This window comes from Oryza glaberrima, chromosome 3, assembly GCF_000147395.1.
Source record: "Oryza glaberrima chromosome 3, OglaRS2, whole genome shotgun sequence".
Taxonomy (NCBI): Eukaryota; Viridiplantae; Streptophyta; class Magnoliopsida; order Poales; family Poaceae; genus Oryza; species Oryza glaberrima.
Genome location: NC_068328.1, coordinates 9,303,332 through 9,425,227, shown reverse-complemented (window position 1 = coordinate 9,425,227; position 121,896 = coordinate 9,303,332). Strand labels below are relative to the sequence as shown.

The window sequence follows — 121,896 nt, the reverse complement described above, 5'->3', positions numbered from 1 at the left end:
GTTTGAGGTATATATAGAGAATTTGTCATCAGCACGACAGAAAATTACAACATTTTTTTTTGGAGGACACAACATGAGATGTGATTGGCAATTTTTTTGCTCCTAGGAAATTTGTAACAAAAAAAAAGGAAAGTGTTCCACATTTCTAAAGGCTGTAAGGAATTATTAACTCAGTGCATAACCAATAGTTCACAGGGAAAATATATATGCCTGTTTATGTTTAATAGAAACAATACATTAATTACACTACACAGGATGCCATATAATGCAAGGCCAATTTCAGAATGTTGTCAACCAAGTTCTTGAGCAATGCAAGCCCAAGTTCAGACCATGTAAAACTAAATTCAAATTCATATATAAAGTTGTATGACACACAAAGACCATAAAGCCTCCTAATTTTGGTTGGAGCAACAGCAAACATGGTTGGGTAGAGTTCAGCGAATATTAATTCAATAGGAACTTAACAGTAGATTATAAGGAAAATGACATGTAACTCTTTGAATTGAGATTGAGCAGAGAGAACCATCAGCATACATAAGTAAAATGCAAATTTCAGATAATTCACAAATAGTCAATAGTGTTGTGGTATGCATGTGGCAAACAAGAACATTCAGGTAGATAATTTTGGGATTTCATATGTGTGCAAGCATATGAATGTCAAATATTATTCTGACAGGGAATTATGTGTAAGTAATGGCGTCCTTCAAACCTGCAATCGTGATTAACTTGCTCCATTTAAGTCATGTGCATCACCTTCTCTAATGCCATCCTCCAGACCTACAACCCTGATTAACGCGCTTCATTGAAGTCATGTGCATCACATTGCCTAATTCCATCCTCCAAACATGTGGTCAGAGATGCCACCAGGCTTATATGAAGGTTGCCTCCTCTCACAAAGAAGGAAAAAAGGAACGCCTCTTAGCAGCATGTGACAATGGCTAGGATAATCCCGGATCAAAGCCAATATAAAGATGAAATTATGCATGTTGTAGTAGTGCTAGACTTCTGGAGCATCATGGAATGTGTTTTGGTCGTGTGCCCCTGGGTAGAGGTTGGGGCTATAGCACATACTTGTGCATCAAAATAAAATATCTTATTTTTCTTTAACAAAAGTTCATGTGTTTGGAGAATATATTTGTCCTTGGATCTACCCAAAACAAAATTTGAAGCGTTAGGACAAAATCACCAAAATTTTATCAATTCACCAGCAGCTGCTAGCTAGGAGCATATAAGGCTTGTTAATGAAAAAGTAAACACTCAAATTCCTAGCCCAGAAAAAGGAAGAAGTTATTCCTATTCAGAATCAGAGTTGTTCCATGCCCCCTTGCATACACTAAGCTGAGTTTCTTTAATATGTTTATACTACGCAAATATATGTATGTACCCTTATCTGACCAGTGACCAATAACCATAGTAAAAATTAGTAAAAACTTAAAGCAAAGAAATAATCCTGCATATATGAATATTACCTTTTTGTTGTGCCTATGGAGTATATTAATTCATATATATCAACCAAAGGCCAATCAATGGTAAATAACAGAACAAAATCTCCTTGACCCTTCTCATAGAGCATCTTAAAGCCAAAAGCCATCATCTGACAAGGGCCTATAAAAAATGCCTTCCATCCTGTTCACCCATCCCCAGCATATCTGTATAAGCTAAAGAAATCAAATGGTGGAATGCAGTATAACATTAGATCAGAAATTAAGATTTGCTTTTTATTAGGCTACAAAAATAAAATCTAAACATAAAACATTTCATGTTCCCAGTAATAACCAATGAAACCAACTTTTCAACTTCAACCGCATCCTTGAGTAGCAAAAATGTTGTATCCTTCATTTTTTACGCAAATTAGCTTTCTTTGCCAGAAATACAAAAATAATGGTTTGTTATAACATGGGAAATTGAACCAAAAGGGACAAAGAATTAGAATCGGCAAATGCCCATTATACTGATCAGCTGCACGCATGCTCTTGCTTAGCACCTGTCCGGCCAGCCACCGCCTGATGCATCATCGTCTAACCAGTCATGCACTGCTCTACATTAGACAACATGAACACACATGAACTGCTATATTACTGAGTACTCGATTTAGATAATTACTTTGTGAATGACTGAACAAATATATATATAATTTATTCATGGATGAAGGCTCACAATAATCTGTGCTCAAGAACTAAAGTACTAAACAAATGAATCAGAAAGGGAGCATATGAATTCTCAAAAGTGAGCCGATCCCTTTAATCTGATCGAACTTGAACAATTCTCAAACCTGCACAATATAATTTCTCTATAAAGTAATCTGGAAGAGGCATAGCAACTACAAGTCTACAATGTTAGTCTGTATGGAGCAACACCAGTCACCTTGATAGGATATAGCCTGCAATGATGCACATATGGATCGATAAGAACCGAATCACACCATTAAGAGGAGAGATTTAATATATGTGCATACCCTTCAGCTGAATAAGAATCCACACCGAAGACTAATGGGGATTCAGAAGAGTCAATTTGAGTCAATGGGGTCTCACTCGATCTCACCAGCAGAAGAAATTTTGGCGCACGGCTGGAAGTACCTATGGCAGACTATGCCCCTCGTAATGGCGGCAAGACCGGAGGCGCGACGGAAGGCTAGACCACCGGAGAACGATGGAGCAGCGGCACTGGCGGAAGGCTGAACCACTGGTCGGCGACGGGGCTGTGGCGCCAACGGAACCCTGGACCAGCAGGCCCAATTGTGGTGGCGAGCGGCACGGAGGCGGGGACCAGGCGGCGGTGGAGGGAGTCACCGGAGTCGTCGGCGAAGACGGGAGCGGCATCGGTGACGACAGGAGCAGCGGAAGCGGCGATAGGAGGCAGGAGCCGATGCGGCAGTGGTGGAGGGAGGCACCGCGCGGAAGGGGAAGGAGGCGGCGATGAAGGCGGAGAAAATTGCGTGGTGGAGGTTGGGAGGAAATCACGTGATTTTGTTTCTGTATCCGAGTCGTGGTATCCCAGTGTGGGCAAGGCGATGGTGGGAGGTGGGACCGTGGGAGTGCCGTGGGACGCTGTGGGTGGGGTATAGTTGATTTGTCAGGTAGGATTGGAACGGTGAACTCCTCCTTTTTATATTAGTATAGATTAAAGGAGTAATCGAATTGTATTTGTATTCTAATAATACCGTCTGATTGAAGTTGCAAGTGATTAATTTTTTTTCCATCATATTTTACTTGTCTGTAAACTACGGTTACAAGCTAACTGTTCGATGTCTTGGTGCATTTCTGTTCAAAATGGGAATGTACTACTACTTAAATCACTCTTGTGTGCCTTCCGCCCAAAAAAAGATATCTTTGAGCTTTGAACTTTGTTAGAATCCATTTTTCACTCCGAACTACAATTGTTTTGTTTGAAATAGAGATAATTATCGCAATTCATAATCTTATTGTGCATATTAAAAACACTATGGCATATGGTTTAGGATGTTATATATATCTAATTTTGGTATGAAACCCCTTCTATCTCTCTCTCCGCGTCGCTCTCGCGCGGGCGGCTCGGGGGGCAAAAAAACCCTAGCCGCCCGCGCCTCTTCTCCATCCCCGCTCCTCAGCCGCCGCTGGAGCTCGCCGGCGGCGAAGCCGGCAGCGAGCAGGGAAGGCGGCGGCGAGGCCTTTTTCTTTATGGTGTTTCCTTCCTCGGCGCGAAGTGGACGGGACGAAGACGACGAAGTCCCCACCGGCACGGTCCGAGGCGGCGGCGAGGTGGGGAGAGGCGGCGGATCCGGCGCCCCCAAGGCCGGATCCGGCCATCCCCCACCTGGATCTGCGCGGCGGCGGCGCGGCAGCGTGCGGTTGTGGTGGCGGCGGCGTGCGGCCGGCGGCGAGGCGGCAGGCAGATGCGGTTCGGCCGGCCTGGCTCGGGCACGGAGGCGGCGGCTGGCTGTGGCTCGGCGAGGCCGGCCTGGGCACTGAGGCGGCGGACGGCCGCGGCTCAGCGACGGCTCGGCGTGGCCGACCCGCGCGCAGAGGCGGCGGTGGCGCGGCTGGCTGCCAGAGGCGGCAGCGGCAGCTCGGCAGCGGCGCCCAGCGCGGCGGCGTGCGGTCGTGGTGGCGGCGGCGTGTGGCCGGTGGCGAGGCGGTAGGGCGGCGGCTGGCTGTGGCTTGGCGAGGCCGGCCCGGGCGCTGTGGCGGCGGACGGCCGCAGCTCGGCGTGGCCGACCCGCGCGCGGAGGCGGCGGTGGCATGCCCGGCTGGCAGCGCAGCCTGCCCGACGCGGCAGCGACGACCCCGCTCGTCCTGGGCGGGCAGCCGAGATGCCGTCGTGGTGGCTAGGTGAGGCGCGTGGCCGGATAACGGGGGCGCTGGCGGGTGGCACTAGTTTGGAGCGGCAGCGCCACCGGTGGCCAGATGGTAGTGCTAAGGGAGCTGGCGGCGGTGGGTCATCTTCCTCGTTGCCGGTCGGCACCCTCACCCTTCCTGGAGCTCCTCCCCTTCTTTGCGGAGAGTTTCTAGGTTGGATTGAGGCGGCAGCTCGTCAGCGGAGGAAGCTCAGGCTGCCGATGCAATGCCACCTAGTCCCGGGTTCTCCTTTGGCCAAAACTGGCGAGGCGGCCGGCGGGTGGTGGAACAGAGGGGTCTTGGGCTAGCTCTCAGGGGTGGTGGTTCGATGAAGTCGGTCGACGAAGGGGCGTCGGTGTGGTGTGGTGGATGCTACGTGTTGCCATTTGTTTGTGTGGTGGTTCTGAGTTGGTGGACGGCGACCTGCAGTCAAGGTTGTAGGGTCCCAGGCGAAAGCCTAGTCCGGTGGTTCACCAGGCCGGCAGCGGCTACATCTTCGGGCGTCGTAACCTATTTGGGGCATTGTCGAGGGTTACCCTCTCCTTTTCTCGACGAGCTTCTCTGGGTGAAAACCACATCTTTTTCAGATAGGCGATGGCGGCATCCTGGATGTCGTGACCACCTTGGTGGCATCGTTTTCGGAGCCTCGTCTCTGTGGTGTTGCCGTTGGCCTAGCGGCGTTCGGCCACGCTTAGCGGGGGTCGTTTGCTGCTAGGCTTTACCCTCAGCGGTTTGTGCTTGGGTGGTAGTGTGTGGTGTGTGGCATTGCACCTTGGTGCATTTGATGTTTTTCCTTGTAACTTTTACTCCTTCTTAATATACTCGGTTGGCCTTCTTCGGCCTTCCCGGCGAAAAAAATATATCTAATTTTGAAAGTTGTTTGGTGAAAAATTATGGGTTTTGTAATTTCGGGCGAAAAAAAATGAACTTCGACCAATATTTAAGAGTTAACTTGCATGCGGCGGCGCAAGGCTAATTACGATGCAGAAATCCCCTTTTCTTTCAACTGCATATTCCTCACAGTCTGTTCAAGTCACAGAGACAGACAAACAAAATAGCAGCTCGTGAACCAGCAAGCTATAGGTACTAGATAGATACATGCATGGTTTGATATGATACAGATACGATCACACCCACCCACACAAACACACCAGTAAATTAATATACCAGACAGTTTCAGGAGCTACGTGTGCGTATCAGCACAGGGACAGAAACAGCAGATTGATCACACAAACTGCATATGCACTATGCATATGCCAGAGCAGATATGGCTCCTTTATTATTCATTCATCACACGCACGGACACACGATCACACAGATGATAATAGCCAAATAAATGGCTTCTTAGCAGTTGCAAGGGTTGCACTTGCAGCTGGAGCCGCAGCCGCAGCCGTGGGCGGTCTCGCCGGACTCGGCGGCCGCCTCGAAGTGCGCCTTCTCCGGCGCGACGCCGAGCACGACGGTGGCCTGGGCGCTGCTGCTCTTCTCTTCCAGGTCAGGGTACATCTTTCTGCAACCGGCCACAAAATCAAATCAATTAATTAGCATCTAGTGGGATGATCCCGACATCAAAAGGTTGTAAGTAGACGGGCGATTACCGGGTTATTGTTGCATAAGGTCATCGAAAAAGATTTAAATTTTTTTGTAATTGTTAGCTGTGTATATCCACTTGGATATAGAAGCCGGATTTCTATTCATTTTCTTTATCTTATAACAAAAGTTAACGCAAGAAACCATGCGTGTAAACTGACTCATACAATTACATAAATAAACAGGTTTCATGTGGAAAAAGAAGACAGAGAAGTGAAAAGAAAGGAGAAGATAGTTGCCGATCATGCGCATGCTATTTGCAAGAAACCATTAAAGCTAAGCATACCCGCACGTGCAGTTCGAGCCGCAGCCACAGCTTGATCCACAGCTGCAAGACATCTTGTCGAAATCTATAAGCTCAAGCAACTCAAGATGACAAGGAGATGAAGGGCTTTGAGATGATGAGCACAATGCATAGCCTTCCACCCTGCCTCCACCATTTATAGGACTGGACGGAGGCAAAGAAGAGTGTATCCCCAAGCTTCTGCGTGCCACGATGCTATACGCTGCCTCGAATTAGTCGCTGCAGATTATTGCTCCTCCTATGGCCATTTCTGGTGATGGAATCATCTATTGACAGAGAAAATTTCTTTAGAGCTTTTGGTTCTGATAATGTTATTTATCATTGGCCACATAAATGATTATACTTAATCCCAACCGATCGTGAGAGTTGGGGTTAAAATGGCACAAGATTTTTCTTAGTTTAGCTCAAAGGTTAGAACAACTGAAAGTAACAATAACTGAATGACACAATGGCCAAAACTAAAATTTTCAGTGAATAAATTATCTATTGTGAATTTGAGGCCTAAGAGTAATAGATTACACTCCTAAAACTCCTTTTCTGGCGAACTTATTCTGAAGAGAGTTCTGCACGTCTGTGTATAAAAATGCGGTTGCTTTATGCTAATGTACCAATGCGTAATTGACTTCTCTTCCCTTGTTCTCAGTACACCAGCACGTTAATTAAGATATATAGAAGATCTAGTAAGGGAATATATTTGACGTCATTTTATATCTATGACTTCTGCAACTGCCTACCTGCAAAGAAATAGGCCTTCTTCTTGCCTTAAAGCAACAAGCTTTCAGATAACATGGCCGGCAAAGAAAATAGCTTTCAGATAATATCTAAAATACTCTTGTATAGTAGATAAATAATCACTTTATCAATATCTTTTGGCATACTTTTTTTTTTCTTTTGTCATACTTTAGACAACGTGCAATCTGTACATATGGAATAATTCAATGACATCTAGTTGTTACTATTTTATTTCTGAAAGAGAGTATTTATGAATGGAAGTACTACTTATAAGAAAATGAATAGAAGTACTTCCATTGTGTCATCTTAGTTTCCCCTCCAACGTGCAGGCTGTATAAAATGTTTTGTATGTGTGAGGTGTCTTTTTTGAAACCGAGTATGTGCGAGGTGTAGTTTGGAAAGGTATGGGAAGTTGACAATTTGCATGAATGATGTTTGTAGATGCAGCCTTGAACTCTTGATTACTCATAAATATACAGAAATGCTCATTGTTCATGTCATTTCTGAACAATCGTTTCTATCAAGTATATATTATTTCAGTTTGGAGGCATATGCCTGTCTCAAGCAGGGCGCATAGATCACAGTTAAGAACTCCCAACAAATAATAATTACAGAGACTGCTTACAAGAAACATTTCTTGTAACATTCAACAGGCCTGATGCAACAATGCTGATTTGTCAGTTTTAGTTGACCTTGCTGTGGCAACAATAGAACTTCGCAGCCAGTACAAGTGTACAACAACAATGTCGAAAGAGATATCCTTTTTATATACATAGTGATCATAGAGAATGTTATCACAGTACGTTAACAAAGATTAAACTGAATCTACAATCCCAACAAACTTTTTAAACAGTTAATGGAGGTATGGAAATTTGTGACACGTCTCCAAATGTACTACTACCTCCGTCCCAAAATAAGTGCAGCCATAGATATCCGTGTTTAGCGCTTTGACCATCCGTCTTATTTGAAAAATTTATGAAAAATATTAAAAAAAGTTAGTCACACATAAAGTACTATTCATGTTTTATCATCTAATAATAATAAAAATATTAATCATAATTTTTTTTAAATAAGACGAACAGTTAAACGTTGAACATAAATAGTGCTAAAACTGCACTTATTTTGGGACGAAGGGAGTACTCTATACTCTTTAAAAGTCCCCAATGGTGATGGCACTGAATCTGGCATCCACTATTGTTTTTTACTTTTTTAGAAATTAGCTCCTGATATCTTCTGATATTATGAAATAGTTCAAATATTCGGTTCAAACAACTAAACAAGTGATACTAATATATTCAATAATATTTTAATATCCATTACATATTATAATATATTTTATTTTATTCATAGCAAAGGAAGGTATTTTGCTAGTCCTTCAAAAACTTTCTAATTGTTGCGAAAGTTCAAGGGTGAATTTTACCTATATGGGCCTCACGTCAGCCTGCAATCGCTTTATGGGCCCAATAGTACGGGCCGCACGCACCCCGTAATCCCGTTCCGGGCCAGCCCAACCAACGTGGGCCCCACGTCATTCCGAATGGCCCGGCCCAAGTAGAAGACTACATCGACAGACGGGACCCACACCCCCACGCATCCCCCCTCTCTCGTCGTCGTCGTCGCCGCCGCCTCGCCGTCCCCCGCCATTGGAGCCATGGATCTGGCTCCCGGCCGCCGCGCGCGACTGCTGGTGGCGCTGGCCCTCGTCGTCCTCGTGGCCCTAGCCGCGCGATCCGGCGCCGAGGTCATCACCCTCACCGAGGAGACCTTCTCCGACAAGGTGTGCTCCTCTCTCCTCTCTCTCTCTCGTCTCCCGCCTTCCCCACCGGCGACGATGCTGTTTTGTTCTGTAGATCACTGAGGTTGGTCGAGCTAGGAGAGTCCAGGTCAGTACGGGCTTGCTTTGTTGTAGAATTATGTAATAGATTCCGGAGCACTTCGTACTATAGCGGCGATGCTTGGTTTCAGACCTGTAGCTGTTGTATTGCAGATCTATTGACAATTCAAGTTTGATGGGCGCCTGCGCGTCAGTGTTACTTCGCCTCTGGGATGGAATCATTGGAATGATGGATTATATGAGCGTCGGGGTTTTAATTATCCGGTTTCAATCACGGATTGGGAATTTAGAATCGGGTCACAGTGTAAACTTTTTTGTCTTGTTAGTTTGTGGAGAATAGATACCATTGCTTTCCAGGCTGCATGTTTGATACTAGTAAAAAAAAAAAGGGTCATAGAGAGCCACTGCTCGTGTTCCTATGTTTTTGCAAGTCGTTCACCGTTGTGGCGTGATGCTTGTATTTGTTCCAACTAAGCCAGTTTGATCATGAGCAATCCTCTCATTTTTAGATAAAGGAGAAAGACACGGTATGGTTTGTGAAGTTCTGCGTTCCATGGTGCAAACACTGGTAAATCTCACTCTTAGCTCCATGATGAATATTGAATTACCGTATAAATCTTGTCATTAATGGCTTAAGCTAATTTGTTAGATGCTTGTCATTTGCAGTAAGAACCTTGGAACACTTTGGGAGGACTTGGGAAAGGTTATGGAAGGTGCAGATGAAATAGAGATAGGGCAAGTGGACTGTGGTGTTAGCAAACCAGTATGCTCAAAGGTGGATATCCATTCGTACCCCACATTCAAGGTGTTTTATGAAGGTGAAGAGGTTGCAAAATATAAAGGTAATCTTCGTTTATGATGCAAATTATTCTATCTTGCTATTGTGTGGAAAGGTCAGCTTAATCTAGTTTCAACTTTCTAGTCTACAATGAAAATTGAAAAAGAGAAAGGTATGTTTGGATCTGTTAGATTTTCTCCAATTCTCTTGAGGTTTAGGCCATGTGTTGGAAGCCATATCCCCCTGCAGTCTGAATTAAAGACTACAAACCATTTCAACTAATAGAATTGTGATAATGCCAAGCCCCACAAAAAAAAAATCGAAGACCCTAGTGTTTGTTTCTCAAGTGCCATTTTTGGAGTAGCAAGTAGCATCTTCTGTGAAGATTCTGCCAAATCTGCTGATGAAAACATTTGATTATTTCTAGTATCTGCCAGCACTTGATTCTCCTCTTTATATTTTTCCGTTGCTTGAACTCGTTATATTGTTTTGTTTATGATTTTCTGCTCATGACATGACTTGTTATAGTTGAAGCATGCCAGGATACTGATTGTATCCTACAATTGTACGGCATGAAGAGCATACATTACCTCTAGCTCTAGGAAACTATGCATGTGCTCTAGTATCTCTGTCTTTTCCTGCCATTCCCTATCTTGTGAACATTGGAATGTTACTCATTCTGATACCTATCACTGCAATTCACAACTTAGAGCTTGATCTTCTGCTAACTGTTTGTACTTCAGAAAATATGCAAGTTTTTTTCTGACAGTTATGTGCGTACTAAAATGCAGATTGAATATATTGTCATCTTTTTCATCGCTGTTTCACCCTATCTTTTGTAGCTTTATGCTTTGTTACTGCAGCTTTGAGGGGCAACTTCTGTCTGTCCTTCATCTGACCACCCACCTGCTCGCTGATTTCTGTTGTTAACGTTAGATGCCTCCTAAAGGAAATCCTTGTGATCTTTTGTGCTACTGCAGGCCCAAGAAATGTGGAGTCACTGAAGAATTTTGTTTCGGATGAAGCCGAGAAAGCTGGGGAAGCCAAGCTTCAGGACAGTTGAACTGGAGCTCAAGTGTTCCATCCTACCACAGTTAAGCAACAATGTAGTACTGTTTGACATGCTTAAACTTTTTGATATAGTGAGCTTGTACTTCCTCCTGGCGTTTAGTAGAATGTTAACCACTGCATGAGTCGCATGAAACTATGTAATTTTCTGCTTCATACTGCATTCAATTACAGCATGCTATACTATAAAGAAGAGTTCATGGAAAAAGCGCCTTTTTTAAAAAAAAAATGAAGAAGGCATCATATAAGTTGCATTCCATGCCATTCCTGATTGCCTCACAATTGGTTGGGACTTGGGAGTCCAGAAAGAAATACGTGCTGCGTATATTGCTTATACATTCATCTTAACGCTAAATTGTTTCTCTCTACTTGGCAGTAAACGCGTAAACCTTTAACCCCACGACGAACCATTGCAACACATAACACAAGCTTAGGCACGACCATTCTCGATCCGTCGACGTCGGCCATCGTTTATGGACGGACTGTAGTGAGTTTGTGATTTTTTCAATGTCTAAGTTTGCACGAGTACTGTGTAATGATATGTTGCTATCGCTACTTCGTTGGCATGCTTTCTTTGTTTCCCCTGTCCTCCGTTCTGCACCATAATCCCATGTTCTTGTTTAACAAAAATCACCAGAGAGAAATCGTCCACCATAAATGTAGTGAGATGCGTGGTCATGGATGAGGCAGATCAAAGTTTCAGGTTCAGTCTGGGGAAAATCACTTCGATATAAGCTGAGATTTGATTTCCTTTTTTGTTCAGCAAAAATAACAAGTGAAAGCAGAAAAAAGGATGCTGTGTTCTAACAATAGCATGACATTGTAGCGCCGACAATGTGAGCCGTTTAGTAAATCACTAGCATTAAGTACTAAGAATAGAATCAATAGCAAACAAGAGTAAAACTGCTACAGTGCTTCGGAATCACATTCCATTGCCGATAAAACACAACCCAGTCTGAACTCTAAAGCATCGAAATTTTGCCGGAGCTCAAAAGTGAAGACAGTATTTAAAGATGTACTTCCTACGTTTTACAATGTAAGTCATTCTAGTATTTTCCACATTCATATTGATGTTAATGAATCTAAACAGCATTGCGAAACGGAGGGAGTAGTAGGCAGCAACCGCTGCGATAGACTATGCTGTAACTGTAATATACAGGCAGAAGTCCGGTGTAGATTAGTGGACAGGTGTAGAGATTCAGAATTTTATTTCTGAAACTTAGATTCAGACTTCAGAACAGAATCGATCATGTTCAGGAAACAAATTCCCCGGGGAACGAGATGAGAAGTAAATCTTGCCAGGTGATGCATATTCTCGGGAAGCAAGCAGTTTTTTGTTTTCTCTGAATATTTGCTGATAAATACTCCTACGTATCTATCGTCGTTCAGTTACCTGTCGAGCTTGCTCCTGACATGACCATGCACCGATGCACATGCCCGTAGCAGCTCGTTACTGCAGATCGAAAGCATAGCAGCAGCAAAGCTCGTACTCCCTCCATCCTAAAAAAGACAAACCATATTTTCGTGTTCAACGTTTGACCGTTCGTCTTATTTGAAAAAAATTAAAAAGATAAGTCACGCATAAAGTATTAATCATGTTTTATCGTCTAACAACAATGAAAATACTAATTATAAAAAAATTTCATATAAGACGAACAGTCAAACGTTGGCACGGGAATCTACGGTTTGTCTTTTTTGGGACGGATTGGCATGGGAATCTACGGTTTGTCTTTTTTAGGACGGAGGGAGTACAAATGACAAACAGTGCCGGCAAAAAGGAGTACTAGTAGCTAGAAAGTCGTGCCTCAAAACACCTGCAGATTATCGCGAGAAAACCCTACACGACCACGTACTTACATAATGGCTGACGCTGATCGCCAGGTCGCTTCTAATTGCTGAGAGACTGTTCGAAGCTTTGCCTTTTCCAAAAGGCAGTTGTCTACTCCACTGCATTTTCATTGCCTGAAGAAAAAAAATCAGGCCTAATTTAATTCCGCGCACGATTGCGACATGCCAACTACGATGAACGTACTCAAGACCCTTGCTCTTAATGAATATGTTCAGGGACCACCAAGAACACGGCCTCATGTGTTTGTGTGTTTCTGAAGCATGTCTGTACAATTGTCCCAAGCATGAAGGTTTTTTTTCCCTTGGCAAACTGGATAGCTGTGGACCTGTGGTAACTTCTGAAGAGGAAAGAACAGTAATAAGAAGAAAGCACGGTCCTTTTTCATTGTAAGTGGATTTTTGAACTATTCATTTTAGTCTCAAGAGAGACACTCCGAGGGGTTGTTGTGTGTAATCACCTAAACCCTCTTGAAGCAAAAAAAAAAAAACAGAGAAGAGATTATACATATATCACAATTTTCAAAGAATAGTAAAAAAAAATGTACATTATGATGATATCGCCCATGGGAGATTAATCAATCCCTTGGAAAGAAAACCAAAATTTTTTTCTTCTTTGCAGCTAGTAGGAAATCAGCAGCTTCAAGTTGTAACCATGCATGTACAATGTACACCCTCCTCTCCTCCGGCTCGTCCAGTCTCTTCTACAGCTCATCGTTCTATCACCTCTTGTTCTGAGGAGACGGTTGCGAAGAAGGTAGCGGCGTCGTGTTGACATGCCATACCATAACCTCTGAACAGTCTGAAGGAATTCCTCTCACTTTGCTATAATCTTCAAGGACCACTTGCTGTACGAACTTCACCGAGTCCTGATAAAACAATGGCACCAAAAACATGTTAGGGCAACGGTTCATCATGCAGCACAATCAAGAAAAATGGGTAGACATTTTGGCATCAGAGGAAACAATGAGCAATGCAGAGAAAGAAGCTCTAACAACCTTGCATGATTGATCTCATAACGAAAGAGGTGCTTGCTTTAGTGGTTAGGTTCAAGTAATAAGATGAACAATCGATTGTACACCTAAAAGAAGGTGTGTTTTCTCATTAAAAACAAGGGCCACTGTACTGCTCTACTACTGCTAACCACCCGCTGGGGCTTGCCTTGCACTGGACTTCATCAAAGCCGTACACTATCCTACTCAGCCACGGGACCCCCCCTCCCCCCTCCTCTTCCTTACCCTCTCCCACCAAATTAGCACCAGATCAGACTAAACCCACGATTACGCATTTGCAAAAATGCCGCTCAAGATTCGATCCGTTTTTTTGTCGATTGCTGCAGAATAAACAATCTCTCTCTCTCTCTCTGTTGGAGAAATGATCACCTAGCGCCATTGCCATTCAGCCATTTAGCTAGAGTGTGATCTTTTTAATGCAGAAAAATCAGGTGAGACTTGACAGGTGACAAGGATTTGACCGGGGAGAAAAAAAAGTTAGTTAGGGACAGATGGGCCAAAAGACACGGCCAATTTCCCGTCCCCTACCTGTACCACATGCCCGAGCAGAGACGCGCGACGCCGAACGCGCAAACCGACACGGCGAAACGCCACTTTCGTGCCGGAAATGCCTCATTCAATCTGAACCCCCCCCCCCCCCCCCCCCCCAAAAAAAAAAAAAAAAAAAACACCGCGACATCGCTAGCGAACAGCATTTCTTTCCTGCCTCTGGCCGCGCGAAAGGCGAGGTGAATTCTTGCCGCTTCTGGTCGTGGGCGACGCCGACCGATCGATCGATCACCCGAGCGGTAGTAACACGTAAAACTTGCGTGATTTGGGGCTCTCTAATAAGTTTGGTACGCGTGAAAGGTGACGGGGTGGAACTGACCTGGGACTTGTCGGGCTCGGAGGTCGGGTACCGGCCCCACCGCTCGGGGTCCCAGAGCACCGAGCTGTTGAACGCGAAGCCGTGGACGTCCAGCTCGCGTGGCCTCGCCGCGGCGGCGCCGTAGCCGGCGCCGCCGACGGCGACGGGGGAGGTGGCGTTGCTGAGGTCCATGGAGAACCAGCCAGCGACGCTGGAGGAGCTGCACGCTGGGCCCTGGACGACCACCTTCCTCTCGTTCTGCGACATCGTTGCCACCGGCCACGCGCCGAATGTCCTGTGGAAAAAACATAATTCTCGGGGTTAGGAAACGGTAGTACTCCTAGTACTACAGTAGAATAATATTAGAGCAAGTATAATAGTGAGCTATAAGTCTACTGTAAACTTATGTGGAAGAGATATGTGACAAAAAATTAAGGGTGTTGCCTCTCATGCAAGAGCTAGCTTAACACAAGCTCCTAGACAAATACAATTAATGTATAAGTGAGAGATAGAGAGAGGAGAAGAAAATTGTAGCCAACCTTATAACTAATCTATTATATGTGTTGACTTTAAGATTAGCTAATAGCATGAAGTCGGCTCTATTATTATCCTTGCTCTTATGGGTGCGGGCCATGCAGCATGCAGCTAAAATGTCGTAAACTCGAGCGTCCTCAACTGTCGATGTCACGTTGCCGTTACGATAACGCAGGCCCCTGCGGACTAGAATGTCGCGAAATCGATTACTCGATTGTTCAACTGTCATGAGTTAGTTTTCGATCGAGCTGCATTTTAAAGAAACGGCGAAGGGCACTAACTGGTTAGCATGATAGCACCTAATTAAGTAGTACTATGTGGCACGGATAGGAAAAGGAAAAAACATAAACGGAGGGGCCAAAGCTAAGTTAAACACGCTCAATTCAGAATTTCTGCAGCGTTAGGAATGCTGAAATTTAAGGGTTTGTTCTTTTCTGATTAAGATTCAGATTTTTTTTACCTAATTACCTAAACCTCATCTTGAAAAGGGTACCACTAACTGAACAATCTTCAAGAACACCGAAGTGGTTGATGAGACTACCCTGTCACGAGCCAAATGAACCTAACACAATCCAGAGCGCCGCATTGGTTGATGAAACTGCCCTATCACGTACCAAAACGAACCTAACACGATCCGCTGAAAATCACTGGCGATGTATTATGCGCCAGCCACACATCCCTGCAGGATGCAGCAGCAAGAGCCCCGTGCACGTACTGAGACCGCCTTCCCTTTTCCCTCCCAGCAAACCGAACAAAGAAAACCATACGCAGATTCGCCCTGCGGCTCATGCAACGGCCCGCAACTTGCAGAGATCGACGCACGCACGCTCGCTGCTGCTGCTGCTGAACTCGTGATTCAAGTTGACAGTAGTACGAACACACGAGCCCAATCTGCAGGGACGGCTTATGCAGCATCAGCCAGCGACCGACCACGCATTGTGCTATCGCCTCGGGGTCCTGGAGAAAGGACAGCCGCGACGGCCTCCCCTCTTCCGTTAGTTGAGGGGTGCCAATCATTTCTGCCGACACATTTGGACATCTGCTACGCTAAACACCGCCACGGCGGCGCCACACCAACTTAATGCTATTGGCTGAGTACACATGATAGTAGCAGCAGCAGCAGTCAGTTCTAAACTTGTACTCCCTACGCTCTAAAAAAAGACAAACCCTAGTTTCTGTGCCCAACGTTTGACCGTCCATCTTATTTAAAAAAATTATAAAAAAAATTAAAAGACAAGTAACACATAAATTATTAATCATGTTTTATCATCTAACAACAATGAAAATACGAATTATAAAAAAAAATTTATATAAGACGGACAGTTAAAATTAGACAAAAAAAACTAAAGTTTATCTTTTTTTTTTTGGGGGGGTGGGGGGGGGGGGGGGGACGGAGGGAGGGAGTAGTACTAGTATCAGTAAAAACATGGCCCCAAAAGGAAAAAATGAGCGGCTGCAAGAAACCAAAGCAGAGAACTGCTGCTACTTCAGCGGTCCAGGCTGCCTGCTTTGCCTTTCGTCCCTAAGATCTGGCAGGCGCGGCAGGGAGGATAAAAGAATGGAAATGGAAAAAAAAAAGGACCATGGAATGGCGGATGCGGGGGGAGCGCGACCTCCTCGCGTCACATGGCTTGGATTCTCCTCGCCGGTTAAACTAGCGCGGCGCAGCGACCACCAGGTGGTGCATGAGCTGTAGCTGCCGAGGCAACCTGACAAAGTTGCTTGCAAGTAGCCTCGCTTGTGTGCTTTGGGCGCTAACGTTGTTTACTGGCTAGCGTTTAGTGTGTGCGCGCTACTTGCTTGCATCAGGAGAGATGGTTAAAGAAGAGAACTTTGCATTGTTTAACTCGGCGAAAGATTGCGAGTGAGAGAATTGTTTTTTTACTTTGGGGGTGGTTTGGATGGTTACCTGATCTGCCGGAGCTGGTCGAAGAAGCGGAGGTCGAACGTGTCACCGAGGCCGGCGAAGAGGACGACGCCGGCGAGGCGGTGGTGCTCGATGTGTCCGAGCGCGACGTTGCGCTGGTGGTGGCGCTCCTTGCCCGCGGCGGCGTCGGCGGCGGTGAAGTTGTCCTTGTACGTCAGGTGGCGGTACATGAGCCCCGTGGTGCGGAGCAGCCGCGCGGTGGCCGCCACGTCCGGGTTGGCCTCCACCACCACCCACAGCACCGGCGGCGGCACCAGCCGCAGCGTGTGCGCCATCCTCGTCAGCGCCGCCGCGCGCTGCCCGGCCGCCGAGGGCGTCGACTCCGTCGTCGTGACCACCACCAGCAGCGGCTGCGGCCCGGCGTCCACCGCGCCGGCGGCGGCCTGCGCCAGAAGGCTCCGGTTGACGGCCACCCCGCCCGTGGCGTGCAGCGACCTCACCACGTGGCTGCTCCCCACCCCGCCCGCCGACACGGCCGCGGACGTCCAGTCCGACACGGACGACGGCGCGAACCCCGTGAAGAAGCCCATGACGAAGCACAGGCTAGAATGCAGCAGCGCCTTCTTCCACAGCTGCGACCCCGACCCCTTCTTGCCCCTCCCGCCGGCGCCGCCGTGGTCCGTGGACGAACCCATCGCCCAAGAGACGACCCCCACCACCGCCTCCCTTCCTCCGGCGCCGCCGCCCTGCTTGCAGTAGTACTCCTCCCTGAAACAACGCGTGGCGCGGCGTCTCGCGTCGCACCGTGCCGTAGCGAGGTAAGCTAGCTCCGCTGCTCACCTGAGCGCGCGTGGCCGTGTTAGGCGGGGGAGCGGCGGCGGTGGTGTTGGCGTTGGTGGTGGTGGGGAGGCGAAATTGCGAGTGGTGGTGGGTTTAAAAAGGGCGGGAGGTGGCGAGCGAGCGAGCGGCGCGCGGCGCGACCGCGCGCGAGAGAGCGGAAGGCGATCTGGCTCGTTGGTTGTCACGTACGCTTTTGCCCCTCTTTTCCCGGGACGCAGCAATCATTAGGTGGCGCTCGAGCTAGTGACGCACTAATGACTCGCGCACGCACACACGATCGGCTGCGTGCTTGTACTTTGTACCCGTAACCCGTATGGTAAACAGCAATAGTGGTGGTAGGAGGAGTAGAATATCGTATCTACTATATTGGTATCAGGACGTGTGTGTCGTCGCGGTGGACTCGCCGCGTGGTGTTCCCAGTTGGCTCGGGTTGAATGAATGGCTAGTGGGGTGCCATTCATGTCCCCTCGCTCCCCGGAGTGCTCCACCGAGCACAAAAAAAACGTCGGGACTCGGGATCGATCGATCGGTCGACCACTGTGCGGTGCACAGATTTAGGAGTAGTCCGTTTTCTCGACCTGTGTGTGTTTACTCTGCACACTAGCGTTGCGTGGGTCCAGCGTTTGGTACTTTGGTGCGTTTATTACTACAGACTGCAGTGGCGGCCACACCAGCTTAGGATGTTTTTGGTTGGGTGGATGAAGCTGGATAGGAGATAGCCGCTTGATTTTTTGTGTTGTTTGGTTGGAGGGCAGGGTGAATGGGGCGGCCCAGGATAGGGAATATTCTCTCTATATACTGGATGAGTGTATCCGGTCGATTTGGCTGGATGAAGCCATCTAGTTTTAGTCTGGGTGATGTGTCCTGTTCTGATTGGCTGTGGTTGGTTTGATTTTCTGTTAAGTAAGCTCCAAATGACTTTTCTCCTAAACCGTTTATCTAATTTATGATTTGATTACACCATTATATTTGTTACAATTAAATCTTTAAAACAAGATCTCGGATGATTATATTTTGATAAAAAATATATATGACAAATGGGTCCCACTAACTTTTGGCTTTTTCCATCCATGCTATATCCTTCTAACCAAATAAAAAATTGGATTACCATATCCATACAAAGGAAATAAAAAACTGGATCGTCATATCTAACAAAATATAAAATATAGATGGCCATATTCCGTTCACGCATGACCGTTAACCAAACACTCCCTGAGCTGCCGCGCTGACGGGTGCCGGGCGGTTCGCTTGGGCCATCGCGGGTAGTGGAATCGAGAAGCCTCTCTCTCTCTCTGGCGCTCGGTGGTTGCGCGTTGAGTTGCATGCGGCGCTCGGTCTTTTTCCGGCGCGGGCCGGGGTGATGGGTTCCAGTTGGTGGTGGCTGGCGCGCGTACGTACGCGCGCGTCACCGAGCTACTCCTATTCAATTCCGGTGAGAGCAACACGACACCGGGCAGAGATCGCGGTGGGCAGCTGTTCTCGCTCATCTGACCTCACAAAACAGCCGCCGCCGAAGCCCCGAAGCTGCACCTGCATGCCTGCCACGGCGTCAGAAAGTCAGAGCGTTCGAACTCGATCTGTTCTGTCGCGGCGTTCGTTCGAAGAAGGTGATTGGCAGCCACCGACTCCTCCTGGGTGCTGGTGAATTGGAGATTTTCTGAGCAAGTGGGCCCGGACTGGCAGTCGGTCTTGGTTTAAGCGGCACGTGCGGTTATATTTAGGTGAAAGCTATTAATCTCGTGCTTAATTTAGCGCGACAGGATGGGTCTCTAGCTTGTTTTGTTTATTTATTGTTCGTAGTATGCCTCACTATTGAGTTGTAAGAATCTTTTGTGATTACATGTCGGACGCTCACACATTCACGCATATGTCCCTAACACAGGTTTAAAGAGATAAAAACCACTGCGAATCAAATCTCTGGACTCACTATTGAAAACTCACCCGTGTGAATCTTCTCCCTTAGAAACTTGTGCATATATCGGGACCGGATTGACTTTGGTATTGTAGGATTTATTCACTTTGTTGCTATTTTCAAACCTATCAATTTTGGATAAACTATAAAAAAATACACATGCATTGCAACGGGTAAATGCTATTGTAATTTTATTATTGTTATACAGTTTAGTTAGGGTAAAATTCACTATGGGAATTCGCTTGGATTTTTTTTCAGAAAACCATGAGCTGCAATAAGAAGTCTGTATTTTATCTCAAGTTAGCATGCGAGTTTTTTCAAAAGATTTCTTATACTACTTCTTTTATACTTCCAAAAGGAAACAAGCTTAAAATCCAACTCAAACATATATATGTATTTTCAAAAGCGAATGCTTAAAAACCGACTCAAATACGGATGACGTACAAAAATACTGAAAAAACGTCTTCAATTTTTATTTTTGGTAAATTTAGAAGTTCCCACTCTAAAACTCAACTAACATTTGATTTGAATTAAACACCAACCAACCTCCCTTTTACTTTTTTTTAACCTTCAAAGACTAGATTGATATACTATGAGCATCTCTGAAAACTGTTTCTGCATAGCTTGAGTTCTATAAGTTCCCACTCAAAACTCAACTAAAATTTGGTTTGAAATTGAACACCACCTAAACTTGCTTTAACTTGCCCATTTTTGACCTCTAACGATTAGAATGATACATTTTAAGATTAACGGAGTCACCACCGTTAGATTATATGGTAGTTAGATATATATTGAGATATGATTAATTTGTGTGGACTCAATCCTTATCTACTCTACATGTATTCCTATATATTCTCTCCATCCTAATATGAGTACACCCTAATACAAATGTGACATAGCGGATGGAGTATATACTTTTTTTTAACAAATCGGCACCAGACTGTGCCCATTTCATTAAATATAGTGGGAAAAAACTGTACAAAGCTAAAACTTTGGAAATTTACATAGGAAAAGGAGAAAAAAAATTAAGGGTTTATCTCGGCTAGCCTTTTTGTGATGGCTAGGGTCCAGGTCTTGGCCTCCTCCTTTATCTTTGCGCAGAGCGATAGTGTTGAGAGTTCACTGGGTTGGAAATTCTTTGATTTCTCTCTTTTGAAATCTCCCATGTCACTAGCAACAAAAGGTGCAAATTCCTTTTCTCGGTGTCCCTGGGTGTGTTGCTATTACAGTCCACCAGTCTTGGGGCGACATAGGCTGAGCCCAATTGCCCGATTTGATGTGCTCTTGCGACGTGCAGCATGCCAGATTCTCCCAAATCCTCCTAGAGTATCTGAGGTTTACTAGGAGGTGGAACACCGTTTCCCGAGTATGTCTACAAAGCGCGCAGAAAGTGTTGTTCGGACATCCACATGTAGTCAGTCAGTCTGCCGTCCATTGAAAGAATAATGAGCTATAAATATGAGCAGCCATATAAGTCTAGAACTTAAATCCGGATAGATATGTTCCACCACAATAAACCTTATCAGTACTACGATCACTTGTTTGTTAGTTTGATGTACCCATTTTAGCAATACCAAAGTTTCAACAAAGTGAAAATGCCATAAATACAACAAATTTATTTTTTGCGGGTATGCGTGCCATTTTAATCAGGCTCAAACGAACACCGGTTCTTTCCCTCAATAACTCAATCCATAGGTCAATACTCAATATAGTCATATCACACACCCGATGCTCCATTGCTGTGTCTTGGAAACGAAGCAAGTAATTGGTTAGGATGGAACCCATCACCTAAACAGCCACTTTTCACCCAAAAAGAGCCACAAGAAAAGAACCGAGCCAACAAACAAATAACCAAAGAACAAACGCAACAACATATAATTTCCACGGATCGAATTCATTCACCCATACGGCCCTACGCTTAGCCGTGTTTTAGGATTCAGGCACTGTAGGCCGGCCCCACTGGGTAGTGACCTGTGTGAGGTCAATTCCGATAAAGCACATGGATGCACCAACCAGTTCGTCCTTTTTCCATCTGCCCAAAATTAAAGAAGAAAATAGAAAGTGAAACAGTCCGGCTGGCCATGCAATACGTTAAGAGAAACGTTCCTTTCGCAGCTTCTCTCGCTGCAGAATTTTTCCCCCTTCTCTCTTCAGTTTCTGTCGGTCGCGACCACCAGCAGCAGGCAGAGAGAGAGAGAGAGAGATAGATCGATAGACGATGCCATCGTAGTAGTATTATACTGGTACACAAGTTATATAATTTGACTTGTGTGGTTTGTTTTTTTCTCAAAGACCTCAACGACTTCGAAAACCTTTTCTCTTGGATCGCAACGCGTGTGTGTATGCATATATATGTACGCACATGTGCCCGAGAGCTTAGCTGTTGTTTATGAGGTTTCGTGCTGGTTTGGCCTCGCGGGCGGACGCACCGACGCCGCCGCAAGTTAATTAGCTGGTTTAAGCATACGCAAATGATGCCCGGTTTTTGGGATTAAATTACCGGTTTCGTCTAAGCTTAATCTGCTCCTGCAGGCAGCCAGACAGCCGGTGAGCCGGCCATGCCAGTACGCCGTACGCGCACACATGAGCGGATTACTGCATAATTCTCGCAGATCACACGGCGGGTACAGCGTTTTCCTGTACGCGTATGAGTACGTGTCACGTGTGACAACTTGTCCCCCTTGCGAGAATTCTCTCTCGAGATTATTGGCATTTTGCGAAGGAAAATTGGATGCTCATAATTATATATTTGTTTGGTGATCAGCGAGATATTAGTGGTGGTCGTTCACACGAAGCGGTCGATCTATTCTAAGCATCTTGACTTCTGCATTGGCGAGACGATGTGATGTGAACAGCGGCGAGGGGTTTGGAGCAAATTAAGCTAAGCTCTCCGTCGTTGGGCCATCAATTTTGTGATTTGTTTGTCCGCACTATGCCGTGGCAAGGGTCGTAAATTAGCGTAAGCGTCGTTAGGTGCTGCACCTGCACGCACGCTACGTTTTACCTACTGGTTTCTCCGTAGGTTATTACTGAACTGTTGTGTTGTGGGCGATGGTATTGATAAAAATTTGTTGCAGATTAGGTCCAAAGTTTTTATGCCTTGTTTATTCATGTGTGTACGATGCTCTAACGAATACAGGGACACTTGAAGAGGTCTTTAGGAAAAGAAAAGGCTACTACTTTTGCAGAACTTTTCTTTTTTAGAAAAAAAAAGATCGGTCGTTGAACAAATTGATGCGGCACTGTCTCATGTAACAACTGAATGATGTAATACTGTACCATTAGTAAAGTTATATTTCCGTTTGTCAATTGCCAAAGAGAGTTCTACTAAGGGACTACAATAATCACTTGACACCTCTATTTGTTATATAAACGTTTTATCTATTTATAAGTTGGCTAGGAGAAAATATTATTGTTAGGATCAAACAGAGGAAAGTCGTGATGCTGCAGGTGAAAGAGTGATCACTGAAATTAAATCTGTAGATCGAAACAAAAATGTCCTCAGCATCATATGCCAACATCATAACCAGTATTGATTCCACATCAAAACCAGCAGGCATTCGGCATATTACTCTCAACAAATTGACAGTGACAATTATTTGATAAAATAAAATGAAGCAATCAAATAATGACTAAATAGTACTTAATACGATAATACAACTAAAAAAATACTTCTGGTTACTCCAGAGCGAAATATTAGAGAAGATACACAGCGCAAACTAGGACAAATATATGTGAAGTTACAAGGCATGAAAATACGTTAGTAGTACATCCTAAGGTAAAAGAAAAATTCCCATCATGTAGCAAATCAATGCAACCTAGCTAATGACGCAGGATTAAAAATTGCTTTTTACTGGCAATTTGGTGCACTTATGCATTGTGCCGTAGCTTTTACATCTATTCGCCACTTACATCAAACATGACAGCCAAGCACCCTGAAAAACTCATTTGGGTAAAAATGAGGGGAAAAAACACGTCAGTTCTTCACCTATTCTCCTGTTTAAATATTTTGCGATTGCAGATTACATACTGAACAAATTACAAGACTTCAGATGTTAGTTTACTCTAAAATGTGCTACACATTTGCCTAAAGATTTTTGAACAGTTTGAAACCCCGATAACAAGCAAAGATATCCTAAAAGATCACATTTCTACACACGTCAAGGTATGTGCATACATCTTTTGTCCCTTCAGACCCTGTATATTAAGGCCCCAAGGTGTAATGAAATGTCAAACAGAGCCTCTATCATATGGACCAGAAAAGGGCAACATATGTGCACTTTGAAACGCTGTTACTGGCACCGAACAATGTGGTTCAAGTTTCTTCAGGCAAAACTCTGGCTTGCAGTAATGCCATTGAACTCGAGTACTGTTAGTATTGATGTAGCACGAAGTAGAAACTAATTTTCCTCATGAAGCAACACATCCTGAGAGGAACTCCAATATAATTTCATCCAAGAGATCACCATGTAACATCTTGGCTATCTGCTTTCCCACCGTATTGATGTCCTCACCAACTTCCAGCCATTCTGGATCAAGAACTTTGTCATCAGGATGTCCTACTGCAAGCTCTTCCTGCCGCCTGACCATTGTTTGCCAAACCACCTCAACAGGCCCTTCAGGGCCCCAAACAGGACAACACCGTCTACTGGATTTCCATGGTGCAAGGATCTCAGAAAGAACAGTATTTGCAAGATCAAACAGAAGCCTCCTTTCTGGTCTTGGCCATGCAGATATCTTATTGTACTTCCTCTCAAGCCTGTCGAAGACCTGAGGTCCAACAGGGCAACCAGGCGAGTGCCATGACTTGCACAAGAGCTGTGAGTCAGCGACTATCATACCAGAGTTTATAAGCATGTCAAGGAGATACGAGAAGCCCCTTTCCTCCTCAACCTGAAAAGCTTCCAGAGACCGGTAAGAAGAACCACTGTCATCATCACTTGACAAGGATACTTGTTCATATCGGAGCTCACAGTCATCTATTAGTTTCTCGACATCTGAGGTCAACACAGAAGATTCAGTTATTTTAAGCAGACTCAATCTGAATATTTCCAAATATTAAATGGTTAATCCAGCATTGAACATTCCAAGTGAAACTCTCAACTTAAAATTTTGAAACACAAACAAGAACTTTAAAAGTTTTGATTCAAACTTTTAACTAAACTTTACTATCAGTTTAGTGCTCTGAAAGTTCATTGATTAGAGGGCAATAAACATTTCATAGCATGTTGAGCCTTCAGCTGGATGATTGAAAAGTTAGACTAAAAGGATGAATTTTCAAATTTGTAGCTTTTAGCTTAGTGACTTGCAAAAGAAACCGGCCATTAGTTAGTTAACTAGTCATGATTGCTAGACAGCAAATGCCTTTTTAGCGTATGCTAATTACGCATGATGCTCCAGTCAGGTGCTATAGTGATGGTTTAGCTTGAGTTCATAAATATTTGCATATTTGGGACAATTGCTTATTTAACCCTATTTTAAAGTCTAACTACCAATTTGACCCTACTTTTTCTAGTTTGCTTATTTTGACCTTGCTTTTCAAAAATGAATATCTCGTCTGACCCTGTTTCCACTGCACCGTTAAGGTTTCATTTTAAATAAGAAAATAAATATATTTACTTTTCATAATGACCAAAATACCCTCGAAGAAACCCTATCCATTCAGATCCGGTCTCCTCTCATATCCCGTCTCTCTTCTGGTGAGTGGCGGCGGCGACGGTGGGGCCCAGAGGAAGGGATCTGCGCCGGCACCGGCTCGTGGAGGGAGGGCGCGGCAACAGCGCCGGGGCACGGAGTGATTTGCGGCGGCGCCATGGATGCCGGCCTCTCTTGACTCGCAACCATCGTCGTCGAGACGCGGCGCACGCGGTTCAAGATGGTTCGGCTAGTCGCCGTCCCGGCGGCCTTGCGTGTCCTCGCCACGGAGTAGCACGCCGCGGGTGGCGCTCACGCCCAGGAGCTCCGCGAGCTGGACGCTGCGGTGGGCTCCACTGGGGTGCTGCGGTGTGCGAGGCGGCGGAGGCGGCAATATTTTAGCAACTCTATAGGGGATTACTAGGTATGCAGGATCTAGTATGCAAATCAACAATGATTCAAATACATCAGTGAACTCTAGGCTTCGTGATGAATCTCCAGTTACCCTTGAGCAGCATTTGGAAAATGTCAAAACCTTTTGCCAACATTGTAAAAGATCTGGGATCTTCAACACGTAATACATCAAGCTCTAAAGTACTTGGTAGGAGCAGGGGCTGTAGGTCTTTTACTGGATCTAGTTTGTTCGAAGATTTGGAGAAGGACGATTGCACCCCACCAGCCACCAAACAGAAGTTTCATAGATTTCGCTGTGAGACCTCAAAATTGTCAAAGGGGATCTGCACTGAACTAGTATGATGCAGAGAGTGAGACCCTATCAAGGGCAGGGTTCTGTTGCAGGCGACACAGAATTTACTGTCATAGGTGAATTTGTTGCTGAACTGAAAGAAATGTCACAGGTTCAGTATCGGAAGGTCATGTGAGTCATTGGAAATGTTATCTTATTCCTGTTGAGGCCGCCCATTCTACTTGTTTGAAAACAGCACACAGTTATGGTGCTTCACATTTTTAATAGCTCAGGAGGGCTTATTATAAACTAAAAATACTCATTGCACTACTTTAAGATATCATTGACATTTAATTATGATTTTGTTCTTTGTTTTGATTGCCAGAGTGGAAATGGAGACTTAGTGTCAATTAAATAAGCAAGATATAAGGGTCAAATAAGCAAGGGCAAAAGGGACTATTTGCCCCTTACTTAACACCGTTAACTCCCTTTAATGGAATAGGGTCAGATAATAGATTCATTTTTGAAAAGCAGGGTCAAATAAGCAAACTACAAAAAGTAGGGTCATATTGGTAGTTATTCTTCGAAATAGGGTCAGATAAGCAATTGTCCCTAAATATTTGTATCAACTTCTACATTGTTAGGGTAGCTGGTAATGCAGTTCAGACCTCTTTGAAACAAGTAAATTCCTCTATGAATAACAGAATACTCCAGTGTTCCAAATGGGGCCAGTTTGTCTCACTTACTAGGCATGTCTTGTAAGTTACACTTGAAGTATCCGGAACAACAACTGTCTTCATCAGTTGGAGGCTCAAGAATGGACACTGGGCTTGGTTGCCCAACCTCTTTCAAGCTTTTATGAGACTTTGCCACATAACTATGATCAGAAACAGTTATTGATTCATAATCACGGCAATTGAAAGGTGATGCTGAAACCTAAAAAAGGGAACACTTGAGTGAGTGGTACACCAGAAACTAATGCATGAAAATTGATTCTCTCCCAGTGCGTCATTATATTGATAAATGAAGGCAAAGTAAAGCATCCTAGTACTACATAAACCAGGTACTCTAACATACTGGAACAGTACACTTCTGGACTCAAGAAAAGGCTAAAGAAAGAGAACCTACTATTTTCAAAGAAAAAAAAATCAGGAAAAGAGCAATTAGAGGCTGGATTTATTTCCATATAATTATCAAAAAAAGAAGGAAAAGAGCAATTTCGATTTCTGGGTTCTCATTAGAATACCTTCTTAAATGCTTAACACTTTGAGATATATAAGAAATAAATGCTCAAACATTAAACAAAAAACCATAAAATAAGAATACGATTCAGGAACAGTAATTGAAACATTTAAGTTTCTTAACTTTGTAGTAGAGAACTGCATCATTTAGAAATTCATGTTCACAGTATGCAACATTTGAGCAAATTTCCTCAATTAACTCTGTTTCTGTTTTGAATTACAGAAGTTGTTAATATAAGGGCCTACTGACCTTTTCTTCCCCACATGATTCAAATGAAGAATGTACAGTTTCAGCAGGTTTTTTCACCAAGTCCTCATCTGTTGTGAACAATATTTTCTCATTTATGCAGTCAAACGTTGAAAAGTTGTCAGTTGAACACCGCGAATGGTTTCGATTATCATGAGAAGGGGAAGCAGATCTATGTTGCCACAAGGTCTGATGTTTCGCACAAGCATTCCTCAAGTTATATTGGCTGGGACTTCCAATTTGCTGCAGTCTTGATATATCGCAGAAAGAGTTGAAGTGAGACTGACCACTGTGGTAAGTATTTGATGTATTTGGGATAAAATTACTGTGAGGGGAATTCTTGTCCAATGAACTGTGAGGATGCAATCGAGGTGCATGCTTTGGCAAAACTATGAAGCATCCTTCCTTGCCATTGCTGTTGCCCCGGTTAAGTTTATTGTGTCGAATCTGCGCATGTGAGTCGGAATCTCTCTTTAGCCTCTCTGAATCAGATAAGGCAAACATCTCTGCAAGAGTTTTAGAACCAACACTGCCTTCCTCATACTTCTGACGGTTTTTCCTGGGTGAGCTATTTGATGATGGCCTGTTGCTTTGTCTGGAGTTAACTTCACCACTAACACAGTTCTGAGATGATCCAGAACTACTCGTATCCGGTACGTTATGATGATCAAATGATGACTCCTTTCCTTCTAACAGTGAATCTACGGCATTCCTACTCAAGTATCTTTCTCGTTTTATTCTAGACACATCAACATCTTCAGTGTCTAAAAGATTTGGTGAAACCCTCCCTCTATTCTGCATAGAAAAATCAGCCTGCTGCATCTCTCTCCTGAAATTCTTATTGATGTGAGAGGGGTCTGGCGTACAAAAGGCTTTCCCCGACTCTTGGACTTTCCCTAAGCCTGGCTCCAAAACAACAATGCTATTGAAATCTTCAAGCTTTCCTCTTGATGAATTTCTAATATCTTTAAGTGAAGTATTACCTAAGCCAGCAGGGTACTTCCTGAAAGTACTTGAAGTCTCTTTCTCATATTGATGCTTTGCGGAATAATTCATGTCATGGGGGCGCTTCTCAAACAAAGGATTGTTTATCTCTAGCGAGTTTAGGCGATCAAAGCCATCTCGGCACACTACATTGTTATCGAATGGTCCATCGCCATAGGGAGACATCGATGGCATAAGCTTCTTTAACTTTAATGCACTTCGTTTCAAGCTTGGCAATCCTTTAGGGAAATGATGGGACCTCTCTTTCACGATAGCCTCCTGTGGTTCCTCTGACACTTCAAAGACGTCCTTGAAATCTTGGTGCCGATTGTGGGTTACATAAGCAGGTGGCAATACATCAATTCCCATCAGTTTTGCAATCACACTAGGTGACGATCTCCTGTGCTCCAATTCCTTCAATAGATCCTTCCCAACAAGAATTTTGGTTGGGCTGTTATTTCTTCGTGGCCTGCACTCCTTGTACCGATGCCCAAGCTATAGAAGTTGTCCAAAACAAAAAAGGAAGCATATTTCTCAATCTTAACTTTTGACTTTTGGTCATAAGGTAACTGATTTGAAGAACAATACAATGAACAGAAGGAATGAACTCACTGAAATCTGTTCCATCTTGAAGATTACTGTATAGAGAATCAGTTGAGATGAAAGGTTGCTACATCATCTCAGGTGAAGTGCGTTATGCCTACATATATCCACAGAACATTTGTAAAGTTATGTTAGTTCTATGTAGAGCAGATAGAAAATCAGCACAACGCCACTCAAAGTAGATGGTTTAGTACAATGTCACTCAGTTCTCCAATATATTAGTTGACTTAGGCTGCACTGGTATTGTAGGGGTGGTGCTCGGCCTATCAACTATGTGGAACAAGTTGAGAGAAAAAAAAAAAGACCCAACAGCTGCTGGTCAGGAGGAAGTGATGAACATGAGAGCAGGCTGATTAACACAACACTAAAAATGCAGCAAGCCTGCATATGGTGTATTTTCCATTATGAACTATATGTGATGGCTCAAACGAGGACAGCTTGCGATTCCCGCTACTAATAGACTCGAGGAGCCGAGCAGTCTGTCCTGTAGAATCTCAATAGTAAGTGGAGGCGCATCAAGAAAAGCCCAATAAATTTAACAAAAAAAAATGATCCTTCCTGTGGCATTTCCTCAAATTTATACTTGTTTACAAACCTATCATTTTTCTCCCTTAACAAGTACTCCAGTATGCTAAATGAAAGGATGTCTCCACCCCAAGGTTTGATCTTGGTGTCCACAAATACAGTTGTGTGCAAGTGCGCAAGCCTGGTTGGTGCAGAAGAAAATGAAAGTGGTGACTCGCAGAGTAAGCCAGGGGCGGATCCAACTTGGGACATGGGGGGTTCAGTTGAACCCCCAAACTTTTGGGGGAACAAACAAAACTGTTACAATCTGTATTAAGGGTTAAGAGCTTCTTCCAGATCTAGAAGAGAAGCTAGGGTTAACGCAAGCAAATTCCCAGACAAAACTACTCCCGGTGGGAGAGAGATGAATCAGAAAGAGAATGTGAATGCTCACCAAGATCCCCTCCCCTCCCCAGCTCTCCTCCCCGGATGGAGATCGGCGCCTCTCGTCTTGGCGCAAGGAGCGGACACGACGACGGGAACGGGACGGGAGATTTTCTTTTTCTTTTATACGCATGTACCTTTAGCTAATCTAGTTCTAAACAAGTAAAATCACCATGTAGAACAAGAATAAACTACGCAAACCTATACACATGAACAAACCAACTAACCTCCTGTCACCTTCACCGTCCTGAACTCCTGATCTGAACTCTGAAACTCCTTTGAACCAACAGCAGAGAGAGAGGGAGAGCGAGAGCTGCAGCATCAGGGATTCGCTCGCAGCTGAAAAGGAAAACCACCCAGAAAACCAAACCGTCGCCGCCGCCAGAAACGCCCAGCGCGTGGAGGCCAGGAGCAGCACAGGTACAACGGAAAAATGCAATGCGGTGCGAAGCGCGCGCGGTGGAGTTGCTCCTCTCCTCCTCCCACGAAATCGCAGTCTTTTTCTCCCTACTTTTCTATGCCCTTTCCTCTCTTCTCACTGCCCACTGTTCGGTTTTTTGGAGGAAGAAGACGAGCTCAGAGCACAACAATGGTTTGGGACCTCCACGCGACTCCGCTACACGGCCACCGCTCGCGCCTCCCCACCCGCACGCGGCACGTCACCGACATGTGGGTCCCGTAAAAGGTGTGACCCACATGTCGGTCTGTGAGACAAGTGGCAACGCGGGGTACACGCCCTCGCAGGTTGCGAGTACTTCGCCGGATGAGGAATTAAATGGCGGCGTTTAGATGAAACTGATTAAATACCGGGGGTGGCGCCCGCGTGCGTCCCTATGCCCACCCGGAAACGTATACAGATCTGTGGAACACTGATACTGGGCAAGCGGGCCCGAGAGATCCGAGCCATTTCGCGGTACGGCCTCGCCTTGGGCCATGAGGCGCAATGGTGGAGGTGGTGATACCGTGCTAGGAGTGCTAATCGTACCCACTCCCGTGCTCCCCTGCGTGCTACGCGATGTGTCGTACTGCTGTGCATGAGAGGGAATCTTGCTGTGAGCAGTGGGCACACCAGAGTGCACCCCGTCAGTCCCCGTGCCGGGTGTATTTACATGTATGGGTGGATGGAGCAGGGAAAGTAAGTAGGATTGGAGTGCTAGATGGATCGGTATACCGATCTGAATCATTCTCCAGAACGGCTTTAATTTGCGGTGAGGTTGATGAGGTTGGGGGGCCGATTTCCAGGTCAGTTTTATTTGTCTAATTATGTTTATAGTGTTTTGTCAGGTCTCCAGTGGACCAGTTAAGTGCAGTACAGTGCTGTTGGCTGCTGCTGCCTGCTGGTGGTCCCCATTCAGCAAGTGGAGGAATGGATGGAGTCTTGTTGCCGCAAGGGGTAAGGGACGATTGATGAATAGCTTCTGCTCACTAATCTGATAGTGGTATCAGATGGTTGTTTGGATCTCTGAATATTTTTTGGTACTCGGAGCAAATTAAACACATGTCGTTATGATGCTGTATGGTACAAGCTCATATGCCTATGAGATGTTAGACGTAGAATTAATGTCAATAATTTTGTTGTTGAGTAGTACTGGGCTACTGGCAATTACCGTTAAGACATCTTACATAACTCACACGATCAGTACTAATGAATCAGTATAGGGTTTAAATGAACCAGGTATTAGTCAGATATTGTGCAACAATTTCCTAGATTAAGTGCAAATTTTTGCCATGGTAATTGGTAGGAGTAAATACTAAATTTCTCAGGGGAAAAACAACACTAACTCCTTGTTAATTTTACCTTATATAAAATCAGCTCCGACAAAATTTGAATTTTAAAACTTAATTTTGAAGGTTTTTAATCAAAGCTTATTTTTCAACATTGGCTAGGAACATATATCAAAAGTTTTACAAACAAATTCATTTGCTAATAGTCATACGACTTACATATGCCCAACCGATAGGGGCTAAGCTCTTCCGCCCTACTATGTTTGTCCTAGCCTCCTCCTAGGTGTCAAGCAAGGCCAAGTGAAAATCTAGCAATAGATGGAAGCTAGTGATGCAAGCATTCAAGTTCACACTGATGATTTTAAGCCCATTTCCTAATAGAAATTATAATAGATTATTGCAAATATTCCTTACAAATGCGAATAAACTTTGAGTTACTTTTTAAGTTACTTTTTCTGAGGATGTGTCTCAAATTCTCAAGTTGATATTGCACAGTAGAACACTTTTTCAAGGATATAATGAGCAATATTAACTAATGGTCTTGCTGTCATCTTATCACATCTTTGAACACATTTGAATCAGTTGACCTTGTCCTTAGATGTGTTATATGTTTTCACGTGCAGCTCAAAACCAGCATCTATTTAACTCTGGTTAGTTCAATTTTGAACCAATATCATCTAAAGAGAAATGGGTTCTCAAAAAAATCTAAAGAGAAATGGAGTATTACGCGAGTGCGCGGAGCAATATACCTTTCCTATTTCCTAAGCACAAACATGTTGGGTACTCGTCAGTTAGCTTCAGCCCAGCGTGTATGCTCCAATCTTAATTAACTCCAACACAAAGTAGAGTATTACCCATGTTGTCTTCTGCCCTTAATTAGTTGCTGACATCCTGGAAACCCATTTGTTTTCTTCTGAATTCTGATGAAGTTTTTCTCGGTACTAAGAAACAAATCTGATCTTTCTTGTCCGCAGCCTGGCATTCACAAGTTTCTTGTGCATGCAGTAGCTGAATGCTGAATTCCGACGACCCACACAGCTCACAGAATGCCCTCACTGGAAAGGTAGCTAAGCTAACAACAAAACAATAACAGTGCCAGTGCCAGTGCAGAAAATGACACAACACATAAGTAAAACAAACACAAAGGCGCTGGATTACTAGCTCATTGAGCTCTGCGCCTCTGCCCCATGTGTGCGTCCAAATTCCTGTGTTGTCCCAACCATGAGATTTGAAATGCTCGCTATGCTTGAAGTTTCCCGGGGTGAAAGTGAACTGTAGCAGTAGAAATGATAGAGAAAAGAGATATGTGCTTTTACCAGTTTATCAGGATTTAAGAGTAACTGTTTCCCTGGACTGAAGGGAGAAAAAGGTGTGCTGTCATGCGCTTTGCATTGATAGATGTCTGCAATGCAGCAATGTACGGATTTTTAGTCTTTTCTTCCCGATTAATGTAGAAGTTTATTGTCTTTTTACTCCCTCTGTATTATATATAGTCAAATCATAGCATTCCAAAAGGCACTTAAGAAGAAAGACAAAGGCCCAAATTGTTAGAAATTTGGTCATAATTCGACACATTTTAATCCAAAATATTAAGACAATAAACATGACATACACAATGAGAAGCAATCTAGTGATAAGGCTAAACATAACACATGAGCATGCTTAAGGTAAAATAAGCATAAACATCATTGATATTCACATAGGATTGAAATCCTATGGATAACATTATGAACATGTAAATAACAAGAAGAAAATCAAATAAAGTTAGAATGTTATACCAGACAACGGTGCATAAGATGTTGAGGCATTCGTATTGCCTCCGTTGATGTTGTCTCCTCCGTTCTCTCCAGTAGAAGCCATGGTGAAGCAGAAGCAGGGTGTAACACCCTGAAAATTCGACCAACGAAAATCAAAACTCTAAAAATATGGGCCTTCAAAAACTTTTTAAATAAATTGCATCATGCCGATTTTATTCGCCCATTTCATTGGAATTTGGTTTCGAAGTTTATAGATCGCGAATAGAGAATAATTGATTAGGAAGAAAACCTAAAATTAAACGAGCAAAATAAATAATTGAAATATAATTTGGAATAAAGATTAGGTGAGGTTAGAAATGAATAAAATATTATCGCGACCATATTAGTAACAATTGAATTCTAGCGCGATTTAATAAGAATTAATTCTAATTAATTTCAAAGAAAAAAAATTATATAAAAATAAAATATGGGTACTATTAATCTAGAGTAAATCTTTTGATTGAAATAACACAAGTATTATGTAAACGTCATTTGTGGAAAATTAGGAATTAAAGGATAGGATTTATAAAGATAGGTTAAATTAGGCTAGCACTGTTCATTGCACTCTAGGTGCTCAATGAGGTTCCCTAGCCCTTTCCCCTCCCCTGCCGTGCGCGCCTCGCGCCCCGCGCCGCTGCCGCGCCGCGTGCCGTCCCGTCGCCGCCTCGCGCCGCGCGCTCGCCGCCTCGTGCCCCGCGCCACTACCGCCTGACGCGCCGCGCGCCGCTTGGCCGTCGCCGTCGCGCCTCGCGCCCCGTGCCGCGCCGCCCGCCCGTCGCGTTGCCGCTGCCGTCTGCCGCGCCGCGCGCCGCTCGCCCGTCACTGTCGCCGCCTCACGCCTCGCGCCCTACCGCGCCGCGTCGTCGTCACGTCGCTGTCGCGCCTCGCGCCCCGCGCCGCGTCGGCCGCCTGTCGCGTCACTATTAGGGCCGGCCGCCCCCTCCCCCGCGCCCTATAAAACCCCGGCCCCTTCCCTTCTCTACTCCACACCCATTCCCCTCCATCTCCCCCCTCCTTCTCCACGCGCCGCCGCCTTCGTGCCACCGCGCCGTCACCTCGAAGCCGCCGCGCCGCGCCGAGTGTTGCGCCGTGCGTCGCCGCCTTGCGCCGCCACCGTCGCCGCCGCCGGTGAGCCGCCCCCCCTCGCGTCCGGTCGCCGTCGCCGCCCGGGTAGGCCGTGAGCCGAGAGAGAGAGGTGGGGAGAAGCCGAGAGAGAGAGGAAAAGAAAGGAGGAGAGAAAAAGAAAAGAAAGGAGGAGAGAAAAAAAAGAAAAGAAAGAGAAGGGTGGAGAAATAGAATAAAAACAAAATAGAAATTAGAGGGAGATTAAGGAGGATTAGAAAATTTAAAATAATTAGAATTTAATTATAGATTAATTAAAATGTAGGATTTGCAAAATATTACTATAATTATAGGTTATTTTTGGTAATCTCTATAAGTAATCAATTCGCGGTAGGAAATTAGATTTATTTAAAGAATTAAACAATTAGGTTGAATTCTTAGGAATGTACTTCTAAATCACAAAATGACTTAGGTTAAAAGACCCAACAATTCGAATAAAGTGGTTTCGCAAACTTTGTAGTCAATATAGAAAGATCGATTCGCGTTCGACTTTTTGAGTTATTTGGATTTTAATTGAATTCTAATTGAATTCAAATCATTTCCTCGCGCGTAATTTTAGAGCCAAAGGGAGTTGCGGATCCGAGCGAGGGTCAAGACCCGCCAGGACTACGAGCAAGGCAAGTCATCACTATTCCTTGAACATGTTGATCCCAATTGCGAAATTATTTTGTTTACAAATAAAATTGCATGCAATGATGAACATCCTACTTGTGATTATGCCATGCCTTGATTATTGTTTACCCCTTATGCCTTCGTAACCATGTTTACGTATGAGTCCCTAGTCAATTATGACAATTGCTTAGAAATGCTATTCTAGAATCATGCATACTCATATTTATCAAATGCTATATGCTTGGGCAATTACCTTTGGGAAGGTAATTGAGATGCGGCATGTAGAGACATGAGCGCCACATTGCCATGATGTTAATAACATGATTTGTGAAAAGAGAAATAAAATTAAACAACTGTTTTCAACTGGGGCGGACGGAGGATTTGGGTGGTGTCCGGAAAAGGCTAGTGCCGTCCCCGGTCAATTAAGGACCGAGCCATGAAGTTAAGCATGAAACGACCCCCGTACAACCGCACTTCTCGTATGGGTATAGACCTAGCGGAGTAGATAGCTGAGCGGAGGCAGTATCCATGCATAGTGGTTTCTTGATGTGTGAGGCAGGGGCACTACGGTGGAGCAGCCATTGGTAGGACCGCGAGGCGGGTGTCTACAGTGGTGTCGCCATCGGTATGACTGCCATGTGAGAATCTAAACATAATTATAACTTAATGCATGTGTGAGTCTTCCCTTCCCGGGTGCGCCAGAACTCCTCTCACTGCTAGAAACCGTGTACGCCTAGAGTGCATGAGGATGTAAAGTTCATGGAGCGGGCACTGCCAATGCGAGGTTATCAAAAAGCTTTGTCGTGACGCGTCTCATGTGTTGGAACGAGGCTCATGTGTTGGGCAGTTGCGGAGTGCGGGTAAAGTGTACATCCACTGCAGTGTGAGTAAACCAAATCTATTCGAATAGCCGTGCTCGCGGTTATTGAGCACCGGGACATGTATTACACTTGGCTAGACTCTAAATTCTTAACTTGTGTGGGATGGGATAGTGCATGATGATTTTTATACTGATGGAGCCACTTCCTGAGAGGAGGGAAGATGGACGTCCTCAGAAAACCATGACGACTCAATGGCAGGAAGCTATCCTTGGGATTACAATGGATAGTGGACAGAACCGTCATTGTTTAACATGAACACTGAAACTAAAATTTGGTCAGTTTATGCTAGGTCTTAGGCTTGTGAAAAGAATTACAAAACTTGCTTTGCGCAAAAGAACCATAGCCATTCCTTGAATACCCCTATCATGTGCATTGTTGCTGTGGTGGCTTGCTGAGTACGGTTGGTACTCACCCTTGCAATATATAAACTTAATCAGAGGTGGAGATGAAGCTTCGGAGGATCCCTATGCCTATTACTAGGAGGGTGATGAAGACGATGGCGCTCAGTAGGTCTTAGTTACGGTCGTTGCCTGTGGCAATGGCGTGCCGCTGCCTTAACTCCACTGCCTTATCTACTTCTGCTTTTGGAATGTATTCCGGACCGCTCGGTCCGATGATCTAAGACTATGCCTGCGGGCTTATGATGTAATAATTCGCACTAGACTCTCGTGTATGTGCATTTGGTATTTCAGCTATGAACTCGTGTGTACCAGACTACTTTATTCAGGGAAATGGTACTATTTACATGATTGATTCCTGTTATAAAAACGGGGGTCCACACAGGGAGATGCAACGTTGTCGTCGAAGAACAGGAGTAGTCGCGTTTGAAGCACTACCCAAAAACTTGATCGCCCGCCTACCCGTGTAGACGGAGTTCCGGAGGCACCTGCTCGTCCTATACACTTGTGCGCGCAGTTGAACAGAACCGGGAAAGGATTATGTAGCTCAGGATAATACGGAATCAATTCGCGTTTTATTTCGGAGCAGACGGAGTTCCGGAGGCACCTGCTCATCTCGTACACATGTGTGCGGAGGTGAACAGAACCGGGAAATGATTCTGTAGCTCAGGATAATATGGAATCAATTCACGGCGTTTTATTCCGGAGCGGACGGAGTTCCAGAGGTACCTGCTCATCCCATACAGATAATACGGAATCAATTCGCGTTTTATTTCGGAGCGGACGGAGTTCCGGAGGCACCTGCTCGTCTCGTACACATGTGTGCGGAGGTGAACAGAACCGGGAAAGGATTCTATAGCTCAGGATAATACGGAATCAATTCACGGCATTTTATTCCGGAGCGGACGGAGTTCCGGAGGCACCTGCTCGTCCCGTACACATGTGCGCACAGGTGAACAGAAACGGGAAAGTATTCTGCAGCTCAGGATAATACGGAATCAATTCATGGTGTTTTATTCCGTAACCGACGGAGTTACGGAGGCACCTGCTCGTCGTCCCGTACACATGCGCGCGCAATTCATGGCGTTTTATCCCGTAACCGACGGAGTTACAGAGGCACCTGCTCGTCGTCCCCTACACATGCGCGCACAGGTGAACAAAACCGAGAAAGGATTCTACAGCTCAGGATAATACGGAATCAATTCACGGCGTTTTATTCCGTAACCGACGGAACGTTTTATTTCGTAACCGATGGAATCAATTCACAACATGTAGGTGAATAGAACCGGGAAAGGATTACGCAGCTCAGGATAATACGAAATCAATTCACGGCGTTGTGCAGGTGAACAGAACCAGGAGAGAGCAGCCTGCCTCGCCTCGCCTCGCGCGTGCGTGTGTGTGGCTGTCCGCCCACCATCTCAATCGGTCAACAGAGACTCTCAACTAGCTCCGTATTTAAATTGAGACCTCTTCACTTAGATTTTCAAGATGGTATTATTACCCATAGTACTTACTGTAGGCCAATGAAATTTATTATCATTTAATTGGCCTAGCCTATTAATCTAACACAAAAAAAAATCCATAATTAATGAAAAATTATATTGGCAGACGAGTAGGTGATGGAGTATTAAAGGAATAAAATTTCTTGATTTACAGGCAGATGGTAGGCAAGAAAATAGAATTTGATTCATTTTTTAGACACAATTCAAACTTCGGAAATTGGTTTATTTTGGGATAAAGTCATGTTGACTCATGAGTCAGACGGAGTAAAAACGATCGGAATTGGTAGAATTCAAAAACGACAGTCGATCGGTCGGCAATGGACCATATTCATCATTTGAACTATTCGTTGTCGATATTAATATGATACAGAAAGAAATTAGAAAAAAATAAAATTTATATATAGCTAAAACGATCAGAAACGGTACATCTTATGCGGAAATAAAGCTCGGTCGATCAAAAAAAATTCCGTGACCATTTTAACCCTACTCAGACCGTTAGGTTAACTAGCCAAACTAGTTCATTGGCCTAACGAGCCAGACAGCCAGACCAAACCCGCTGTCTCGATATCCAGCCCTACACGAATTAACGAATAGCGATCCTAAGGGCATCTCCAACAGAGGGCCAAATAGGTTCCTAAAAATTATTTTTTGGGATTTTGGTTAAAACTAGGCCTCCAACAGACTGTCAATCACGGTCCTAAAATTTACCCCCTCCTAAAATCGGTGCCAATCTTATCAGAATTTGGGAAGCAGTACGCCCTCCCAATCCCACCAATCGCGCCAATTTTTTTTACCGTCCACGCCATTTTTTTTCCGCCCGCCTCCTTTTTCTTCTCGCTCCTTCCTCGCGTTGTTTTCTTTCTCGCGAGAAACAGCGCCCACGCCGCCAGGCTAGGGTTTTGGGAGCTCCTCGTGCTAGCTCCGTCCCGATCGCCGTCGGCTGCCTATCCAGGTCACCGCCGGCCGGCCGTCCAGGTCACCGCCGGCCGTCCGTCCAGGGCTCCGCCGGCCGCTTATCCGGGGGATTGCCGGCCTGCCAGCCGTCCATCCAGGGGCAGCGTCGCCGGCCGTCCGTCCAAGGCACCACCACCTCGCCGTCGACCGTCCATCCAGGTTGCCCCGACGCAATGTGTGCTGTTACTCATTCACTTCAAGGTATTTTTAGAGAAACAACTTTATTCTTTTCAAGCTTGAAGTTCCTGTATTGATTTCCCCACACCGGCAATCCCCCACATAGCCATCTAGTTCACAGGGATATCTCCCAATTTTTTGATGGAGATGCAAAGCTCCTCCCTTAAATTGTTTCCCAAATCACTGCCACATACCTCAATTGTAGTACTTATCTTCTGAATAATGCAATAAAAAACTGTTGTCCTGTCCTCTTCAAATGATTTCCAATGGATCAGGCATCGGTAAATGAGGTATGCGGCAATAGGCCTTGCAATAGAGAAACCCAGATCTTCAGATATGCACTTGATCAACAACTCATGGATATTCAGAAAAATATAGAAGAAAATGTTGAGGCACAACACCTAAACGAATTGTGATACCGCTTGAAAAGAAGTTCAGAATTACTAAGCATCATACCTGTTGCTGCATCTCAGCTTCAGGATCATTCAGGCCAGTCAGTTGAGAATTGTTCTCCTAGATTGAAATTAACTTTTGTTAAATAAGGAACTCATTTTACGAATATACTGATAAAATATAATTTGAGGATTATACTAACATGGATGTCACAAAAGTTACTGGCCTATACCAATTGTTAATTCAACAGTGTTTGCTTGCGTTTGTGTTCAGTTAGATGCATTCTTCTTCAGGTTGTATAGCACCCTAAATTAACTAAACAATGAGCTTCTATATGTGCAGGGTTTTGTTTGCTTGCAGCAGTATTTGATGACCTTTTCTTAGATAATTTAAGTGTTTGATGACCTGACCAGTTAGCTGCTCATTGGCTAGATATTGCTATTAGCTTCTAGTATCTTCTGACCTTAACTTTTTAGCCTTTTGTAATGGATTCAGTGAACATGTCTGAATTAAATTGCAGAGTCCCAAGATGCTAGTACTTCTACAAACGTATTAGTAGTACTGTTCTTATCTGACTACTAAATTAAACAAACATGTACTATTCGTAGGTCCTATTGATAATGGAAGAAGAAGGATTCTATACTAATTTGATGAATGAGGGCAACGATTCCTTAGATTGGGATAGTTTGAGTAGTATGCCTGTGGAGGATGATATGAGTAACCAGCTTGATGAGAATGGCATGAGTAGCGAGCCTGTCACGCAGCAGTTCCCAACTGCTGAGAGGACTACCGTGGCTAGACCAAATCAAAAAAGATCGAAGAATTTTAGCGAACAAGAAGATAAGATACTTGTGTCGGCGTGGTTGCATGTAAGTTTGGATCCAGTGCTAGGCACAAATCAAACTCGTGCTGCATATTGGACTAGAATATACGAGCACTTCTACAAAACGAGTAAATCCACACCAGATCGCAGCCAAAATTCACTTATGCATCGTTGGGAAACTATACAAGAGAATGTCAACAAGTTTTGTGGATATCTGAGCCAGATTGAGGGTAGAAGGCAAAGCGGGGTTAGTATACACGACAAGGTAATACATAGTTATGTAGCTTGTGTTTTTATGTTACTTTATAAATAAAAAATGTGATGTTTGCTAACTACATTCGCCATACTTGACTTGTGCAGATTGCTCAGGCAATTGCTGTATTTAAGGAGTTGGAAGGAAAGCCCTTTCAATTCCTTCACTGCTGGTCGCTCTTGTGGTCACAATCTAAGTGGCATGATAAGATGAAGCAAATAACATCCCAGAAACCCTGTGCCACCAACAGACAGAAGCCAAGCACAGATGGTTCAGCAAAAGCTACACCCACAAATGATGAAACTACCAATCATGTTGGTGAAGATAATGAACCTACAGAGACCGAAGAGCCAAAGAGACCGATGGGTAAGAAGAGAGCTAAAGAGCATTTGAGGCGTGGTGAAACATGCACAGATGCTTTTGATCATTTGTGGGAGAAAAAAAAAGAAGCTGATGCAGAGAAGAAGAAGGAGAGAGATGAGAGGCACCAAAAGTCATATGAACTAGATAAGCAGATGCTTGAGTTAGATAAAAAAAAAGGGTCGCGAATGAGACGGATGAGATACAGTTGAAGAGGATGTTAGAAGAAGAGAGAATTATGACAATGGACATTTCTTCCAAGCCTCTCTCACAGTAGCAGTTCTACAAGAGTGTACAAGATGAGATCATCGCTCGTCGCATGAACAGTTCCGGTTGATAGGTTTGTGTTTCATAACAGTTTACATTCAGTTGAGTGCCTGTGTTCATGCATATACTTGTTCTTGTGTCCATCTTGTTGAAATGCTGCCTTTGCACAGTTGCACTACACCATCTGATTCTTAAATATGTTGCATGATCCACTGATACATGGGACTACATATATTTTTAAATATGCTGCATGATGCACTGCCAAATCTTGGTCTGAACCTTGGTCTGTACATGTATTCTGATTCATTTTCACTCCATCTCATTGCTATCAACAGGGAAGCCACCAGATCAGAGAATGGGAGGGAAGGAGATGGCAATATTTGGTGGCAATCGTACTTGGAGTTCAGATTAGTTAGAAATTTACCTAGGTTTACTAAGTATGTGCAATGCAAACTATTTAAATTTGCAATTGTGTCTATTTTTGGTCTCTAAATTAGGTGGGTTTACTAAGTCTATGCAATGCAAACTATTTAAATTCAGAATTGTCTATTCAGTAGTTGGGTAATTCCCTCATCCTGCTGTCAGTAATGCTTCTGTCTTTGTTGCTGTTGACAGAGTCAGAAGCCTCATATATTTTGAAATTTGTACTAATGATCGGTCATCTTGCTGACAAGCTGATGCATATCTTGCAAATTATATATAAGCTGAACTGTACCTATGACTAGGTTGACAAGTTAAAGGAAGTGCACTTTTATTAATTCTCCTGTACTATTCTTAAACCGAACAGTACACCATTTATTCAATACATGAAAAACAAATTAAGATGATTTGGCAAATCCTCACATATGTATATTATTTATTACATGGAATTCAAACATATAAATAAAACCTCAATATTTATCCGGATAATGTTGCCACAAGTGCTCCACTAGGTCTTCACGTAGCTGGTAGTGAGTTTCATCGTCCCTTATTTTTTTGTGCATCTGGATAAAATCATCAAGAGCAGGTATTTCATCGTGGGACACTCTGATATTTTCTCCCCACTCTGGGAACCGTTTTTCCCAATCAACTTCTCCCTCATCTTCAATAATCATGTTATGCATGATAACACAAGCTTTCATGATGTATCCCAGGGTCTTTTCATCCCAATGTCGAGCTAGCCCTCGAACAATGGCAAATCGAGCTTGCAGAACCCCAGAAGCTCGTTCGACATCCTTCCTTACTGCTTCCTGTGCTTTGGCAAAATATTTTCTCTTGTTGCCATGTGGTTCTGGTATGGTCTTCACAAATGTGGCCCAAGAAGGATATATGCCATCAGCAAGATAATATCCCATCGTATAATCGTGACCATTTATACTATAGTTCACTTTAGGAGCCTTGCCTTCAGCTAGCTTTGCAAATAGCGGGGATCGATGAAGTACATTGATATCGTTATGAGACCCAGGCATACAAAAAAAGCGTGCCAAATCCAGAGATCCTTTGAAGCAACGGCTTCTAAAATTATTGTAGGCTCGTGCATGTGCCCTTGGTACATACCGTGCAATTCTGTAGGGCAGTTCTTCTACTTCCAATGCATGCAATCTATGGAGCCTAACATACCGGGGAAACCTCTGTCCTCCCCAAGTTCAAGTAATCGAGTTGTATCGTTCTCATTGGGTGATCTTAAGTATACATGTTCAAAAACTTCTACAACTGCTTTCACAAACCTTCTCAGGCTCTCTATAGCGGTACTTTCTGCAATACCGAGATATTCATCCAAAGCATATGCTGCTATACCATAAGCCAACTGACGCACTGCTGCAGTGTCCTTTTGATGACAACTGAACCCAATTAAACCAGCTGCATTTCTCTTCTGCACAAAATAGTCATCGTGATCCTCTACTGCATTCATTATGCGGAGAAACAGAGGCCTGCTCATTCTATTCCTGCGAATCATAACTAATGAGACATGCATATCTATGCATATAACAAAAATAAATTATATAAAATTTACTTATACAAACATGTGCCTGAATAAAACTAGGCCATAGGTAGGATTATCGGAAAAGTAGTCTTGGTATAATCTCAAGTGCCGTGCTTCTCTGTTGCGATCAATCACTTCATGTCCCATGACAGACCCACCATGTCTTGGTGCATTGCCAGAGTGCCAATAGCTATGGACGATTTGTGCCGTGGAAAAAAAAAACATCGTCATCGTCAGACGATGATTCATCCACGAGCTGTTCAAACGAGGAGCGAGGTCGACTCATCTTGGATCAAATCAATTGCCAAACCATTATTCATCATAATAAATTAAGTTTTTCCCCTTACGACGTTGTCAGATCAAATTAAAAAAAATGTGATTGACCTTCCGTTTTTCCAAATATTTATTCATCATATCAAATTAAGTTTTTTTTCCATCAAGACATTGTCAAATCAGAAACATAAAAAAAGGAAATAGAACAAAGTAAAAAACATGGTTGCTAGCAAAATTTTGCTACTCACGCACTGCACAAGAGCTTGTGCCTGTCACCAATCGTTGCTGCTTGCTGCAGTTGCCTGATTGAGTGAAGTGCTAACGTCGCCGGCCCTGACAGAGGAAGAGCTCTGATTGAGTGAAGTGCTAACGCCGCCGGCGCTGACAGAGGAAGAGCTCTATGTGCGTCTATAGCACTGTGTCCTTCGATCAATTTCGTATATCGCTGCGTCTGATATATAGCCTCGCCAACGGTATCAGTTGCGATCTCGCGCGCGACTAGGATGAGCAGCCATCTCCTTCCGTCCGCGTGCGTCGCGTCGACCATGCCCATTCCCCTCCGCATCCGCACGCCGCGATCTCCTCCTCGCCTCTCACGCACGACGCGATCTCCCCCTCCGCTCTCGCCTGTGATTTTAACGAGCAGGTAGAAAATTAGTTGGGAAGGGCCCACTAATGATGATGTGGAAAAATTTTAAAATTTTGGGAACCAAATTTTAGTCATCTTTTGGAGAAGGGGGTGTATTTTAGGCTAAATATGTTCTTGGCTGTCCCCAATACAGGATTTTTGGGAGTTTAATTTTAGTCATCTATTGGAGATGCTCTAATATTTACGCTATCCAAAATAAGGGGCCTGAATGTAAGAAATTGGGACGATATACGGGCTGCACTTTGCTTGGCCCACGAAGGAGAGCAACGTCAGCATGGAGTGCTCGGACGAACGGCGGCCCCGGCGCAGTTGTCGTGGACGGCGAGTCGGCGATCGATCCGCCAGTGTCCGCGGAGATGCCGAGCCGTCGGCGAACGCCACCCGCTCGCACCGCCGTCCCTCCAAGGGTCCAGACGCAGCCTTTCAGGCGTTGGGAATCGCCGGGAGGAACTAGATCTGGCCGGCCGCAGAGAGCCCCCACCCAGCCCCCGAATCCGGTGGTTCCCCCGTTCCATCTGCGCCGCCGCCGGTCCGGCCTAATCACTCCAGGCCGCATCGGCTGTTTCGATCTGCCGCACTCCGCCGCATTGTTTGGTGGGGATTATGTCGGTGCTTTCTGACTTTTCTGAGTTCTTTTACCCTAAAGAAGTAATAAACAGTTCCTTTTACTGCAAATCTTCAAATATATTTAGGGTCCATTTAAATCATAGGAATGGAAAAACAGAGAAATGATAAAAACGTAGTATTCTTGTAGGAATGAAAACTGTAAAAACAAGGATGTGACTGTAAAAATGTAGGAGTAGGAAAGTTGTGTTACTGGCCCCTTTGAACCAAAGGATTTATATAGAAATTTTATAGGATTCAAATACTATAGTAAATTTTTCTATTTGGTCCTTTGATTATTGAAGCTTTCCAAATCCTATTAAATTCCTATGGAATGGCACATTGCATGTGGATTTTAGAGAAAATTTAGCAAGAGCTCCAACCTCTTAGAAAATTTCCTTTAAGTCTATCTCTCTCATCCGATTCCTGCGTTTTTCCTGCGCTCCAATCAAACGACCATTCCTATGTTTTTCCTGTGTTTTGCAATCCACTGTTTTACACTTCAATTCTAGTCAGAATCCTATGTTTTTTCTATTCCTCTGTTTTTTCTACCCTGCGATTCAAACGGGCTAGGAATTTCAAGGGAAAGAGAATGTCAGGAAGTGTATTAATACGTGTCACTTTGGTATTATCCACAATATTACAATATACATTTTCTTCTAAAAGAGCAATAATGATACATAGATCTGTCATTTGCCCCAATCCTACGCACACATGATGGAAAAAAGAGGTTAGGATGGCTGTTTCCTTTTTCCTATGTTTTCCCTGTGAAATGAGTTCCAAAGGAAAATTTCCTCTAACTTTCCTATACCCTAATCCTGTGAATCAAAGGCTGCTACAGTGCCAAATCCTAAATCCTACATTTTCCCCATAAAATTTCTATGAATCAAAGAGGTCTTTAATCATGTCCAGCAGCATGTGATTTGCAAGGCGATTATGCAGTGTCATCTTGACTGTTTATGATCCAAGTCACCAAAATGAATTCTTGCACTAGGCGCAACCCTCCTGGTTGCTATTCAAATCAGTGGTTCAATGGAGTGCCTGATCGTGGTTGAACTTTGCACTGCATTGCTCTTTGTCTTTGACCTGCACTCTACATAAAAAATTCAAACATGTCTAGGCCGAGCAAATGTACGTGGTGTCTTCTGGTTAAAAGTACATGGAGTGATCAGTCAAATTCAGTTTTATCAGCTAAGTGGGTTCCAGCCTACATATCAGTTGATTGCTACACCAAGGAAACATCGACTGGTTCACTACATCTTGATGAGCCACAAGTTGACCAAAACAGTATGCTGCAAAGTGTTCCAATCTTTTGGTAATCGTCATAGAACTCTGCTGCCTTTCGTTTGTACCCCGGTCGAGTCGTTGTTCCCTTCAGCTTGCCGACGCAACGAGAAGCTCCAGGGATCAGATGTGTTAGAGCATCCACGATGTGAGACACTGTCCTCACTAACCGAGGACACTCGTAGCAAACTCGGCTTACAATGAAGGGTATCCCTGGATGGGCTCCTCAAAATCTGAAGCAACCCGATGAGGATACTACATCTCACAATGGGTGTCCTGGTCCAAGGTAGCCCAGTACAAAAATTCCACCCATTTCCCTAATCAGCCCACTAGCCCAGCCACCTCTTCCTCTCCTCTTTCTCACATTTTCTCGTCTCATCCGCCCACCATATCCTCCTCTTCCGATCTCTCCCTCTCTCCCTCTCTCAGTCGAACGGGGTGCCGTGGCGAACGGCGAGCGCCTCGCGAGGTCGGCAACGGCGACGGGCGCGAGGGGTGGCCGACGACGACGGGCGCGCGGGGTGGCCGACGACTTCGGTTGCCAGATCCCCTCTCCCTCCGCCGCGGGGTCATCGCCGTCGCCGTCGGAGTGGCGGCAGGGTGGCCAGATCCGGCCTGGGCTTGCCGGATCTGGCCTCGGGCAGCGACGACGGTGGCTTGCCGGCGAGGTCAGCGCCCGGTCGCCCTCCGCCCGTCGCCGACAACTCCGCCGCCCAGCGTCGCCTCGCCGAGGACTCCGCCGCCCCCGTCATCCCCGCCCAGCGCCGCCTCGCAGGTCGCCCTCCTCCCGCTCCCCTCTCCCTCTAGCCGTCGCTGACGACTCCGCCGCCCAGCGCAGCCGACTTCGCCGCCCCCGGCACCCCCGCCCAACATCGCCTCGCGGGTCGCCTCGCCGACGACTGGCTCGCCCTCCTCTTCAAGGCCACCGAGCTCCTCCCCGTCGTCGCGATGGCGGCCCGTGGAGCGGATCGACGAGCGGGCGGCGCCATGGGAGAGGGGCCAGGGGCGAGGGTAGGAGAGGGATTTGGGGGGAGCGGCGAGGAGACGGGAGCTTGCAGTGGGTCTCCTCCTAGCATCGAGGGTCGTTGCTCTGTAAAAAGTGGGCGCTCCTTGCAAAGAGCCGCGCCCCTCTGCCAGGCGCCGCGCTCCTAGCTGGGGAGACGATTCACGCTGAAAAGGGGATGGGAGGGAAACAGCCGTTTGTGAGGGGACGGGTCGAGGGCACCCATTATGGATGGCCTTATCTTCTTGCTCTACCAATAGTGAACGCACTTTCTGGGGTGCTAGCTGTGTGCTGTCGCATTCAGGCAATTTCAGGGGCAACAGAAAAAAAAAAAGAGGAGAGGAGGTCTGATGCAGAATCAAATCTTTTCATGTTTGATATTTCTGACGTCATACTCCATCATGCAGATGTTGATAAAGTTAAAGCCTTGGCAAGCAATCTGTGTGCTGATTAGTTCCTGTATTGATCTGGCGAATATCCAAGGGACATGAGGAATTAATTTAGTTGGCCTGGTTGGGGAAGAGAACTGTTCATGAGGTCAGTCTATTCTCTCTCAGTCAATGTGTTTGTCAATATGATGTACTATCAGATCTTCAAGAGACTTGCAATGATTATTATATAGGTTATTTTGAGTAATCGAATGAAGTTATGCAGGGTAGGTAAAGGATGTCACAGTTGATTACTTTGGGTTGTTTTAGTTTGCTACCATGCTAAAATGTAGAGAAGTTTTGGTATTGCCAGTATTTTGACAGCTTATCTGCCTTGATCGCACATTTTTTTTTAGCAAACTAGACATAGACAATGTACTATTTAACGAGCCAGAGCATATTTTGGCTTCAAACAAAAATGATCCATTATTTTCCAAGAGTATATATGAATCATTTTTTTGTAAGACTAAACAGTATGGATCGATTGCTTTAGGATTGCTGTGCCTGTGCGTTGTAAAGTTTGCACGAGGCCAGCATGGTAAGAGTAAGTTTACGGCTTTAGACTTGAGTAGGCACAGAATGTTCAATGCTGCCATATGAAAAGCTTCCCTTAACCTAACTAATTCATCTTATTGCCACACAATGATTGTGTTGGTTTGTTAATGATGAACAGATCATGATGTCCCAGGGCAACGTGATCTTGGAGAAGAGAATAAAAAAGGACGTCCATTGAACGGATTGGACCTAACTGACGTACCCTATAGCCGTAGATTAGATCGTCCTTTGTCAGATTTTCCACAAGATAGTGAATTAAAAAATTAGGAACATATCATTGGGGTTGAAACACCTTTGAATAATTATTGGAAATTTGAAACATTAAGGTGTGCAAGCTGACTTCTGGATACAATGTGCCATTTCTTCTACTTGTGTAGATTTTATCACCTGACGCGTGCATGTTTTAGACAAAGGGAGCTTAGGATGAACATAAGTCCACATAAAACAAGGAGTTGTTTTGAATAAATGACAGCTGTTACCGTTATTTATTTTCCAACATGAGTTGTGGGCTCCAATCAAGTCAATCAAAGCCGAATTTCCAGTACATAAACCCTGGCATCATGTTAACAGCATGCCCTAAGTACTGAATAATGTGTAATCTGCTTGCCCCACCTTGTCCTTGTGTTCTCCAGGACAGCAAGAAGAGCTGCAATGAAGTGTTGTTTTATGCTTGCGGTCTACAAATATTGTCCACTTCGGTTAATTCCCTTAAGAAAGAGATTGGAGAAGATTGAGAAGGATTAATTCCAACATCTCGATAGTTATGAAATTAATTTTCTCTAGTTTTCCTTTAATCCTCAGAGAGAGATTAACCGAGAACAAGCCTAATTGCAAGACAGCATTGCCAGGGGTGGAGCTAGAATAAAATAAAGGGGTGTACCACTCATTTGCTTTACTCTGGTTTGAATCAAATTTAGCTTGGTACGGGTGTGTAAATTTAAACTGACGGGCATATACATAGTGAAAATAGATAAACTATAGATAAAAATTTTTTTAAACAGGTTTCTAGATACCCCTGATTATACTGGCTCCGCCCCTGAGCATGGCCATTTTTGGAAAACTCAAAGATGAGAACAAGAACTGTTGACTGGGGCGGCAGTGCTGCAGGTTATATATGGCTCTCTCTTCACGGATACTCTGTCTCTCTCTCTCTCTCTTTTGATATCACCTAAATAACCATAAAAATTGACTAACATACATTAATATAAAATATATCACATAAATATGCAAAGTCAAATTTAACTTCTATAAATTGTAAAAAAAATAATAAATATAGTTGCAACTGAACGTTAACTCTTGGAAGATAGTACTAGTATACTACGGGTAGCTAGCTTTGGGCTTACAGGCAACAGCAATGGGATTATGGGAGCAATTTTCTAAACCGTGCACCGGAAATTCAGAGTGATTTGATACCGGCGCTCGGCAGAGACCGGAAAAGCGATCACGAAGCGTCGCTTCGTACCTGTCTCGCGCGTGCCCGACGAGCATGGCAATTTATGGCTTAGAGCAGGTACAGTAGCAGACTATAAGTCAGCTATAAACATATTTTAAAAAGATAAAAAAAGAGAGAAGATCAGTGGGCTACATATCTGTAGCCAGCTGCACCACGGACTCTAAGACGTAATGTGTATATGACATGTGAGACCAGGTATAATAGTATAGTAAGCAACTATGGTATGAATTGGCTATTACATTGGCTATAGATGATTTGGAGTTAGTATCAGGATATACTATTAGAGCAAATTTAATAGTATAGCGCACTACTAGCTCCAATTTATCTATAGCCAATATAATAGCCAATTTATACAATAGTTGCTTACTATACTATTAATATATGGTCCTACATGTCATATACACACTGCGTCTTGGAGTTCGTGTGGCTACAGATCTGTAGCCCGCTCCTTTTTTCTCTCATCTTTTATCTTATTAAAATATATTTATAGCTTGCTAATAGACTGCTATTGTACTGGCCTGCTCTTAAAACTTGCTCTTACCCTCTGACTGGGCGCCTCGCGTATGACAAAACGGGAAGATGTGTATATGTGGAAATCTAGGCTGCGTAGCATGCGGCGAAGTCCATGTCGGTCAGCTGCATCTTCAGACTCTAGTGGAAAAGTCATGCTTCCTGAAGCAGACAGAAACCTTTGACACCGGAGTGCATGCTGCTTGCGAACTGTTTGATCGATCGATCGAGCCATCGTCTCCCAGCAAAATCGGAGGCTCACATGCACGTCTCCAACAAAATCGGAGCCTCACATGCACGCACCAAGTTAGGGGTGGAAAAAAAGCTTGGACTCGTGAGCTTAGCTTGGGCTTGGCTCGAGCTCGCTTAGCTCGGATCGGCTTGAATGCCAAACGAGCGAAAGCCTAAGCCTACTTTTCAGCTCGTTCCTGAAACGAGCCGAACCCGAGCTAGCTCGCGAGCCTCTTGATTTGGCTCGTGAGCATAGTCCATCATGTATTTATATGGATAATTTTATTTTCTAGTGGAGTTATTATTTGTCAATATGTAATTTATTATCTATATTCTGATGAATTGTATATATAAAGTTATTTTAATTTTACATATTAATGATTTGTTATTGTTTTTCTTAATGATTACAAATTATATAGCTTCAACGGAAGGTCGCAAGCCAGCTCGAGCTGGCTCGAGCCAGGAAACGAGCCGAGCCGAGCTCATGTTTTAGCTCGTTTCCCAACCCGAGCCGAGCCAAGCCAAGCCTAGCTTGTTGCGAGCCATTGCAAGCCGAGCCTGGCTTGGCTTGGCTCATTTCCAGCCCTACACCGAGTGATGATAAGAAGAGCATTGGTGATGATAGTCACTGATCTCGTCGATGCGGCCTTGTGTATTCAGACTCAGCATATAGAGTTAAATGCACAGTTAGTGATCAAGTAATTTCAGTAGCCTCTAATCACTAGTGGAGTAGGGCTGTGTTTAGTTCCTTCTAAAGTTAGAAGTTTGGGTTGAAATTGGTATGATGTGACTGGAAAGTTATGTGTGTATGATAGATTAATGTGATGAAAAAAGTTACAAGTTTGAATCTAAACTTTAGATCTAAACACAGACTAGCTAGCTAAATACGTACATGCATCCGACTGTCCTGGTTGTGTCCTTCGCTGAAAAGTACTCAGCTATCAGCTAAAAAAAAGATCAAATATATAACTGTAGCCAAGAAAGAACACAATCCTAGCACGACTTCGGAGTAGTATTACTGTACCCTATCGTACAAGTTATGCATGTCCCCTTTGATTTCCAAGGGCATACACATATTAATTCAGCCTGACTTGCATACTAACGGTCCAACCTATATATGGAGTTATGGACGATATCCAGACAGATCAATGGGCGGCCACATATGTCATAAGTGTATGCCCGTTCAAGGCGATCGACGGCGACTAAACGTGTACAGACTTTGGTTTTTATCGCCTCCGTTCCAACCTGCCGCTCAACCTGGTCTTGGTTTTGGGCCCCCATGAACAGTTGGTTTGAGAGTCGGCGTCAGGGTCGCCTCCATCGCAAGGAGGTCCTGTACGCTGTCGACCTGACGTTTGGGCAACGCAAAAATATGAGCAGAAAAAAGAAAGGGAAACTCGTTTATAGTTACTAGAGCAGATGTTCACTCGATCAGTGTATATTAACTAAATATTTATATATTTTTTAGAAAAATAGTATATAAATTAATATGTAATATATCACTTCACAAATTTATAAGTTCAAAGTCAACTTCTACAGATTAGAGAAAAATAATAAATTTCATTGTGGATATACAAACTTAGGGTTTAATTTTTTTACAATTTATAGAGGTTAAATTTGAGCTTGTATGTTTATTGAGTGATATAGTATTACATATTAATTTAACTTACTATTGTTTTTTTAAAAAAATATAACCAACTAGTTGATATATGATAACTGCAAGCATATATATTTAAATCAACGACATGCCATATATAGAAAATTGCTATGCATATGACTTAATTGTCCAACTCACGTACGACAAAATTTAATTAACGGTGGTAAACGGCTACAGTGTATATAAATATGTTTTACTTTAATTGATATATAGTTACATGTATATGAGTTGTACAACGGATCGTACATATAGCGGTACTCCCATATATAATTGTGCTACAAGCTGGAGTATAGAGTAAACTAATAGTAGCAATTAATGCAGCATATGCCTAATGTCTATTAGCTATGCAAGATTGCAAGCATGCATGGAAGGAATAATGCATGTACTACAGGTATAATTAAGCACCCACCTAATTAAGCCTTCAAAACTTGCCAAACTTGGTCAAGCAAAGCACGTATAATATCTGTGTTAGGAAATAACTGGCAACTAATTTGATGTTGATCTGATCGAATGATCGTGTCCTCCGACGTGTTCTAAATTCCACGGAGCATCGATCGATTCTGGCAGCAAAGTCGCATGCGCAGAAAAATCTCCACACGTCGTCCCCGTCTCTCTATATATACCTCCTTCCTGTTTGGATCTTTAATTAGCAGGTCAATACCAGAGTCTCTCTAGCCACTTCTCCTGCTTGCTATAGCCCTGTGTTGCACTAGGCTGTGTCATATAATGGATCACGCTGGCAACACGGTCGCGAACGTGACGGTGGCGCAGCAGCCGCATTACGGGCGGTCCGTGTCGCCGCCGTCGAGGGTGTCGTCGTGCTCGCCGCCACCACCTCCTGTCGGCACCGCCTCCTTGCTGGTGGGCAACACGTCGTCGTCGTCGTCACCGACGACGACCGTCGTGCTGAGCCCGTGCGCCGCGTGCAAGGTGCTCCGCCGCCGGTGCGCCGACGGCTGCGTGCTGGCTCCTTACTTCCCTCCTACCGAACCGACCAAGTTCACTACCGCGCACCGCGTGTTCGGCGCCAGCAACATCATCAAGCTCCTCCAGGTATATACATAGTATGCCCGCACGTAAGAGCGAGGATTTCGATCGATCGATCGCCGTGGCACATTGCTGATCGACCGACGTGCGGCAACGTGCAGGAATTGCCGGAGAGCGCGCGGGCGGACGCGGTGAGCAGCATGGTGTACGAGGCGGAGGCGAGGCTGCGGGACCCGGTGTACGGGTGCGCGGGGGCGGTGTGCCGGCTGCAGAAGGAGGCGAACGAGCTCAAGGTGCAGCTCGCGCGCGCGCAGGCCGACCTGCTCAACGCGCGGGCGCAGCACGACAACCTCGTCGCCCTCGTCTGCGTCGAGCTCGCGCACCGCCGCCGGGACGACGACCAGCAGCTGGAATACCAGGCGCCGGCGCCGCCGCTGCCGCACCCGGCGGAGTACTGTAGCGGCGGCGCAGGCTTCGGCGCCACCGTGTACCAGCCGTTCTACGACTCGGACCTGGACTCGGCGGCGTGGGGCGAGCCCCAGCTATGGACGTGATACAAATTTGCATGGTCAGCGCGACTAGCTAAGCTAAGCTAAGCTACCATACTCCGTATTTGGCATGCAGGGTAATTAATAATCTAGAGCACTAGTAGTAATTAAGTACTGTAATTAGAAACAGATCAGTTTAAAAAAGGAACTATAATTAGTACCTGGCGGCTTAGCTAGTGTCGTGCTTCGAGTACATGTAACAGCAACGGTTATACATACTTCAGCCGGCCGGAACAGTTTATGCTTGCTTTCAGAGTGTTATGTTCTTCAGATTTAAAACAAGATCAGATATTTTGCAATGAGCAGGGTCGATCAAGTAAAGTTCTGTAGGAGTTCTTGTAAGCCTGTGAAACACTTGTTAAATTGTGAGCTGGCGACTAGCTAGTGGCCATCACAAAATTCGCGCTGTACGTGTTTTGCAAAAATAACTGATATTAGGCATGCAGTGGGTTGACAATACACTACTCCGATCGACTGAAGGAGATCGATGGAACTCGAACGAAAGCTACGTTTGTGAGCTCACGAACTGCCGTAGCGCAGTACGTCTCGGTCAGTCCTGCTAGTTTGATTCATTAGCAGACCAACTCCCGTCGTTCGGTCGAAATAAAACACGCTGATATAGCCCAGTATGATTGTTTTGAATGAAATAAATATTACAAAGTTAAAAAAATTAAAAATACTCTACTCACTCCATCCTAAAATATAAGCATTTTTAGTATAGTGTCAAGTCAAATATTTTTTACTTTGACTATTAATAAAAAAAATAAAAAAAATCAATCTACTAAAATTGATGGTACTATATTTATCATTAAACAAACCATCGTAATATACAACTCTTTTTATTTTTGGTTAAAGTAATATCTCGAAAAATGTGTCAAAGTAAAAAATGATTATATTTTAGGACGGGGGAGTAAGTAATTAATATATATAGATTTTTTTTTTTAAAAAAAACATCGTGTAGGAACTAGGAAACGCATGTTCACAAGTAATATGTACGATGGTGCTGATGGCCATTGAACATGTAGTACGTTTTTGTCCGAGCTCTGGAGACAGCTTGTTGAAAAAAAATCTGCTACTGCACTTGAATAACATTTTAGTTTCTAGCTCAGCTGGCTAGCAGCTGTCGTTTTTCTCCCTCGATCAGCCTGTTTTTTTTTTTCTCTCTGTGGAACATGTCAATCCGTATGAACATTTAACATGTGCCTGCGACGTACTAGCTCCCGGCGGCAACTGTAGCGTACGTAGTTTGAACAAACACTCGCTGCACGAGCAACAGATCCCAAAATATTGTTCAATTATATTAATTCTCACGAAGCTAGCAACTGGTCGATCACCATCGATCAGAAGCCCCCAAAAGAAGGCTGCCTAACTCTATCTCCAGAAACCTACTTTGGCTACTTGGACTGTCACATAAACACGTACCGTTTCCAAGTCTCGCTAGCCTAGCCTAGCATATATGCATGCGCCAACCAGAGTACCAGACCATACGAAATGACGATCGCCTACGGTCATCGTAGACGGGCGGCCGGCTGCCAATCTGCCATTTGAACCAGTAACTAACTGACACTGTCACACAACAGAACAAAATTAAAGCCAGTAACTAATTGACAGTGTCACAACAGAACAAAAACCAGTAACTAACTGATGATTAGCCAGCCTAAGCTTTCCGATACATGCATGCATGCATGCTACTGTCTGTCTTGTCTTAATTTGTTTTTATGGACCGATTGGCCATGGTAGTTTCCGGGAAACTAGTAATCGACTAGTTAACTACAGTACTAGGCTACTAGCTACTAGTAATCGATTAGTTAATCTGTTTGGTGGTATACACCATCAGTCTTGACCAGAACCATGCCGCATGGGTACGGGCAAATCCTTTGTCTCCGTGTACAGAATGTCCAATATGTTGCCTAAAATGTGTCCGGCTCAGCTGCTTCCCCACTCCGGTTGGAAACATCGAGTTGTGATTGCGGCGGCCGGCACGACATATCGTGAAGCTTTTAGCTTGGTGAAAGGATTAGGAGACGAACGAGAGAGAAAAAAGTGCGGAAATTGTAGCAGGGTACGGGTACGAACCCCACAACACGTGCAAGACGTGTCCCATATGCTGCCACGATTAGCCTACCCGTTTTAATCGAGTCAATTCGGCGTGCTGTGTAAGCCCAAACAATAAGTGGGCTTCTCTTCTTCTTCTCTTGGAGACTTGGACAAACCAAGTTACCAAGGCCAGATCGGAGTAGGAATAAGTCCACATCCCTTATTTCTAAGCGAGTTTAAATTACATCCCTTAATTGCAATATTATCATAAATTTTTAGTCTCCATCTTGCAAAATCGGATTATCTTTTTATCCTTAAACTTAGAGTTGATTTTAAAATTTTTTCATCGAAGTTTATTTTTTAGCTTTTCCTTTTAGATCGCTAATAATACATATATAAAAGTTTTATTTATAAATTACTTTCCGTTTACAAATATACCGCGCGAATAAGCGAAACATCGCTCAGATACAGTCAGAAAAAGAAATGAAAAATATATGTGACCCTTTCTTTCTCCTCTATGCCTTTCTAGCTCTCTCGCATCTTCTCTCTCCACGCCGACGGTCGGACGGTGGCCTCGGCGTGCCCAACGACGCTCGCATGGGTCACTGACATGTGGCTGCCGACCCCCGCCGAATCGGCCGGCGGCATGGTTCATGTTTGCAGACGTGCAGTCTTGCAGGCAACCGGCCGGCCTCGCTGTACTAAGGACGAGCTCATGCATGTCTCGAGCAGCAGCAACAACAACTTCTAGTTGGTGCATGTGTCGCTCAAAGCGATGACTCTAATGGCCTCCGTGAAAGAGCACTAATCATGTTTAGCTCGACCTATACACTAAGCCTGTGTTTTTGCAGGGGTCGGGAACCCCTCCTCTCCACACGTAAAATAGAGCAACAGATTAACGCATAATTAATTAAGTATCAACTTTAAAAACTTAAAATATATTAATATGATTTTTACAACAATTTTTTAGAAAATGCCAGCGATCGGGCGCCCGATCAGCGGCAGAAAATTCAGGCGCCCGCCTCTGCCCGTGCCCCCAGCGCCTCCGCACCATCCCCACCACGCGCCCCACCACATGGGCCGTTGTAATAAATCACCCACATATTACGGAAATGCTCTATTAAGGGAATTCGTTTTATTTTTTTTCCTACCAATAATGTTTCAGCAAGTATACTCGTATTGTTTCACTATATATAGATCAAATGTTTCTGTGAATTGAAACATTCTTTCGCTATTTGCTGAAAAATTGTTTTTATATATGGTGAAACAGTTTCAAAAAGCGTTGTTTCATACGTTGTAGCAAAATGTTTCATGAGGTGATTTGGTTGTATTTTAGTTTTATAAACAATTAAAACATTTTCGATCTACTTAGTGAAACAATTCCGATCTACTTGGTGGAACATCGTTCGATTTTTGAAAAAAAATCGGGCATCCGATTTATAGGCGCCTCGCAACTTTATTTTGTAGATTTTTTTGTAAGAAAATAGTTTGGAAAGCGTATGGTAAACGAGGAAGTGAGGTTGAAAACTTCAAGTGAAGAACACAACCTAATCCTTGTTGTACTGAGCATGAGCTTTGCCTCCCCTCCTCACCGCCGTGGAGCATCCGGAGATGGTCACATTGAAAAGACACATGTCAGGGGGTCGTCGGCATCCGGAGACGAGGACACGATCGCTGCCGACGAGGAGGACGAATCATGGTGGCACCGGTTGATCGAGGCTGCGGCACTGCGGCGTGTATGGCCGGAGGATGGGGAGGCCAACGACGAGGGATGAAGGTCGAGCGGTTCGCAAGAGGAGTTGGACGGCGAGGCCACAGCGCGTCCCACGCCGTTTGCAGCAACGCCGCCACGATGGGCGGCTCGATGGAAGTCTCGAACACCAACAGGAGCCTCGTGCACGTTACGTCAGTCTGGGAACTCCATCGGACCACTCGCGTCCCCTCCGAGATGGCAATGGGGACATGTAACCCCACACCCGATGGATTTTTACTCTATTAGAAGCTAATTATATTCTAACTCTTATACCCATAAATCTATTGACGGACGAAAACTCTTATTCGTTGGGTACCTAGGTATAGTCCGCTCTTTACCCACTTGTACCCACCAATCCGTGGGTGAAAAAAACCCGTAGATTAAGCCTAAAACTATGAGTAAAAGTCCCAACGACTACTAAATCATAGCATAAAACTCCTTTCACATCTTAAGCATTCTTCTAGTCTATTATATGAAATTATTTTGATTTTTTGATTATGTAATGTTGTTGTAGAGTTTTTTTATTTGCCTTTTGAACGCTAATGTTAATAGCATTGTTGCCAGAGAAAATATTGATAACTTACAGTTCTAATATGGCTAATTACAGTACAAAACTATATATGCTACAAGTCAATTATATGTGTATAGGTACCCGTTATCCGCGCGGGTGTGGGTATGGGGATGATTTTGTACCCGCCGGATATGGGTATTTAAGTGGAAATATTTAGTCATCGTGAGTGTGGGTATGGGGCAAAGGAACCCGATAGTATGCACCTGTTGCCATCTTGAGGCCCTCCTCCGTCGTTGTTGAGTGGTCTAGCTTGACGAGGTCACTGCATGGAGGAGAGGATTGAGGAGATCTCTCCACCAGATCGGCGGACCGGCGGCGTCGTTGGACCAAGGACCATGGTTCAAAATTCCGTAACAAAAATTTCGAAAATTTTCGGAATGATATTATTTTGGCTAAAATTTTTATTTTTTAAGCTTTTTTTTAATGAATTTAGCTATATTTTGTTCAAATTTGACCAATTTTATTCAAAATTTCGGTATATGGGCACCCTCCGATAGAACGTCGAAAACGAAAGATTGAACCCTCCCGAGGACAGGACCGATCGCTAGTTCTCGCTAGGAGAGGTTGGGGTAGATGAGAAAGAAAGGATGTCAATGACATGAGGCTCCATTTATTTTTTACTTTTATAAGATTGGAATGTCACGTCAGCGAAAACATCCATCTCATATTACGAGAGAATCTTATTTAATCCGGGTGTGCACGATGGAGGTGGAAGATTTTTACTAGCATTGTAGTTAAAGGGACACAAAATGAACTTATTGCATCGGGGTAACACAACACACCGATCAACTATTTAAGATGGGCCTTCAGGTGGAGCCTCTCTTGGGAAGAGAACTGGTTTTTTTCTCTTGGAATAAGTTCATCTAAGGTCCCTTAATTTGTCAACGATCCGATTTTCGTCCCTGAACCGAAAAACCAGATACATTAGGTGCCCTAACTATCAAAACCGGTGCAGATGATATCCCTTAGCGGTTTAGATAGCGGTTTTGACTGACGTGACGCCTACGTGGTTAATTTGACTCGGTCTTCATCTGACATGGCATTGGCGTGGCGCTTAAGTGGCAATTTGATCTAAGAATAATAATAAACCCCACGGGACCCACATGTCAGTTTCGCACATAAATTAATAAAAAAATAATAGGGCCCACGTGTCATTCTCACCCCCTCCTCTTCTTCCTCCTCTCACATCTCCCCTTTCTTCATATCTCTCTCCCCTCTCCTCTCTCAGTCGCGATGGAGAGGGAGCGACACGTGGCGCCGGCGGGAGAGGGAGCGGGGCACGCCCTCCGCCGCCAACCCGCCTCCACCACCATCGTCATCCTCCAGCACTCAAGCCCAACTCGGTCTTCTCTATCTCCTCCCCTCTTCCCCTCCTCCTTCCCAGATGCGGCTGACGGGAGGACGACAGCCGACGACGGGTCATGAGGAGGACGGCGGCGGTCCGGAGCAGAGGTTGGAGGAGGGCCCCCAGCCGCTAGGACGGCGCTCAATCCGTCGCCTCCTCATGCTCGTCGGCCACGCCGCGCCGTCCGCCGTGGCCGCCAGAGCCGCGCATGTTGCTGTCAGACGAGCAGGTAGATAGTACGTTGTACGTACACGTACAAATCAATGCCAATATAAAGGCCCACGGCGCTAGCTGCCCATGGCACCAGCTGCCTGCCTCGCCGCCGATCCGGCCAGCCGCCACATGGCCGGAGGAGCCGTGCCGCCCAAGCAGTCACGAGCGCCTCCCCACGGTGATCGGCGCCATAGGAAGAAGAAAAGAATCGAGAAAAGAAGAAGAAAAGAAAGGAAAACTGAAAATAGAAAATAAATGGAGAAGACAATGCCGGCTGCACCGCCGAGGCCGCGACCCGCGCCGGGGCCGGCGTCACCGCACGGCCACGCTCGCGCCAAGCCGCCGCTCAGCCGCGCCCCGCCGCCTCGGTGCCGCCGTCGCTAGTGGCGGAGCCAGGATTTCAAAGTTGGGTATTCCTGTCTAACAAAAAAAAAGTCCATAGTAAAAAAAATCAATGGTTCACAGTTTGTCAATACCGATAATCGAAGAAATAAAACTACAAATTATTACACGGTACCTCTAATTTTCTATTTCGCTTCCTTCATGGCTTGGAAGAGTAGCTTTAATTCTGCGTTCCTTCATGGCTTGAAAGCGGTTTGTAATATCACAGTCCTTGATTTTCAAAAACATCTCATGCTCAATAAATGTGACCAAGCAATCATTCAAGTATTGATCCCCCAGCCTGTTTCTCAATTTATTCTTCACATAATTCATGGCAGAAAAGATTATGTGAAGAATAAATTGAGAAGGTGTTCTTTTCTCCTGAAGATGAAGATGAAGATAAAGATTAAGTTTTTTACGTAAAACGAGGTGGTATTAGCGTATGATTGTTTGAGTTTTAATTATTACAAAATTTAAAAAATAGATTAATATGTTATTTTAGAGCAACTTTCATATAGAAAATTTCCCCACGAAACGCACTGTTTAGCAGTTTGAAAAGCGTGGCACGAAAATCTTTATCTTAATCCAACTCTTGATGGAGAAATGAACGGGACTGCTACTGGAAGTACTAGAACCAATTTGAGAAGCTTGAAAACAATCTCATGTCTATTGTGCAACTTTGTTTCAACAATCATAATGGAAAGATCAGCAAGAGTTTTCACTTTTCTAAACCTTCCATCTATACGCATCTTAGTGAGGAAGAGTACTTGGCTAACTAATTTGTGTACATGTGTATATATTGAAGTAATACTTGTTTCTTGATAAAAAAAGTGGGTATTCCTGGGTATACACAGGAACCATTGTAGCTCCGCCCCTGGCGGTCGCTCGGCCGAGCTCCTCCACATTGGCACCGCTGCTCGGCCGCATCGGCACCCATCCCTCCTTCTCCTCCTCCGCCTCCTCCCTCCTCCACACCGCCCGGCCGCTGCCGGTCACCGTCATCTGCAGTGCCTCCCGCGCCGTCGATATCCGACGACGCTGAGAGGAAGAGCTGGAAGGGAGAGAAATAGAGAGAGAAGGAGAGGATGTATTGACATGTGGGCCCCACCTTTTTTCCTGACATGTGGGCCTCGACATTTTAAATTATTTTTTTAGCTGACAGGTGGGCCCATAGTTTTATTATTTTTCTAATATATAATTGCCACATCGGTGCCACGTGGGACGCAGATCTAGTCAAACCAGCCATGTAGGCGCCACATCAGCTAAAACCGCCTTCAAAACCGCCGAGAGACCTTTTTTGCACCAGTCTTGACAGTTTGGGGACTAGTTGTATCTGGTTTTGGGGTTTAAGGATGAAAATCGGATTCGGTGTAAAATTAAGGGACGTTAGATGAACTTATTCCTTTTCTCTTTAGGGACAAGAAACAAGTTCAGATCAAAATAAAAGTACAAATTATAAATTTACGTGAAAGGTCTTGTGAATTTTTCTTTAAACAAATGAATGCCTGCAATGTATACTCCCAAAGTAAACCCAAGAAATGGTTGCGTGACAGAACAATATAAGGAGGTAAAATAGTACAAGGTCACCCACATGTATCCTACCTACTGGTATATGGTATATCCACTCGAATCTTCTATCCACAAATTGTCTCAGGCAGCATCTTCACAGACAGCAGATGCTACCAATCCTTTGTGCCAATCTTCATCTTGGAGTACCTTTTCCCCATTTCACTTGGATTTAATACATATCATATATTTTCATTTCGCTCGGACTTAATCTGTCTGAACTTCATATCTAACCATCTGCTGGTTCGATAAACTCATAAAATCAATGAGCTCCTTGTTTGGACATAAATTACTCTTATTAAATCACCACTGACTATCTAGGAGTGCCAGCCATCACATTTAAAAGGAACTGTCCTTTATTTAAGAGCTCATCTGTCTGTGTTTATGCATCTACCATGTTATTTTTTTTTAAAAAAAACTGTTTGTGTAGTAGTGTCGGTGTTACCGACCGGTTCACCTATTCTGGTATTTGATGTCGCAAGTAATTAATCAACGAAACTTATTCGGTTGTCCTCTTGCATCATGCTTGATACACCAGCAAACTCCCTCACATACAACACGAAACAGCTATCATCATAACACAAGTCACTTTTGGACGCCACACAATCAATCAAAAATCAAATGCGCACCGTGTGCTCTCATGTTGAAATTTCAGGCATGCTAGCAGCGTTAAACTGTTAATCCCATCTCACTTTTTCTGCAGGAAACTCTCACACAGATTGGACGGCCGCCCGAGCTATACTATTACCGTCTTCACTGCCAATAACCGGCGACACCTACAAATATTTAGTTGGTTAAAAAAACACTACTAATTGTTTGGGCTTGACAGCGTCGTTGGCTATCACTGTAGGTAAATAAATGTATCGCTAGCAAGAAAGTGAGAACGGAACACCCCATGATCCATGGGACGACGCCTTTTTCAAGGCATAAATTCTTCGTGGCCATGTGTTTCTCCCTGGGCCGAGTGGCCGGCGTGGCATGAACCGAAAGGGCGACCACGACCGTGTGGGCGGCCGGGGCGCGCGGAATCGCGGATGCTGGCATCTTTCTCCAGAACTTGCAAGATACGTACGTTTCGTAAAGGTTGCCGGTGACGTTAGAACATTGCTCACCTCACACCCCCCCGGGTTGATGTGGACCTGCCCGTTTCTTAGTTTTGGTGATTCTTTGCACGTTTCCCCTCCTAAACCTTCAGATTTCTATCAGTTGGAAGGTTCAAGTGGGGAAATGGATAAAAGATTGAAAGAATAGTACTAGTTGAGGAGTTTGCTGATTTTCTGGTTTTGGGAGGGGGTGGATGGAAGATGTTTGTAGGGTGCAGCTTGGAGGATAAGTTGGTTTTCTTCTGCGTTCTCCATTGCCCTGTTCGATCAGACGATCACTGAACCATTCCCCGGAGAAGAGGGAGATAGAAGCAAATAAGCTCTTCATTTCCCTCTCAAGAGCAGCTCATCGAAGCTGTCAGATTTGGCCATTATCGGTGCAAATTCAGAGATGGTTAAGATCAAGGAATTGTATCCTACTAGTTCTTGTGTCCATGGATTTTTTTTTTCTTTTCTTTGCTGTGTTCTTTTTCTGTCATTTTTGGGTGATCATGTGCCATCTGCTTGAACTTGGGCATGCCTTGACTTCAATCTTTCACCAAGCCGGATCGTCATGCCTATGTCGATGGAAGAGGTATGGAGAAGTAGTGTGGCAAAAGGAAAATTTTCAATTGAAGGCTTTGCATTCTTGTGGTTCGAGCAATTTGGTAAATGGACTGATCAGAACCGATCCTTTCGTTACAGTATGAAATAGGGATCAGCTACACCATCATGAAGATGGAGCAGCAAAACACGAACAGCAAGGAGGGCGTCGAGGTGCTGCAACAGGTCCCATTTGAGGATGAGAAGCTTGGCAAGGGCCAATACACCTCGAAGAATTATCATTTGCAGAGGTTAGTTTGTTCCGTGCCAGTCCTGCTGATGGATTTCAGAAGTTTAATTCAATCAGGCAATATTAAATTGTTTCAGAAAATATGTTGATCCTCAAGGCCTTTCAGAAGTTCCTGATCAATTGTAGTCTTGAATCTTGATAAGAATAAGCATGTCATGCTAATTACGAGAGGTTAGATCTCGTAGCTACTGAAAGCAGATAGGATCATAGGAAGTGTTCATCCAAGAACAGAAGGAAGAACGAGGTTGATCAGTAGTAGAAAGGAGTAACATGTCGAACATTGCAGATGTAAAGACTTCAAGTTATTGTCCTAATTAGGAGCATGCATTACCTTTTTTCCTAAGTTAAGCAATGCATGCTGATGTGTTTCACCGAATGCTAGTTCTTATATACAATTAAATGTAAAAATTATGCAGCAAAATTCCATCTTGGATGAAAGGTTTTGCGCCAGCAAGTGCACTTACCGTGCATGAGGAATCATGGTGCGCATATCCAAACAGCAGGACAGGTTAGCAAAGACCTTTCGCTATTAAAGTGCAGCAGTCGTGTTTTAATAATTGATCATTCTTGCTAAACAAGTTCCATTTGGATTCCCCTTCTCTGTGTTCATGTGGCCATGATTTCTACTCCGACCCTCATCAGTGATCAAGGTACCACAGAGTACAGAGTAGTTAACCCATTCTCTCTTAAAGTCTGATACTCTTTCAGTTTTCCAACCTAACTTCAGGTTTCTTGATTATTTGTTATCAGTGCCCGCTTTTTAGCAAGTGTTCACTGACCATCGACACTGTGATCAGACCTGACAATGGCTGCTCTGAGAACGTAAGTACTCTCCAATCATCTAGCAACCATATTTGCTCCAATCTTTTTCAGACCAAACGGCAAATACTAAGAGAGCACAATGTACATAACCAGGCCCACAATTTAACCAGTGAACAATTAGCTGCAAGAGAGGTAGAGGTCGTCGACATCGCGTCGCAGTCGAGGGACTACTGGAGCAAGGTGATCAGCGCCCCAAACGTCGACCTGACAGCCTTCAGGTCGCAGAGGACGAGCCGAGGCCCTCTCTTGAAGGGTTGGATGGTACGCAGGTTTCAGTTCAGAAAACACCAATATACACTCGTGTTGCGTCGTCAGGTCTGACGTGACATTTGGTGCAGGATTCATGCCGTCCCGTCATGACCACGTACAAGCTGGTGATCATGGACGCTCCGATCTGGGGCTTGGGTGAACGCCTGGAAGACTGCATCATCGCGGTAAAACAAAATGCTTTGATCTCTTCTGCATAACACAATGTTCAGAAAGAAATTCAGAGGTGATGCCTTACTTGTGGTCTGTGCGTGCGTGCAGGGGGAGAGGGCGCTGTTCTTGGCGTGCCACCGGCTGTGCTTCGCGTGGATCGACGAGTGGTACGGCATGACGTTGGATCAGATCCGAGAGATGGAGCGTCAGACCGACCTGCTTCTCAAGAAGGTCAGCATGAACAGAAAGTCTTCAACTCCATGTTCTGCAACAATGAATTCCGAATTTCTGATGTGTGGAGTCACTGACCAATGTTGCTGCAGACGCTGAAGAAGCCTGCGAAGGCCGGGAGCAAGCACGATGGCAAGAGGAAGACGCTCAAAGAGGAGATTGTAGCTGTCGGGAGCTGCACGTAGTAAATTGGAATCTACGCGAGATGTGGTTCGCTACACTGGATGGCTCCAAGCTGTCACTTTGTCAGATTAGGCATGCGTTGAGATCTGGCAAAAATTAAGCACTGTACAAAGGAATCCACGGATGATGATGTGTATATGTTGGCATTCATCGACTGCTAGTCCTCAGAATCAAAATTGATTGCTCGTCCTCAGAATCAAAATTTATTGGTCGATCCAGGGTACCAGGAAAAATCGTAGTATTAAGGCCAGTCCGATTTGACCATCGGTTGATCATACCAGATGCTATTTTCAGGTGAAACTGCTCGTAACCCTGTAAGATTCCGAAGGTGTTTTCCCAATTTTTTTTTGGAAAAAAGTAAACACTGGCCCATCATTGAATCCTAACAGCAAGGGGCTATTCAGATTGATGTCATTTCCAACCGTACCATTTTTTAATAAACTTGCCAAAGATTAGGGGTGGATCTACCCATTAGGCAGGGTGGGTCGACCGACTAAGCTACGGCTCGTGTCGCTCCACACCCTCAAGACCCGCTTATCCCCTTATAGCAGTCATGGACCATTAAAATTAGGTATAACAAGATATGAGCACCCAACATATTGAGACAGTGATGCGAATGAACTATTAATACGATGTGTTGTGTTCGATTGCTCTTATCAAGTAAACATCTTTGTTCTCCGTCCCATCTATATTTTAAAGCTGCATCCGTCACTAAGATGTGTCTATATTTAGTTTGTTGCCAAACTTTGCTAAATTCATAAGAAATCCTGCCAAAATTTTAGCAACATTGGTAAGGTTTATTTTGGTTACAATCTAAATAGCTCTCAAATATAACATATTTCTTAACTTATAATAGCAGACTATCCAAGATGCCAAAACAATATTGTGTTTAATTTTAATTGACTTGATGCTGAGTCAACGTGAGACTCACATGGACCCCACATGTCAGCGGTCTTCCTAGTCCTCTCTCCTCCTCTCCACTCTTGCCCTCTCTTCCCCATCTCTCGCCTCTCTCGAAGCGACGACCGACGGAGGGAAGTGCAGTGGATGGTGGGCATTGGCTGAAGGGACAAGAGCTGGGCAATGGCAGCAACGCATCACCGAGCTAGACCAACCGCCGGGTTGAAACATGATGGGTGGCGAACAAGAATGAGCAACAAACTGGAAGTGCGATGGGCTTCTCTAGTGAACCACCTCGCACCCCCCGACCTTCTGTCGCACCTATGGTTCCCCTTATCTCCAAGGCAACAGCCGACGTGAGAGGTGCTAGGCGCCCATCTCCGCCGTGACTCATCGTCTTCACCGCCATGGGGAGTTGCTCGTCAGCGCGGAGACGGATGACAGCTCGTCGACGCAGTGAACGGCACATATGCGCCAACGTGACCCTCTTCTACACCAAACAGCTATTAAACCATCTCCTCTATGCCCACATGCCGACACGCGACGCACATACCGTGCTGCCGCCTGCCGTGACTGCCGTCCTCACCACCGGTGACTTCTCCCCATCATCTCGTCCCTACATCTTTTCTTGCCGCTCTCCACCATCGACACCTCATCCACTTCTCCTCCTCTGCGCACAAGGCGAAGGTGGCTATCGCCCACCTAAGCAGAACCTAGTGACTAGGGGGAGGAGCACGACAATGATAGTTCATCTCGGATGTCGTGGCACGACAATGATAGCTCATCTCGGACGCCTCCTCCCACGACAGCTCGTCACCAACGCTACTTCAAGACGAAGGTGGGCGGTGCACTGGCCGACACCGCACCCTCGCACTGCGGCTTCCCGTCTTCGTGTGAGAGGTAGAGAGGAGAGTGGGACTCATCGACGTGGGTTCCACTATTTTTAATTTTTTTTGTTTGACTAACTTTTTATATTTTTAAAATCTTGCTTCTAGTGCCATGTCAACACCACGTAAGACGACGACTAACTCGAATCAGCCACATCAGTAAAAACTATATAGGAATCTTGTTTGCAATGATTTTGAGATTTGAGGGACGTATTATATCTGTAATTGCAGTTCAATGTTGTAATACAAACTCAACGTCAAGCTGAGTGATCAAAGATTCAAAGGTGAACTTATTCCACCGCCAAATACACAACCTTTGTTTAAAATTTGGCCGGCCCGTTACAAACTACCGGATGCCAATCTTGTGCGGTCTGAGCACCCACGGCCTACCTGCGCCACCGATGACCCACGGTCGTTCGCATCAAGCTTGTACTGTGAATCATCTCAAATCCCAAACGGGGAAAAAAACCTCCTACTGACTACTGTCATTAGAGACTCGGTAAGGTTTTCCGTAGTACTACAATTATATTTCGCCCGATCTTTCAGACTTCAGATCAAGGAGCAAAACAAGGAAACCAGTACGTTTTACTCAGACATTTCTCTCTGTCATGAACGGAAAACCTTTTGTAGAACTGTCATGAACTGAAAACCTTTCTTTCATGAACTTGCTGTAGTCCTGATTAACGTGCTAGCTGAGGGTTACTCCCTCCGTCCCCAAAAAAGACAAACCCTAGGTTTCCGTGCCAACGTTTGACTATCGTCTTATATAAACCTAGTATGGTGGCTTGCGCAGATTGCGCGGCTAGCATCATTATATTTTTTCTCATATAATAGCATATATGTTTTCTCATTATATTATTCAAATATATTAAAATGACAACATAATTTTAAATTTTGTAATAACTTTACAAAACTACTAATGTGTAATATTCATATTATATTTTATATACGTGTTAATTATTAATTATTTTTAATATCAAATTTTAGTTATTTGTAAATTATATATATTCTTATATGGACTCTAGACTCGTCTTATAATATTTTTTAATTCTGAATTTTCTGTAAATTGTATTTCTATACAGACTCTATGCTCTTCTTCTAATATTATATATTTTTATTTCTGAATTTTTATATTATATTTTATATACGTGTTAGTTATTAATTATTTTTAATATCAAATTTTAGTTATTTGTAAATTATATATATTCCTATATGGACTCTAGACTCGTCTTTTAATATATTTTTTTAATTCCGAATTTTCTGTAAATTGTATTTCTATATAGACTCTATGCTCTTCTTCCAATATTATTTATTTTTATTTATGATTTTTTATTATTTCTAATTGTATTTCTATGTGGATTCTAAACTCATCTTTCAATATTCTTTAACTTTTAATTTCGAATTTCAGTTACTTCTAAATTGTATTCCTATATTGACCTTAAACTCTTCTTCCCATGTTTTTCTTAATTTTGATTTTTTTTATTTATAAATTGTATTTTTATACGGACTCTAAACTCTACTTTTAATTTTATTATGTTTATTCCAAATTTTAGTTAGTTTTAAATTCCTATATGGACTCTATACTCTACTTCTAATATTCCTTATTTTTTAATTCCGAATTTCTATTTTATTTTTTTCCTAATTGTATTTATATATGGACTCTATACTCTACTTCTAATATTCCTTATTTTTAATTCCGAATTTCAGTTATTTCCTAATTGTATTTCTATATGGACTCTATACTCTACTTCTAATATTCTTTATTTTTAATTCCGAATTTCAACTATTTCTAAATTGTATTTCTATATGGACTCTAGTCTTCTCTTCTAATATTCCTTATTTTTTAATTCCGAATTTCAACTATTTCTAAATTGTATTTCTATATGGACTCTGCCTTTTCTTTTTTCTCTCCGATTAATGTAAGAATTTCTAAGCCATGAGAGTGAACGTGGAAGCTTCTTTTTCTATTCCTTTAATAATATAATAGATTTTTTTATAATTAGTATTTTCATTGTTGTTAGATGATAAAACATGATTAATATTTTATGCGTGACTTATCTTTTTAATTTTTTTATAATTTTTTTAAATAAGACGGACGGTCAAACACAGAAACCAGGGTTTGTGTTTTTTTTTTTTTTTTTTGACCTGGGGAGTACACTTGTACACGCAAACTCCGAAGTCCGAACACCCGCGTAACAAAAGCCAATTTATCCGAGTCATTAGTTCAACTTCTACCACACGTTGTTATGATAAAGAAAACAAACTGACAACTGGTGCCCAGTGTCCATGCAGCATGGTCGTATCTACCATCATCAACACGCATCACAAAAGAGCCTCGAAGATACACAGTACAGGTGCAAACAAGCAGGGCAAGCCAAAAGGCAGATAGCCATTGCCTTCTTTAGTTCTTTTCTCCAAACAACTCACCAGCCACCGGGAGAAAACGACGCTGGAAAGCCAGAAGCCCCAGAATTTAAGTACTAGATAGAGTAATCCACTTCAGTACGCAACGAACCGCCATGCGTGGCGTGCAACCGCGACGGCCTCATGCCATCGCCTGACACGTACGCCCGATCTCCAGAACCGCATGGTTACTGAAAAATACAGGATATAAACGGACGTGTGGTCTCGTGGATCGGCCTCAGTTCCAGCCATTTCGTCAGTGAGGGAGAGAGAGGTCTGAGAAGAGGAGAGAGAGCCTTCTGCCTGACAAGAAATTCTGAGAAGAGGGAGAATGGCGTCGGCGACGTTCCTGGAGGTGCTCCTAGCCATCTTCCTGCCGCCGGTCGGCGTCTTCCTGCGCTACGGCTTGGGCGTAAGTTGCATGCGAGGCACACTTAATTCTTAACTGATATAGTTCTTGTTGCAGTATGTGCTTGTGTGTGTGTTTGATGCCGTTTGATTTGGATCCTGTTTCTGATTTGGGGTACTGTTTGCAGATTGAGTTCTGGATCGATCTCTTGCTGACCATACTGGGATACATCCCGGGGATCATCTACGCGGTGTATGTGCTGGTGGCCTGATCGAAAGAGTTCGAGCAGAGCCAGCGTCGGGTGATCGAGCGATCGTGCAACGGTGCAAGAGCAACTGATGCTGTGCTGTGGTGTTAAGAGTACATTTGTATGTGTGAAAATGTGATTTATGCGATGAGATTAGGGCCTTGACGTCTTGTGATGAGAGTCTTTATGCTATTTTAGAGACTGTAATTGGGTGTCATGTTGCTTGTTTCTCTTATCTAAGATACTTTTTTGAGAACTCTTATCTAAGGTACTAGCATTGTTATCATTTTTTTTTTAAAGAAACAACACACACCAAACGCTACCAAACGATGTGAAGTTTTATACGTACTAATAAGAAATCACAAATTACAATCCTAAAAGATTATAGCTAGAAAAAAGAAAGGAAAACACGTCAAGATTATAGCTAGAAAAAAGAGACAAAAACACGCACCACGGGCTTACACACCAAAGACGAACTTAGCACCAACCTGACGCACGCTATACGTGGCTGGACGCCATTAGCCCTGCGGCTCCAAGCCCTTCACCCTCTCCTAGAGGTCACTGAGAGAGAGAAGATCCATTCTCCCTAGTGCAATCCTGATTGTGCATTTGTTACTGCGATGCTGCATTTGCCCATGGTTCGATTTGTTCGTTCGTTCATGTGATCCACGCGGCAAGGCGGCAACGTATTTCACCCACGGCGGTGCCCACCCAGAACGCCGTGTACGCCTTTGCCAAACCTTGTTGGATGCCATCGGGGAGGCCGCGGCGTTGTGGCAACTGGCACGTCGCCAGCAACTGACGAGTATTAATTTTAGCTGGTATATAGCCACTTCTTGGGAGATGATCATGGGTTTCTTCTGGGAAGCCAAACCCATTACCCAAAACCGCATCAGCAAATCCTTGGAGATGATCTTGCAGGTGACATTTGGCATTATCCATTTTGGATTCACGATCTTTGAGACTTTGAATCCGGCTCCGGACAAAACCGACCTGTTATTACATTGGCAAATCTTGCTAAAAGATACTGAAATTGTGTGGTATTAATAGTAAGACACCGAAAAACCAACTTTTAGAGGAAAACACTTCATAAACCAACCTTTAGAGAAAAACACTTCATAATGGTGGTATTTTGATAGTGGGCACCGCGCCGACTAAAATATAATTTCGTGTTGACGAGGCGCTAGGGGTCCCATTTTTTACGCGGTGTGACTGAAATGCCTATGGGACCTCATCCCCTCCCTACTCTGCTCTGCCGTGTTGCGGCGCACGCCGGCATCAGGGTTCACGTAATCGTGTAGTAACCACACTATGAGATCGGTTATCGGCTGTTAGGGTTTGACGAATTTTGAGCAAATTCAAATTTTCCAAAAAAAATCAAAACAAATTAGAAAGAAAACATGGATGTGGTTCTTGAATTGTAGTGTCATATGGTGAAGAAGTTTTTTGAAAAAGAGTTCAATAAATTCAAATTTGAGGGCTAAACCGAATGTCAATTAGAAAATAGAAAAAAAAAAAGAAGAAATGGAATGGGCCTGATCTCGGATTGTATCCTACATATTCTTCTAATTATCCCTAATTTCTACACACATTTAACCGCATTTTTCGATTTTTTTTCCAATTTGTATTCTTCATTGTCGGCGATGAAGTGCGGTTATCGCCGCATACCGCGTGGTAACCGCGGTAAAACCGCAAAACTGTTATTTTTTTAACGCGATTTTTACGCCTTTTCTGCAGTTATGGCGCGAAAACCGTGGTGGCCGCGCTGCCACGGGGTGGTGGTAACCCCGGGCCAAACGATATGGGGGAACCCTGGCCGGCGTCACGTTGCAGCCTCGCCGCGGCTGCTGAGGTTCGAGTTGAGGGCACGCTGCAGGTGACGGCAGGGGTGCTGCCGTGGCTACTTCGTGCGCTCGGCAGCTGCGTTGGTGGAAGGGGCAGCTAAAATCTGCAGCGAAGAAGATGACGTCCTCATTCATCGCCAAGCCGTCGCCATCCCCATCTCTTATGCATTCCCTATTCTCCTCATCATGCCAAACAAATCTTCTTTTGATACCGTCTTATTTCATCTACTGCAGCGATGAGAATGCCGCCATGCCATTGTCGGCTCTAGAGCACGCACCGAGCGCTATCACCATGATGTTGCCGCTGTTTCCGGCCGTTGTGAACCACCCCAGACCGGGCCACCATGCCATCGTGACCACCACAGCTTTCTCTCGAAGACCCCCAAAAATCACCAAGAATCATGCACCGAGGTGGGAGATTGACATCGTCTTCCTCACCTTTGGCCGCCGCTTCCCCTTTCCGATTCCGATTCCCCTTCCTGATTCCGTCCAATTCCTTGAGCGTGAGGCTTCCTACTAGCTCTACTAATCTTGTGCGCACGCTTTCTTGGTGACCTTGGGCCGCTTATCGCTATCGACGTCGTTCTGTCATTTCTACCGGTGCCGGAGCCATTACTCCCGTCGCCGCTGTTGTCCAATCTTCGCCAGCCCGCGCACGACATCAGGTAAGTATCCAAGCACCATGTAGGCACATATGCATACACGGGTTTACACTAAAACAAGCTAGATCTCGACATGCACTAGCATGCCAAAGCTCACCGCCGCTCGCACCGCCGCTGACACTGATTTTGGTCACAAGACCACCACCATTAGCTTTGCAATTCTCCACTCTAGAAATCCTCTTTTGGCCGCACCTCGCGAAACCCCTCCGTTCACCGCCGGTGCCAGCGACAAGCTCGTCGACCGCCGCTGCCTCTGCTCCTCCTCATGCTAAGTCACTGCCATCATGCTAAGTCACTGCCATGTGGGCACATGAGCATTTTTTACATTTCACATGATTTCTCTCTCCTCTTCAACCGAAAATTATTGTTTTAGTCGGCGCGGTGTCCAATGGCAAAATACTACGATTATGAAGTGTTTTCTCTCAAAAGTTAGTTTTTGCGGTGTCTTAGACCTAAAACAACACAATTTCAGTGTACTATAGCAAAATTTGCCTATTATATATCAGGTTCAACCACAGTATTCGCACGACAGGTTTCTCGATTCTATTGTCAACGTCGAAATAAGAACAACACGGGCACAGGTCTGTCCCAGACGTTCACTTCTGAGAGGCGTATACCACAAGGATACAGGGGAAATTTGATTCCAGTTTGCAAATGCTCACGTGGAACACGAAGATGGACGAGTGATCAAAATCAAACGTCGAAACAGGAGCCAACACGATAAGCATTCAGTATACATGCATACGATAAGAGTCTGAGGCAGCTGGTTTCCGCGACAAGGGAAACCTCTGTGAATGTTGCACGCTTAGCATCGCCATAGAAATTCTCAAATATACGGAGTACTCCATAATTACATGTGCATTTCCTTGCCAGCAAAGTGATTATTTTTTACTAATACTAGACTAAGTACATGAGATGAAAACACCCAGTAACACTCCTGGTTTACAACACTATCAAGGTAGGTCGTCACACTCTTAAGTCCTAACCGTTTAATCTTGCCGGCACGTATCATGAGTATCTGTGTTCCTCGTGTTGCATCGTTTGCTAAGCCCTGCATATGCAGCATAGCATGGTATATCAGGGCATCAGGCTGCAGGCTAAAAGTATAAGGGGCAGGCTGTAAATCTTCAGTTCCTTTCATGTCACAATGCATTCCCTTGGATCAGAGTTAGATCTTACATTCCTATTGGCATCATCAAACCCAGCGAAGAAAGACTCATCATCATCACTTGCCAAATCTGCAGTAGCTGGTTCATGCTCCCTGTACAATTCAGACTGTCTCCTCTGCAACCTCAAAACATGCATGATGAGGTCGGATGAAAGCGTCAGCTCCGGTCGAGATGCATCAATTTCTCTCGCCCGCTTGTTGGAAGCTATTATCTATTAAGGGACAAAATAAAAATAACGTAAAACATAGAAAAAAAGGAAATGGATAAATACAAGTCCAACATTACTTATGTCAATACAACTTGCTTGCTTTGCGTTTTTAGGCAGCGACATCACTTTATTTGCTGAAGGTGTCCAAATCTTGACAGTTTTGTCAATCCCACTAGTAGCTAGGAACGGAAAATGTGGATGGGGTTCAATGCAATTAACTACACTTTTGTCACCATGCATCATCCTCAATAGTTCACCTCCCTTCTTTCTCCATACAAATACATTCCCACAATCCGATCCACTCAAGACATATTCATCGTTCGGTCCAAAAAAACTGACTCCCTTAACAGTTCGGAAATTTCTGTGGCCTGTGTATGCCTGTGGCTGCTCAAGCCTGTCCAAGAACTCTGCTTGCGCTGATTCAGGATTTGGACCAAGACCCATATTGTTTTGGAATAAATAGATATGTTCATCATTGTAAGAGACAAGTATCTCCCTTGCGTAGGAGTATGCAATACCAGTTATGTGGACCTTCCCACCCATAAGGTGCTTAGGGCAGAAGGTATCTACAGGTTGGTTCATGTCATTTGAAGCACCCAACTGGATTCTCCTCAAATCATATACCCGCACATACTCATCAGAACCACCAATTGAAAGATAATTAGGGTTCCAAGGGTCAATGGCAATGGTATTAAGCCTTACACGACGCCTGCTATTTGAGAATGAATAGCAGCTGAAGAGCTTCATTGGTGAATCATTCCGCAAGTCAAACTGTAAAGAAATAAATGTTCAATGTACATGCTATCACAAAACAGTTGCCACAATTGCAGAAAATTGTTTTGAGTGACATACATGTTGTACCAAACCATCTTCCCCGCAACTGTAAAATATGTAAGGACTTCCTGGTTCAATGGCCAACTTATGTGCACGATCATCGTGCACCCCAATTTGTTTGGTTGTGACTTCACCACCCTCGTTCAGTTGTCCCACTCTAACCTGGGTATATGGCATGTTATCAAAAATTATATCGGATTGCAAATAACAGAAAAGTAAAATATGCTAATGTGTTTGTCACTTTATCTACTAATATTTTCAGTTGATTGGTAGAGAAGTCATTTCCAATATAACCAACAAATGTAAAAACAGAGATATAGGTTTACTTCAAAACTACATCCATTGCAAACAAAATAAGAAAATAAACTACAAGTAAAAGGTTTAGATATATCTATGGTTTTTTTTGTTGCAAACTTACTATGTTATACGCAAAAAAAAACCTAGTCTTTCTCTTAGTAATTGCATGCAATTCAGAGATCTAAGTCTCTTTCCAAATAGTGCATGTACCAGTAAACGAATACAATTATTATAATGTTCCATGCAACATGAAGCTGATTGCTACGACTTGTGGAGAACACAAAAGTAACCGCACAACATGCTTATGGGAATAATTGCGAATAACATGGTGGTATTAAATTAGTATTACTATTAGAACACAACTCAGATGTTGATAGATACAAACCTGACCATCAGCAGCAACAGTTACAATGGCGCTATCATCTGTAAATGGCATTACACGAGCATGGAAAACATTTTCTTGATGGCCAGAAGGGTAAATGAGCCTTTGTGTTTTAGCAAGCCAATCCCATAATATGATGTCCATGTCGTCCGAACCAGACACAAGGAGGTTACCAGCAGGATTGAAGCTGACAGTATTAACACAACCATCATGGCCTCGCAACTTTCCATACTGATGCATCCGCATCACTAGGCCCTAAACAATTGGAGGAAAGAAGAATTGTAACTAGTCCAACATGACAATCAGATATTCAGTGTTATAGAAAGAAGCAATTACAAAAAAAAAAAAAAAATCAGAAAGGTTGTCACAAGACTTTAGTAATTTATCTCAGGAAGTACTCCAATCATACATATACACATTCTTGAACAACAATAACAATCAGAATAAACTAGTATGATCAGACTTCAATGAAACATCCAGAAAATGTTCTACAAGTTACAAACAAATGAAACGGTAGTATAATCAAAATTTATCCAAACAATATTATCAATTTAAGTGTGCCTAATCCATGGACCCTGACAGTACTCAATTCGTATCGGCGGACTCATGAAGTCGTAAGATATGAATTTTACAGCATTAACTCCATAATGCCTATGCAAACTGAACTGTTACGAACAAGAACAAGTAGTATCAAATAGTACTTCACGATTCACGAATACGGCCATCCATGATCCATCCTCCCTTACGGGCAAAAATACGCGGCCTTATTACTTCCTTAGTGACTTGCGAACTCTACAAGATCAACACCTAGAAGGTTCCAAGAAATCAGACACCAGGATCATATGGGATTAAAAACCGAGAAAGCGGCACCTCGGAGCCGCTGATTCGGCGCGAGGAGGCGCGCGGGGTGGAGGAGCCGATCTCTTGCCTGCCGACCTCAAAGAAGCAGCTAGCCGCCCGACGACAAGCGGCCTCGCTGGCGACGGCCATGGTGGAAGCTGCGGCGGTGCAGTGCCGAGGGAGCAGGAGGAGGAAACGAGACAAAGCGGAAGGGGATTTCCGCGGGTTTAGCCGGCGTCGAGCTTGTGCTTTCTCGAAGATGTTCCTGGATTTGGACCCCTCGTCTCATCGAGTCACATACTTTTGCTTTGTTTTTTTTTCACTTTAGTTATTGCCTGTTTTGTTTTTCTTTTTCCTTATTCATCTACTAGTAGAGGATTGGGTTGCCTGAAACGCATCTGCGGTTGGGAGTAAAGGTACTCACTCCGTCTCATAATACAAGCAATTTTGAGTTTTTATTTGAACTGTTTGACCACTCATCTTATTTAAAAAATTTGTACAAATATAAAAAACGAAAAGTACTTTGGATAATGAATTAAGTCATAAAAAATAAATAATAATTCCAAAATTTTTAATAAGACGAATCGTTAAACAGTTCAAACAAAAAACTCAAAATCCCCTATATTATGGTGACGGAGGGACTAATAATCTACAGCACTGTTATAAATGTTACATGTACTCTATTCGGTATTTTAGTTGGATGTCATTGGGAGGGGGACAGGGATTTGTCATATAATCTCAAATGTTTTTGTTTTTTTTTCTTTGGCTCGTTGAATGTGTGCTGTTTAACAGTGACCGAGATGTAATTGTTATTATTATCTTAAATAAATTTGGAAAGACTAGATGGAGATATAGCTATAGGGCTTGATCGGTTGTGTTGGCTGCCCATTCACAGCTGCAGCAAATACTCTTTGGTTTGGATTGGGGCTGACTGACAGCCAGCACTTCCGATCAACTCCATACTTAAAATTAATTTTGAGCGTTAAAAATATTATATTTTAAAACGTGGTAGCATATGTGACGATACCATACACCACGATTTTAACTAGGAAGCAGAGACACGCACTATATCTATATGTGTATCTACAAGCAGCCTGCATCCGTACTTGAGTTGAATGGTAATTAGGCTCAGTTATATTCTTCAACTCCAAACTTCAATTTTCTCGTTTTTCATTTGCACGTTTTTTAATATGTTAAATGGTTTGTTTTTTAAAAAAAGTTTCGATATAGAAAGTTGTTTTAAGAAAGCAAATAAGTCCATTTTTTAAATTTATAATAGTTAATATTTAATTAATCATATGCTAATGATATTTCTTGTTTTGCGTGGAAAAAAAAACTATCTCCCAAAGAGAGATCGAACGAGGCCTAAAACCATATATCGGCCAAGATATATGCGTATTAATCTCACCCTTGCTGAGTCACGACCATTCTATGTCGTGACTAAGATCTTTTTTTTTAAGAGATTAAGGTTTCGAGAAACAGCTGGTGAGAATATATATGGAGAAGCTAGAGTCTTCTAGTTTATTTTCTAAATTACACAACTACAATTTTATAGAATTTAAGTGAAGATATGAACTATTTGACAAAGCTTCTGACAACTGAAGATTCTATAAGATGTCGCTGCCAAAAACTCCCCCAAACAGGAAGTAGGGATGGTGTCGTGCCCTGCGAGTTGTACTACCACAATACTGTGTATATCATCCATCTCAAAATAAAACAATTATAAGTTATTCAGATTCGTAGCTGTAATGCCTGTAATTGATTTATTTGAAGATGGAGGAATTTCGTCTCTCATAGATATAATGTATACTTACCCATATACGTAAGATTGACTAGTGAGCTCGCTTGCATGTCTAGATTCATAGTATGATGATATATCTTATCTATCCAAAAGTTGTTATATTTTGGAACGGAGGGAGTAGTTAAGAAAACATAATTGTTTTAACTATGCTCTTCTAATGTATTGACCTATATTTTTTTTTGGCAAATTTTGCTACAGGATACAGTAACTTTGCGGTTTTAGCTGTAGGACACCGCACAAAGTCACTTTTGGAGGAAGACACTCTCAAAATGTGGTAATTTGCTAGCGGACACCGCACCCATTAAAATAATAATTTCCGATAGAAGGGAAGAGAGAAATCATGTGAAATGTCAGAAATGCCCCTGGACCCACTTGTCAGCTCTCCATCTCTTATCTCTCACCCAACCATGGCAGGTGACGCGGCAAGTCCTTCGCGGCGGCGCTGGCCGTGGCCTGCTTCCTCCTCCTCGCCGCCTTCGCTTCCTCGTCGGCGCCCTCGTCTCCGGCTCCGCCATGGTGTGGCTGCAGGACAACTTCGGCTGGCTCGTCGGCTTCGGCGTCCCGGCTCTCTGCACCGTCCTCGCCATGGCCAGCTTCCTCCTCGGCTCCGCCATGTACAGGTACCACCAGGCACCAGCCTCATGGCAGAACTGTGGTGCGAGCTTGCCAGGTCGTCGTCGCCGCCATCAGGAAGAGGAACGTCGCGCTGCCTCACGACAGCTTCGTCCTCTACGACGGTCCGCCAAAGTGCGGGCAGAAGCTGGCGCACACCGACCAGTTCAGGTTCTTGGACAACGCGGCGAGGCTGCGGTGGCGATGGCGGTGTCATCGTTGGTGGGGGGGCGAGGCTGCGGCGGCAGCGGCGCAGCCGTGGAGGCTGTGCACAGTGACGCAGGTGGATGAGCTGAAGGTGATCGTGCGGATGCTGCCGGTGTGGGCCAGGGCCACCGGGATCGTCTACTGCATGGTGCTCGTCCAGCAGCCGCTCTTCACGGTGCAGGGCCGCGCCATGCGCCGCCGCCTCGGGTTCGGAGCTGACGCGTTTGCCATCCCGGCGGCGTCGCTCCACTCTGTCTACGCTGCCGCCATGCTCATCCTCGTGCCGCTCTACGATGCCGCGGTAGTGCCCGCGGTGCGGCGGCTCACCAGCAACGAGAGGGGGCTGACCGAGATGCAGCGCATCGGTGCCGGCATGACGCTGTCCGTCGCTGCCATGGCCGCCGCGGCGACCGTCGAGGGGAGACGGCTGGCGGTGGGGAAGGCAGCGGCGCGGCTCGGCTCCGGCAAGCGCCGAGCGGAGCAACAGTTCGGTGGGGGTGGAGATGGAGCGGTGTCGGCGACGACGTCTTCTCCCCGACGGCAGCGCGGAGCTGGATGCTGGAAAAGACGAGCACGGCCGTGGCGCCAAACGAGTTGAGCTGCTTGATGGAGAAGAGGCGCCGTCCATGACGTCGGTGACCGGAGGATATGCAGGAGTGTGAGAGGGAGTTCGGGGAAGAATATAACAAGTTGGCCTAGGGGTATTTATGACATTTCACATGATTTCTCTCTCATCCTCTACCGAAAATTATTATTTTAATGGGTACGATGTCCACTAGAAAATTACCACATTTTAAGAGTGTCTTCCTCCAAAAATGACTTTGTGCGGTGTCCCACAGCTAATACCACGAAGTCGCGATGTCCTATAGTAAAATTTGTCTTTTTTTTCACGTTCGCGAAATGTAGTTACAAATCCCTTTTAGGCAATATAAATAAACGTAAAAGTGACAAATGAAAAATGATCCATTTATAAACAGAAATGTAACAAATACTCATAGAAGTTAAGGGCCTGTTCACTTTTATGAAAAAAAAACCTTATTAAATTTTGGTATTGCCTGCCAAAATTTTGGTATAGTTGCCAAAATTTTGGCAACTTGCCAAAATTTTGATAGGATTTCTTATATAGTTTCCAAAATTTGGCAGCAAACTAAATGTAACCATTTTTTAATAATTTTACCAAAATTTAGTAAGGATGGAAATGACATCAAAGTGAACAGGCCCTAAATTCATATAAGTCGGGTGCGCGTTAGTTTTAGGAGGTTGTGCCACTACTCACGTCCGACACTACCAGGCCTGCTTGGAAGCCTGTTTTGGGCCTAAACGAGTGTACACCACCGGCCCGTGTTCTGTGCGAACTATCTATCTATTATATTATTAAAACAGCTTTAAAATGATGCACCATGTTCGCTGTGGGGGCTAGAAATTTCCACGTTAATCGGAGAAAAAAGAAAAATCTAGACCGTTAGATTATACTAGGACTAGACTTTGATGGTGTAGATTAACTTTGATAATAGAAGTCTGAATAGAAAACAACTGCTAGATCAAACGGACAACACTGATCAAGTACTAGAATACAAGTCCCAATAGGTGGACGTACTCCTGCTTTGATTCTTTCCTTATCCTAGATGGATACTAAGGATCAATCAACAGATCAGGTGATTAGGATTCAAACACAGTGCGTGCATATATATTTTGGAGCCGGTATAATTAGAATTAAAATGTGATACATTTTTTTACCTATGGATGAAAAAAAGAGTAAATAGACTAGAAAACTTGTGCATTGGTAGAGATACATCTCTCCGTCCAACTCGCTAAGACGTATCCAAATTTAGTACGGTCTTAAAAACTAAACTTTAACTTTAAATTTTTCATTGTAGCAACAAAATCATAATCATATAAAATTAAATTTAAATGAATATCCAATGATATTATTTTTAACAACTAAAATTTAATTTATAATAAAATACAGCTTTGAAAGAAGGCACCACGTTCACTGTGGGGGCTAGAAATTTCCACATTAATCGGAGAAAAAGAAAAAAAAGAAAAGGAGAGTCCAAGTAGAAATACAATCTAAAAATAGCTGAAATTCGGAATTAAAAATAAGCAATATTGAAAGAAGTTTCCATATAATAACCCAATACAAGATTAATCAAAATTCGAAATAAAAATAAAATAAAATCCAAAATTAGAAAGAAAAAAAGAGACCCAAGTAGAAATACAATTTTAAAATAGCTGAAATTCGGAAATAAAAATAAGCAATATTGAAAGAAGTTTCCATATAAGAACCCAATACGAGATTAATCAAAATTCAAAATAAAAATAAAATAAAATAAAAATTAGAAAAGAAAAGGATAGTCCAAGTAGGAATACAATTTTAAAATAGCTGAAAATCGGAATTAAAATAAGGAATATTAAAAAAAGAGTCCATATAAGAACCCAATTACAAGATTAATTAAAATTGGAAATAAAAAAATAAAATATGAAATTAGCAAAAAAAAAGAAGAGTTCAATTAGGAATACAATTTAAAATTAGCTGAAATTTGGAATTAAAAATAAGCAATATTCAAATAAGAATCCATATAAGAACCCAATACAAGATTAATTAAAATTAAGAATAAAAAATAAAATAATATTCAAAATTAGAAAAATTAAAAGAGAATTCAAGCAGGAATACAATTTTGAAACAACTGAAATTGAAAATAAAAAATAAAAATAAAAATACTAAAAGAACACAATACGATATTAATTAAAATTTGAAAAAAATAAATTCTGAAATTAGAAAAAGAAAAATAAGATTTCAATTAGGATAACAATTTATAAATAACTAAAACTTGTGATAAAAATAAAGACTATTGAAAGAAAAGACCATCTAAAACACATGACGAGATAAATTAAGTAACAGGCCTTTAAAGGAGTAGAGTGGTGGCGGTTGATACGACATATAAAAACTGTTAATAAAACACCAAATAGAATCCCAATGACGATTAAAAGGAGGGACGACAGGCAGGCCGTGAAGCAAACGAGCAATACGATTGCCGGGACTACTAGAAAGTAAAAAAAAAAAACCCATTGATAATCATATTCAATTTTTAAAATCTCAATGACAATAAAAAGGAGAAGTAGTGGGCGGGGTGTATAGTAGTATAGTTTCAGAGCCGCTGATGTTTGACGTGACTTCTAGAAAATAAAAAATGAATTCCAACAATATTTATGCTCAATTTTTAGAATCACAATGATAATAAAGAAAGAGTAAGCGGCGGACGGGCCATAGAGGAGCATAGTGGCATCGTTTGACGAGGCTTCTAAAAAATTATAAAAAATAAAGCCCAACGAGACAATAAACTCTAAAAATTACAAGGCTCAATTTTTAAAGGTTCCGAACTTCGAAAAAATAAAAAAAACAATGATAATCGTGTTCGATTTTAAAATCTCAATGCCAATAAAGAAGGGACGCAGCGGGCGAGCCGTAGAGAAGTACAATGGCAAAGCCGCTGACGGTTTAGCGAGATTTCTAGAAAGTAAAAATGAACCGAAACGATAATTATGTTCGATTTTTAAAATCTCAGTGACAATTAAGAAAAGAGACAGTGGACGGGCCATAGAGGAGTATAATGGTAACGTTTGACGAGGCGTCTAGAAATTATAAAAACGAAACCCAACATGACAATAAACTCTAAAAACTATAAGATCCAATTTTTAAAGGTTTCAAGGAGAATGAATAGAAATAGTGGTAGATCGAGCAAGCAAATAAAGAAGGAGATGTCATAAGGGGTAGCAACTGGTGTGACTTTTAAAAAATATATATAATTAGAAACACGGGGATGATAAGGTTTAATCTTTCAAACTCTTAAGACATGAGATAGCTATTTAATAAATTTTAAGTAAAATCATACTAAAAAATATATGATTTTATTTGGGTGCTAGCCACGCAATTGCGCGGGCCACCCAGCTAGTTAGTAATTCAGCCCAACTGCGTGCTTTGTATTGTACGAACCGGAATCAAATTAGGACCTTAATGGGGAGAAATAATTCAATCATAACGACCGACACACTACAATCTTGTTACTCGATCGACATCGGAAAGCTTCGGATCTAAATCGCACACCGGCGGAGCTCCGTTCACCGGCAGGCGGCAGCCCACCCTGCCTGCTTATCTCCCCGAGCGATTCTCAGCTCTGAGCCGCAATCTCGGCGCCGCGTCGAGCACGCGACTAACAATTCAGAGCACCACCTCGGTTGTTCCTCCTCAATGCATGGCTCCATCCATCCACGCGACGAATCGATCGAACAGCCTGTCCTAGCCGAGCACCCGGATCGCGCATCTGTGGTCTGATAAGCTAGCTAGCGGACTAGTTTCCAGCCAATTTTCTAGCCGCTAGCCACGCCGTGATCTCGAAGGCGATTAGGCGAGAGGCGACGGTGGCATGTACGGTGCTGCCGCTAATTCCTCTAGCTGGCCTGTACCATCGCGTCGCGCACGCACGCAAGAAGCCTCTGTTTACAGCCGTGCGGTGCATATTGGTGCATATCATGCATACATGCTGACGCGAGCGGCCGGCCGGGGTCTCTCTCATCGATCGATCGATCTAAGCCCAATTATTAGAACGCACAGTAGGGACTAGGGAGCGAACCATCTATCAGGCAGACAGGCCGGGGCCTTGCTTACGTCGTCGATCAAGTTGGTCCCTTTTGGTCGTGTTCCACTGTTCTCCCACCGGCCTTGCTGGCTTCCAGTCGAACTGACAACACACTGTTGGTACGTACAGGTACATGCTCCGAGTGCAATTGGGACGCATCGATCAGCTCAGAGTTTTTGGACCATATATAATCGGTACCACTGCAGCATTACAGATAAAAACCTGATATTATTGTAACAGACCAGGATAAATCTCTCACGCTGGATCGATCTACGACGCCGATGTTCATCATTTCACCCACGAAATTAAAGCGGTGAACAAATTGACGCGAGCAAGTGGCGAGAAAATAACGCAAACACACAAGAGGCTGCCAGGCACTAGCTGTTTTCTACTTCTCTTCTCTTCTCTCTCAAGCTGTCGTTCTAAGCTCTCTGCCATGAACGTGCACGCAGACATGTCGTACTATACTACTGCTTATTTATTCTTCTCTAGTTTTTTTTCTCTCTCCCGGTTAGGAGCGTGCAGGAAGTACAGGATCGAACGTGGCAGCGGGTACTAACCTAGGTGGGTGGCCTCAAATCGACGCTCAAATCCAACATGGCTGCCTGCATGAGTCCATGATTTTCATTCAACACACACACGCAGATAGTCACGGTCTCGCAGACATGCGCGACATGCGGAGATGAAAGAGGAGGGGAATCGAAGCTAAGCGGTGACAGATCGTCGACGCTGAAATCGCCAGTCGACTCGATCTCTCTCCCTACCCGCATTATGCCTGCGTGCTGCCGGCCGGCCAGCTCGCCCACACATGTGCACCACCTGGTGTCATGGGGATTAAAAAGGTGGACAGAACATTGCGTCGTGTGCGGTGCCCATGGCCATGGGGATCATCATATTTAACACATTCTCGGGTGCGTGACACACATCCGTCCACCCTTGCTCCTCAAGCTAGCTAGGTGCACTGAACATAATTTGACTAGGAAAAGTATACTGATGAGTGAGAACCGGCTGCAGTCTAGAGGATCAAATTTGACTAAACATAATGTTCAGTTTGGAGCTAGTATCAACTGCTATACATGTTTGGAATTCAGAAATGCCAATCTTTTGTCTGTCTGGAGTAGCTGACATTCATCCATAAGGTAGCTTAGCAGTTAGTAACTGAGAGCGATTTGATGAAAAGGGCAAAGCAATAAAAAAATAAAGATGAGAAAAGGCTGCCCAGATGACAACATGCATGGGCCATCAACTGTCCGTCTAATCTAATCCGATCTAGAAAAACAAAGCCAACCCCAAGCCAGCACTGCCAATATGCCCACCTGCTGCTGGCTCTCTGCAAAACCCGGCCAGCCTTTCTAACCCCATATTGCATCTGATGATGATTACACCGCGGTTGTTTTCTCCATCCTTTTTCTCCCCCCTTTGCCCCTTTGAGAGGCATGCAAGCCAGCTCACTCTTCTGGTCTTACAGCTAACTCCCAGCCCACTCTTGTCCCTTGCTACTTGCTACTAGTCTTCTCCCCTCCTCTCGGTCCAGTCAAACCAAGACTAAATTCTCTCTCTCATACCGTGGCAGTGCAATGCGGCGTGAGCCTGTGTAATGCGTGTGTGGCATCCGGGCATGTAGACAGGAGTAACAGTTGTCCACGTTACGGGCACGCAGCGAGGCAGCAGCTGGTGCAGTGGGTGAGGAGAGGAGGAGGGAGATTCTCGCTGTTCTGACGTGGGCGCATGTGCCTGCGCCCCTCCTCTGCCGTCTTGCATGCGGTGTGCTCCGGCCCGGCCCCATGCATCAGCTCGTATCCACCGCGAGATCCGGCCGTCGTCTCGCCTCATCGGAGACTCGCGTGTGCGCGCGCGCGCGTATGACAGTATGCATGACAGCATGAGCGCGTACGTCCTGCTGCGCTGCGGGCGCGAGGCTGCCTCTTCGTCGTGTCGCGGCGCGGCGCCGTTAATTGCTGCCACCATCGGAAACGTGTACGTGCGGCGTCAGGGTCTCGTACGACGATCTGGTCGTAGCTGCCACCGCTGAATCGAGGACAGCGGAAACAGTGTCGCGCACCGGTAATCGCTGCGCTGGTCGATGCTCGATGGTACGGGTGGGCTCGACGGGCATGTGACGATCGATGTGTGTGACTGTACTCATCGATACGGTATACGGTCAGGGGCGGAGCCAGGATTTTGAACCATCGGAGTCACCAATGTACTAGTCCCTCTGTCTCTAAATATTTGACGCCATTGAATTTTTCAAACATATTTGACCGTTCGTTTTATTCAGCGCCGACGGAGAGACGTACATGCCGGGGTCTATTTGTAGGGATGCAACGTGGGTAGTCTCACTATCCGCATAAATATTCATTTGCTAGTTTATTTCAATACAAAATTTTGTAGAAAAAATAAACTAGAAGTGTGATAAGCAAGTAAGAAAAACCCGGTTGTCTGCCCCATTTACATCCCTATCTGTGAGCATAGATTGTAACATCACATATTTATTTGTTATATACAACTCCAATATGGATATATATGGTTGAGAAATGGTTGTATTTTAAAAAAGGTAACTTCTTTTCTACTTAGGCACATTAGTTAAACATGTATACATTATATAATCTACAATCGTTTTTTTTCGTATAAAGGTATTTGTTTATTTGTAATGCTAATTAGACTATGATAAGAGAGGTTTTCGTTTCCTCATGCAAAGATCAGAACTATAGTAAATGCTTATTAGACCAAAGTATATCAACCAAACAAAGTTGACTTTAATGGGCTTGGTAGGAGGCAGTGAAACAAGTAAACTGTTTTACTGCCCTGTGAGAGCGTGAGAGCTGAAGTGATTGGCTGGGGTCATTAGTCTTTAGCTAATGGGGTCACATGTGGCAAAATATAAGACATTACCTTAGAGAGCTGGATGTCATCGGGGTCAGATGACCCCAGTAAATGTACTGTGGATCCGCCCCTGTATACGGTGCATGCAAACTGCATGATTAGCGCTCTGACGACTAACGAGGGACTTGCTATTTTAAGGACGCTGGCTAGACTGACGCTTCTGGACTGTGGGTTTGGGTTGGTCGCGGCTACTCTATATGGGGAATGGTTAGAATAATGTGGTATAGCTGACGCAGATGATGGAAAATGCTTTGCTAGACCTTTTGTTTGGAACAGCGAGATCAGCTAGCGGACGAGCATGTACAGGCCGGGCGTCATATAGATTCTCTCTGTCCACGAGTATAGATATTTGCATCCGTACGTCTATCTATTTCTGCCTTTCGCTTTTGAGTATCGGTAGACGTGATGTTCGAAGCACTTCTCAAACACTAGTAAAGCACCCTGATGAAGATGGACAAGAACATTGCTCGATTGCGGGATCAGTATAGTGTTGAGTTGTGATCCAAATTCATTTGCACTTAATAAAAGGCCAGCTTCTGCTGTAGCGGAGCGAAGGCTGAAGCTGGCCCATTGGGCTGTGCGCCTGGGGACGCGGTACGGATCATCATCCCTTTTTAGGGTTCCACTATATATATACCTCTTGTAAGCCGCCGTGCGGCGATGTAACCTCACCTCAGATATAGTGAAGATATTTTGCTGGCTGGCGCCCGTGGTTTTTTCTCTCCTATTTTGGGAGGGTTTTCCACGTTAAATCTCGTGTCTTTTGTGATTGATCTATTGTTCTTTATCGTTTGTTCGCCTATCGTTTCCTAACAAGTGGTATCAGAGCTGGTTCCCAGATTAGGGTTTCGCGATGGCGTCGATGAAGTATGATCTACCGCTGCTAGACTACAAGACGAGATTCTCGCTGTGGCAAGTTAAGATGCGGGCTGTTCTGGCGCAAACTTCGGATCTTGATGAGGCGCTGGAAAGCTTCGGGAAGAAGAAAACGACTGAGTGGACCGCTGAGGAGAAGCGGAAAGATCGTAAGGCTCTGTCGCTAATCCAACTTCATCTATCTAATGATATTTTGCAAGAAGTGTTGCAGGAAAAGACTGCTGCAGAACTTTGGCTCAAACTGGAATCGATCTGCATGTCTAAAGATCTAACCAGTAAGATGCATATCAAGATGAAGTTGTTCTCGCACAAGTTGCAGGAGAGTGGTTCTGTGTTGAACCACATATCGGTCTTCAAGGAGATCGTTGCCGACCTAGTGTCGATGGAGGTACAGTTTGATGATGAAGATTTAGGTCTTTTACTGTTATGCTCACTGCCTAGTTCATATGCAAATTTTCGTGACACCATACTTTTAAGCCGTGATGAACTAACCCTAGCGGAAGTTTATGAGGCGCTCCAAAATAGGGAGAAGATGAAAGGTATGGTTCAGTCTGATGCGTCGTCCTCTAAGGGCGAAGCATTGCAGGTCAGAGGTAGATCTGAGCAGAGAACCTACAACGACAGCAATGATCGTGACAAGAGTCAGAGTAGAGGCCGTTCTAAATCCAGAGGTAAAAAGTTCTGTAAGTATTGCAAAAAGAAAAATCACTTCATTGAAGAATGTTGGAAGCTGCAGAATAAGGAGAAAAGGAAATCTGATGGTAAGGCCTCTGTTGTTACCAGTGCTGAAAACTCTGATTCAGGAGATTGTCTTGTTGTTTTTGCTGGTTGTGTTGCTAGTCATGATGAATGGATACTTGATACTGCATGTTCGTTTCATATCTGCATTAACAGAGATTGGTTTAGTTCTTACAAGTCTGTGCAGAATGGAGATGTTGTGCGCATGGGAGATGATAACCCACGTGAGATCGTGGGCATTGGCTCCGTTCAGATCAAGACTCATGATGGCATGACACGCACGCTGAAAGATGTGAGACACATACCAGGGATGGCGAGAAATCTCATCTCTCTCAGCACACTTGATGCAGAAGGATACAAATACTCCGGTTCAGGTGGAGTTATAAAGGTATCGAAAGGTTCTCTTGTTTACATGATTGGTGATATGAATTCTGCAAACTTATATGTCCTTAGAGGAAGTACATTACATGGTTCTGTTACCGCTGCTGCTGTTACTAAAGATGAACCTAGTAAGACTAACCTGTGGCACATGCGTCTTGGACATATGAGTGAACTTGGTATGGCAGAATTGATGAAGAGGAACCTGCTGGATGGCTGCACTCAGGGTAACATGAAATTCTGTGAGCACTGTGTTTTTGGTAAGCACAAGAGGGTAAAATTCAATACCTCAGTTTATCGCACCAAAGGTATACTTGATTATGTACATGCTGATTTGTGGGGGCCTTCTCGTAAGCCCCCTCTTGGTGGTGCTCGTTATATGCTTACCATTATTGATGATTACTCTAGAAAAGTGTGGCCCTATTTCCTGAAACATAAAGATGATACATTTGCTGCTTTTAAGGAGTGGAAAGTTATGATAGAAAGGCAAACTGAAAAGGAGGTAAAAGTACTTCGCACTGACAATGGTGGTGAATTTTGTTCAGATGCTTTTGATGATTACTGCAGGAAGGAAGGCATCGTTAGGCATCACACCATCCCGTACACTCCACAGCAGAATGGTGTAGCTGAGCGCATGAACCGAACCATCATCTCCAAGGCTCGTTGCATGCTGTCCAACGCTCGCATGAACAAGCGTTTTTGGGCAGAGGCTGCTAACACCGCCTGCTACTTGATCAACAGGTCGCCTTCTATCCCACTTAATAAGAAAACTCCCATTGAGGTATGGTCTGGTATGCCTGCTGATTATTCACAGTTGAGAGTTTTTGGATGCACTGCTTATGCTCATGTTGATAATGGAAAATTAGAGCCTAGAGCTATTAAGTGTCTATTTCTAGGTTATGGTTCAGGAGTAAAAGGATATAAGTTATGGAATCCTGAAACTAACAAGACCTTCATGAGCAGGAGTGTTGTTTTCAATGAATCTGTTATGTTTAATGACAGCTTGCCCACAGATGTCATACCAGGTGGTTCAGATGAGGAGCAGCAATATGTTAGCGTGCAGGTGGAGCACGTGGATGATCAGGAAACTGAAATTGTTGGTAATGATGTTAATGATACTGTTCAGCACTCACCTCCTGTTTTGCAGCCTCAAGATGAACCTATTGCCCATCGCAGAACAAAGAGGAGTTGTGGAGCTCCAGTCCGTCTTATTGAGGAATGTGATATGGTTTATTATGCTTTTAGTTGTGCTGAACAGGTGGAGAATACTTTTGAGCCAGCCACATACACTAAAGCTGTTGTTTCTGGAGACCGTGAGAAGTGGATCTCAGCTATGCAGGAGGAGATGCAGTCTCTTGAGAAGAATGGCACATGGGAGCTTGTGCACTTGCCAAAACAGAAGAAGCCTGTTCGTTGTAAATGGATCTTCAAGAGAAAGGAGGGTTTATCTCCTAGCGAGCCTCCGAGGTTTAAGGCAAGGTTAGTAGCAAAAGGTTTCAGTCAAATTGCTGGTGTTGATTATAATGATGTGTTCTCTCCGGTTGTAAAGCATAGTTCAATTCGCACATTCTTCAGTATTGTTGCTATGCATGATCTTGAGCTTGAGCAGTTAGATGTGAAGACAGCATTTTTACATGGAGAGCTTGAGGAGGAGATATACATGGACCAGCCAGAAGGGTTCATAGTACCTGGTAAGGAGGATTATGTTTGCAAGTTAAAAAGATCTTTGTATGGTTTGAAACAGTCTCCTCGTCAATGGTATAAAAGGTTTGATTCATTTATGTTGTCACATGACTTTAAGAGGTCTGAATTTGATAGCTGTGTGTATATTAAATTTGTTAATGGATCACCTATATACTTGCTGTTATATGTTGATGATATGCTGATTGCTGCCAAGAGCAAGGAACAAATCACTACATTGAAGAAACAGTTGAGTAGTGAGTTTGATATGAAGGATCTTGGTGCTGCTAAGAAAATTCTAGGTATGGAAATCACTAGAGACAGAAATTCTGGTTTGTTATTTCTTAGTCAGCAAAGCTACATTAAGAAGGTTCTTCAGCGTTTTAACATGCATGATGCAAAGCCTGTTAGCACTCCTATTGCACCACATTTTAAATTATCAGCTTTACAATGTGCTAGTACTGATGAGGATGTAGAATACATGTCTAGAGTTCCATATTCTAGTGCTGTTGGTTCTTTGATGTATGCCATGGTTTGCTCCCGGCCAGATTTATCTCATGCTATGAGTTTGGTTAGTAGATACATGGCTAATCCTGGTAAAGAACACTGGAAAGCTGTTCAGTGGATTTTCAGGTACCTCAAAGGCACAGCTGATGCTTGCTTGAAGTTTGGCAGGACTGATAAGGGGCTTGTTGGATATGTGGATTCTGATTTTGCTGCAGATTTGGATAAGAGAAGGTCACTCACAGGTTATGTGTTTACCATTAGTAGTTGTGCTGTGAGTTGGAAGGCAACGTTGCAGCCTGTTGTTGCCCAGTCTACCACTGAAGCAGAATACATGGCTATTGCTGAAGCATGTAAAGAATCAGTTTGGCTGAAAGGATTGTTTGCTGAGCTTTGTGGAGTTGATTCTTGCATTAACTTGTTTTGTGACAGTCAAAGTGCTATATGCCTCACCAAAGATCAGATGTTTCATGAGAGGACAAAGCACATTGATATCAAGTACCATTATGTTCGTGATGTAGTCGCGCAAGGTAAGCTAAAGGTATGCAAGATAAGTACTCATGATAATCCTGCTGATATGATGACAAAGCCTGTTCCTGTTGCTAAGTTTGAGCTTTGCTCAAGCTTAGTTGGTATAGTGGTTTAGCCCGAGAGGCTATTTGGCGCCGAAAGTGGTTTTTTGTCTTTGTTGTGTTCAGGGTGAAGGATTGATTCATGTTACAAGAAGGAATTTGTCTTAAGGTGGAGTTTGTTGAGTTGTGATCCAAATTCATTTGCACTTAATAAAGGCCAGCTTCTGCCGTAGCGGAGCGAAGGCTGAAGCTGGCCCATTGGGCTGTGCGCCTGGGGACGCGGTACGGATCATCATCCCTTTTTAGGGTTCCACTATATATATACCTCTTGTAAGCCGCCGTGCGGCGATGTAACCTCACCTCAGATATAGTGAAGATATTTTGCTGGCTGGTGCCCGTGGTTTTTTCTCTCCTATTTTGGGAGGGTTTTCCACGTTAAATCTCGTGTCTTTTGTGATTGATCTATTGTTTTTTATCGTTTGTTCGCCTATCGTTTCCTAACATATAGTACGTGAAACAGTCACTTACTCGTACATGTCCTTCCATTTCTAGCTGTGTCTCACATGAGGAGTACTCGCCAGGTTTCAAGTCACTCTTTTTCTACCTTCTCCGTGGGATCTCAGGGACACACACGTACGCATCTCGTCATCGTCGGATCGTCCCCCCAGTACACCATATCCATGTGCATGCCTCCTAGTATCTCCGAACAAAGTTCCAGCTCTACCCAAGGCAATGCCGCAGGCGACTGACCGGACACTAGATCTGCCGATCGACCGATCCAGCAAGGCGCGCATGCAGCCGGAGGTGCGCGCGCGCGGCTGACTGCGCCTCTACGCGATTCCGCGGCGAAATCATGGTGTTTCACGAGCAAAAAGAGGAGAGACGTACGTTCTCCCATCCCGTCTCCCGATCGATCGGTCGCGGGGCTCGCGGGCTGGGTGGCCGGGGAGCAAGTGGCAAATTAAATTGGCGATGCATGGGTCGCCCACTCATCATCGCCGAGACACCAACCCACCGGGATCGCGCGATCGATCGGGCGCATGCGTGCAGTCGCTAGCTCGTCGCGCCGTGCGGGCGCAGGGGCGCGCGGCCCCTCCTCACGTGAGGGGAGGGAGGGAGCCGGGCGGGACCGCGGCGCATAGTCCGCCGGTCCCGCGGTGGCGTACGTCACCGGAAATACTGCTACACTGCGAGTGTATGCTTTGGTTTTGCGATTCCGGCGAATTAACGCGAGATCTGCCCGATCCCCTCCGTGCAAATGCCGCGTCCATTATATTTGGGTTGGGGTCACAGTCTCAGTTTGCCCATGCCGTCGTGCTGCTCTTTATGGAACACAATGATGTGTATGTGAGGGAATTTGTAGCCTTAGCTTGTAGGTTTAATTTGCAATACCCTCAGTCGATCGATCTGCTTCATCTTAGGTTAGAAGCAGATTTTACGTGAGACAACAACTGGATAAGGGGCGGCAGGGACGTTGTTTTTGTTACGATGAGTAGCAGTTAGGAGTACTAGTAATATAGGAATAATATACTCTGCATCTAGTGTATATATACTTTTGGGGTCTGAGTCTTATGTTTTCCTGCCAGCAAAATGACGATCCCTACCCGATACCCTCACGTGCTAGCTAGCTAGCTTTAGATGTGTTTTCAGGTGTACCGTATGACTGTATTTTCTGTCAACTTAAAAATACACTCACATGCAGCAACTGTATGCATTCCCCAGTGCCTGATTTGCAACCCTAAACAGCACTACCATACAATACGAGGAAAGGAAACAGGAAAAGCTTCTTTTCTGAGAATCACAATCGCCCTGATCAATCGTCAAGATTAACATGGTTCTTAATTAAAAACAGCTAAAGACTACAGCAATATATAGGGCAACATGATCACGCAGCTGAGAGCGAGCGAGCGAGCTAGCTAAGCAAATCAAAGGCGCGAGCACGTTGTGTGGTAAAGGCGAAACTGCAAAGCCAGCTGGTTCCATCTTCTCGTACAGCTCCCCATATGGCCACTCGTCCATCTCTCATTTTCTCCAGCCAGGTAAATAAACTTGTAATCGAATCATCTCACAGCCTAATACATTGTACGGATACACGCGAGTTACTACCAATATGAACTGTCAAATTAATTAAACCACCCCAAAGACAACTCTTCTTCAGGAAGATTAATTTTGGTTACTAAGGCGGGGTTTAGTTCCTAATTTTATTTTCCAAAAACATTTCCAAAAACATCACATCAAATCTTTTGACACATGTATAAAATATTAAATATACATAAAATAAAAACTAATTGCACAGTTTACATGAAAATCACGAGACGAATATTTTGAGCTTAATTAGTTCATAATTAACCATAAATGTTACCATGCTAATGACGGTTTAATTAAGCTTCAAAGATTCGTCTCGCGGTTTTCAGTCAAGTTATAAAATTGGCTATTTCATTTGTGTCCGAAATCCCTTTCGATATATGACACATCAAAATTTTCTTTTCGCGAACAAGAGACATGACTACGCAGAATAATCAGAGTGGTGTGTAGAGATCTTAGCCGGAGAGTGAATGTGTGTTGCAGCCTGCAGGAATTTTCTGTTAGTTACACTAGTCGGAGAGGAGAGAGAGAGAGGCCAAGTGAGGCACAGGACAGAGTGGCCAGGCTAGAGGAGCAGTCCGACAGGCTAGTAGTAGCAGCTCTCCTGTTTCCGTTATCCAGCCCACCCAACCACCACTCTCCCTCCTTCCCCCCAAGAATTTATAAACTCCGGTCTATATAAGCAGCCGCAGTAGCGCACCACATAGCTCGCTCTCGCTCGCCTCCCCCTTCGCATATCACCGCGCACGAACGCACGTCGCAGCTAGCGGGTCGGCTCAGCTCGGCGTGGTGTCGTTGAGGTGGTCGGTAGCTAGGTAGCTAGGCGCGCGCGGCCCCGGCCACGAAGAGAGATGACGATGATGGGCGGGCAGCCGCAGCAGACTCCGCCGCCGCCGCAGGTGGTGCAGGTGCAGCAGCCGGCGGCGGCGTTCGGTGACACGACACTGACCAAGGTGTTCGTGGGAGGACTGGCGTGGGAGACGCACAAGGACACGCTCCGCGAGCACTTCGAGCGCTTCGGCGACATCCTCGAGGCCGTCATCATCTCCGACAAGCTCACCGGCCGCTCCAAGGGCTACGGATTCGTCAGTTCCACCACTCCACGCTCTCATTCTCGCTTTCGTGTCGCGACGTGCGCGAGGTTCGGTTTTCTTACGGTGGTGTGGCTGCAGGTGACGTTCAAGGAGGCGGACGCGGCCAAGAAGGCGTGCGAGGACGCCACACCGGTCATCAACGGCCGCCGCGCCAACTGCAACCTCGCGTCCCTCGGCGCCAAGCCGCGCGCCCAGCCGCCTCACCTCCTCCGCCCCTCGCCGCCGGCAACCCCGGGGCCGCACGCCCCCGCGCTTCCCTCCCCTCACCACCACCAGCCCGCGCCAGGTACGCACCCGGTGCAGTTTTTAACCAACGCTAGTTACAGCTGTTTGTTAATTAACGTGCGTCGTCCACGGTCGTACTGACGAGTGAGATCACATGCCTTTGGCGAGCAGCCATCGCGGTGGGGTCCAGGGGCGTGTCGCCGGTGCCGTGGTACTACCACCCCTCCACGACGCCGCCTCCGCCGCCGCCGCCGGCCGCGCACTACGCCGCCCATGGCGGCCACCACCAGCAATACCACGGCGTTCTCCCCTTCTACCCCGCCGCCACCACCTACGGGTACGTGCTCTCCTCCCCTTCTACCGTACTACAATTCTACTCGATCTCTTCGCGCGCACAACGTTTCGAACCCAAACGGCTCCAGAAAAAGAAGAAAAAAAAACGGACGAGAATTTTGCGCCGCCATGGCGCGACGTTTCGGAGGGGCGGCGCGCGTGAATTCTCTCTTCTCGCTAGCTAGTATCTCCGTGCTCGCGCGCGTACGAGGATCCGTGTCCGGTGCGCGCCCGGACGGGGCGGAGGGGGGGACCGGTGCATGGGGTGGGGCACATGCGAGACAGTGGCTGGCTAGGGGGGCACGCGACGCGACAAGGAGCGCGCAGGCACAGGCTGGACATGGACCGGACCAGCTGCCTCGTCGTGCTCTCACGTGCCCACGTGCTGGCCTGCACGGGATGCAGGGAAAGAACGCAAAAGAACAGGGGAGGGCAAAAAAAGAAAAAATTAACGGCTGCGCACGCAGTTAAAGCAGCGCCCATAGTTGTCAATTGATTACGCGATCTGACTTTTAGTTGCCTTATTATTATAACCAAGTGTTACACCAGCGATAATTCGTTGCACTGATTGATTGGTTTGGCTCGATCAGGTACTCCCCGAACTACGTCGCTGACCTGAGCTACAACGCGGTAAGCCTTCTTGATCTACCCAATTCTCCTCTCCCTGATGCACCAAAACGTCCTAAATGTTGCCTTGCAGCCATGTACGGTTTCATATGAACTGAGAATAATTTTGCTTTGTGACGCGGGAGCAGAAGCTAGGCCAGGCGGCAGCGGCGCATGGCACGAACGGGGCCTACCTGCAGGGGCACTTCTCGTACCCGGCGGCGGCGCAGGGAGGCATGCTCGCGGCGAACGGGATGATGCCCGTGTACCCGTACTACCAGTACCACTACCATGGCGCGCAGGGCATGGGCGTCCCCGCCGCCCACTTCTTCCCGCCGGTCTCGGCCGCAGCCGTCACCACCGTGCCCGCCATCATCTCCAAGCCCACCGTCATGGCCCCTCCCAAAGGTAAAACATGCTACTGATTCACGAGCACTACAAGTTCTTAATTCCATGGACAGACTCCTGTTTAGGAACATTGCGATGAACAATTGCACTAGAGGATCAATGTAGCTGCATTTTTTAGTCGGTAGTTGCATTGCAAAGGAAGGAGTTAAACCCGTTACCTATGTCGACAAACTTTTCTGAATCTGAACTTGAACTTCAATCAAAGAGAGACAGCTACGAAGATACTACTAATCACCTTAACTACCATCAGTTAGTACAGCTTTCGCATGTGCACTGTCTTTTGCTGCCCAAAGCTTTGCAGATCTCCAGCTAGCTACACATGATGTAACCAGTTCGCAGGATCTACCGAGTACACCGATCTAACTCTGGTGCCTGCATGTTTGTGATGTACATGTACTGCAGTGGAGCAGGTGACGGGATGCAGTTGAAGGGGCACGGCGACAGTGCGAGGAATTAAGAGGAGGCCAAAGGTGCTCTGGCGATTAACAAGCTGCACATGAAGGGTTCGTCCGGTTGTCGGACTAGGCTGCCTATTCGATTCGTTTAATTCGCTCTAACTCGTGCGTCCATGGGGGCGCACGCCCATCAAAAATCTGTAACAAGAAAGATTCAATTCGTCTCTCGTTTACCAGCGTATTTTTCAATGGTAAACCCCTTCTTTTTCCAAGTGTCTGTAGTCCAGTCGCTGCAGGGGACAGTGAACCTGAATAAATCGTCATAATCTCTCGTCATATATTCTCTGAAAATTCTGTCTGGAACCATATGATGAATCTGATGAAATATGATACTCCTACTACAGTATCACTCGCTATGACTCTTGTTTGGTTCCCACTTCAACCAGCTCTGCAAACTATTATGCCCCTTGTTTTACTGCAGTAGTAACTCAGGTTTTTCTTTTAGATGAAAAAAACAACTAAGTTTGGTGCACATATGTGAGCTCAATTATTGGTTCCCACGCTGCGGTTATTTTCACGGACTGAATTATCAGTTCTACACTGCTAAACTGTCCATTGTTCAGCTCGGTACTTAGTGCCTATCGTCAGAGAAAACAGAGCTTTTGATGGATTCCGCGAGAGTCTAAATGCGCAAGTTTGCTGGACTTCAAATGAATAGACGCTGGAAACCACACGTCTAATTACTCCCGTTTAATTGGCAAAATCTCGAATTATCGACACTTCGCCTACTTCCACACGTTGTTTACCTCAATCCACAAGAACATAATACGATAGCGCTACTGCTCATTCTCTTCTGCAATTTGACGCGCATTTAGCCACTATCGTACATAGCTACCAATACAGTAGACACGGAGTTTTCATTAGCTTACCTTACCTTATCAGCATTTTGTAAACCTGGCCTACTCTGCGATGAAAATCACATGTTTGAGAGGATGACGTTATGTGTTCACGCTATATATAACCTTGACCATCAATAGCTACCCCTCCACATGGACAGTGGAGGTGATAAGGAAGATGAAAAAGAGGAAGATGGAAGTAACGTGCATGGCAAGGGTAAGGGTGAAGACATATCCAATCTTAAGGATGGTTCTATAATGGACAATGGTGGCCAGAACAGTGGTTCTATTTTCAGAGAAAGGGGCTTCTTCTACTCCATCTACCCAGGTAATGTTGTTGCCTGAATCAAAGGGCTTACAACATCTTATGAGAGTATGATGGATTAGCACAGGACACAACTGTGGTGGAGTCAGTCCAGTCCCAGGACAGTTTAGCTCTAAAGCTACATGTTGTTCCAGAGGCGTTAATAGCCCCAACAGACAGATCAAGAGAAGGAAGTGATAGACTAGCTTCACACTGCAAAGGGCAGAAAAGATGAAGGCAAGGAGGAACCTTGAAAATCAGAATGTCAAATGTACTATTCAGGACAACATATTAGTTTCAGGGTTGGACCCAACTACAAAATGCATGTCATAAACTTGAGTCGACGATTATATACATTTTATTATATACATTTTTTTGTCAATTTCAGAGTTCTTTTATCTTGTGTTGCAGTGTTGGTGTCTTTTTAGTTTGTGTTTTCTTTACATTATGTCAGTGTGTGCTGAGTTTGTCCATGTGTGAACTTTGTAATAATTAGTTGTAGCTCGTTGAGTAAAAGCCATAGTGTTATTATCTTAAAAAAAATAGCTACTCCTATTCATGGTGTAATCTTAAGTTTCCAGTAAATTTACTTTTATGTAGACTCTATTTCATAAGGTAAGGTAAACTACAATGAAGCAGAACAGCATCAGTGTAACAACAGCTCACTGTGGGATTAAATTCACTGTCATAATATATTAGGGGGTCCTGGAGCAAAGTTTGGTACAGGCAATCTTCAGAGAAAAAACAAAATGGGGGAACATGAACTTACAATAACCGATGAATGACTCAAAACAATTTCCACGAACTAACCGTATTAACCAATGTTGGCAACGTGAGCCACAGTTCTCTAAACACAAAAAAAATATATTCTATTGATCATTTCCATTAGCAAAACAAAATGCCTCCCAGATCCCATGGGCAAACTACATGTATTATTGGACTTCTATCCTTGCTATCCAATCAGGCTCCATACAGTGCAGGATTTGTTGCAATTGTCCCCGATGTAGTTCCCCGTCATATATTAGCCCTGGGCATCCACCGGAATGAGAAAGGACAGCCATATTTACGGCATTCTAAAATATTCAGGGCTTGTTGCGTTTTTTGGATTCACTGTAAAGAATTACGCCTATAACTGTAAGAGTGTAACCGAGCATTCCAGTTACAGATACGGGATTCCTGAATATTAGAATTGAGACAACAACTGCCACAGCACCTTTCGCGTTACCTAGGACCTGGAAACAACAGTGGATGTTAAAAACTTATAAACACAAAATTACAATTCAGTCTGCTACGGTTAAATGATCATAAATGAACCAATGATCTAATAGCAACTACTTGAACAAATTAGTGGTGTTTCAGCAAGTGGTTACAAATCATAACAGATCATGTTTTGTGCATAAAAAAATATGAATAATAGCACAGACGATACAATGATCGTCATTGTGTACAAGTCGACCATCAAGGCACCAAGGAGGCAGAGTCGCAGAGAAGTGTAAAGCAGAGCAGAGATGGTGAGCAACAAAAATCAGGGATTGGGAGGGAGGCAGAGCAAAGCAGATTGGGGGAGCTCTACAGCAGAGCCAAGCAAACTGGGTAAGAATGCACATGCCTACTCAGACCTAGAGCTTGGCCAGGCACAAGATGAGGAATCCTGACAGGCACTTGGATAGATTGGAGTCTCAGAGGGAGCACGATAGAGGGGGGCTTGGCCAGTGGCAGGCAGAGGAGTAAAGCACCATTGAGAGGTAAGCCTCTGCAGCATCCTACCTGGATTGCCTAGATGCCAACGCGTAGCCTAGAGACCTAGACAGTGCCGTAATAACAATACTAGATAGTAAACACTATCTATATCACTATCTTAATAGGGCAATAGTTGTTGGCGGGTCAATTAAGTTGCATTCTCCTTTTGTATTATCAAATGGGCTTCAGTCCTCCACAAGATTGTCAATGATAGCAGTGCAACAGACAATCTTCTCATCAGGTTTGATAGATAACTTGAACAATGTGTCAAGCTGTATGCTAGTTACTGAAGACTAATGCTACTATTTGCGAATTACTTGTCCACATCCCAATATTATTAAAATAGAACTTATTTACTCAACTGAGCAGTGGGACAAATAGAACCAAAATATGCTAACAATCTTAAGGTAACCCAATGGAATTAAGGAAATTTTAAGAGGGAACTAAGCTAAGCACTTTTAGTTGAAATCAATGGACATAGTAAACATATTTCCAAGCTCAGTAGCTGGCTGGCCGATAAGTTTGAAACTTTGATTTGATGTCATTCCCTGGGCCACCTCAAAATTCTACAGTTAAACTTATAGAAGCTAAATTTGTTAACTGTGGAATGCGAATATTGTTGTGTAATTATGTATTACCAATCAATCAAACGCCATTCTAAAATCATGTATGGAAGTGAGTGGGTACACTGTACTAACATGTCAGCAACAAATTTGAAATCTAAAACAATTTCTTGAACACTGCTAAATTCTACTCCAGTAACAAGAGATGAATTAAAGAGTGAGACTCCATGCCATACCTGTAGAGTCAATGCACTAGTATGCTTAGTCACCAAGAAATTGGTCAAATTGACAAAATATGCCAAGCAGGAATTGAACAGCAGCAACCAAACAATCGTGGTGTCCTTTTTGGCCAGTTCTATTGTAATGCCAACAACGTTGTCCTCCATGAAGATGGTAGCAGGGAGCAAGAGAATAACAGCAATTGGAGCCATGTATAAAAGCAAATTCATAGAATTAAGCTTCTCCCTGCAAAATGGCAGAATATGAATTGTCAAATTTTACCCTGAAAAAGATAAACCCTCAAAATCTGCACATTACTCAACAGGAATATCACTTTCATGAAAGCAATAGTTTGAATCCAGACCATGCATATCAGTTATGATCTGTACATAAAATGAAAAGAAAAGAGGATTACCCCTCGGATGAAAGGAGGATTCCTTGCAACACCGTCTTCAATGCCCTTGCAGCAGTGGCCCCAATGCACATGATGAATCCAAACAGATGAAAGCTAGGCTCTCCCTGTAAGTTCAGTTTGCATGATCCATATTAATTAGTTGATGACAGAAGCAATGTATACCCTTAAGCAGATAATTAAACAAGAAGGTACACAGAGCTTCCCACAATTCTATGGGGTGCAATGCTGCTAGCCAACCCACAAATTTGCTAGCCTTGGATGCTGTATTTAATTTAAAAGCAGTAGGCACCATACAACTGCGCAGCTAAACTTGTATTCGCTATACAACTCATAATATGTGTTATAAAAATTGTGTTGTATACTTGCGCCATTTGTTATACATCTATGACAACTCTAATTAATCTATGATGACTTCATGATGTAGGCCCATCACAATAAGTGATATTTTTTGTTCTCATTCAATTAATGATATAGGATTCTCCTATTTTCTTAGATTACCTGATTTTAAGATTATTAGAGTGCCTAGAAGCACAACAATTGTTTCTAATCAGCTGGCAGCATAATACCTATTGCATGGAACTCAATGTAAGAGCACCACAATTAACGTCACAAGGTTCAAGAACACTTTGAAGAACACAATTCTTCATGTGTCAATCTAACGAGATTCCACGTATCAATTTCATGGCAATCGAAACCGATGGCTATTTCCATCACCTACACTGGAATATCACAATATATCTCCCAAATCCCAACGCATTGTAACTCAACCAATAAGGTTGGTACTACAGAGCAAAAAAAATGGCTTGGACGTCCACAACTTCACCGGTGAAGTTTTACAGTAGAACAAGTCTACCTCCAGAGGAACCTATCTCCCTCAATGACTCTGGCCTGTGGGTTATCACCAAGCAAACAATTATTTGGATGTTGCTCTGGGCTCCGGCCAATAAAACAAGAAGGATACTGAAAAGAGCTGTATCAGCTACCCCTACAAACTGGTGAGGAAAAAAAAATCTAACCATGTGTCAAAAGAGCAATTTTCTCAAATTGGTGGGTGCATTTGTGTCAGGAATTTAGTAAATACTAATGAATTGGTCCCAAAAATAATCATAACCCAAATTTCCAACATAAGGAGTAGTAGAAAAGGAACCATCAGCACTTCAGATCATCTGAAGCAAGCCACTAACGTAATAAAGGGAGTCCCATAAGGCACAATAAACAGATCCTCCTGTTTGTTAGCCTTCTCAGCTGCTAGATCTCACGAGAACTGAGCCCCCCATCATCATCCAGCCATGGCCGGATTCCCCCTCAGATCCAACTGCAGCGGCACCAGATCTACCAAAAAAGGGGATAGATAGGGAGAGGTAGGCAGAGCAACAACTCACTCCGCTGGCGATCATGACGCCGGTGACGACGGGGACGAGGGTGAGGTAGGTGACCCAGGACTCCCTCTTGACGGTCATGATGTAGGCGAAGACGGCGGTGAAGAAGGGGGTGGTGGCGCCGACGGCCTGGTTGAAGGAGACGGGGAGGTAGCGGAGCGAGACGTTGCCGGAGACGACGGAGCCGCAGAAGACGAGGCTGAGGGCGGCGATCTTGGCGAGCTGGACGCGGGAGCGGACGAGCTGCATGGGGACGACGCGGAGCCAGGCGATGGCGGCGTAGGAGAGGAGGGCGCAGGCGGACATGTGGCACATGGTGAGGAAGATTGGGTACTTGAAGCCGTAGTTGCTGAGGAGGTACTTGTTGAGGAGGAGGACGCCGATGTTGGAGGAGTACCAGGCGGTGACGAGCCCCACGGTGAAGAAGCGGCCGTTCGGGAGGCCGCCCGCGCCGCCCGGCGACGGCGCGGCGCCGCCCTTGGCCGTCATCGCGGGCGCTCGGGGTGGTGGTGGATCTGAGGAGGGAGGTTTGAATTGGTGGGGGTAGGTCGGGGTCGCGGGCTTGGCTTCCTTGCCTTCCTTCCTTCCTTCCTCCGGGGCGGAGGCGTGTGCGTGAGCCTGCTGTGTTTATGGGGATGGAGGTGAGGAGGGAGGAGACGCGCCTCCTGTCGGTGACTCGGTGGATGGACGGAGAACGGTGGCGAGGAGGCGAGAGCGAGATTTCTTTCTCGCTTCCTTTTTCCCTGTTTTTTTAATTATATAAGGCTTTTTAAGGCTGGTTTTGGCTTAGGTTTATTTATTATTGACCAGTAGTAGTAGTAGGCACTGGAGTAGATAATGTACTAGACGGAGTAATTTTTCAATGCTGCTGTTTAGATTAGACGTAGTCATGCGTATATACCTTCCCAGCCTAAATGTACATTGTTTGGTCTTTCGTATCCTACGAATTTTGCTACATAACATTTAAAATTTATATAATTTACTGACAGACATCGGAAAAATGTGTCACGACAAAACGACAAATGACACTTTTGACTCAATTAGAGAAATGAATTCTTGAGAAAGACGAAAATACCCACCACATGCTTCAGACATGGTGTTAGAGTGAAAATTTATAAATTATGCATACATCGTATTCCATATTCACTTCAGACTTAGCTCAAAAGCTTTTGACCGTAGGAGTATTTTTGTCTTTTTGAAGAATTTTTCGCTCTAATCGAGTCAAAAATAACCTGCAACAAATTACCTATGGTTTTATAATGTGTGGCACCGTTCACTTTTGATGTGATGTTTGATCATTCATCTTATTAAAAAAAAGAAATATGTAAATATCATTTATTTTGTTGTGACTTATTTTATCATCAAAGAAACTATAGTCTTAACTTATACTTTTACATGTGTATACCAAATTAATTTATTTTAATAAAACGAATGGTCCAATGTTATATGAAAAGTCAATGGTGTTATTAAAAAACAAAGGTAAAGGTAATAGTAAGTTGTCATGGGGTAAGTTTATATATACCTGAGATCTAAAATGCATCTAAAGTGATATTCGTCTTTATTAGTTATCTAAGCTAAAAGGATTATTCTTTATAGCTAAGCTGTATACCTATCTTTAAGTAATGTTATATACTTATATCTTCATTTAGTTTTTCTTTTAAGCTAAAGTTTCGAGGACCAAAACCTAGCTCTTTTCCCCCCTCAAAACACATACGATCTGGTCGAAATCCACTTTCTCCTTGCAACCCCATTGTAATCGTAGCAAAGGTATATATGCCTCACGATAGTACTAGTGTGCTTGGTCGTACTGCACCACCAACGGTATAGCTTAGCCTTTCAGTGATCACTACCAATCCTACCGCCGGTACTGGATCAACAGGTCAGAAGTTTGGCAGCAAACCCCAGTTGGCGATGACCTTATTATGTTCGGCAGCAGAGCATGACAAAAAACACCAAAACCCCCCAAGTCCCCAATTACTCCTACCTAAACTTCGCCATGGTGGACGTGCGCCCGCGGCAAAAACCGATCGAGTGATTGCCTGCCTAATTCGTGGCCCCTGCGGTGCGGACTCGGTCGCTTGCTCCACCGATGGAGCAAAGCAAATTGCCACCCCGATAGCGATGGCGAGCACACTACTACCTGGTTGTGGCGGTGAAGCGGTCGCCGCGTGGCCCGTTTGCGTTTGGTAGAGCGCGTGAGCGAGCCGCTTCCAGCACAGACGAAGCCCTCGTGTTAACGTTATCAAACAGCGACGTGACGTGTCCCGGATATTTGTGCTTCGTGGTAGTAGTAGTGGTGGCTAGTAGTAGCAGTCACCTGTAAATTTCTGCGTTGGCGCGGTCGTCACCAGCGACAGACTCTCCGTACCAAACCACGAAATGTACAGCTGAACTGTAGATGATCAGGGGGGGTGGAAAGCGAGGAGAAAACCGGTCTCGAGACGAGAGATGAGATCGGTTCGCTTTTTGCCAGCAGAAAAGCGGCGAGCCTCGCAGGCGAAAAGCAGGTGAGAGAGATTGGCATATTCCGGATGCTCCCGCAGGGAGGGAATCGCGCTTCTCTTCCTCGTGACCTCGTCCCCCATACTCCCATGGCGCGGCTGATGATATAATTAGACGATTAGACGATTTTTGTAGTGTACAAATGGAATCATGGAATCGGCTTGACTAAAAACGCAGTAGCGCAAAGGAAGGTAGAAAAAGGTGCAGGCTTTTGCAGTGCGGTGTACGGTTCTCAGAAATGAAGGCGATCGCAGAAACTGCACGCGAATGGGCTGCATCGGTCGACGGCGAGGGAGACCGTTTCACGCGATCCGAACTCAAGTCACGTGTGAGTGTGTGATTAGTGGCGTCGAGATGAGCCAACGAACCATTGACCATGTTTTTGTTTCTTTTTTCTTTCTTCAAAATCGGCGAGAGAGAGAGAGAGAGAGAGAGAGAGAGTTTACAGAGAACAAGCAGGGAACGAGAGTTCACTGGAAACAAATAGCAAAAGAAAATATCTCTACCATGTTACTCCCCCGTCTTAAAATATAAACTGTGTTCAGATTCATAGCTAAAAGTTTTTATATTTTGAGACGGATGTAGTAGTACATAATCATTCTCCTTCGCTTTTCACCCTATTCCACTAAAAACCGCTAAAAAAACGGTTAGAAAAAACCAACCGAGAGAAGAGGTATATATGGGAGAAGAGAAATTTTTCAACCATGTTCGCCCGATCCGTCCAGAGATAAATAATGGAGAAGAGAGATAAAATAAACCATCTTCATCAGATTTCATCCCGTTACAACACTAATCCCTTTATCCCATAAAAACCAACTTCTAGTTACGAACCTGGACGTAACGTGAAGTTGGTTTTTATAGTACGGATGAAGTATTTACCAAATCTTGTCATGTTGACTTGTGTTTATAAAAGGGAGTACTTATTTCGAACATATGAAGTCTACGGTAATTCAGTACGAAATTATTAATTTCCTACCGTCCCATACTAAGTTCAATTTTGGCTCATCTGCCTTGTCCCAAAATAAGTTTATTTTTTGTTATCATTCCATTGGAGTTGGTGAGAGTAAAAAAAACTTGCGTTGAGAATAGATAAAGTGGAGAATAGTTATATTGGAATTTAATAAAGTAAATGTATTTTAGTTCTTTTTATTTTGTATTGGTAGTATATGAGATGGATTAAAAATGAACATATTTTGAGAGTGGGAATATGAAATTTCAGGAGAACTACTCCATTCCTAACAGGGCCGGAAGGGTTAAGACCCAGCAGTATTAAAATGGCAAGTTGCTTGTGACAGTTATCAGTAGCATCTGATGGCAGTGTAGCTCCGGAGCTGCAAAGATCGCCTCTGAAAACATGCAACCATAGGGAATTGGTAATTCCTGAGATATTTTTTGGCAACTTGGATGAAATAACAAAGATCCCAGTGCAGAATCGTGTTAGTCCGGAAGCACATGCCCTGGCAGCTGGAATGTTTCTTCCAGCGCAGCCAGAGAGAGAATATCACCTACTCACCACTTGTCCAGTGAGAGAGAGAGAGAGAGAGAGAGAGAGAGAGAGAGAGAGAGAGAGTATGTTGATTAACAAGCATATTCGTCCTGGAAAATACGACTAGTATACAGTTAAACAACTCAGCAATTAACCAAGTAGCTTACTACAAAAATGCAACTCGTTGACCTGCCAATCCGAAGTAAAATGTAACAAAGGACTGCAAATTTTCTGCCTTAGGCAGAAAGTTTGGCTTAGGTTTGGCCAAACCAGTACAAACCGAACCCCCACATTTGTCCTTCCAATACCGCCATAAGAATTTCAAAGACACAGCAAATAATTTTGAGGTACTGTGCCATGTTGGCACGAGGGAAACATGATTAAACTATCTGCTACGAGCTCACGACTAAGAGTCCATGAGCACATACAGGACAAGAAAATACAACAGTTGGGTGGCAAGCCGACTGAAGGGTTTGACCAGCGCATCCCCTGGGAACGAGCGAAATTGTTCTACACCACTACCTATAACCACCGGCACCTACCAAACATTCAACCCTTTGAGCTCTACCTCTGTTGAACATGATTGCTTAGAAGAACATAAGTTACAACATAAGGACTATAGGGCATGGATGGTGGTAAGTATATCACTATAACGCTCTTAGTAAAACGTAAAACCCACTATTTTGTTCTTTTCCATCTTCTAACCAAGTCATATGCAGCTTCGTTGCCGATAATACATGGATATGCTTTATTGCTCTTCAAATTAGCATCAGTCTAGAAATTATTGATGACTTCCCAACTCGCTGTGAAATTGACAGCCCACGCTCAATCCATCCCTGGTAATCCTGCATTACAGACAAATCAAATCAGTTCCCTCAACAAACAATGTCAGCTTATTTATGAATTATGACTAGCGAATTTTCCACAGAGTTAGACTCTAAAAGTCGAATTGGATTTGATACTCAAATCTTAGCTCCTGTTTCCATAGATACGATTATTTTGTATACATAGATTTAAAAATAAGAATTGTATTTATAATGGAAAATTAGATGTGTGACATCACATCTTTGAATGCCCACAAGTTGCCACTAAAAAATATTAGGTAAGTTGTTTCATCTTTTTTTTAATGGTCATCCAACCATCATGAGTTCATGACATCTAGTAGTACCATTTCTCGCATATTCAGAATACCCAAACACTCCTGAATTTGTTGGATACCACCTCCAAAAGCCAAACTTAGCAAATGGACAACATCGTCCAAGATTACAGACATTAACACACTGGTCATAACGCTTATTTGGTAATAAAACTTTAAACTCGACTCAAATTTGAGAATTCCAGTTCCTCTCGTTTAATCTATGACACGTTTTTCTTTTCTTCATGACATGCAAAATAAGAAGATTAATGATAACCACATCTGACTTACCTTAGAATCTTAGATTCCCTTAGTTAGCCTCTGCCTAGGAGTTCAAATAATCTAGCTCTACTCAGACCAAAGTAAGCAAGCCCATGGGGACAATCTGCTGGTGCATTTTACCAGCAACTTGTCCTAAACAAACCCCATCCAAATAGGTCCGAAGTGTTGCATGTTTCCTACTACCTCGGTCCTAGAATATAAGGAGTTTTAGGGTTGGACATGGGTTTTCATAAAGTAGGTGGAATTAAATGTGGGAAGGTTGTGATTGGTTGAGAGGAGAATATAGGTGGAGAAGTTTCTATATTCTGGGACAAATTTTGAAAGCTAGAAGTTGTTGTATTTTGGGACTGAAGGAGTGCCTTTTACACTCGAATTAAAAGGGTTGGTCTTTTCTACAGCAAACAATACGGAGTAGATAGCAAAAGGCAGATATGCATAGTCATTACTTACTAGCATGTGATATGCAGAAGGTGCTTGCTATTTAAGCTTCATTTACATCTGTAGGATAGCTTCCAAGGACTCTTAAAAAGGTTGCAAACTCCTGTAAATAAAACAAGATGAGTCACACTGTTTGCTTGACACAAGGTCATGCGAATGAAGAAATTGCACCTTCAAATTTCCAAGAGCATTCTGAGTTTTTGGATCAGCCATTGATGCCTCAAGGTCCATATAGAAGAGGTAGTCAAACTGCCTGGTTCAAACCAGGACCAAAAGGGTTAAGAAGATATAAACAACACAAAGCAGTTCTCAGTTTTTTTCTTAGGTCTGGAAAAAAAAACTTAAGGAAACCAAAACGACAAGTATAGCAATCATTGGGTTGTTATCTAACTTTGACGGTGTGGAAAAGCTGTCGTCAGTTATACGAAGAGGCCTTTTCTTGTGTGGGCGGCTTTCTATCTGCAGCCATTCATCAAGGAAAACACACTGACAGTAAATTATCTCTACAGAACGCATGCTGCATGCAAGTTACAAAGAAAGGCTATCTGACATACCTTGGTTAGGTTGATTTCCCTCAGTGCAAACACCCCAAGTGCCTTAAAGAGTTGCCCAGGTCCTTCTTCAAGTGAAAAGACTATGCTAGTCTGAAAATCAAATGACCATAGAAATCAAGCAGGCTAACTTCCCCTTTTGTGAGGGAATGGACAACTAGGAGTATGGAAAAGAGTTTTCACTGTAATATGTACCTTGAATGGTTTATCGGTGCGAGGTATAATTGGTTCTCGAGCCAGCATCATAAAACGGGTAACATTATCTTTGTCATCCTAGGGGAATAAACAAGCTAATGTTAAGAAAACAGTGGAACAATTTCTTCCAGATTAGGATGAAATCACAATACCTGAATATTTTCAGCAAGAACATTCAGTCCATAAAGTTCAGCTGCCAGTGAACTGGCAATCGCACCGGTATCTTGGAGATTTTGTTCTGCTACAGTCTAGGAAAGAAGGATCATGTCATGATTAATGCTAGGGAATGCACTAAACGGATCCTTTAAATCCTATCCACAAAAGAATAAAACTCAAAATGATTGAGCTAGACAAATCAAAGCATAGGGGTAGAATGGAGAACCACTGTACCTTTGCTGCACCAGCAGTATCATCAACAGCTTCTCTATGTTCAATTCCGAACTCTGTCAATGTGTGCTCACATTGTGCAAGAGCCTGAGAATTAAAATAATATGTCTGCATGTTTAGTACACCAAAAAATAAAGAATATTTAGGCCATCTTGTGCAAGAGTTTGACCTGGGGATGGCTCATTGCACTTTTCAAGTTTTCAATCTTGACACCGGGATTGGCTAACAGGCAATGACGAACAGCAAGACGGACCTCTCCAACAATGTGCAATCTATGACGAAGTAAAAGGTCAAAGTTCCTATGTATGCTACCACCCAATGAATTCTCAAGTGGCAATACTGCCCTGTCAGCTAACCAGTTTTCAACAGCCTGTAAAAGCAATAAGGGGCATCAATGCACATTATGTCTATTTGCTTGTGTACAATAAAATTTGACTGCAGGTGATTTACAGTTGATAGATAAAAGTATAATAAATATGATAGAAATTCTCATAAAAAGTTAAAACAAGCCCTTCATTTGGTGGATCCAAAAGTTTAAAAGCTTAGAACGAATAGGTGATCTCTCAAATCCTCTGTCTAACATAGGGACAGAGATCTCAAGATCAATTTGTGCTAATAGAATATGAAATCAAGCACCTCAAATATGGACTTCTTTGGTTTGTTTGCAAAACAGAACTAAAATAAAATGTCAAAACTTGGCTGGGAAAATCAGCTAATTAAATCAAATACTCCACACAAGTAACATTTATGGAGTACATAATTCACAAACTTCAATGTACATAAGGTAAAAGGGAAACAAGAACACATAATATTCATAACATTACTCAGTCTTTGATACATGCCTGTCCAAGTGTCCACCAAATACTATTTTTAGAAAATAATATTTTGTTACACAACAACTTATTAATATCTGGTCATTATGTAAGGACCCTTACATGCCTATTTCCAGAACTTGACATGCCAAGTAGCACTGAACACTGTCTAAAAAACTTTTAAGGACAAACAAAGATTGTTCCTTTGCATAACAATGTGATAAATAAGCATAGTAGTGTTATACATACTAAAGAATCTTTACTAAACTCTAACTAACAAAGATTTCAACCGATGGATATAATTAGTGGTTAGTTATGAAAAATCAAGATATAATCACAATGTGCACATCCGTTTTCTAATATGTTTGTAGACATTTTTTTGTACGTGTATCATCTTCAATGCTGCATCTACAGCATACATAAACAGCACACAAGGTGCAATGTTTTCCACTGCAATACCTTGAATGCAGTATCGAAGTGCTCACAGGGCACAGTCTGGCAATTTGGGTACGCCTTCTTCGCTGCCGCCTCGCTGTACGCTCCAGGGCAACCCTGAGATATTCATCATCAGAACAGAACAACGTTTAGATGAACAGACAGAAACACAGTCACCCACGCACAACCAGCCACGGCCGCACGGAGACTGATACGAAACGGGACTGCATAAAACACGCGCGTTTCGTCGAGCACCTGGTAGGCAACCTTGAGCCCCTCCCCGCTGACGCCCATCAGGTCGGCGCTGGTGAGAGGGCCTGACCACACAACACAACACAAATCAGAACGAGATGATAGCAGAACCCTCAAACCCAACCCCCCCGAAATCGACTTCGACAAACGGAAGACGCCGCCGGCGCCGCCGGCGCCGCGTCGTCACTTACGAGGCAGCCAGTGGAGATCACGGGAGGCGGGGGCGGGGGAGTCCGGTACGGGCACGGGCGGACCCGCGAGGCCGTCTACGCCGGCGGGCCCCACGCCGTTCACCACGTCCGGCCGCCGCGGCGACGCGGAAGAGATGGAGGCCGAACTGGCACCGGCGTCGGAGGCGGCGGCGCAGCATTTGATGGAGGACGCGCGAGCGGCGCGTCGGGGAGACGACGAGGAGGAGGAGGAGGGGCGGGTCCGGGCGGGGAGGAACGGGAGGCGGAGGCAGGCCGTGGAATCCATCGCCGCCGCGCGCGGCGCGGTGGGGAAGGGGAGCGGCGGCGCGGCGGTGTCGGCTCTCGGCGTGCGGTGCGGGTGTGTGTCACGCGTGTGGCGCCGCGACCGCGCCGGGCAAAGATTTTTTTTTTTCTTTTCTTTGTTTTTTCTTTTCCACTGTTTCAGTGTATGAATGCATCGGGGGGGCTCACAGCTCACTCTTGTTGACGACTTGACGATGGCAGGATGAAGTCATTTTCGTTTTTTGCACCTTAATAAAAGCCCATTTTATATCCAATAGAAAAAATTTCTAACAGCTGCTGTTTAACCCTAGTGATGCTTATATTAGCCGTCGTTTACAAACTTTGCACTTGACAAAAAAAAAATGCACGTTATGTTCGATTGGGACGTTAAGTTCCAAAAGCGAACTTTTTTTCATCCTCAGAAAGTTGGAATATGCACGCTTCTAGGCTAATCACTGAGAAGGATTATTGTATCCACGATTAGCCGGGTAACTACACACGGTCACCATGATGAACATTAAGAAAAAAGAACTTATACCAAAAATCTTGATTTTTGTTAACTTTTTTACTTGGTAGGGATACCTACTGTTATAATTATTGCATCCAATCATGAGCCCGGTTACTGTATTGTATCCAATCTTATCTTATCTTATCTTATATAGTGAATTATATAGTGAAAGCAGCAATCTTTTTTACATGAGAACACGTCAAATCATCAAAAATATATCAACCATTGAGTAGAGAGTTTAGATAATAGCCATTGAATCAAAAGTTACATATACATTAAAAAAACAATGGGATAAATGTATAGGAATTTCCAGAGGTTACTAAGGCCTCCTCTTAGACACATGGTACAAAGAGAGAGGGAGCAAAGATAATGAAGAAAACAAAAACCAAAAAGCTTCTAGTGATTTCTCATATAGTACGACTTAGCTAAATGGACATGACTACACAACTAGTGGTAGCTGGTTTGTCTAAACTAACTATCACTCCATTTATAAGAGATACCATCTACCTATACTTCAAATACAATTTTCTCTTAAACTACTCATCCAATCTACGATCCGATTACACCATTGTATTCGGAATAATTAAACCTTTACAACAAGATCTCACATGATTATATTTTGATGAAAAATCATAAATTACTTTTATGATATGTCTAAATTACTTTTAGATTTCACTAAGTTACTTCTTAGACATACAAAAGTAAATTCAGTAAAGCTTAAAAGTAATTTACATATATTATAGAAGTAACTTATAAAAAAAGAAAGTAACTTTAATTAATACCTTTTTTCATTGAACAAATTATCATATATATAAGTTACTTTTTAGATTTGATTAAAATACTTCCTATACATTCATAATGCTCTGAGGTGATTACTTTAATTATTGTTTTTAGTTAATTCCATAATTTGTGCTGATTAATTTAATTTCTAGATAGAGTCATGTTTTTATCTTTACAACGGATTTACTTCAAATGATATGCCAAAGTTGCATTCGTTTTTTCTAAGTTACTTCTATAATATATGTAAATTACTTTTAGGCTTTACTGAATTTACTTTGGTATGTCTAAGAAGTAACTTAGTAGAATCTAAAAGTAATTTAGACATATTATAAAAGTAATTTGTAATTTTTCATCAAAATATAATCATGTGAGATCTTGTTGTAAAGATTTAATTGTTACGAACACAATGGTGTAATCGGATTATAGATCGGATAAGTAATTTAAGAGAAAATTTCGTAAGAAAAAAAATACACAACCTAATAGAAAAACTACTTGCATGCATGTCTGTAACGCTACTAGTACTTCTCACGTAATTGACCGCGTCGCTAGTTAAGTCTAAATCGAGATGCCTCTCGAAATAGATTTTGCGTAGCTAAATCTATAGTTAGCTAGACATAATAGAAGAAGGAAACCTCAGTCCCAACAGGCTGCGAAGAAACAACGATGGGAGAAGCCACCTGCGGGTTGGATGAAGCTAAACGTGGATGGATCTTTTGAGGAAAGAGATGGCAAAGGTGGTATTGGTGCTGTTCTTATGGACGGTGCTGGGAAGGTTATCTTTGTAGCTTGTGGGAAGCTAGATAGATGTGGAGAACCGCTGGAAGCAGAGATATTGGCTCGCAGGGAAGGGATTTGTATGGCGTTACAGTGGACGCTGCTACCGGTGTTGGTTGAAACCGATTGCCATGAGGCGATGAATCTAATACGATCCAAGCAGAGAGTGCTCTCGGAGATGGGATTTCTAGTCGAGGAGGTGCAGAGCCTCGTGACTGGACGAAGGGATATTAAACTCACAAAAGTTCGTTGTGATCAGAACATTGTTAGTCATTTTTTAGCTAATAAAGGTATAAGCGAGTCTTTAACCGCTTTCTGGCCAGATAACAATTGTAATTTCATTTCACATCTTTTAGATGTGGATGTTCCCCATGAGTAATATATCTCCCTTTTCCTAAATGTTTATGGTCACTCTTTGACGAGAAAGAAACCTTTCATTTTCGGCAGCAACATGTTCTTTTTCTCCTCTCAAATGTTTCTTATAGCAAACAGGAAACAGCTCGGTTACGGCATTTCTCTTTCACCGGTATCTTTGGTAACCAAAGTTACAAAGCGGTTTCATTTACGGCCGAAAAAGAAAAAGGAATAAGTTTACTTGAGGTCTCTCAATATGTCACCGAGTCTGAAATTCGTCCCTGAACCATAATACTAGATATGACGCGTCCCTTAACTTCTAAAACCAATCCAAATAAGGTCCCAGGGCGGTTTTGGATGGTGGTTTTGGCTGAAGTAGTGGTGACATGGCGCAAAGGAAAAATAATAATAATAACCCTTGTGGGCCTTACGTATCATTGAAACAACGTCTAATTGGGTGAAGCCACGTCGGATTTTGACCGGAGGGGATTGACCCTGGTTGGAAGCGACAGCCGATGGTGTATGGCGGCGAACTGGAGAACGGTGACGACTTCTCACCGGTGTGGGCGCCGTTGTTGCCGCGCGCGGCCTTAGGGTCGTCGTCGTCGGTTGGGAGTTGGAAGCAGAAGACGTGGCACGAGCTGTGCATCTTCAGCCATGGCACAATGCACTTGCGTGGAACCTGTGCCTGTAGGGCGTCCCCGTGGCGTGCTCGCCAGCGGCGTAGTCCTCACGACAGACGGTTGAGGCAGTTGCGAAGGCGGATGCAGAGTGGCCGGCGGTCACCTCCACCGTCGGCATCGCCTCCCTGGCCTCCTTCTTAGTTGGCAGCGTGCCCTTCCGGCCGACGTCGCCGTCGCCCAGCCACTGCATCAAGTCGTCCAGCTCGGGGCCGAAGAAGTAGTCAGCCAGCGCCATGCCCTCAACATCCAGGCTTCCGCTGCCAGTGGATTGGGGACTGATGGCGGAGGATTGACGACGGCGGCCGAAGCATAGTGCGGCGGTGGTGAGGGAACGACACCACAACAGTGGGGTGAAGGCGCGGGCGTGGCGCGGCTGGCCGACGCGACGCATCGCTGTTGACAGAAAACACGAGGCCTGGGAGATCTGCTTAACTCCAGTGCATGTCCAAAGCTCGCCTTCAAATGTATGAGCGTGCCAGTTGATTTGATTCTGTAATCAACAAGAAATAGAAGCAAAGAAACCGCAGTTAAATCTATAAATGATAGCCGATCGGCTAAGTGCCGATGACATATCATTTATCTTTGAGCCGACGTCATATATGCATCGATCGGCAGTCATTAATAAATAAGGAAGGACTGAATTTACTCGATCGGCTGTAGATATTACCAATATATAATCTTTATATCGATATATACTTAAATCAAGTGATTGGGATAGATCGGTCGCCATGCCGAGACAGTATAAATCACTTAGATCGAAATATATATTAATAATGAGACTATATACGTTCATAACATAGCCGATCAGATAGATCTAGCATGTATCGGCTAATACTCCGATACCACTCTATGTTAAGATATTAAAGCAAGTATAATATACTAGACAAAAGCATAATATACTTAAATGCAGCAAGATCTTAACGTAAAGGGCAGATTTAACATGTCAATCAAGCATATAGGATAAAAAGTAGTTAAATCAGGTAAGATTGGCTGAAACTCCGATACTACCCTAATTAGCAACCAAGAAGCGGGCTAGAGATTGAGATTCTAATCACGACTCATAAGATCAAACTTAACTGATGCAGCTATAAGTATGAAAAGAAGGACAATATCTAGACAATCAAGCCATTGGATGTGTCATAGAGTGGTAGATATCCTATATAATCTAAGTCAACATCAGTATTTAACCTAATCGGCTACTTTCTATTGACGGATGTTAGCCGATTGTAGGTTGGATATCGATATTGCCAAGGATTATGTAGGATATATGATAACTCAACGAATTACATCAACAAGATTAGAGTGTCATAAAGATGGAAGCACTAATCCCGAGAACGCAAGCCGCCATAACAAGTTTTACCTCTTGTTGAAGATCGAAACTGATGCAGCTCAACCCGAAAGCAAGAACTCGTCGAAATAAAACTAAAGCAAAAAAGGGTGGCGATGCGCCGAGATTGTATTGAACATGTGTGTTTAAAAGTTACATAGGGCTCGGGCCTATTTATACCCGAAAATTACAAGATATGTCCATAACGGACACGACTACTATCTCTAACAAACTCTAAGATACCATAAGTCTTTGCGGCAGACTTTTGCCCAAGCATATCTCTAAGGAAATTACCTAAAACATCCTAATTAATAGATACAATTGCCTTCTCAGGACTCTATCCATGTGCGGCAATCACCTTGAAACACCTCAACTCAACCCGACGTCATACACCAAGTTGCATTGTCGAAATCGGCTGCATCGGCTTACCTAGCCCGACTCAGACCCAGCCGATCCTAATCGTAGCCGATCTGGACTCCAACCGATTCCTGCCTTGTTTCCGAACTCGATCTCCGCCTCCGACTTTGCTTCGATCTAATCTTCTTTCCCGATGCCGATATTACCAAAATTTGGTTGTTAACAATCGCTACGGTCGTCGCTGTGGGTGTCGTCATCATCGTCCCTCGTGCGGCAGTGGGGAGAAGCGAACGAGAGGAAGTTGACGATAGACACGGAGTTCATGCGGCACGATGTTGCGTGGAAAGGTGCATGATGGCGATGGAGCGGGCGGTGCAACGACTGGCAAGGATGCGGGTGACGGCCGAACACGGGCAAGACACGAAGAAGATATTTTTCAGCGGTTAGGGAGATTTTTCTTCATAGACATTCTCTCGAGCAGGTGATGTGTGTGGAGAAAAGTGAGGGAGGGAGAGAGAATATGTTGGGAGGAAGAAGAGTTGGCAGCTGGCATGTAGGGTCCACGTGGGTCCCACTCGCCACGTCAACCAAAACCGGCCACTATACTGCCAAATGACCAAAATTAATACAGTACTGTAAGTTAGGGGATGTATTATATCTGGTACTTCCTCCGTTTTATATTATAAGACTTTCTAGCATTGCCCACATTGATATATATGTTAATGAATCTAGATATATATATGTGTGTTTAGATTCATTAATATATATATATATATATATATGTGTGTGTGTGTGTATGTGTGTGTGTGAATAATGCTAGAAAGTCTTGTAACCTGAAACGGAGGGAGTATTGTGGTTTGGGGACAAATTTCAGACTGAGCGACAAATTAAGGGACCTAAATTGAACTTATTCCAAAGAAAAACCGTAGTAATACCCAAGCAGTCCCAGCATACTGTCATTGCTTTTCACGAGTCCCCAAGCACGAACCTAGTCTCCTGCGTCTACGTGGTCCATAACTATAGATGGCCATAAGGCCCGAGACCCGACGGCCTGGCCCACGGCACGACGTTTTAGCCCGACCCAAGCACGGCACGGCCCGACGGGGGTCAGGCCCATGCCGGTCCGGCCGATGGGGGTCGGGGCCATGCCTGCCCCGCCCGACTGCTGGGCCGTGCCTGGCCCCCACTCCCCACTGGCACGTTGGGCCGGCTCGGCAACCAGGTCCAACACACAAAGAATAGGGAGTAAAATAGACAGCATATGCCATGGTCGAAAGAATAGGGACATAAAATAGACTTAATTTAGTTATATATATGTCAGCCCAAAGAAGAGGGACGGAAAATAGACTTGTTTTAGCTATACATATGTAACAACCAAAAATGAGGGAGGGACCGTGCCGGCCTGATGGCTGGTGGGCCGTGTCTGGGCCGTGCCGTGCCGGGCGGGCCTTATGGCCATCTATATCCATGACCTAAACAATTGTCCAAACAAAAAGGGAATAAGTTCATCGGAGGTCCCTCAACTTAACAGTGAGATTTTTTAAGGTCCCTCAACCACAAAACCAGAAATGTTCACCCCTAAACTCACTCAAACCGTTCACCCGAGGTCCCTTGGCAGTATACGTGGGTGGTTTCGCTGACGTGGTATCCTAGTCAGCAAATTTTTTTAATAAAAATACTTGGGGCCCACATGCCAGTTGCACATCTTTTTTTCTTTTCTTTTCTTTTCTTCTCCTTCTCTTCTCTTTTCTCTCTTCTCTCCCTTCTTCAGTGTGAGTGAGGCCGGCAGAGCGGCGATGGGCGGGCGGCAGGTCGCGCGACACAGCAGGCGAAAGGCGGTAGGCGAGCGCGGCCGGCAGGCGAGCGGGCGAGCAGAGAGGAAGGAAGTGGAGGAGGAGGAGGAATGGCACGGGGAGGAGGAGGAATGGCTCGACGGCTGCAGTCGGCGGGCGTGCGGCCGGAGCCATTCCGACTGCGGGCGAGCTCGGCCAAAGAGAGCGAGCGGCAGCAGGCGGCCGGAGCCATTCCGACTACGGGTGAGCTCGGCCACAGAGAGTGAGCGGCAGCAGGCGGCGGCGCGCGGCCAGAGCAGGCAGAGGGGCGGCGTTGGTGGCGGCAGTCGGCGACCGCAGAGGGCGAGCGGCGGCGTGCGGCCGGAGCAAGCGGAGGGGCGGCGTCGGCGGTTGCAGGCAGTGGAAAGCGGTGGACGCGCACGGCCGCAGAGGGCGAGCGGCAGCGGGTGACGGCGTGCGGCTGCAGCAGGCGGGGTGCGCGGCGGCGCAGATGGGGAGCGGCAGCAGCGCGCGGCTGGAGGCAGGCGGAGGGGCGGCGTCGGCGGGCGAGCGGCGGAGGGCGGAGCAGGCGGGCGGAGCAGCAGCGGGAGAGGAGAGAGAGGGGGCCGAGCCGGCCGAGCTTCACTCGCGAGCTCGTCGGTGGCAATGGCGTCCCTCTGCGCGCTCCCCTGCTGCTATTGTTGCTGATGTTGATGCGGCTTCCTCCGCCGCCTCTCCGCCCGTGCCATCATCTCGGGCAGCTCCACGGCGCGGTCCCACACCCACAGCGACGACGTCCGCAGCGCCCTCCCTCCGAGCGGCGGCGGTGACCTTGTCTCCCTCCGCGTTCGCCCGTCGCCGCCTGCCTGCTCCGCTCTCCGCCGCTCGCCCGCCGACGCCGATGCTCCGTAGCCGCGCTCGCCTGCCGCTGCGCCTGCCTCCAGCCGTGCGCCGCTGCCGCTCCCCATCTGCGGCAAAGGAAAAGGTGATTGAGAAGAGATTGCTGAATAGGATTGTTGGCCCCACATTTTTTGTGTCACTTACATGTGGGCTCCACATATTTATTTTTTTATTTTTTGTTGACTAGGATGCCACATCAGTAAAACCGGGCAAAAATACTGCCGAGGGATCTCAGGTGAATGGTTTAAGTGAGTTTAGGGGTAAACATTTCTGGTTTTATGGTTTAGGGACCTTAACAAATCTCGCTGTTAAGTTGAGGGACCTGCGGTGAACTTATTCTAACAAAAAAAAATCCCAGCGTATTAACTGGCCTCCGACTCTTGCCTCGGCCTCGACCGACTCTCCCGTCTCCTCGCGAGTTCACCCGCCCGCCGCCTGCGGCGATCTCCATCCAGCGAGCAGCGGGCGCCGGCGCCGGCGTACCGCTGCTTCCGCCGCATCCTCTATCTCTGGTGAGCGTCCATCCTCTTCGCCATCCCTCCCTGCCAACACCTTTTTCTTTTTCTCGAATTCGCGTTAACCCTAGCTTCTCTGCTAGATCTGGAGGCGTTTCTCTTTGCCTTAACCTTGTTATCACTAGTACTAATAACAGTTTGTTTGTTCCTGAAGAGGATTTGGGGTTTCAACTGAACTCCCCCATGTCGCACTTTAGATCCGCCCCTGCGTGATTGTATAGTCACATGGTGCTTGGGCTCCGGTTTTTAATCTCTGCTATATGTTGATGCTCATGCAACCTATAGGATTCTATAATTGCATTATTTTGATTCTTTGAAGTTATATAGAATTGTATGTAGATACGACGAGTCAGTTCTAAGATTACTGGCTAGACTTGGCTGAACTGGTTCTTTGTGAACTTTAGTGGTTGCATATATGCTTGTTGATATTGTCTATGCTGCTATGAGTGACAAGGCCTATCCAATCATGTCTTATCTCATCCTCTAATCTGATTACCCCTAAATTTGGGTCTATACTGTATGTGTGCGTTGTACTTACCAAGAACTTTTGTTTTGTAAGTTTTTCCTGCATGAAAAAAATATTCCCTAACTGTACAATGCATTTCTGCGCAAGTATTCATGCTCTTTTCAGTCATTCATATTCATTAGATTTTGAAAAGTACTGATGTTTCTTTGCTTTTGTTTTCAGGAGATGCCTCACTATGATGATCATTATGGAAGCACACGCTTGTATGTTGGTAGACTGTCTTCGCGCACTCGTTCTCGTGACCTAGAATATCTTTTCGGCAGATATGGAAGGTAAGAATAGAACAATGGGCATTAAGAGAGCTTATTTCTCTGAAGTATAATGGATTTTTCTGGTAAAATTATGATAAGTCACTTTCATTTGGTGTAAGTGTAAAACACTAGTGCTGCGCTAACGCTTGCTTAACAGTTGACATTACAACTTGTTGGTACGTTCAAATTTCACCAAACAAATCAAGCTGTTTCCTATTAAAATTGTGACCTTTCCAAAATGTGGGTGCAAATCTTCGGTTGTGCTCAGCATAGGCCAGTAAAGCACCATATCCTTCCTACCCTTTCCCATTGGCCAGCTCATGGCAGGTCTTGGGTTCAGTGGTACCATACCGTCTCTTTTCAGCTACTTTGTGGACAGAGTTCCTTCAAGCCATTCAGTGTGACATTTTCTGTTATTTCTTTAAGTATGCTGTAGAAGTTTGACCCCCCAGGTCTTGTGTGTTTGACTTGAATGATCTTGTTGAAGGTTTTTCGGTTTTTTACACAACCCGGGAGGTCTGTGGTGGTCTGGTGGAAGGGGTGCCCTTGGTGGAATTGGTGGCCATTCTTTTTTCTCCAGAATTGGTGGTCATTCTTCCAAAGTTTGTCGAGGACTTTGGTGAAGGGTGCCCTTGGTGTAATGTTATTGACTGTTTTAGTGGAAGTTGCAAGTCGGTGATGCATTTGAGTACTTGAGTCATGATGGCTTACTGTTTGGCAACCATTGGTGCAGAATACGTGAAGTGGAGTTGAAGCGCGACTACGCGTTTATTGTATGTGAATACTTCCCTCATTTTTTTATTGCGTAACTTCTCTCTTTTTAAGTTCTTATGAGGTGTATTTTGTTCACATATGAGTCCTATATTTTGCGACATCTATTTTACCAAACAGGAATTCAGTGATCCCCGTGATGCTGATGAAGCGCGGTATAACCTAGATGGCAGGGATGTTGATGGAAGCCGCATTCTTGTTGAGTTTGCTAAAGGAGTAAGCAGTTCTTTGGTTGCATTCCTAAGCACATCCTGATACTAATTTATTTTCTTCCTTCATGTCATGCTGCTGCTGAATTGATTATCTGTACTTTTGTTGGCTCTGATGTTCTTTTCAAAAAATTGTGCATGCAGGTTCCACGTGGTGCTGCTGGTGGTTCACGTGAATATATGGGGAGAGGACCTCCTCCAGGAACAGGTCGCTGTTTTAACTGTGGGATTGATGGTCACTGGGCAAGAGACTGCAAGGCTGGTGACTGGAAGAACAAATGTTACCGTTGTGGAGAAAGAGGTCACATAGAAAGAAACTGCCAAAACAGTCCAAGAAATCTCAGGTATTGATTGATACCGTTGGTCAGATACACTGTAGCACTCTGTTCTAAGGTACTATGTTTGAATTACTCAAGACTTCTCCAATACGTACTTGGTTTTCCAGGCGAGAGAGAAGTTATTCGCGCTCCCCATCGCCACGCCGTGGACGTGGTCATGGTCGTAGTCGTAGCTATAGCCGGAGCCGGAGCAGGAGTTACAGGTATGCTTCAAAAGCCACCTGCTCAAATTATTACTCTCCATGCTGTCTGTTCAAATCGCAGATATGCTATTGTTGACCTGGTACTTGTTTTCCCTTGGCCTGATTGTTTTACAATCTTTTTGTTACTATCAGCCGATCTAGGTCCAGATCCCTATCTGGATCTCCCAGGGGACGCAGAGATCGTGATGATAGGAGATCAAGGAGTCTTAGCTACAGCAGAAGTCCCAGGCGATCCATCTCCCGAGCAGCAAATGGAAAGGAGCGCAGCCCCAGCCCGAATGGTAGGCGGAGTCCAAGGAGTCCACAGGATCGGGTAAGCCCACCACCCAAGGATAATGATGAGCGCAATGGTGACAGCCCCCGGGGCAGGGAGAACAGCAGGAGCCCATCTGACGGCTATCGTAGCCCTGTGGCTGCCAATGGGCGCAGCCCAAGCCCAAGGAACAATGGAAGCCCTAGTCCAATGGACAACAATAGCCGAAGCCCAAGGGACAACGGCAGCCCGAGCCCTAGGGATGGAAATGGTGATGGTGGTAGCCGTGGCGGCTCACGCTCGCCCAGAGCAAGCGAGTCCCCTGAAGCTTGAAATTTAATCCCAGTCTCTGGCGTTCATCTTGTGGATGGTCATGCTATGGTTGTAATAGTTATATTTCCGGTTTAAGACGAGATCAAGGAGTCTTAACACCTGAAAGGATTTGGTGCCCTTGGGGCTATGCTATATTGCTATTGGTGTGTAATGGATCGATGAACTTTCTATTAGCCTGCATTGTTTTTGCGGTCTGGTATCACCCTGAGATTGCAACTTTTGTTGCTTTGGTCGCTGAACAACGTTGACGACAGTTCTCTTTCATCTTTGTTGCTAAATGTTGCTGGTGTAGCGCTCAGAAGCTGCCTTGAAGTTTGCATATCATGTTACCTCGTGGCAACGCATGCGTGCATCCATGTTAACAGACACATTTTTTTCTCGTGTTTCTGTTCTTTTACACGAAATGAGAGTGTGGTTATCTATTGGTGAGAAACAAGCCTGGAATCTATCCCTACACAATATCGCCGGGAGCCAGAGTATCCCGTCAACTTCATTGGCCCAGTATCCTATTGGGGAATAATCCCGTCTGCGGAGCAGCATATTTTAGGGCGTTTCAGAAAAGAAAAGGTTCATCCTACACGCTGCTAATACAAAACATTATCCCCTTAAGAACATTAAACACTCCCCTGAAAAATACTGAGCATTATGATGCGAATTGATAATTTACTATCGATCAAGCAAATCATTCTCCGTGGGCCTCGATGTTGTCGCGTTTCACGGATTCTTAACTCAGACGGGTGTCACATCTCTTATAAGTCTATTACTACTCAATAAGAATATCATAATCTACCAAATAAGAATGCCAGGCATGTATGATTGTTCGTAACAAAGCATAGCAA

At 44.4% G+C, this 121,896-nt stretch overlaps 12 protein-coding genes across 15 annotated transcripts; 6 read left to right on the top strand and 6 right to left on the bottom strand.

Moving 5' to 3' along the window:
- The first annotated feature begins 8,519 nt into the window (after window positions 1-8,519).
- LOC127765106 (protein disulfide isomerase-like 5-1) lies at window positions 8,520-11,200 on the top strand. Of its 2 annotated transcripts, XM_052289936.1 has the most exons (5): window positions 8,520-8,716; window positions 9,283-9,341; window positions 9,440-9,615; window positions 10,532-10,644; window positions 10,996-11,200. In XM_052289936.1, the coding sequence occupies exons 1-4, from the start codon at window positions 8,591-8,593 to the stop codon at window positions 10,612-10,614; spliced, it is 444 nt and encodes a 147-aa protein (XP_052145896.1). In that variant the 5' UTR covers window positions 8,520-8,590; the 3' UTR covers window positions 10,615-10,644; window positions 10,996-11,200. The 2 variants fall into 2 exon arrangements, with proteins under 2 accessions (XP_052145896.1, XP_052145895.1); XM_052289935.1 differs by lacking the exon at window positions 10,996-11,200 and having other exon boundaries at window positions 8,521-8,716; window positions 10,532-10,955.
- Window positions 11,201-12,826: 1,626 nt separating this feature from the next.
- LOC127768633 (probable glucuronosyltransferase Os03g0287800) lies at window positions 12,827-17,727 on the bottom strand. The gene is made up of 3 exons (XM_052294251.1): window positions 16,768-17,727; window positions 14,346-14,619; window positions 12,827-13,333 (listed from the first exon to the last, which is right to left on the bottom strand). The coding sequence occupies exons 1-3, from the start codon at window positions 17,418-17,420 to the stop codon at window positions 13,187-13,189; spliced, it is 1,074 nt and encodes a 357-aa protein (XP_052150211.1). The 5' UTR covers window positions 17,421-17,727; the 3' UTR covers window positions 12,827-13,186.
- A 5,479-nt stretch (window positions 17,728-23,206) lies between these two features.
- LOC127767079 (uncharacterized) lies at window positions 23,207-30,388 on the bottom strand. 3 transcript variants are annotated; one of them, XM_052292296.1, is made up of 6 exons: window positions 30,047-30,388; window positions 29,830-29,973; window positions 28,881-28,968; window positions 27,288-28,763; window positions 26,543-26,732; window positions 23,207-24,474 (listed from the first exon to the last, which is right to left on the bottom strand). In XM_052292296.1, the coding sequence occupies exons 3-6, from the start codon at window positions 28,893-28,895 to the stop codon at window positions 23,888-23,890; spliced, it is 2,268 nt and encodes a 755-aa protein (XP_052148256.1). In that variant the 5' UTR covers window positions 28,896-28,968; window positions 29,830-29,973; window positions 30,047-30,388; the 3' UTR covers window positions 23,207-23,887. The 3 variants fall into 3 exon arrangements, with proteins under 3 accessions (XP_052148256.1, XP_052148257.1, XP_052148255.1); XM_052292297.1 differs by having other exon boundaries at window positions 29,830-29,967; XM_052292295.1 differs by lacking the exon at window positions 29,830-29,973.
- A 21,973-nt stretch (window positions 30,389-52,361) lies between these two features.
- LOC127768246 (LOB domain-containing protein 1) lies at window positions 52,362-53,589 on the top strand. Its single transcript, XM_052293783.1, has 2 exons — window positions 52,362-52,744; window positions 52,840-53,589. Exons 1-2 carry the CDS (start codon window positions 52,418-52,420, stop codon window positions 53,230-53,232), a joined length of 720 nt encoding a protein of 239 aa, XP_052149743.1. The 5' UTR covers window positions 52,362-52,417; the 3' UTR covers window positions 53,233-53,589.
- An 8,847-nt stretch (window positions 53,590-62,436) lies between these two features.
- On the top strand, window positions 62,437-65,092 carry LOC127765981 (uncharacterized). Its single transcript, XM_052290966.1, has 10 exons — window positions 62,437-62,606; window positions 62,739-62,769; window positions 62,880-63,028; window positions 63,444-63,535; window positions 63,670-63,677; window positions 63,778-63,849; window positions 63,943-64,110; window positions 64,188-64,283; window positions 64,378-64,500; window positions 64,593-65,092. The coding sequence occupies exons 1-10, from the start codon at window positions 62,587-62,589 to the stop codon at window positions 64,683-64,685; spliced, it is 852 nt and encodes a 283-aa protein (XP_052146926.1). The 5' UTR covers window positions 62,437-62,586; the 3' UTR covers window positions 64,686-65,092.
- A 7,402-nt stretch (window positions 65,093-72,494) lies between these two features.
- On the bottom strand, window positions 72,495-76,061 carry LOC127768858 (uncharacterized). Its single transcript, XM_052294512.1, has 6 exons — window positions 75,736-76,061; window positions 74,869-75,120; window positions 74,205-74,348; window positions 73,449-74,123; window positions 73,155-73,355; window positions 72,495-73,026 (listed from the first exon to the last, which is right to left on the bottom strand). The coding sequence occupies exons 1-6, from the start codon at window positions 75,853-75,855 to the stop codon at window positions 72,826-72,828; spliced, it is 1,593 nt and encodes a 530-aa protein (XP_052150472.1). The 5' UTR covers window positions 75,856-76,061; the 3' UTR covers window positions 72,495-72,825.
- A 1,958-nt stretch (window positions 76,062-78,019) lies between these two features.
- Window positions 78,020-78,923, top strand: LOC127765209 (protein NRT1/ PTR FAMILY 8.3-like). Its single transcript, XM_052290057.1, has 2 exons — window positions 78,020-78,094; window positions 78,177-78,923. The coding sequence occupies exons 1-2, from the start codon at window positions 78,020-78,022 to the stop codon at window positions 78,921-78,923; spliced, it is 822 nt and encodes a 273-aa protein (XP_052146017.1).
- A 14,441-nt stretch (window positions 78,924-93,364) lies between these two features.
- Window positions 93,365-96,155, top strand: LOC127765531 (probable RNA-binding protein ARP1). The gene is made up of 6 exons (XM_052290446.1): window positions 93,365-93,763; window positions 93,851-94,058; window positions 94,169-94,334; window positions 94,921-94,960; window positions 95,086-95,344; window positions 95,747-96,155. The coding sequence occupies exons 1-6, from the start codon at window positions 93,530-93,532 to the stop codon at window positions 95,770-95,772; spliced, it is 933 nt and encodes a 310-aa protein (XP_052146406.1). The 5' UTR covers window positions 93,365-93,529; the 3' UTR covers window positions 95,773-96,155.
- Window positions 96,156-97,605: 1,450 nt separating this feature from the next.
- Window positions 97,606-101,988, bottom strand: LOC127765989 (probable sugar phosphate/phosphate translocator At3g11320). Its single transcript, XM_052290979.1, has 4 exons — window positions 101,259-101,988; window positions 99,877-99,980; window positions 99,479-99,707; window positions 97,606-98,171 (listed from the first exon to the last, which is right to left on the bottom strand). The coding sequence occupies exons 1-4, from the start codon at window positions 101,742-101,744 to the stop codon at window positions 98,022-98,024; spliced, it is 969 nt and encodes a 322-aa protein (XP_052146939.1). The 5' UTR covers window positions 101,745-101,988; the 3' UTR covers window positions 97,606-98,021.
- A 3,528-nt stretch (window positions 101,989-105,516) lies between these two features.
- On the bottom strand, window positions 105,517-110,357 carry LOC127765988 (arogenate dehydratase 2-like). Its single transcript, XM_052290978.1, has 12 exons — window positions 109,922-110,357; window positions 109,734-109,795; window positions 109,503-109,595; window positions 108,401-108,601; window positions 108,235-108,318; window positions 107,997-108,092; window positions 107,845-107,922; window positions 107,653-107,742; window positions 107,490-107,557; window positions 107,270-107,351; window positions 107,111-107,201; window positions 105,517-106,088 (listed from the first exon to the last, which is right to left on the bottom strand). The coding sequence occupies exons 1-11, from the start codon at window positions 110,205-110,207 to the stop codon at window positions 107,142-107,144; spliced, it is 1,200 nt and encodes a 399-aa protein (XP_052146938.1). The 5' UTR covers window positions 110,208-110,357; the 3' UTR covers window positions 105,517-106,088; window positions 107,111-107,141.
- A 2,913-nt stretch (window positions 110,358-113,270) lies between these two features.
- On the bottom strand, window positions 113,271-113,693 carry LOC127765207 (E3 ubiquitin-protein ligase SIRP1-like). Its single transcript, XM_052290055.1, has one exon. The coding sequence runs from the start codon at window positions 113,691-113,693 to the stop codon at window positions 113,271-113,273; it is 423 nt and encodes a 140-aa protein (XP_052146015.1).
- Window positions 113,694-118,012: 4,319 nt separating this feature from the next.
- Window positions 118,013-121,273, top strand: LOC127767451 (serine/arginine-rich splicing factor RS2Z32-like). Its single transcript, XM_052292796.1, has 7 exons — window positions 118,013-118,170; window positions 118,862-118,971; window positions 119,684-119,723; window positions 119,842-119,937; window positions 120,075-120,274; window positions 120,376-120,471; window positions 120,604-121,273. The coding sequence occupies exons 2-7, from the start codon at window positions 118,865-118,867 to the stop codon at window positions 121,055-121,057; spliced, it is 993 nt and encodes a 330-aa protein (XP_052148756.1). The 5' UTR covers window positions 118,013-118,170; window positions 118,862-118,864; the 3' UTR covers window positions 121,058-121,273.
- Window positions 121,274-121,896: the final 623 nt, after the last annotated feature.

Bases quoted from the DNA above. Each gene is read 5' to 3' on its own strand.
- LOC127765106 (XM_052289936.1), top strand. From the start codon at position 8,591: ATGGATCTGGCTCCCGGCCGCCGCGCGCGACTGCTGGTGGCGCTGGCC. The intron at 8,717-9,282 runs GTGTGCTCCTCT...TCTCATTTTTAG, and splicing joins AGGAGACCTTCTCCGACAAG to ATAAAGGAGAAAGACACGGT. The intron at 9,342-9,439 runs GTAAATCTCACT...TGTCATTTGCAG, and splicing joins GTTCCATGGTGCAAACACTG to TAAGAACCTTGGAACACTTT.
- LOC127768633 (XM_052294251.1), bottom strand. From the start codon at position 17,420: ATGGGTTCGTCCACGGACCACGGCGGCGCCGGCGGGAGGGGCAAGAAG. The intron at 14,620-16,767 runs GTAACCATCCAA...TTTTTTCCACAG, and splicing joins GACCAGCTCCGGCAGATCAG to GACATTCGGCGCGTGGCCGG. The intron at 13,334-14,345 runs GTCAGTTCCACC...TTGTTTTATCAG, and splicing joins CCGAGCCCGACAAGTCCCAG to GACTCGGTGAAGTTCGTACA.
- LOC127767079 (XM_052292296.1), bottom strand. The intron at 26,733-27,287 runs GTCAGTAGGCCC...TCCCTTTTTTAG, and splicing joins AATCATGTGGGGAAGAAAAG to GTTTCAGCATCACCTTTCAA. The intron at 24,475-26,542 runs GTAAGTGAGACA...TGTTGACCTCAG, and splicing joins TAACTTACAAGACATGCCTA to ATGTCGAGAAACTAATAGAT.
- LOC127768246 (XM_052293783.1), top strand. From the start codon at position 52,418: ATGGATCACGCTGGCAACACGGTCGCGAACGTGACGGTGGCGCAGCAG. The intron at 52,745-52,839 runs GTATATACATAG...GGCAACGTGCAG, and splicing joins ACATCATCAAGCTCCTCCAG to GAATTGCCGGAGAGCGCGCG.
- LOC127765981 (XM_052290966.1), top strand. From the start codon at position 62,587: ATGGTTAAGATCAAGGAATT. The intron at 62,770-62,879 runs GTATGGAGAAGT...CTTTCGTTACAG, and splicing joins TGCCTATGTCGATGGAAGAG to TATGAAATAGGGATCAGCTA. The intron at 64,111-64,187 runs GTACGCAGGTTT...CATTTGGTGCAG, and splicing joins CTCTCTTGAAGGGTTGGATG to GATTCATGCCGTCCCGTCAT.
- LOC127768858 (XM_052294512.1), bottom strand. From the start codon at position 75,855: ATGGCCGTCGCCAGCGAGGCCGCTTGTCGTCGGGCGGCTAGCTGCTTC. The intron at 75,121-75,735 runs GTGCCGCTTTCT...CCAATTGTTTAG, and splicing joins GCCGAATCAGCGGCTCCGAG to GGCCTAGTGATGCGGATGCA. The intron at 74,349-74,868 runs GTTTGTATCTAT...CCATATACCCAG, and splicing joins CTGTTGCTGCTGATGGTCAG to GTTAGAGTGGGACAACTGAA.
- LOC127765209 (XM_052290057.1), top strand. From the start codon at position 78,020: ATGGTGTGGCTGCAGGACAACTTCGGCTGGCTCGTCGGCTTCGGCGTC. The intron at 78,095-78,176 runs GCCAGCTTCCTC...CGAGCTTGCCAG, and splicing joins TCTGCACCGTCCTCGCCATG to GTCGTCGTCGCCGCCATCAG.
- LOC127765531 (XM_052290446.1), top strand. From the start codon at position 93,530: ATGACGATGATGGGCGGGCAGCCGCAGCAGACTCCGCCGCCGCCGCAG. The intron at 94,059-94,168 runs GTACGCACCCGG...TTTGGCGAGCAG, and splicing joins CCACCACCAGCCCGCGCCAG to CCATCGCGGTGGGGTCCAGG. The intron at 94,335-94,920 runs GTACGTGCTCTC...TGGCTCGATCAG, and splicing joins CCCGCCGCCACCACCTACGG to GTACTCCCCGAACTACGTCG.
- LOC127765989 (XM_052290979.1), bottom strand. From the start codon at position 101,744: ATGACGGCCAAGGGCGGCGCCGCGCCGTCGCCGGGCGGCGCGGGCGGC. The intron at 99,981-101,258 runs GTGAGTTGTTGC...CTGAACTTACAG, and splicing joins GCGTCATGATCGCCAGCGGA to GGAGAGCCTAGCTTTCATCT. The intron at 98,172-99,478 runs GTATGGCATGGA...TGTTGTTTCCAG, and splicing joins CTAGTGCATTGACTCTACAG to GTCCTAGGTAACGCGAAAGG.
- LOC127765988 (XM_052290978.1), bottom strand. From the start codon at position 110,207: ATGGATTCCACGGCCTGCCTCCGCCTCCCGTTCCTCCCCGCCCGGACC. The intron at 108,602-109,502 runs GTATTGCAGTGG...TTGCTTTTACAG, and splicing joins ACTTCGATACTGCATTCAAG to GCTGTTGAAAACTGGTTAGC. The intron at 107,558-107,652 runs GTATGTCAGATA...GAATGGCTGCAG, and splicing joins GGGAAATCAACCTAACCAAG to ATAGAAAGCCGCCCACACAA.
- LOC127765207 (XM_052290055.1), bottom strand. From the start codon at position 113,693: ATGCGTCGCGTCGGCCAGCCGCGCCACGCCCGCGCCTTCACCCCACTG.
- LOC127767451 (XM_052292796.1), top strand. From the start codon at position 118,865: ATGCCTCACTATGATGATCATTATGGAAGCACACGCTTGTATGTTGGT. The intron at 118,972-119,683 runs GTAAGAATAGAA...CCATTGGTGCAG, and splicing joins CTTTTCGGCAGATATGGAAG to AATACGTGAAGTGGAGTTGA. The intron at 119,938-120,074 runs GTAAGCAGTTCT...TTGTGCATGCAG, and splicing joins TTGTTGAGTTTGCTAAAGGA to GTTCCACGTGGTGCTGCTGG.